Source organism: Cavia porcellus, unplaced genomic scaffold, assembly GCF_034190915.1.
Source record: "Cavia porcellus strain 051 isolate PalLab524CR breed Dunkin Hartley unplaced genomic scaffold, mCavPor4.1 scaffold_13, whole genome shotgun sequence".
Classification (NCBI taxonomy): Eukaryota; Metazoa; Chordata; class Mammalia; order Rodentia; family Caviidae; genus Cavia; species Cavia porcellus.
In genome coordinates this window covers 9,224,500-9,358,611 of record NW_026947496.1, presented here as the reverse complement: position 1 = coordinate 9,358,611, position 134,112 = coordinate 9,224,500, and the positions used below count along the sequence as shown (strand labels likewise).

At 45.6% G+C, this 134,112-nt stretch overlaps 4 protein-coding genes, 3 long non-coding RNA genes and 1 pseudogene across 12 annotated transcripts in view; 5 read left to right on the top strand and 3 right to left on the bottom strand.

Annotated features, from left to right (window-relative positions):
• Nucleotides 1-2,831, bottom strand: part of LOC134478472 (uncharacterized) — a 4,727-nt gene extending 1,896 nt beyond the window's left edge. The window contains exons 1-3 of one of the 2 annotated variants that reach the window (XR_010051092.1): nt 2,193-2,831; nt 1,044-1,178; nt 30-249 (exon numbers count right to left, since the gene is read on the bottom strand). This is a non-coding gene — a long non-coding RNA (uncharacterized LOC134478472). Of the gene's footprint in view, nt 1-29; nt 250-1,043; nt 1,179-2,192 lie in introns of those variants that run through there. The other variant, XR_010051091.1, reaches the window with a different exon arrangement.
• A 25,980-nt stretch (nt 2,832-28,811) lies between these two features.
• On the top strand, nt 28,812-30,751 carry LOC134478387 (tubulin beta chain-like; annotated as a pseudogene).
• Nucleotides 30,752-41,423: 10,672 nt separating this feature from the next.
• LOC100731652 (tubulin beta-2A chain) lies at nt 41,424-45,152 on the top strand. The gene is made up of 4 exons (XM_003468795.5): nt 41,424-41,610; nt 42,653-42,761; nt 43,036-43,146; nt 43,891-45,152. Exons 1-4 carry the CDS (start codon nt 41,449-41,451, stop codon nt 44,949-44,951), a joined length of 1,443 nt encoding a protein of 480 aa, XP_003468843.2. The 5' UTR covers nt 41,424-41,448; the 3' UTR covers nt 44,952-45,152.
• Nucleotides 45,153-45,536: 384 nt separating this feature from the next.
• Nucleotides 45,537-76,863, bottom strand: Bphl (biphenyl hydrolase like). The gene is made up of 7 exons (XM_003468786.5): nt 76,689-76,863; nt 71,487-71,590; nt 67,721-67,887; nt 66,179-66,332; nt 61,122-61,253; nt 58,052-58,175; nt 45,537-45,925 (listed from the first exon to the last, which is right to left on the bottom strand). Exons 1-7 carry the CDS (start codon nt 76,793-76,795, stop codon nt 45,838-45,840), a joined length of 876 nt encoding a protein of 291 aa, XP_003468834.1. The 5' UTR covers nt 76,796-76,863; the 3' UTR covers nt 45,537-45,837.
• LOC106027480 (small ribosomal subunit protein uS19-like) lies at nt 54,636-56,327 on the top strand. The gene has a single exon (XM_063259809.1). It carries the CDS (start codon nt 55,539-55,541, stop codon nt 55,830-55,832), a length of 294 nt encoding a protein of 97 aa, XP_063115879.1. The 5' UTR covers nt 54,636-55,538; the 3' UTR covers nt 55,833-56,327.
• LOC134478471 (uncharacterized) lies at nt 59,603-68,149 on the top strand. Of its 3 annotated transcripts, none has more exons than XR_010051089.1 (6): nt 59,603-59,706; nt 60,665-62,418; nt 64,077-64,406; nt 64,926-65,020; nt 65,721-66,781; nt 67,106-68,149. It is a non-coding gene; the product is annotated as an uncharacterized LOC134478471 (long non-coding RNA). The 3 variants fall into 3 exon arrangements; XR_010051090.1 differs by having other exon boundaries at nt 67,097-68,149; XR_010051088.1 differs by having other exon boundaries at nt 65,721-68,149.
• A 79-nt stretch (nt 76,864-76,942) lies between the features above and the next one.
• Nucleotides 76,943-91,031, top strand: LOC106027479 (uncharacterized). Its single transcript, XR_010051087.1, has 2 exons — nt 76,943-77,180; nt 88,227-91,031. It is a non-coding gene; the product is annotated as an uncharacterized LOC106027479 (long non-coding RNA).
• Ripk1 (receptor interacting serine/threonine kinase 1) lies at nt 82,712-127,977 on the bottom strand. Of its 3 annotated transcripts, none has more exons than XM_003468780.5 (11): nt 127,839-127,977; nt 109,940-110,170; nt 108,973-109,129; nt 106,651-106,785; nt 104,724-104,952; nt 103,626-103,775; nt 99,545-99,621; nt 91,041-91,131; nt 88,671-89,231; nt 86,589-86,744; nt 82,712-84,695 (listed from the first exon to the last, which is right to left on the bottom strand). In XM_003468780.5, the coding sequence occupies exons 2-11, from the start codon at nt 110,089-110,091 to the stop codon at nt 84,409-84,411; spliced, it is 1,995 nt and encodes a 664-aa protein (XP_003468828.1). In that variant the 5' UTR covers nt 110,092-110,170; nt 127,839-127,977; the 3' UTR covers nt 82,712-84,408. The 3 variants fall into 3 exon arrangements, with proteins under 3 accessions (XP_003468828.1, XP_013006918.1, XP_063115877.1); XM_013151464.2 differs by lacking the exon at nt 127,839-127,977 and adding an exon at nt 127,544-127,718; XM_063259807.1 differs by lacking the exon at nt 127,839-127,977 and adding an exon at nt 118,377-118,397.
• Nucleotides 127,978-134,112: the final 6,135 nt, after the last annotated feature.

Genomic DNA, 134,112 nt, shown 5'->3' with positions numbered 1-134,112 from the left:
TTAGGAAAAAAAATATTGTAAATCCACCCTGTCATTTATTTTATCCTACCTGGTTGTACGACTTAAAAGCCGACTGTAGGTGAAAGATTTCCATTTTAAAAGAGGCTGAAACATATTTGGACATAGTTCCAAAGAGAAGCGTGAGCTGCATCCGTCTAAGCGGGGTGGAAGTAAGTCAAGTCTGCCACCTGGCTCCCATCCGGGAGAAGAGTGCCCGTGCCCCTCACAAGCGTGTTACAAAATTGTGACCTAAAGTGAGAAGGGTGAGCTCAGCTCCGATTTTTTGCGTTTGATAACAGCCCGGCAGGTGCCATTCTCACCAAGCTGGTGCAAAGCTTCTAGCTGCCTGGCTGAAGAGTAACATGTTTCAAGTGCCCTGAGCATCGGGCAGCTGCCCAGGTCCCCTGGACTGTCCTTGGCCGGGCCTTCCCTGTGGTCCGCCAGACCTCACGGAAGCCAGGAATTGCAGCCAGGGCCTTCTAACTTATGAGAACCCTGCTTCGCTCTCCTACCTTGTGAGAAGAGGACTGACAGGTGCCAGCCAGCCGCCTGCTGGCCCCTCTGCGCTGCCAGAGCTTGTTTTGGCAGGATTGGAGCAGCGCGTGCCTGGGTGGCCCCTGTTACAGCGCAGACTTTGCATGCACATAGGAAGGTTGTTTACAGTGAGGAATGTGCTCAGGGGCCTAGAAACTAGTTCCCCTTCACACTGCCATTGCGTGGTGGCAGTGGTGATTTATGCTTTCAACATCCCCCTCCCCCACATTCTGTCCCTCTGATGCTTCCAGAGGAGGACAGTCACTTCTGGGCAAACCCAGAACCCACATTACACACCCCACTGGAGGATCCAGAGGTCTGGGTTGGGGAGGGGGATCAGGCACCTTGAGGTCATCCTAGGAGTCTGAGAAAGAACTAAAATCCCAGCGTGAGCTTCACATTGGTGGACACCTCTACATCAGCCCTGGGGGTCATCTAAGACCATGTTAAATTTTCCATTTTGCCACTAGAAATATGTTAGGTTAATAGTAATTTGAACTAAAAGTTACCTTCAGAAGCCGATCCATCCCCCTTCTTACTGTGTGAGGAAGTGGAGGGTTGGAGACCTCCAAAACCCTTTATGCAGGTCCAATTTTAGAAACAGAGCTCTTTTCTCTATGGCTACATTGCTGAGGTCCTGTTACCTACAAAGCCACACGAGAATTAGGAGGAAGGGAAGGATGGACTTCCTGGCTGTAAGGGAGAATCTAAACATGAGTCTTGGTCTATACCCAGCTTTTGTAGTGACTCAAACAGGATCAAGACTTTTGTCTTTAGTGGCGGGGGGGGGGATGATATTGAACACTCTGGTTCTAACATTACACACACACACCCACACATACACACACCTGGTGCAATCGGCTACTGTTGCAGGAGAAATGTCCTCTGGGGTACTTACTGTGACAGCGAGTAGGCAGCTAGTGAGAGCTGCCGTGCTACCCTTTCACACATCCTTATCTTGGTTAAGATGTGACTTGCACCCTAGACAAGGCTGGCAGTGACTCCTAGAATGCTGATTTCCTTCCAGTGAGTGAGAAAAGTCCTATTTTGAGGTTGTGGTTTTCTCAATGTGTCTCAAAGCTGACTCATTCGCTTGGAAACAGACTCACCCACACCTTGGTCTCTTTAACCTTCCTGCCTCCCGACCTGTCCTGTCCTCTCAGCCCTCGTGGGTCTTTCAAGGCTTGCTGGCAGACTCATCCCCGGAGAAACTTATTTCCATGCAGTCTATTTCACTCAAAATGTGTCAATTTCGTTTTTCCCTTTTCTTTGAAACTGAGGTGTAAGTCACAAGCCGTAAAAATTCTCTGCCTAAGAGAACACAGGTCCACGTGTTTTAGTGCAGGCACAGAACTGTGTGACCACTGTACTGCAATCCCAGGACACGCAGGAAACCCCAACCTATCTGCAATCCCTCCTCCTCCTCCTCCCCTCTCCTCTCTCCCACCCCCACCCCTGGCAAGCACCAATCTTTCTGCCTCTATGCATTTATCGAGTTGGGACATTTCACACAAATCATGCTCTCTGTGGTCTTTTGTGTCTGGCCTGTTTGTTCCTAGCTGAACGTTTCCAGAGTCACCCGTGCTGGAGTGTGCACCCTTCTTATGGGTGCTAATAACACGCCACGGTGTCGGGGAGCACCTCACATACCCACTCACCTGAGGACGGACGTTTGGGCTGTTGAGCACGGTGCTGCAGTGAATGTTCATGTATGAAGTTTCCATGCGCGTGAGTCCCTGGGTCCACCCAGGGGCACACCTGCTGAGTCATGTCGCAGCTATGAGCAGTCATTTCCACTCCTGCCCAAGGGTGCACCAGCTCTCAGGTTTCCCCCAAAGTGGAACACACAGCACAGCGAGCCTCAGGAGCTTTTGCTGCGTGCATGTGGAGTCTTAGAAATGCAGTGTATTCGGGAGGAAGTGACCTTGAGTGATCTTTCTTCGACTCCATCCGTTGACAGAAAAGGAAAGCAAGGCGTCTCTCACTGAGTCGTGTCCCCAGGTCACTGCGTCAGTCAGTGCGGGTGCTCAGCGGCTAGCAATGAGTGTCAGAGTAGTTCCTCCTTTTACAAAAAGTTGTTGGAGTATTTTTTCCCTTTCATTAAAAAATTCTAGATGCATACCCCAGGCAGTGTAGCTGAACCATGTCCCCAGCCTGGAAAGTTCTCCTCCAGTCTTCCTTCCGTCCACTGCCTGGCTTTCTGGCTGTGGGGTGGCTGCTGCAGCTCAGAAATCTAGGTTTGGGGAAAGAAGGAGCAGGACAAGGAGGGAGGGCAGGGCATCCCCTTCCAGCTGAGTCAGTCTCCTCCCCAGGTCGGTGCCAAGACCCCTCCCCCTTCCGCTTGCGTTGGTGCCTTTTGCTCAAGGGAGCTGAGCAAGCTGGCCTGTTATCTGGGCACAGGTAATTTCAATCATCTGTTAGGAAGCAAGCGATGGAGAAAGGACACTGGACAACAGCTTCTTCCTTCATCAGAGTGGCTAAGAAATGTTGTTGTGGAATATGGATGCAGTCTATGTACATATTTTCTGACACATAATTCCTAAAATCTTTGGACTCTTCTAAATAAGTGTCATTTTACGTGCTAATGTGTTCAGAGTTTCGGGATGGGGCTGGAGAGACCAAGGACGAGCAGAAGGATGGGACTTTCACGCCATCTCCCAGGCTCCAGGGAGGGGACAAGTGCTGAAGGTTACACTGAGCTATGGTTTAATCATAAGTGCCCATGTCATGAGCACTCCATAAAAGCACTGGAAAACACTGGCTTTGGAGAGCTTCTGGTCAGGTAGAGATGTGGAGGTTCCCAGGTGACCGAGAGAGGCCATGGAAGATGGACACAGGCATCTTCTTTCCACATCCCAATGTCATGCTTCAAACCTCCAGAACTGTGACCTACACAAATTGACATTCTTTGCAAAGTGCCCAGTCCTGGGTATTTGATTGTGGCAACAAAAGCCAGGTTCACACAGTGTGACTTTAGGATCAGGTTCATGCTTTGACAGAATCCACCACATAATGCAACTCTAGACGGGCATCGCCCTGTGATCACGCACCTGAGGGGGCTCCAGCCTGGTCAGGCTGAATCAGATGCTTATCGCTAAATCAGCCCCGCAGTCAGGAGGAATGGGGTGGGTCATGTGCTCCCATTCAGTGGATGGAGAAGGACCCAGTGGCTGGCAGTCTCATCATTTATGGAATTAACTGTGCTTAAAGACCTCAGACTCAGCTTAAGTAATGAACCCCAGAAGCATTCATCCCTGAGTAGAGGACTTGGGTAAACAAGTCCTCTACTCAGGCTTTTCTGATTCCACAGTGTGTGACATTTGCAATGTAACACCAAAAAAGTGATTATAGCTACTTACAAAGAGATACTCAGAGTAGCTGCTTGGGGTGCAGGCTGAGGTTAGGAGAGCCCGTCTTCAGCCTTCCCTCCTGCCTGTAGACTCAGGTCTGCAGAAACCATCCGGCACACCATTTAACTCTCTGTCTCCTCTCAAAACTCTCTGCACAAATCCTACTCTCCAGCTAAACGTGCTGTGCTTTCCTATTGCTGTGTTTTGCATCTAGAATGTTCCCCTAGAGCCCTATGTGTAAAGGCTTGCTCCCTGGACCTAGGGGCTATTGAGTCATGGTGGATCCACCAGGTGTGGCCTAGCGAAAGATCGTTGCGTCACTGGAAGCATGCCCCTGGCAGAGAGGGTGAGACCGGGGCTTTGCTGTCTTTCTTTCTGACCCGTGGCTGTGAGTGGATAGCTTTGTTTCACTATGCGCTCCGTCAGGGTGTGCTGTCCCCAATAAGGCCCAAAGGATTAGGTCTGCCAGATCGTGGATTAGGATCTCTGAAACAAACGGCGAACCAAATAAGCCTTGTCCACGAAGGAGTGAATTACACCAGGTATTTGCTACAGAATTGGAGCGCTAACGTACCCATGCCCCACCATCACCTGGGCAGAGGTATTCCCTGCCAAGCATACCTATTTCTCTTCTCCTTCCCAAACACTCCACAGTGCTTCCAGTCATGCTAAGCTTCTGCTTCTCCTGAGAAATCTTCCTGGATGACTGTGTGGCACATGGTCTGCATCTGTGCTATCCTAAGAGTGCAATCCTAGGGGTCAAGCCGTCCCAGCACTACCCTGTCACTTTTGTTTCTGTTTTGGCGATTGTTTATTGGTTTTCCACTATGAGTACTGCAAACCTCCTACTTTTATTTCCGCTGCTGCTTTGATTGTTCACGTTCCCAGTGATTGCTCTCGGGTTTGATAATACGTCTTTTAGTTTATCCCAGTCTGCCTTCAGCTAATAGCACACCGCACATGCACAGTGCTAGATCCTTACAGCAGGGTACTTCATTTTCCTCTATCTTACACATTCCTGTACATATTTTGAAAGCACACTATGAGTGCTTTTGCTTGAAATGGCTGTCACCTTATGAAATTAACACAGAACAATGTATCCACCCACACAGTCTCCATTTCTTTGGGTGGTTACCATTTTTTCCTTCTGCAAAACTTCCTTTAGTTTTGTTTTGGGCCAAACCCCTTGGCAACAAATCTGTCATATTTTTTGTTTGGCTTTAAATGTCTTTATTTTGCCTCATTTTAAAAAGATATTTTTCACTGGGTATTAAATTTCAGGCTGACAGCTGGATTCCTATCAGCACTTCGAAGATATCATCCCAGTTTCTCCTGACTTGGCTGAAGATGAGAAGGGACCAGTAATTCACAGCTTCATTTTCTTTTATTTATTCATTCATTTTTTTTTCACAGCTTCATTTTCTCTTCTGAAAAGTTTTCTCTTTCTATCTGGTTGTCCTGGAAGTTAATAACTCATCAATACTAAACCCCTTCAATCACTATTTTTCAGAAATGTCAGTCTGGTGTACTTTGATGTAATTTGCTTTATGTTTTCTGAGACAATCTGAGCTTCTTGAATTTGTGAATCCATTCATTAAATTCATAAAACAAGCGACTGCAGCTTCTTCATATATTTTTCTGTGGCCTCACCTTTCTCTGAGATTCCGATTACATGTATTTTGTTTTTTTCATTTTATGGTTTACCAGTGATTTGCTCATTTTCAGACTGTCTTTTTTCTCTCTGTGCTTCAGTTGCTATTACTATAGCTTCAAGTTTGTTGATGTTTTTCCCATCAGCCAACCCGTTGCTGACTTGGCATCTTGGGTATCGAGTGTTTAACCTCTAGAAGTTCTATTTGGGCCTTTTAAGTCTTTTTCGTGTCTTTCCTCTTTGGTCCCTCTACCCTCTAGAATGGATGGAGCACACTTACTCCAGATGCTTCACACTTAGCCTCCTAATTTAATTACCTCTGTTTATTCTAGTCTATATTGGTTGATTTTCTTCCTGGTTACAGGCTGTATTTTCCTGCTTCCTCCCAACCTCCCCCTGGGTGCCGGATTTTGTAAATTGTATGCCCTTTGCGTCCTGGATTTTGTCGTGGTCCTTCAGAGTGTAGGATGATGTTCTGATGCACAGTTACATGAACTGGAGGTAGTGGGTCCCTTTGAAACCTGTGTTTAAGTGTTGCTGGGAAGGGGCTGGGGATTTAGCTCAGCGGCACAAGCACCTGCCTTGCAAGCAGGCGGTGGTGAGATTGATCCCCCTTCCCCCCAAAAAAGTTTTGCTGGGATAGGCCCAAAAGTATCCCTAGAGCTCTAGAGAGAATTTAACCCCACCATTGTAGCAACACTCCCGGGGTCAGGAAGTGTGGCCATTCCAGCGAGAAGAACGCGACATTGCCCAGCCCCTGGGGGCTCTGAGGATGGTTTGATCTACTACTTTCCATTGCTCTTTCCCTATTCCCCACTATTTATTAATTTAATCCCCAGCCTATCATCATCATCACTATTATTTTTGAGATAGGGTGGCACTAGGTTGCTATGCTGGGCTTGAACTTGTGACGTCCAATCTCAGCCTCCCGTAAAGCCCGGCTGTTTATCGCGCACGCGCGCCTCAGTTCTCTGCCAAGCCTGAAGCGGACCTCTCCGGTGAAGTTCTTCCTAACCTGTGTTCTGCTGAGTGATTCCAGCTGACATTTAGGCTCTCTGCTTTCTGATTTTTGTGTTTTCCGCTCAGCGATACCACGGAGCTCTAGTCAGCGCCCCCTTCCTGGACCTCAGATAGTACCATGCACCCCAGATAGCACGTTAGGGAAATCACATAGCAACTCGCTTGCTCCCCTTTTCTCCGGAGCCCCAGTGGTCCATCGCCTGGTACCTGGTAACCATGGTAACCTGCCTTCTGCCCAGCTCCACGGATGTTTCAGCAGGGAGAGAATTTAATGCCTCTCACTCCATCCCGGCTAAAAGATAAAGTCCTCCCTTCATCTCCTTTTAAGGTATTTTTTTCTTTCTTTCCATCTCCTAATACACTTATGGTAGTATCCATCCGTCCTTTTGCTCTTACGTATGTTAGTTTTTACTTCCTTTATAATTATTTTATTTTTATCTCCTTCTCAAGTTCTTCCTCTTTTTTTCCAAACCCTTCTTTTCCCCACGCATCTTGTTTCAGTTTTTCTAATTTTAATTTTTATCTGTTATCCATTCCTTGATTTTTAAGATAGTTTTAAATATTTTCAGTATTTTAGGTTACTTATTTATTTATTTTTTTAATCAGTTTGGCTCTGCCATGTTTCTGGCATAATTTTGTCACCTGTACAGACAATTCTTCTGCGTCTATCTGTATGGGTTTGATGATGATCATCTGCCGGTCTGGGTTGGGTTTGGTCTGGTTCTTCGGGCTTCTGGCGCTGGGGATGAATCTGGCGTGTCACACAGGGCCACACTCCCAGCCCCTGTCGCTCATTTTTAAGTGAAATTGAATTTCCTGTAGTTTGGGGAGGGAAAAAGCCTCCAGGAGTTTAAAAGCTGCAGTGGCTCCGTAGCGCCCCCTTCTGTTGCTTTCAGAAAGCGATTTTGAAGCACATTAAGCACCGTTTCCCCGTGTTCTGAAGCCCCCTCCTGGTTTTTACTGGATCGTCTTTTTCCTTTGTGGCTATTAATCCCTTCAGACTTTTTATGGAATCAGCCTCCTGCATTTTTTCCCACTGTGATTCTTGTGCTAGAGGGAACTTTGCTCAGTTGGAGAGTTTGTGGCATCCACGCCTCGGTTATCTTGGAGGGTGGAGAGGTGAGGGGGATTGGTTAGAGGAGCTGCACGCTGGGATCTCACTGCCTCTCTTCTGGGTCCTCTCTGAGGTCTCCTGCTCTTCCTGTGCCAGCCCTGATGTTTCGATTCCACTGCCACCGACTTCTGCCTGCTGCCTACCATGCACCCGTCCTGGGTCCTGGGCTGAGGACGTCAGCAGCACGAGCAGACGCGGGGCTTCCAGGAGTTTCCAGGCGAGTCAGGGAAGTGAAATCCCATTGCAACAGATGCTGTGAGGACGCCGTGTGAAGATGACATCAGCTCTCTTTCCTCGACTCACGGCCAGGGTGATCTTCACAGAGGAAGGGACATTCACATCCCCTAAACTAGGAGGTCTTGTGGGACCATGCATCTATGACCAGCAGCTTCCTGTGGGAGGGCAGCCCTGAATGATGCCTCCCACCACACCAAGATGTGTTATTAGGGAAACGTGACTTGGTCATGAGGGCCGTTTCTGCAGCACTGGGGCCTCTCATCCCAGTTGTGGGAGACACCTCCAATGGCTTCCCTTGAATGCAAAACAATTACTGCACCTCTGATTATTTGGAGACTTATTTCCTTTTACTGACATGTAGAGAGCTGGCTTTGGTATTTCCTTCTCTCTTCAATTGGCTCTAAGCATTGCAAATAAGGCTAGCCAGGGTGCTGGTATGTGATCTCTAAAGCTGACAGACAGCCCTGTCTCCTCGAATAGTGCTCTCCATATAAAGGACATGAGCACAGTGTGATGTTAGAGCTGATAGCTCCGGGAATGTCACCTGGGTAGGAGTCTCAAAGTAAAGAGGCTATGACTCCCCAGGGCACAGAAGTTTACATATTAGAAACCAAATCAACAGCCTCCCAAAACAATTCAGTTGCTTCCTTAATTCGATTATATGAATCAATCCTTTTCCATATCTTTATCTCTGCAATTTACAGAGATGCCTTTCTCCCATCTGGCCAGCCAGCTCAAGTTGCTCACATAATTCCCGCCACCCTCACTCATCCCTGAGCCACCCCCCGCCTTCCTCACAAGATAACAAATGCTGTGAGAGTCCTAGGATCAGGGTCCTTGTCCACATGGCCTCACGGAGAGTGGACTTAGGACCCCTGGGCTGCCCTTAACTTGGTACATGTCTTGATGTCTTTACTCCCGCCGTGGGTTGCACTGGTGGTGGTAGATTGGAATTAACTTCCTGGGATTCCAATGACGTCTCAATGGGATTCCAAACATAACTTTTTGGATTGTGAGGAAAACTGGAAAAGGGATTACAATACTTGGATGACTGAACTCAGTATTTGGGATTACAATACCAGTGTCAGCCTGGCCTCCTCCTTTTCCCTTTCCTTGTTCTTTTCCTCTTTCTTCTTTTTTGTTTGTTCGTTCGTAGCGCGTTGGCTCTAACTCAAAGCCTTGTGCCTTATGCATGCTAAGCGTGCACGCTGGCCCTGGGCCGCGCTTCCTTTTTATTTTACTTGGTTGGCTCCCCGGCCATCTAGACAGCTCTCTGGGAGGAAGACATTCTTCAGGTCTCCCCTTCCTCCTGGACAGACACCATCAGGTAGGTGGCAGCCTTCACTCTTCCGCTGACATAGGCTCCTGCAGGAGCCTTGCTGGGTTCTTGACCTGTGAGTCTGTCCGGCCCTTGGCGTTCCACCAGGTGCTCCTGGACTAGCATCGCCCCCATCTCGTCCTTTGCATGAATGTTCCTGTGCAAGCCAAGGTGCTAACTGTGCACTGGCCTGGAGAGAGAGCAGCCAGGGTCCTGTGAGCGCGTCTTCCTGACAGCGTCTTGCCTGCACTTGTCCTTGTCCTTCCTTGTACATTTTTCTTTCCCTTTCTCTGCTTCCTCTGCCTCTTCTCTGTCTTCTCCTTCTTCTTTTAGTGGTGAATGCCTCATTCGATCCTTCAAGGGTTATTGGAAATTTCAAAAGTACTCACAATGCACCCTGCTGTGGCTTCCTCCAGAGCCAGGGACTCCAAAGTAACACTGAGACCAGAAGGTGGGAGCAAGAGCAGTGTGAGCGAAAGGGATCCCCCAAATCTGCACCACAAAAGGCCACGAAGAACTTTCAGTACACTGGGTCCTGCTGTTTGGGCCTGCAGCTGCACCAAGCACTAGGGTGGGAGAACACGGCAGAGGCCTCGTAGGTCTGTGAAACAAAAACAGACAGACAAGATGGGCCAGGGCCCTGTGTCCCCTGAAGGAATATCCCAGTGACCCAGTTTCCCTCTACTGGACCCCAACTCTTACAGGTCCCATCAATTTCCAGCAGCACCACCCTGGGGACCAGGCCTTCAGCACATCAACCTTGGGGGGCACTCTGCTCTGAGGTCTCTGTGCCCTGGCTGGCCCTGCTCACCAGCTTCAGTCTCTGCTTCTCCCTAGCCTGCATGGCTACCTTCAGGGCGGCCACCCCTTGTCCCAGTGGTGTGGGTTGGCCTCTCCAAGCTGGACGTTGCAGGGACTCATTGGAAACCTCTGGGTTCTCCGGGGCCATCATCACACCCCTTCATTTTATCAACTCACTTTTATTTTATGTATTTATTTGTATTTGAGACAGGTCTTGCTATGCCATTCAGCTGGCCTTGAGCTCACTTTGTAGCTCAGGCTGGTCTTGAACTTGCAACAATCCTCCTGCCTCAGCCTCAGGAGGGCTGAGATTACAGGCATGCGCCACCACACCCAGCTCTAAACTCATTTGTAAACCACTCACTGAGTTCCTAGCTCCTCTGAGTGAGTCTTTCGCTTTTTGCTTTGTGGCCTGCAGTGAAGAAGAGAAGAGAGCTCTTCCACCCAGTGCTCTGTGCTCTACTCTGGCGAGAAGCAGCTCGGCCTGCAGCCCAAATGGGCAGCAGGGGGCGCTTTGCTGATAAGCTACGTGACTCAGGCAAGCTCTTTCTAGCCTCCCTGGGCTCCAGTCTCCTGTCTGTGAAACAGGAAGGATCGCTGCACTTGCTCCTTAAGGCTGAGCGCCCACGAGCATCTGGCAGACACTGGCTCCAGCTGTTTTAGAGGGCTCTTGATGGCACCACGGTTGGTGATGGGAGAGGCAGAGCAGAAGCCTCCTCCTCCTGAGCAGGAACCCAGGGAATGCAAGCCCTGCCTGCCTCAGAGAAACACAAGAGTGAGTAGGGGACTTGCTGGGGAATCCCCAAAGGGTTAGGTTGACTCCCACAAAACTGCTGGCGCTTTTCAAAATAGCCATCTATGACCTATTCATGTGACTCTACCTTTAGTCTTGGGATACTCTAGGGCCTCAGGTCCCCCAGCTCTTGGTGGTTGCTCGGCTTCCGCCGATGACTGGGAAGCTTGGGCAGAGCTTCTGAGCCTTCACCTTGACCCTCGGGCGTCCAGCTGCCCCCAGGTGGGGGATCTCCCCACATTGCAGATTCTGACTCAGTCAGTGGACCACGGGTGGGGCCGGAAACCCCACACTCCTAACAACTGCCAACAGGCCCCGGGGCCAGGCCAGCTGCAGGAGCTGGGCAGCTTTAACTCCTTTGACTCACCAAGCTCCAGACACCCAAGTCCCTCTGGAACCACAAGCTTAGCATTTTGAAAGAAGCAAAATGAAGCAAAGTCACTGTGGGACTGTAACTTTGTGTCAAATTACACACACACACACACACACACACACACACACACACCCTGCACCTGTCCCAAGAGTTTTATGAGCTACATTTTTGTTGCCAGTCCTTTAAGCCTGTAAGAATTTTTTTCTTTCCTTTCTATTGACTATTCAATCAGCAGATACTGAGCTTCTACTGTGCAGCAGACACTGCATGAAGACAAACTCCAATCTGCGCCTCTTGCTGCAGACGGGGTGAGGACAGACAGACTGATCCCGTCAACTCCTTAGCCCCCCGTTTCTCACTATGCAATGCGGCAGTGCCCTACCAGGGCTTGCTATTTCTCCCGGTTCTTTTTGGTGCTGAGGTTCGAACCTGGAGCCTCGGGCATGCTGAGCATGCTCTCTGAGGCTGAGCTGCACCCCAACACACCCCAAGGATTGAATTCCCTGAAAGCAAACTTATCCCTCACTACTGCCTGCCCTGTCTCAGGCTCTGCCTGGTACTAGGAATATTTCTTCAGTCCACACTCGCAATCAGCAGTGGACCAGACTCCTGCCCTCTGCCCCTGCCCCGGCCCTTCCTCGAGGAGGAGACCCTGCTCTGCTCTTTGCTCCCTGACCCCCAGTACAAAGCTCCCACCACTCCTTTTAGGGAGTCTTCTCCAAAACTAGGGCGAATTCCTACCCCTTGGCTCTGACAGTTTTACATGGAAATTCCTCCAGCTGCCTCCTCCGCCTAACTCAGTCTCCCTGCTGTAGAGAAACGTCTCAGGGGCTTACTTCCCATCAACAAGTTTTTCCTTGAGCTGCAGGAGGTCGCAGGGCCCTGCCACCGGTTAGGAACCCTGGGCCACAGGTTCTCCCAGCAGAGATGCCAGTGCACTTGATCTGCTGCCAAAGCATCCACTCTGGCTCCTAGGCAGCTGGCGAAGGGCCGTGCTACAGGCTGGTGAAGAATGAAACATTCCCGAGTAAACTGCGTCATCTGTGGGGTGAAATGCACCACAGCGCAGCTGCCCGGCACAATCAATAAAAGCCCTGTCAGGATGGGGTGAGGAGGAGAGCCAGGTGGCCAGTGGGGGCAGCGGGCAGGCTAACCATGTCTCCCAGGAGCCAGGTTACCCTGACGCAGCATGCAGGGTGTGTCTGTTTCTGGATGTCTTTCTGTTGACAGGGATTATAGGTCTCCCCTCCCTGGAAATCTCAAAACTTAAGTTATAATGAGTTTTTTAAAAAAATAAAATAAAAAGGAAAGCCCAGTCTTTGCAGCTTCTAAAATTTAGCATTGCTTCACCGAATGCTTAGAGTGGCTAAGCTTTCCCAATGCGGTAGTGGCCATCACCGGTTCACTTTTATATTACCAAGTTGCTGAAAATCCAGCTTTGTTTTTTAGGAGAAAAATGTTTTAGAAAATGTTGGATTCTCTTAAAATCACATCCTGTATTCAGAAAGCACGCACAACAACAGCAACACAAAGCAAAGTTATTTTTCCATGTCGTGAAATAGAGCCAGCACAAAGGTAACAGCATGGGAGTTTGAAGCATGATTTGGAGTAAAAACCTGTAAATTTCCATGAAACGCTCTTTGTAGGGCTATGATTAAGAAGGGCTCTGCATGTTGCGGTGTTGGCATGGACAGGGAAAGGAAGGCTGCCCAATCTACTGGTATTTTGGATGTGAGCAGCATTTATAATTCAGGTGACTGAAGTGAAGAATTATTTCTACGTCACCCAGGCAGCAGCGAGCTGATCCAGCCCTCAGCCTCTCCCAGGGTACTTGACATTCATCCGACTCACTGGCCAGCATCGACTCCGGTCCTCAGCTCCTGGCCTTGTTCCCCAGCCCTGGGCCCTCACTGCAAGCACTGGGTCAGTGCTTCTGTCTCGGTTGAGTGAGGGTAACATAGAACACAGCAGTGATTCTCCACGGGGTGGTGACATGGTCATTAAAGCATCTCTGAACTAAAACTCTAAAATCTAAATGTCTCCCAAATCTGAACCTTTTAAAGTATTCGTATGCCACCACCAGAGGAAAATTCCAGACTCTGAAACTCTGGGTGGTGCACAGAATCACTGTAAGACATTCTCCAAAACGCCCTTCAGTCTGTAGGGAGGGTGTAAAATGTAAGCACGTTTTGTGCTTGGATTTGAATTTCATCCCCAAGATTCCACATTAACGTACATCCAAGTGTTTCCCAAAAATGGCTAAATTCCAGAAGCACTTTGGGCCCCAAACGTTTTGGATGAGGACACTCAGCCTATACCAGACATCTTAGTCCACCAGGGCTGGTACACAAAGTACCACAGGCTAGCGTCTTGTGCACAAAGGAAACCCACTTCTCGCTGCTCTGAAGGTTGGATGCCCGACAGTAGGCGGCCAGCCTGGATAGTTCCCGTGAGGACGCTCTTCCAGGTCGCAGACCACTGTCCTTGTGACCTCCCATGACAGCAGGAGGATGAGGGAGCCCCCTGCGGTCACCTGGTTAAGGGCACCATCTCGGTGACACCGCCACCACTTAATCATCTTCCAAGTCCACAATTCCTAGAGCCATCGCCTTGGAAGCTGGGTTTTCTGTGCATGAATCTTGCAGGGAAACAGCCTTCCGTCCGCGACACGAAGTCTTGCCAAGGATGGGGACTGACTGGCTCGATCGACTTTCTAGGTCATCTGTGCGTCACTGTGAGTGGCAGCGTGGGCCGAACACCCTCACTCAGGCTTTCTTCATGCTTCCGGGTGTCCACAGTAAGGAAACAGGGAAACCCAGCAGCGCAGCTCGCAGCGTCCATAGCAGACCTGATGCAGTTCTACAGAAGCTCAGTGTAACGAAGGGCTTGGCCTCGATGCTGCACTTCCCCCCTTCTCTGTTTCTGGATGTCTTCCTGTTAAGTTGGTTGTTTCCCTGCGTATGCGTCCGGTTTTCTTATTTCATTGCATGTCTAGAATCTCTGGGCTGACATTTTGCATGTTAAGCATCTGAAGTTTGTTCTTTTTTTTTTTTTTTAATGAGCTTTGTTCTTATAGGCCGTGACCTTAATTTAGACCAGCATAACCCTCCGGCAGTCTCTGTTCATACTGCCAGGCTGAGCTTTTATTCTAGTGAGACTGTGCTTACCCTGTAGTGCCCTCCCCTTTCCCTGGTTTTAATGATCTGCAGTCAACCATGGTCTAAAAACATTACGTGAAAATTCAGAAGTAAATAATTCATATAAGTTTTAAATGGCTTTTATGATGGTATATTGTCATACAGGTACTTGAATTAGCTACTGTAGTTAATCTCTTCCTGCACCCAATTTACAAATTAAACTTTGCCGTAGGTATGTGTGCACAGGAGAGAGCACAGTGCCTTTAGGGATCTTTACAGCCTCAGTTTCTGGCACCCCGGGGGGGGGGGGACTCAGAATGTAGCCTCGGGATAAGTGAGGGCTGCTCCTAAGCACGACCTTCCTGGGCTTGCTGCAGAATGGTCCAGGCTCACTGAGGGTGCCAGGGAGCAGCTCAGGGTGCAGACGCTTCCCTGGTTGTGCAAGCTTTAATTACCCAGGAGGTGCTCTTTCTCCTGGTCTTGATCCGCGTGCAGGCTTGTAGAGTCTCCCCTGCACATTACAGCCAGGCACTTGCCAAGTTCGTCAAGGGTATTAGGAATATTTTTGGAGCAATTTGATTACTAATTTTAAAAGTTGCTCAACCACCACCATCCTGTCTTCCAAACCCCTGTCTCATTTTAGCTCAGCAAGGCTAGTGTGCTCTGCTTGGGTTCCCTCTCCCCACCACGCAGACAGCAGGCTGCTTGTAGGCCTTACCTCGTCCCCTCCAGAGACTGCACAGATTCGGTATCTATTTCCAAGGACTGGAGGAGAGTTGTTCCATATATGTCATCCAGTTTTTTATTTGTGGCAGGAAGGTTGCTCTGGTAACAACTCCTTCTCAAACACTCTTCTTTTTTGTTTTTGTTTTAAGACAGGGTCTCACTGTGTAGTTCAGACTGGCCTTGAATTATGTAGTCGAGGCTGGCCTTGACCTCCTGGTGATCCTGCTGCCTCAGCCTCCCGAGTGCTGGGATTACAGGCGTGTGCCACCATGCCCAGTGTCATACACTCTTCTCAGTGAGACTTCTTATCACATGGTTAAAAACTAGAGCACTGGTTCGAAAGCCTGTCATTTGCAACAACATGGATGGACCTGGAGGAAGTCACATTACCTGAAATGGTGCAAAAGGACAAATACCACATAAACCTACATGTGGAATCCAAAGCTGGTCTCACGGAAGTCAGGAATGGGTCACTGTTTACGGGGTGCTGAAGAGGGCGGGATGGGGCTGGAGAGACTGCCCAAGGGTTCCGGTCAAGCAGGAGAACCAGTTCTGGTGTCCCACTGTGCACTGAAGCCTGCACTCAGCAATAATGCTGGCCGTAAGTACTTTCCTTCTTGCCAGGGTGCCAGAGAGCAATACCTGACACCTCGAATTAAAGGAGGAAAAGTCTATCATGGCCCAGTTTGCAGAGGTCTCTGTCTACAGTCTGGTTGGCTCCAAAGCAGCAAAAGCCCAGAGTGGAGGGGAAGCTGCTCCACTCACAGCACCCAGGAAGCAGGAGGAAGGAAAGACGGAGTTGGGGAGAGAGACAGAGAAACTCTTCAGGGCCAGGCCCAGCCACACCCTAGGTCCGCTTCCTGACCACCCCCCAGCAGCAAGGAAGCTCCAAGCCCCATCCATGAGCTCATAAGGAAGACTCTTGAGGTCCACCTGGATGTGAACCGTAGCACGGAGTGTATGCAGTACCATACGTGTTATGTCATAACTAGAAGAGAGGAGTTTCTGATTTTGTTCTTTTTGGTTTTTTTTTTTTTTTTTGGTACGGGGTGGGGTGGGGTGGGGTGGGGATCAAACTCACCACTTCACACTTGCAAGGCAGGCACTTATGCCACTGAGCTAAATCCCAGCTCCCTGACTTTATTCTTGTTTTCTGTTTTGTCTTCTTAGATTTTGTTCGAAGAAGGGATTTTGAATTTCCTCCCCACAAAGAAGTGACGCCTATTGAAGGTAGTAGCTGCCAGTTAGCCTGACTATATAATTTACACATATATCGAAACATCGCACTGTACCTTATCAATAGATGTGATGATTACATGCAAATCAAGAACTATTCTTTACATTGTTGGGCAAGCATGAATAGCGCCTCTCCTGCCTCTGCAGCCCTGTGCTGCCCAGGGACTGTCCCTGCAGAGGCCGTTCGTCCTCCTGAGGGGAGCTCCCTGAAGATGCTGAGACGGAGCAGGAAGCCCGGACCCCTGGTCTGTGACAGTGCCTGCCTGTGACAGTGTGACCCTCCAACCCCAAACAGCTGCCCAGCTCGAGGTTTTACTTTGTCTTATTTTTGTGGCCTAGAGGTCACACCCAGGGCCTGGAGCTCGCTGGCCAGGTGCCCTTCTCGGTCACGTTCCCACCCCTTGCTAAGCTCTGCACCAGGGTCTCAAACTGTGCCGTCTCAGGCTCCTCATGCTTTTAAAATTCCTGATGATTGCAACAAGTAGGTAAGAGTTAGCAGCATTTACCATGTCACTAACAAACTGAGAGAATCTGAAATGTGTATTTATTAATTTACTAAAATAAACCCACTCGATATTAGCTTTGTGAGAAATTATACCCTCTCAAACAGGAAATGTCCCTGGGGGACACAGAGACAGAGTTGTACATATTTTGCAAATCTCTTTTAAGGTCTGGCTTCACACACTAGATCCTCCAATTTGCTCTTGCATTCAGTCTGCTATAATATGTGTTCGGGTTGATGTCTATGGAGAGAAAAAATCTGATCTCAGTAGCAGAAAAAGGAATATTTTGATTGTTTTTCAGATAATTCTGTATGTTCTTCTTTGATACTACACTAAGAATGTAAAACGGAACCATTTCTTAGATTTTATTTGCAATATCAAATCTAAAACTATCCCCCAAAATATTTCGTGCTTTGTGGCAGGGATAGGAAATATTTTCAGCCAGGAACCAGATAGTGACTGACGGTTTTCCACTTTGTGGGTCATACGGTCTCCACCACAGGGACCTTGCTCTGCTGATACGGTACAAAAACTTCTGTGGACTGAGCCTTCACTTTGTAAATAAATGCTGACCTTTGCTCTATTGGTCCATCTTGCATTGCAGTGGATAGATAGATCTGTTGTACGGATCCTGTGAAAGAGTTTCTAGGTTCCCCCTGGGGTCACTAAACCATGCTGTGACAACTATCACCCTTGTGTTTGTGTTGTAGGAGAGTAAGTTCCTTTTCTATTAGAGCCACTTGTTGAAGAAGGGCGTGGAGACATAAGAGGAGGCCAGGAGAACCTAAGATACCATCTAGTTATCTGGAGGCCTAGTTACTTAGTGATATCCAGGTATGGGGACGGGCAGGTGGATCAGCGTGACCTTCATGATGGGACACCCACTAGGTGCCAGCACAGAGAGGAGCCCTCGAAGGCAAAGTGCAAACCACTGCTCTCTGCAGCTGCGTGGCCAGGGTCTACCTTGTCTAACTCGGACCCATCTGGGGGCAGAGGGGACTGAGGGTCTCCTAGACTGACACAGCCAAACCTTGACTGTGGAAGCTAATTCTACCGAAAAGAACAGGAACTTCTGAGACAGACACTTAGGTCGACAGCAGGGAAGCTTTAAAAGAATTTTACACACTGGTGTTTCTACCGAAAAGAACAGGAACTTCTGAGACAGACTCTTAGGGCGACAGCAGGGAAGCTTTAAAACAATTTTACACACTGGTGTTTGTGTACTAAAAGTTCACAATCCCCAGCAATGAACACCAGCAAACTTAAAAACTCTGCCAACTCACTGAAAAAACAATACCTCACTCCATTTAATTGGTATTCCTTAATTATCAGTGAGGAGGAGTGTTGTTCTCACGTCCCTAAGAAATCTTCACAGTGCAATGGATGGAGCTGATTCCAGGGCGGTAAGTATTCACAGCTGAGGACTCTCAGATCTGAAGGGGAGCTCACAAGTGCAAAAGTGGGTGTTTGCATTTGCACCTGTGGGGCAGGTGGGTTTGTAGTTTCTGAAGCACTGAAGAGACTACTTGAGATACACTCCTTTGATCCAGGCTGACCAGCTGTGCTTCTTATAAGTGCTTGCTCTCTGTGGAGGTGTACTCTATTTGCATTTGTGCAGCTGCCTGCCTCAGCTTCATAAGGCCAAGCACTAGGCTGCAAGAAGAGGGCTGCCAATATTCTCACTATCACCCTTTCAATACCTAATTATTTTTCTCCTTCTAAAGAAGGCTTTAATCTGATGCCCCACTCTGGGCCGGAAGTGGAAACATGTGCTCCCTAGCAATTAGGCTGCAGAAGCCTTCTGGACCCTTGCGTGGTTCTGCTCCTCAAGTCCTGAGAAAACAACCCACTCAGCCAAAGCACACGCATCTGGGCACCTGTGCACAATTAGCGCTAAAAAATAAATAGCACGTATTTGCTACCACGTTCTCTTTCCCCTCTCATCCATCCAGGAGAATAAGTGTGCACTTCCATAGATCTGGACTCCACATAAGTAGAATCGAGTAATCCTCCATATTGTGCTATTTCTTTTATATGTGAAAACAGCCTCAATTTACTTGCCCACAGGGATAATATTCATTTTTAAATTTTTGTTTTTAAAATGCTACCCCACCCAGGCATGGTGGCATGTCTATAATCCCAGCACTCCAGAGGCTGAGGCAGGAGGATCACTGTAAGTAAACTGTGAGCTGATCTGAGGTATCTAGTGAAATCTGGCCAGCCTGAGCTACACAGTGAGACCTGGTCTAAAAAACAATTGCTACCCCATATTTCATCACTGTAACACAACTGTTTAGTTTCCTCCTTCTATATCACCACTTAAACCTTGCTTGTACTGTTGTATATTGTATATTTTATACACTTACAATTTCCCTAGCATTTGGTGTCAAACTGATACATTTAGTCTGCAAATACCGTGTCATAAAAAGAATTACGTGATTATACAGAATTCAAGCATCATCTCATTTCTATTTTCTACTCTTATCAGCTACTCATTCCACAAACATTGGGCACTAGGGATGCAAAGATAAACAAGACTGCTCTGCCCTTAAGGATCCTCGAGGGTAGCAGGGGACTCAGCTCCATCAGGTAGCTTTCATCTGTTCACCAGTGTGAGCCGCACATCCAGCTATAATTGCAGAGGTAGCAAATACGTGCTATTTATTTTTTAGCGCTAATTGTGCACAGGTGCCTAGATGCGTGTGCTTTGGCTGAGTGGGTCGTTTTCTCAGGTCTTGAGGAGCAGAACCACGCAAGGGTCCAGGAGGCTTCTGCAGCCTAATTGCTAGGGAGCACATGTTTCCACTTCCGGCCCAGAGAGGGGCATCAGATTAAAGCCTTCTTTAGAAGGAGAAAAATAATCAGGTATTGAAAGTGCCAGAGGCAGAAAACACAGGCTATACATAGAACTCACCAGGCCATTTCATGGGATCCACGTTTAGCTGGCGGGTTGCAAGGCAGTGTTTTCACCCTATTCTACCCTCTCTTCCTGATGTTTATGAGGAAGGTGGCAAAACTGTCTGTCCCTGCCTCTACCCCTGACTTTGGTTTTAAACTGTAGGCCAGTCAGGAGGAACTCTGGTTCATGTTTCAGGCCCTGAGCCCATTACTAACCATTTTGGAAACACTTTTGTTTTTGGTACCAGAGATTGAACTCATGACCTTGCACTTGCGAGGTAGGTGCTTATGCCCTTGAGCTAAATCCTCAGCACCCTGGAAACATTCTTCTTAAAATTTCAAGCTGAAAGACTAGCACAGTCAGTCAACCCTGCATGTCCTTTCTCTAACTTCAAGCTACAAACATACTTCCAGGTGTACTGGTGCATGTGCGTGTGTGTGTGCAATGGTGTGTGTGTGCACACTGGTGTGTGTGCGTGTATGTGTGCTGGGGTAGGGCTGTGCTGGTGTTTGTGTGTGTGTGTGCGTGTGCGTGCTGGTGTGTGTGTTGGGGTGTGTGTGCTGGTGTGCACATGTGTGCGCTGGTGTGTGTGCGCTAGTGTGCATGTGTGTGTGCTGGTGTGTGTAGTCCCACTGTATTTTTTTCTGAATTATCTGAAAATACATCATAAAATCCCAGCACTTGACCCCTGTATGTTCCTACACGCACCTCCTGTGGGCAGAGACACTATCTTCAGTAAGCTCAGTGTCATTGTCACACCCAAGCAATGCATCATCGGAGTTCAGTAGGATCACCTGCTGTCCAGCTGCCAGCCCTGGTGTCTTGAGAGGATGTGTCAGTGCCACCCTGCTGCCTGGGCACTGAGCCCTGACCCTGCCCCATCCCTGCCGTTTCCCGAACACACTGCTGACTCGGGCATCATCAAGTCTGGAGGCTGCGCCAGGCGCTTCCGCCCAGCAGCCAGACACCTGGCAGCCAATGCCCCCTCAGCCTTCATAATGGCATCCACTGTCTGCCCCCCTGGGCGCTGGCACCGTAGTGAGGCAAAGTTCTGTCTGACCTTGATCGGCCATGCTGCTGCTGACCTTTGGTGTTTGAAACCAGCAGTGAAGATGTGACGGGGCAGACACAGACATTTTCGACTGGTGCTTTTGCATCGTGTTATCAGGGAAGATGGCTTGTAGCATGCCCGTGAGCTTGAATTTCTTTAATATTTATGTCAGAAGAGAGCTGTGTGGAAGAGCGCGGTGTGTTTCAGCTCCTGAGTCAAGGTAAAGGAATTGCTCTGGATGGGTGAAGATCAAACATGTAAAGCGACAGGGGGAGAATGGCTGTGACTCATTCTGTCTCCAGAGCTGAGCCAGCGTCTTGCAGCAGGGCCAGGACAGCAAGTCCTTTGCGTCCCAGGGCCATCAGCAGTGACCACCACAGAGTGGAACACAGTAAGCAAAACCCCTGCACTGGAATGAACGAAGCGCGTGACAGACCCACAGGCCAGCCCTGGTCTGTCCTGGTCACACGCAGGTCCTGGGGCTGGCGAGAACCCTGCAGAGCCCTTTCCCACGGTGGGCCAGGGAGACGCTGACATTTCTCAAAGGACCCTGGCTCCTGTGAATAAGGACTCCGTCCCTGCTGCCAGAACAAAAAGCCTGAGAAAAAAAAGAAAAGGCAGGGCAGTGAATAAAAATAGAAACAGGCTCTGAGCTGTGACAGGCGAGGTTCTTAATGAATCTGGTCCCTCAGAGAGTGGAAACATCTCATTTGAGACAGAATCCCACGGACCAGCTTTCAGCTTTGGGCTCTCTGTTTTCGCCACATTAACACCCCGACAAAGGGCTACAGCACTGTGAAAGCAGGAAATGGGGGCGAGGAGACGCTGGCTGCAGTCCCCCCTCCCTCCCTCTTCACGCAGACAGTGCTAGAGGCTGAGAGCTGGTTGCCTAGGAAACAGCTTGGATGTGAAACTCCGGAAAATATGCTGGAGATGTGATGGCTGGTTTTATGCTGGCATTGTGTGATGTCGGGGTGGAGCTGGAAGCGTTTTCTGAACCCCGCCTGAGCCAGTTTCCTCACATATAAGGTGTGCGTGTGTGCGTGTGTGTGTGTGCGCGTGTGTGCGTGTGTGTGTGTGTGTGTGTGTGTGTGTGTGTGATCACACCTGGTTGCAGAAACCAGGAGAACACACAGGTAGATCTCCTCCCTTTTCTACTCACCTCACCAACATGCCACTTCCTGGGTGCCACTGGATAAGCAGGACATGAAAAAGAAATGGACCGGGCAGTGAATGTGGAGTTCATTCATTAACTGGAATGAATTTGAACACTTAAGGAAAGTTCATGACATGGTGCAAGATGACTGGTCTTTTATAAACTGAAAAATCATTGAAATACTTCTAATTCACAACTTCTGTGTTAAAAATACTATTTAAAAAGTACTATTTTAGATTCTCTTCAAATACGCATGGGTGCACAGTGGGGGTTCAGGTTTTCATGAAAAGCACTCTCTTTTCCTCTCCTCAAGATCAGAGCCAAATGACAGGGAGTGGGGGCGACAGAGAGCAAAGTCCAGGACCCCACTCCTGGTAGTCTCTGTGGAAGTGGCCTATGGCACAGTGGACCTTGCAATGTCCCAGCTCCAAACTGGAGATTCCACACGGTCCTGTTCCAGGCAGTCTGGGGCACCTGGGGCCCCACTCAGCCTCTGGCCCCTGCTCAGGGCTGAAGGCCACGAGCTTGTGGCACATCCTGGATGGCACTGAGAAAACCCCAGGTGTGAGCAGACTGCCCTGGAACTCATGCTGTGTAACCAGATGTACACTACAGTTAAAGCTAAAAAGCTCACTCCTGTGAGTTGGCACCATGTATGGGCTGACGAGGACAGCCAGATGCCAGCCCTTTCTGGTGTGGGAGCAGGAAGACAAGAAGAGCCAGCGTTCCCCTGCCTCCCTCACCATAAGAGACCAGGTGATCCAGAGAAACAGAGACTGTGGTGAGAACTGATGAGGTGAAATACAACTTAATGCTTATAGTGTTGTATTTCACTGATGCTGCAGGCCTAAAGACCACAGTCTGATCATCTATTCAGAGGGTTACAGTACACAATGTAGCATCAGTGGGGATCTCCTTCTGAAGGTGGTGGCCAGTGGTCATTCCCTATCATCTTGTTTTGAAGTCCTGTATCATTCTCATTGTTTTGTTGGGTTGGGTTTATTCTGCTTTGTTTTGTTTGATTTTGTTGTATCCAATGGCGTGGGCAGCTATTTCAAAGACAGCAAGATATATTATGGCAGCTATTTGGACTTACTATTGTCCTGTTTTGAAGTCCTGTTGTTATGGATGAAGAACTGGTGGTCAACTTAACGCCAGCTGGATTACATCAGCATGCACTGAGCGAAGATGCTCCACCTGAGGAAAGTTGCCAGCATAAATACAGACTGGAGAAGAAGCTATGCATTGAGGCGTTGTGGGTTCTCCTATGAGTGGCTGTTTGAGCCGTTGGTTCTCCTGGAGGAGCTCTGGTCCTCACATCGAGCATTGCTTCCTGCTCCGGAGGGAAAGATGTGTGCCACTTGTTCTCCAGGATGAACTTGTCATGCTGGCTTCCTGGCATGTACTTAACTGTGCTTATCATCAAAGGAGCTCGGGGCCTCTGTGTCACTGAGAATGGCTGTGGTGCTTTCAGGACAGCCCTGGTCTTTGTTGTGAGTGTGATTTCAAGGCTCCAGCATACAACCCACATCCCACCAGCACAACTCCTTCACCATGCTGGCACAGACTTTCTAGCTTCCACTGCTGACCTTTGGGCCTTCCCAACACGGATCCGTAAAAGAGACTGTTGTGAGTCCTTGTTGTGGGCTCTGGACCTCCAGTTGGACTCGTGGGGGGCATTGTCCTGAGCTCTGGGTTTTATCTGGACTCATGTGGAATATTGCTGTGGGATTTAGGACCTTGGCTAAATATTCTGTACTTTGGTGTTGTGGATAGATTTCCTGCAGTTTCTTGTGTTAACTCTGGGTGACCATCATAAAACAATATTACAAACCCCCGTCCTGATTCTAATTGTTCTCTGCACAACCCCTGACTACAACACCATGAAGTAATCTATTGTGCAAAAACTTAAACTATATAATGATGTACTTTTGGGAGAAAAATGACAAACAATTCAAGGTTGTGAAATAAATTCTTAAGTAAAATTGATATTAGAATTTTCACTCAGGCTGATTACAGTAAAAGGAATATAAACTAAGATTTCTGAAAAAAATAACAATTTTATACCTGTGAGAAAACTTGGACCTAAAAAACAACTTGGTACATCTTTCATGATTTTTATCACCAAATTAATAGCTATTGTGAAGAAAGTTATTATGCTAACTGCTTAAGCCTTCGCTGGAAGGGAAGAAACAATGGAATGCATATTAAGCAAACAGAAATATAAAACTATGCTAGGAGCTGCATTATTTAGGTTAGAGTATGGCAGCGGGGGAGGTCACAAGGATGTCTGAGGGCTAGAAAGCCAGAGTGTCCAGGACCTGATCTTTCATGACAGATGTGTTTCATCTGATTGTTTTTTGGAGGACCATAAGTACCCCATTCCTTCTCCTCCTTGTGTCCACCATGCATCTGCATAAACCTCTGTGAGTCTGCTTCCCAAGGAACGGCCTCAAAGAAACTAATTTCAAAGTAACCACGTCACGCATTCCGGTAAGAAGGTAGTATGTTCCATCATAGAGAATGACGTTTGAAAAGGCATGTTCTTCAGTCATTCGTTTTGATGTGAATATTTAGATGATCATGTTTCTTCCCTGATTTTGGCTTTTTCCCTTTTGCTGAACTGCGGAGTCCCCGCCTGTCTGATCTGTCTTGCAGCGGTCCCTGAGCAGGTCCTGTGCTGTTTGTCCTCCCCTTCTCTTCTCACGGCGCTGCCTAAGAGATATGCCTGCCTTATTTGCCAGTGAGTCTGCCTTTTAACTTGGGCTCTTCTATTTCATAGTTCCCGGGAACTTTTTATCTTTGACAGATGTTTTCTATCTGATTGTTTTCTGGGGCGCCATAAGTACCAGTGTACAGACTGAATGATACCTTCCAATTCCGCCCATCCTTGAATACCCACTCTGTCCCAGTTAGCCTTTGCATCAATTTGAGGAGGCTGTGGTGCCCAGGTTTTGGTCGAACAGCCGTCTACCTGCTCCTGTGAATGAACTTTGTAGACACAGTTGACATTTATACTGTATGTTTTAAAACAGGCAACTCTCCAAAATGTTGAACCTCATCCAAACAGCTGAAAACCTTCAGAACAAAAACTGACATTTCCTGGAAAAGAACCCCTTCCAGATTGTAGCAGAGAACGCTTACCCAAGGCTCCAGCATGCCATTCTGCTCTACAGATTTCCAGGCTCCATTGGTTTCATTTCTGGAGGGACTAGGTTACACGCACTCCTTGGAGGTGGTGCCTACTTATCTCTTAGCAGGTGGGACACTAGCAAATGTCCAAGCAAAGGCAGAAAAAGCATTCATAAAGTGGAGCTGACGTCCTGTGGCAGGAGAGCCGTAAAAGCCTGGAACAAGCAGGTGGATGACAAGGATAGGGCTGTAGTCTCTGCACATGTCCAGCTGACTGCCGGATGTGACAGTGAGGTTGTGCCAGGATGTTGAACCCCAGAGGAATGGGTGCAGAACAGAGAAACCACTCAGCCAAATGGCAAAGCTGTGCTCGCCAAATTTGGAGCTAGTTCTTTTTTAAAAAATACATATATTTACACAAGAAAACAACTGCCACAGTCACTGTCATTAGGTCTTCCTGGTTGAGCTGATTATATTCCCCAAAGGATAAACCGATGTCCTGCCTCTGATGCTAGGACACCAGGGTTCTAAGAGATGGCTAGGAGGCTGGCGGGGGCGGGGCTTCAGAGCTCCCGAGGTAAATCCTCCTTTCATCTTCCGGGTGCGTTAGGGTTATCAGATATTCTAGGGGTGCACAGTGTCCCACAGAAGATGGACACTGTGTGGACATCATCATTTCTGTTGCTAGGGGCCGATCTGAGAGATTCTCAAAGCCACTATCGTATTCAAGAATTTCCTAGAAAGAGTTATAAAACTTGCTCGAAATCATGGTTATGGTTTATCACAGGGAGTGGATCCAGCCACATGAGGAGGAGTCCAAGAGGGGCTCAAACGCGGTTCCCGGGTGTCCCCCTGGGCAAGGTTAACGCCTGCTCTCCACCAGGACACACGCATAGGGACCACAGGGACCACAGGGACCACCAGGACCACAGGGATCTCCCTTGATGTCCAGTACTGTCCTGGGGTTTTACCCCACCACCTGTGGGGCCTTTTCACCCCAGCCCTTCCTTGAGGTTGGCTCCTACCTTTAGTCCTGAGATTAGAAATGATACCATATGGCCAAAGCTCCCAGGTCTCCCATTGTGCAGGAATCTGTCCTTTCTTAAAACCCAAGTCCTTCGAACTGAGCTATATCCCCACCCCCTCCCTTTTTCATTTTTGCTTTTTTGGCTGGCCTTGAACTTGAGGTGGTCCTCCTGCCTCAGCCTCCTGAGTGCTGGGATTACAGGCATGCGTCACTATGCCTGGCTCCTCTCTCTTTTTTTGAGACAGAGTTTTGCTAAATTCTGAAGTTTCCTAGGTTGGGTTCAAACTTGCAGTTCTCTTGCCTTCCTGACCCAGAGAGCAGAGATTACAGCAAGTACCACCACACCTGGCCACATGATGACTTTTACCATGAAAGCCTGAATTCAGGCTCATACCGAAGCACTCAGGTGCTCCGAGTGCCGCCTCCCGGCTCAATCTCAGGCTCGGCTGAGTGAGGTGCACAGTACGTGCAGAGCAGTGATGAGCTTTGCTATGTGCTTAGGCTCACCTGTCTGCCTGCCCTTCCGGTCCTGTGGTCCTGCTCATCTATCCCTGTGTGTTTGAGACCGGTCACTTGCTGAGACCACTGCGCCCTTCTCCTCAGCTAAGTCTGATTTGTTATTTGACCATGGCATTTTATAGTTTTCTCACACAGGCTCAAGAAAAAAGGGCTGACGTGTAACGTGCTAACTTCATTTTCATCCACGAGGGTGAATGACTGTGGGAGGCAGAGGGACAAAGCCTTCTCCCTGCCCATTTCCTGCTGTGGATTCCTACGGCACTGCACACTTACCATGGTCACCTCCTTCACTGCTGCACAGGCTCCTTCCAGGCGCTATCCCTCTTCAATCTGCCCTTCTCCCACGGTCAGTGCCAGAGGCCTAATGTGCATCAGAAACAAAACCGGTGCAAAAGAGGGCAGCTCGGGGTCTGTGCCGAGAGCCATGGGCCCCTGGATACAGCAATGCTCTGCCCTGCAGAGTGACTGGGTTCCCTGCTCCCTGGAGGGGCTCTGCCTGCCTGCCCCACCTCCTGGGCTCCCCCTACCCCCAGCTCTTCAGTCTGCATACGCCCAGCCCCTCCACAGCAGCTGCTGCAGATCCAGGGGCCAGCAGCTCTCGGCTCCTGGCCAGGACTCTTTGCTGCCTGACCACGGCCATCCTCCTGAGGGGAGGACACCAGGTTAGGATGTGACTGCTTTTCCCTGCAGTTCTGGGAGGTGATCAGTGATGAGCATGGCATCAACCCCACTGGCAGTTACCATGGAGACAGCGACCTGCAGCTGGAGAGAATCAACGTGTACTACAACGAGGCTGCTGGTGAGTATCTGGTGTCACCTTGCTCTCCTTGCTGGGGCACAGGAAGTGACAGAGAAGCTTCTTGCCTATTCACTGCACAGGCAGACTGCAAGCAAATACACTTAATGGTCTCTGCAGACTCCTGCTGCTGGACATGACTGCTCCTGCCAGCCTCTCCATTCTCCTCCCCGGGTCTCAGTGGCTGGAGCTTTCGGTCATGAGTTCTGTGCTGTCAGCCAAACAGAACAGGGCTCTTGCCCAAGCATAGGTCTGAGGCAGCTATTGTTCCCACAGGTAACAAATATGTACCTCGGGCCATCCTGGTGGATCTGGAGCCGGGCACGATGGACTCAGTGAGGTCGGGACCATTTGGCCAGATCTTCAGGCCAGACAACTTTGTATTTGGTATGTCGTCCTGGGCCAAGGCTGGCCAGCTTACTTGCCTTGCTACTAGCCCTGCACATCATAGTTCTCAGTGTCCAGTCTAGGGGTGGCACTGTCCAGTGAGCCCTGTGCTGGCCAGAACCACCCGCTCTTGGGGCCATGTCCCTGGTCTGGGCAAGCTGGAGCTGGTGTCAGCCTGCAGAGGCTGCTGCAGCCCTGGCTGCAGGGCAAGAGGAGGAGCAGGGCGCCTCCCAGGGCTTGCTAAGTCTAGGGAATTGCAGAGGAGCTAAGCACAGGAGACCACTTCAAGGTGCCTGAGGCCAAGGGCACAGCTTATGACACATGCTTGGGCAGGGCTGAGAGCCTGTCCTCTCTGCTGGGGCTGTGCCTCCCCATCGGATGCATTGCACTAATTAGAGTGTCCACAGAATGCTCTGATCCTCGTTTTAGAAGCATCGAGGCTTGTTAAACATAACCTCTCCTCCAGCTGGCTTTTTAACTTTAGTATGATCCCAGAGTTTGGTTTATTTGCTGTTTGAACCTTTAAGGTTTTAAAAAATTTGTTTAAAACTGTGTTTAATATTTATTTTTTATGCATGTTTGCAGTACATGATCACATTCCCCATCCCTGTACATAACACATTTAATTTTTTATATCCCCTTCCTCCTCCCTCCACCTGGTTTCCTTTGCTTGTGAAGATTTAATTTGTAACTGATACATAAAATGACCAGACGGATATCACTGCAATGCTCGCTACACATTACACTGCAGGATGTTTAGCTCAGGTTGTATTTATTTTCCTTCTTAAACATTTATCATTTATTTATGGTGAAAACTTTCGAAGTCTTCTCTTCTGCTCCTTAAAATGTACCACTCATCTGTTCTGTGCACCTGTAGACCAGAGCCTTTCCTCTCCTCCAAATGAAATTTAGTGACCATTGATTCATATTTCCCCATCCCAGGGTTTCTGGCAGTCAGTGGTACAGTGAAATTTGTTTTCCTTAGATAAGAAAAGTGTATCTGAAAACATTTACCATTCTGAGTAACCTACCCTCTCCACTGAATGACGCAATGAGAAATTCCCTTTCCCTCGCAGGCTACAGTGGTGCTGGGAACAATTGGGCCAAGGGTCACCACACAGAGGGTGCCGAGCTGGTGGACTCGGTCCTGGACGTGGTGAGGAGAGTCAGAGAGCTGTGACTGTCTCCAGCTCACCCACTCGCTGGGGGGCGGCACCGGCTCGGGCATGGGCACCCTGCTCATCAGCAAGATCCGAGAGGAGTACCCCGACCGCATCATGAACACCTTCAGCGTCATGCCCTCGCCCAAGGTGTCAGACACTGTGGTGGAGCCCTACAATGCCACCCTGTCTGTGCACCAGCTGGTGGAGAACACGGATGAGACCTACTGCATCGACAATGAAGCCCTGTATGACATCTGCTTCCGCACCCTCAAGCTGACCACGCCCACCTATGGCGACCTCAACCACCTGGTGTCAGCCACCATGAGTGGGGTGACCACCTGCCTGCGCTTCCCGGGCCAGCTGAATGCAGACCTGCGCAAGCTGGCTGTGAACATGGTGCCCTTCCCGCGCCTGCACTTCTTCATGCCAGGCTTCGCACCCCTCACCAGCCGGGGCAGCCAGCAGTACCGTGCCCTGACCGTGCCCGAGCTCACCCAGCAGGTCATGTCCTGGCCGGAGACCCCCATCCTAACAACAGGGGAGCAGAGGACAAGATGTTTTTTAGCAGCTGCACAAAGAACCAGGGCAGCTTCCTCTGAGTCAGCAGAATGACAAGCTGTCCCGTGGCGGGCATGGTCAGACCAGTGTCACAAAAGCCTCCACACTAGGAGGATCAAACTAGAGCACCCTCGCCCTCTGCCCTCACTCTAAATCCAGTGCCTCCAGAGTGGAAGGATGCAAAGCCTGTTTCCCTAGGGTCCTGGGGGGGATTGGGAATGTTTAGGCAGTGAAGCAGGCAGGAGACCTGCAACAGTGCAGCAAAGGCAAGCATGGCCAGCCAGGGCCACGTAGGGACCAAGGGCTAAAAGCCACGCATCTGTGGGTGGAAAGGAACTTTCTAACTCTGATGTGGCAGACACCGTCAGCCCTGTCCATGGGCCTTGAGCTCCTGCTCTTTGAGGACACGCTGGTGACCACACACTGCATGCCACAGTGACTTAGCCCAGGGCTCCTGTGCCTAGCCAGGTGAGACTCCCAGGAAGAAGAGCTTTGCCAGGACAGACTAGTGACTAAGAAGCCAGCTTCCCTGACTTTCAGTGTGATGGCTCTTGGTGTCCTTCGTTGCCTTATACAGGTCCCCGGGCTATAGCAGCAACCTGCTCTTTTATGCCAACTGTGAGCTCCCAACTCTCTCCAGGCTCTGCTTCCCACAAGCCTTTGCAACTTCCCAGAGTTCATAGCATCCTCTCCACCTTCTGCTCAGCCCCTAGTTAGGGGACCTGACATAAGACATTCACCAAGGAAGACACTGAGCATACTTGCTGTGCTTGGGTAACATGGATTCAACCAACTTTGCATCAAAAATGTTTAGGGGAAAGAAAACTCATCTGTGTTGAACACACGCAGATGGATTTCTTTGTCATTCCCTAAACAATTCAGTAACATGACTATTTACCAGCATCTACATTGTACCTGGTATTGTAAGCAATCAAGAGGTCAAGTTTAAAGCACATGAAAGAGTATGTATAGATTCTACACAAATGCACTGTCATTTGGGACCTGAACATCTGAAGATTTGGAATCTGAAGTGTGGATTCTGGATCGATTCCCATGGGTGCTGTGGGAACTGTGCTGGGCTCCTGTTGCTATGTAACAAGTTATCACCAACCCAGAGCTCAAACCAGTACAAGCATCTTGCCATGTCCAGGAGCCTAGGCCATACACAATCCTCAGAGATCAGGGGCCTCTTTTGTGCTTCCTACTGCACTGTACAATGTGCACTTAGCACGAATAAAGAGATGTCAATAAATAAAATAAAAATATCAAATGTGTAATGAGTGCTCAGCATCCCCCCAGCAGGATGGTATCTCTTGCAGTCATAGTTCCAAGGCCCTTGATGGACACAGTCTTCAAACACCAGCCAGAGAAAATCCTTTGCTGTAGCCCACGGAACATAAGGCCAATTTTGTCATAAAGGTACATTATTGTGTGTGTATAATACCCATGTTTATTCTTTTTTTTTTTTTTTTTTTGTCTTTTTCATTTTTATCGGTACCGGGGATCGAACTCACGACCGCCTGCTTGCAAGGCAGGTGCTTATGCCGCTGAGCTAAACCCCCAGCCCTCCATGTTTATTCTTTAGAAATTTCTGTTGATGAATTACTAATTTTAATTTTATGAGCTTTATCTTATTAAACAATGAGTATTTAATGGAAAAAGGTTAAATAATGTATTAATTTTTAATATTTGTTGTTTATAAAACGCATCAAAATTTTTAACACCTTTTTTTGTGTACAAAGTCTAAAAACTAACAACACAATGAAAATACCCATGGAACTCTACAAGAAATAACCTTTCCTCCAGTTTTCGCACCTAAGGCAGCCAGCACACTGGACAGCTGTGCCCTGTGTCCACGGACAGCACCCGTGTTTTGCTTTCCTGGCTGTTTTGTAGGAGGTACTTGCCATCTTGCTGGCAGGTCCTGCCTACTGTTTTGTCAGGAGGGTCTTATCATCTTATACAATGTGTAGTTAACAGGAACATGAACTATCCATCAAATACAGTGTTAAATTCATCATATGTACTGTGCATTTAGAATAAATAATAACATTTTCATATCAGCTGTGTACTTGCTTACAAAACCTAAAAGATAACAGGGGAAAGAAATTTCTACGTGAACCACAATGAAAATACCAATAGAACACTATAACAAAAATAATCTTCGCTTCAACTCTCACACCCTAGGCAGCCTTCAGGTGACAGCTGTGTGTCCCATGTGTGAGTCTCGCTGACACCGACAGCCCTGCTCGTGCTTAGCTTTCCTTTCCTGTGCAGCAGGCCATCCTTGTGGCCTCTCCTCTCTCCCCTTTGTCAGAAGCTTCCTACTGTATTGTACAATGTGTACTTAGCAGAAAAATAATATAACCAAGGAAACAAAATATCAAACATGTAACGAATACTTGGAATAGACATCAATATTTTCAAGGCAGGTGTTTACCTGCTTTCAAAACCTAAAATATAACATCAGAAATAAAAACCTATGTGAACTACAATGTAAATACAAACAAAGTCTACCACAGAAATAATCTCTGCTTCAACGGCCATACCCACGGCTGGCTTCACACATGACAACTGCGTGTTCCACACACAAGCATCACTCTTACACGAATAACGCATACATTTTGTTTTCCTGTCCTCTTATGTAGGGCACAGTTGATGTCTTTTTAGTTTTTGTTTTCAGTAGGTCTTTGTGATGCTGAACCCACCTATTCCCTGTCAGTGCAACAATCTGCTCCACAATTCTTTTGTGTAATTTCCTGTGTAGAAATATTTTCTTTTTCCTCTGCTGTAATTGATCTCTTGTGAGCTCCAGTCCCAATCTTCTAAGAAAATTTCTCTGTGATATTTTGTGCTTGTTATTTTCTTTGGAAACTATCAAACTAATTATGCCACACATGTTTAGGATCCAGTAAGACACAGCCATTGACAATGCTTTGTGTTTTGGGTGACTTCGCAGTTGCTGCATAATTTGTCAACAACATTTCCTCTGCCTTTGGTTTTTTTGTAGAAAGTTTCCATCTCATGCTTCCATTTTGTAGAGGTTTCTCTATCAATATTTTCATTATTGTACAATGTTGACATCAGCAGTACCAGTTTGTTTTTCTTTGCAATATAGGATGCCAATGTTATATCTTTCTGAAATCCAAAGATTGTGCAATAGAATTCTCTGTTCTGCAATCACAGCATTTCATTGGAATGTCTGCTTTGTTCCTGTTTACAGTTCCGGTCCTGGTCAACTTGTGTTCTGTTAGCAGATGTAACATCAGCTGAAAACTGGTAAACAACTGTCAAATGTCAAATTCGATTGGTCTAGGGTTGGGACAAATTCTGATTGGTTTAGGGATGGGAACCAGCCTGTTCACACCATCATTTGATTTATCACTATACAAATATAAATCTGTTGGTGAGTTCCCAGATGCATTTCTAAGTTGAAAGCCTAGTAAGTCTTTGCTTCTACAAAGGTATAAAATTTTATGCCATATTTTGATGGCTTTGGGAAATGCATTGCCTTAAGTTACAGGACCATGAACTCTGCAAGACTTCCATCACTAGTCATGTATTCAGGTGGGTGTAACTTGCTTGACAACTACCCACAAATCTCTCAAACAATGAGTGGATAGCAGCCAGATTATCAGTGCTTTTTCTTTCTTGGTGGGTAATTTCATCATCAAACCTCAGACAATGTTGAAAGAAACTAAATCTCCTCAGTGTCAAGAGTTATTCTACAAACCTCAAGCCCCCGCCCACCACTTTTCCATAAATGTTTCACATTCCTGCAGTTACCAATGGAAAGCCTTGGTAAGTACAGCAGGCCAATGAATGCTCTGAGTTCAGCTACGGCGATGTCATAGTCAATATATTTTTTATATGACAATTGGTACATGAGGAATATTTTATATTTCAGCATTTACATATTTCACATCCTGTAGCATTTCATTTGTCACAATTTCTAACACTGAATGGCAGAACTGGCATTCCATCCAGTAGGCTTGAGCCCTGCCAAGAACCTCACTGTATTTTTGGACCTAGCTCTATCGTTGGATTGCTCAGTTGGTTGGGTGACCATTTTGCGCCATTTCTATGAAGCACATATGGACTGATATTACATTTTTTTCATCATCTGAATCGAAGAAGTCTGTGTTCCATGTGTCAGTCAATTCTTGCTCCACTTCACTGTCACAGGAACTTTGGCTCACATGGCTAATATCAAAGTCGTTGTCATCTTCATCCTCTATGCATAAGTGATCTGCTGATTCAGTTTCAGTTTCCTTCAAAACTAACAAATCTGCTGTTTCATATGCCACTGTACTGACCTGGTCTACTTATACCAGAAAATTCAAACAAAACCTTCTTAGAAACAAATCCTAAATGCACAGATATTTTGCAATGAGCATTTCACAGGTTAAACTCATCGATTGCTGCTTCAAATCTCTCGTATATGTCATGCATTCATCTGCCAGGTGGGTAAATGCACAGATGGATTCTTGTTTGCCCCAGGCACGGCTGCTATGAGTTACAACCACATTCTATTCATGGTAAAATATCTTACAGAAGAGTAGTGTGGGTGTATTTTACCCACTGTGATGCTCAGGTAAACATATCAAAACCATTAGCACGCATTATGTAGGTGAAAATCCCAGTCTGCGACTTTTATACAGATGCATAAAACTTGCCATTCATCGTACCAAATGGGTAAACACAAAGATTGGCTCCTGTATTCCTTAGGTGCAGCTACTGAGATGCATAGCCAACTACTATGCTAAAGTACACATTTACAGTAGAAAAATATGGGAGGTTGCTGTAACCCAGTGTTATGTCTCATAGTTAAGGGATCTTGAAGCCAAGCATGGTGGTGCACATGGTACTCCCAACACTCAGAAGGTAAGGCAGGATTGTTGCAAGTTTGAGGCCAGTCTGGGCTACATAGTGAGTTTAGTTTAGTTGTTTAGTTTAATTTAGTTTCGGTACTAGGAATTGAACTCAGGACCTTGTGCTTGTCAGGCAGGTGCCTGTGCTGCTGAACCATAACCCTGGCCCCAGAATGATTTTAAAGGCTGACCTGAATTACACAGCAAGATCCTCTCACAAACAAACAGAGTAAAAGACTTTCGTGATTAGGGAATGCACAGCAGGCAATCCCCTTATCTTAAATTCAGCTAATTAGGAACTGTAAAAAGATCTGTAAAATTCTATCACAGCAGTGCCTAGATTAGACTTGACAGAACAATCCAGAAAAGGTGTGTGGGCAGTGGAGGGTAGATGAATCCTGGAGCTGTCTTGGAGTCCTGCCTGACACACTTGGACTGTCTGGGGAGTAGAAATATCATGCTCTTCGGGGCCAGAGGAACCTGTGTCTATCACAGAGTAAGTGATTTTCTAGCTCATTGCTAGTAAGTACTGTGCTTATGGCACCTAACTGTAAAATCGGACTTGTTGATAAAGAGTAGAAGTATCAAAAGATCCCTAAATTAAGAAAAAATACATTGCCAGCATGTTAAGTGAGCAGCAAACTTTTGGATGCATAACTTTAGTAACAACAGAATCTGGTGGAATCTGTGGTGGATTAACTAATGGTCACCTGGGAACACCCAGCGGAACTGAATCAGTGTGGTGCTGGGTGTGGAGGGCCCACCTGAGGATGGTTGCCAGCAGCATGAAAGGCGAACTGGAGGGGAAGGTGGGGTGCTGTTGATTCTCGTGGAGAAGCTTGTTGTGCTGGTTTTCCTGGTCTGAACTCAGCTGTTCTCATCATTATCTGAGGAGCTCCTGCCTCTCCTCAATGTTGCTGAGGAAGGCTGCTGCTGTTTTGCAGGGAGCTCTGGTCTTTACCTAAAGTGCCTCTTCCTGGCTCCAGTGCAGATCCCTCAGCCTGCTGGCACAGATCCTTCATCCCACTGGTGCAGACCTTCTAGCTTCCACCACTGGCCTTTGGGCCTTCTCAGTGCAGACTCTTTTTTTTTATTGATACCAGGGATCGAACTCACAACCGCCTGCTTGCAAGGCAGGTGCTTATGCCGCTGAGCTAAATCCCCAGCCCCCTCAGTGCAGAATCTTGATACAGACTTACATGTGACATTGCTATGGACACTAGGTCTTCAGCTGGACTCCTGTGGGATATTGCCGTGGGATCCAGGCCCTCAGCTGGATTCCTTGGCTCTCTAGTGTGTCGACAGATCACTTGACTTTTCTGCATTTGACTTTTGGGTGAATATTATAAAACCATCCTATAAATCACATCCTGTATTGAATCTATTCTCTTGCAAGTCCTGACTACAACACTGTCCTTTGGTATTGACCAGGATTTATCTCCAGAACCCCCAACACCAAACCTGCAGCTGCTTATATCCTCCCGTGCGCTTTAAATCTTCTCTGAGTGACTTATAATACCTAACACAATGGTGACGTTATGTAAACGGTTGTTCCACTGTATTGCCTAAGGGATAAAGACAAGGAAACAGCCTGGGCATGTTCAGTGCATTTTTGTTGTTCCTGAATACATTTGATGCGTGGTTGGTTGAATTCACTGATGCAGAATCCTCAGACCTGGTAGGTCAACTATTAAAAAATTGAACAAAATCAATCTAGCATCACGTATTAAAATGACAGCTGCTACTTCTGTTTCGCATGGCATGAAAAAGAGTAGTTATAGAAAAAGTGTATCATTTCCACATAGTTACATGAAGTGTTTCTGGGATTTGGTTGGGAAACAAAGGCAAGAACCATAAACATGAAAGACAACTTGGGGTTCCTAGGCACACAAACAAGTGAGTCTCCAGAGACTGGACTTTTCTCATTATTTAAATCCTCTAGATCTAATCAGCTGATCTTTAGAAAATGGACCTTGATATTCCTTGATAGCTAGAGAGGTGCTAGCTCCATCCTGAGTGAATTTCCCCCATGCATATGGAGAGTCAGGTGGTGCTTGCTACCTGACTGCGATGCCTGTTCTGGAGAAAGCAGCTTAGGGGATGCAGGAAGTGGGCAGGGTGGGGCTTTTCCACCTCAGAGGCTAAAATCCAGGCAGTGTGGGGCTCTGTGAGGCCCAGAATCACAGGGCAAGGAGCCTCATCCTGGAGCAGAGGAGGCCACAAGTCCTGCCCTGGAGCCCCAGGGTGCAGCTTCCCCCTCACCCCCCCCCCCAAGGCTCTCCCTCCCGGCCAGCAGAAGGTATTAGCACTGGGCTCTGTATAACCCAACTGGCCTCCTCACTACTGACAGGAAAGTGTTGACATCATCCTTTCAGTAACTGCTGTTTGCCTTAAAAGTGAAACGGAACAGCTCCAGGGCTCTGGAGCTTCTGGGAGAGATGACCGCTGCTTTTTCCGCTCTGGCTGGGCCCACTCAGTGCAGCGAGGCCAGCTCCGCTCAAATTTCTTGGCAGCCCCGATGCTGGCGGAGTGTGTGAAAGGTCTGTGTTTGGCAAATAGGTGACAAGGGAGCTGGAAAGATGGAAGGTGATACAAACGGGCTCTGTGAGTTCCTGCAACCTCCCAAAGCTGGCCAGGCTGCTTCCTGGGGCAGCTGGGGCCACAGAGAGCGTCACCACCTGTCCTTGCCATGAGCAGCCTCATGGACCAGGGTGAGGACTGGAACACACAGAAGTGCACTCAGCAGGATACACACAAGGGAGGGGACATTTTACACCCTGAGAATGTGACCGAGAAGGTGACCATGGTAACTTCTGGTGCTGTAACAAAATGCCTAGAATAAATGAATTATGAAAAGGAAAGGTTTGTTTGGCTCACAGTTTCACAAGCTTCAGTCCACAGTTGGTTGGTTCACTGCTTTGGAGCTGTGACGGCGCAGTTCTCTGAGGAGGGAGCACATGGCTAAGGAAGCTGTTTGCCTCTTGAAAGCCAGGAAGTGAAAAAGGGAGGAAGAGAGGGGCTGGGGTCTCACAACCCTCTTCAAGGCCACATCCCGGTGACCTCACTTGTTCCAAGCAGGCTCCACCTTCTAAAGGTTAGATATCTCCCAGTGGCAACAGGAGGTGGGGAACAGGCCTTTAACTCATGGAAACTTGGGGAACATTTCTGATCCAAACACAGGAGCTGAGTACTGTTTATGGACAAGAACCCTGAGAGGGAAGAAAAGAAGGGAGGGAGGGAAGGAAATGATACCAGCACACACCCAGGACGCTATGTGGCAGGTGGTACTGTATTGCTTTATGCATCTGTGCACTCAGTTCTTGCGATGTGAACTCCAGGGATAAGTACAGTTGTGCCCTGGTGTCAAGAGGAAACTGCTTCCAAGATCCCTGCCAATGCACGAATCCCTGGTGCTCCAGCAACTTATAAAAATGCCACGGTCTTGCACAGAACCTACACACATCCTCCTGTGCACCTTCAGTCTTCAGATGTCTGACAATGCCAAATGCAACATAAATATTACGTAAGTCAAGCTTTCTCTTCCAGCACTGGGAACCGAAGCCGGTCCTTACCTGCCACCTTTCTTTAATTTGAAATTGGGCCTCACTAAGTCATCAAGTGGCCCTGGCTGGGCTTGAAATTACGGTTCTCCTACCTCAGCCTCCCACAGTGCTGGGATTAAGGCAAAGGCCAACAAACCCAACTTGTATTAGACACATGATCAGAAATAGCATCTTCAGTTTTATAAGGTCCAGACTGGTGCTTTTAATAAAAATAAATGTGACACATTTGGGAAGGTGGTTGGAAAACATAACTATCTATTGTCATACCTTACAATAAATTGTCAATTTTGGTGGGGTTGACATTCTACAAGTGAACTGAGACTCAGTTTATACTCAGGAAACCTTTTTTTGAAAAAAAGTGACTGCAAGGCTTTGAACACAACCCCTCATCTTCACAGATGCTTTTATTAAGGAGAAGCAGGGCTGGGGATTTAACTCAGCTGTGTAAGCACTTGCCTGGCAAGTGCAAGGCTGTTTGATTCCCCAGTACCCATCCCCCCTCCCAAAAGCCCAATAGGGTACTTTTAAAAAAAGCAGCGGGAAGGCTGCCTCAGATGGGTTTTGAGGGAAAGAGAAACTGGGGTGAGATCAACCCCTAAAAATGGAGACTTCCATTACAGTATGGCTCTCAGATTTTCCTTATTCTGCAGAAGAAACTGTTTACAAATCTCAGGCCCCTGGTAATTGCACTGAACCCAGGTGTCAGCGTAGAGAGGGCATCAGTAACTGCAATCATCAGGCTGTGCATTCACACAGCACTCCTCACAGAACACTACCCCCGGAACCCTGCCTGTTGGGCTTCTAAGAGAGCAGGATGGGACCCTGGGGGCCCCCCCCCCGAGTAGAATGCTCTTGGTGGATCCTTCTGTCAGGTTTAGCCTCAATTCTATCATCGCCACCCCACAAAAGTTTCAGGGCGGGAGTGACAGAGCTCCAACACCGTCTGTGACAGTGGGTCCAGAGCCAGGAATGAGCTGTGGCTGGAGGACATTGACATCTCTGGCTGTCACCTGCCCACACAGCCAGCAGAGCTGCTTCCTTTCAGATGAAAAGAAAAACTAGAAAGTGTGGAGGAGGAAGCAATTTTCCCCTTAAAGCTCTTTGGAGGCCATTTCTAGAGAAAAGGCGAATCTGCTGGCTCCATTTCCTCTGGTTATTATCTGCTCGGAGCTGTGCAAATAGCACTGCTTTATGACTGCGGTGGGTTTGGGTATTTACACGAAGAGGAGGGCAGAGGTTCAGCCCTCAGATGAGTCACCCTGGGCAGGGCAGGCTTTATTTTAACATCTGCCTGCGGACTCTCTGATGATACATGAATAGACAGACACCAGGGGCGGGCACTGGGAGGTGGGGGGCTGACACAGAGCCAGCAGGCAGGGTGCACCGGGTGCCAGGAGCTGGTAGACTTAAGAAGCTGCTTGCTGCCAAAGTTCGGTGCTTGGGTGCCTGCCCTGCCCCAATAAATGTCGTTAATGAGCTCACTGCATGTTGACTCAGAGTACAGTGCATGTACTGCCCCCGTGCTCACGGTGCAACAACAGATTTTCAGATACTGGAACCAAGGCTCCCAAGAGTGGGGTGGTTTGCTGAAGGACCAAGCCTGGAAGTGGCAGAGCCAGCTCACCCCTTGGGGGGACCAAAGGGCAGGTGATTTCATGCCACCTATAGGGAACCTCACATCATCCTATCCAAGTCTCAGTCTCTGCTCCTATTGGCTTTAAACTCCTGCCTACAAACAGCAAAAGCCGACAGGCAACCATTTCCCGGGAATCTTTATGAAACTCTAGTCCGTGAGGTTGCCCAGAGCAGGGCCACCTCTGGGGTCTGGAAGGCTCAGGCTGCTCATGAAAAGCCAAGAAGTGGGGCTGGGGACAGAGCTGGGTGAAGGTGCGGCCAAGCCTTAGACCCAGGAACAGCATTGGTAGGACAGCTCTCTGGCAGGACCCAGCAGTTTGGGGAGCAGAAGGAGACAGGGGACAGAGTGTAGGACATCCATCTCCATCCTCAGGGTGACACTAAGCACATGCCCGCGCCCTTGGAGGACCTTGGAGGTCCAGCTTCCTATGCACAGCACAGTAAAGATTACCCAAGACTGGGCATGGAGGACTGGCTTTGAGCACTTCTGTCTCCAATAGAGACTGAGCATTAGCAGGGCAAGTGGTACCCACGGTTATAATGACAGCATCCCCGGGGTTTATGGAGGCATTTCTGCTCCATAAACCAAGCCCGCTTTCATCCTCGGCTTCTCATTTCCTGCTCTCAAAGCTGGCTCCCGAGGCACTGGTAATTACCATCACTTCATATCTGGAGAAGCCAGCTCCAGAGAGGAGCGGGGAGGGGAGGGCTTGCCGCTTGAAGTTGGTACTGACTCTTCCGGTCCAGGCCTTTGGGCTCAGCAGGGCTTTCTCTTGCTTCCTCATTGCCTTTGCACCTGCTTTCTGTCCTGTGAAACTGGGGTAGGAATGCCCGCCTCCACCACAGTGCTGGTCAACTGTCCATGTAAGCCTCGTCTGTAGTTTTAAATTTTTCTAGTTTTCGCGCTTTTAAAACTTACATGAAATTATTTGCAAAACTTTTTTATTTCACACACCTTATCCTTATGCATTTTGATTGGTCATCAATGTTTTAAAATTAGCAACGGAGGGCTGGGGATTTAGCTCAGCTGCATAAGCACCTGCCTTGCAAGCAGGTGATCATGTTTGATTCCTGGCACCGGTAAAAATGAAAAAGACAAAAAAAAAAAAAAATTAGCAACGGAGGATTCTACACTATTTTAACTTGTGGGGCCGTGAAGGCTGGTGTCTTGCATTATTACAACACATCTCAATTCACCCGTCCTGCACACAGGGCTCAGCAGCCTTCTGCAGCTGTGACTGTGTAGTCCTCCTTTCTCATCTTCTCACATTGGGACACACAGATGCACACACAGGCACCGACACGTGCGCACACACGCATGCGCAGGCAAAATGTTCCCCTTATAAGAGGTTTACAAGGACCTGAGCCCCAAGCAGACATGTGACAGATCTGCACACAGCACTTTCCCTGGTTCCTTCCCTTTCGCTCTCCCTGCAGACAGCCGCCCCGCACCTCCACAAGCCCCCCGCCCCCACCCTCTTCCCACCAGCACCTTCCCCACCCCGAGGGAGGGCAGCTGTAGTCGCTGCGAATTCCCACCCAGAACCCAAAGGCAACAAGATTCGGGGTCCAGGACCCTGGGTGGGGCGCTGCCCAGGGCATAGGGCAGGACCCCACTGACGACGCGGCTTGGGTCCCATGGTCCCCACTAGGAAAGAGAGGCGAGGACGGGATCTGCAGGCGACTCTGCCCCGGGACTTGACTATGGGCGAGTCTGGGGGGTTCAGAGGGGCGGGACGCAGGAGGCTGCGCGGCGCCCACCGACACCCACCAAGCGCGCCCCGCACCTCGCGCCGCGCCCTGGCTCCCCCTCGCGGTGCCGCAGTCCTCGCGTGCCGCCCGCGGCCCCGCCTCCGTGACGTGACGTAAGCCGGGCGGGGCCCAGCTATAGCTATATAATGGCGAAGCTGGGGGGCCGGAGGCTGTGTCTGCGCCGCAAGTCCTCTGGTCCACGACGCGCGCAACACTCCAGGCCCAGCGCCTTCCCCGCTCCCACCGGCACCATGCGCGAGATAGTGCACATCCAGGCAGGCCAGTGCGGCAACCAGATTGGCGCCAAGGTGGGCGAGCCTTCTAGAGGACCTGGGGAGAGTTGGGGAGCCCTAGGGTGCGGGCCGGGGTCGGGGTGGGGTCGGCGCCCGGGGAGGGAGCAGTGGCCACGGGCGCGGTCCAGGACCTGCCGCGGGGCGGGCAAAGCGGCTGCGTCCTGGTCAAGGCCCCGGTTGCGCTTGGAAAGCAGCACTCCTGGTATGCACCTGCCTCCCTGGCGCGGCGGTCTCCAGAATTCGAATGGTGTGTATCCGTGGCCTCTCCGAAGTGCAGTTTGGGTATTTTTGCCTGCCCTTTGAATGGAAAACTGCAGTGTCATTACGCTGGCAGATGCTATAGCGGCTCCTCCGAGGCTGGGAGCTTAGGGAAATGCTTTTTTGCTTGGGCACCGTCTAGACAGGATGACACAGAACGCGACCGTTCCCTTCCTGGCTGCTAGGCGCAGGTGGCGGCGGTGGTGGCAGTGACTCCCGGCCGCAGTGGGAGGTGGCGGCGGGCACAGCGCGGGCGTGGGCGGGTGCCTGGCAAGGACGCGGTCTCTTTCCAAGCGCCATGTTGCCCACCAACCTCCGCCCCCCTCTCTGCCGCATCCGCACAATGGAGCACACGACCCCGCCAGCGCCAGCCCCTGCCCCTGCCGCCCTTCTGGCCTTCCTTGCCCATGTCTGGCCAAGGTCAGTGTCCCGAGACTGGGATGTGGGTCACTAGCAGAAATCTGCATGAGGTCTGTGCCAGTAGCTGTCAGTGCGGGGCCAACAGATCTGCCCTATGGGACCACCCAGCGGTCTGGATGTTACCATGCTCCGCCCTGCAGAGTGACAGAGCCCCCTGCGCCCACGGCTTCCTGGAGGGGCTCTGCCTGCCCACCTCACTTCCTGGGCTCCCCCTACCCCCAGCTCTTCAGTCTGCAGACGCCCAGCCCCTCCACAGCAGCTGCTGCAGATCCAGGGGCCAGCAGCTCTCGGCTCCTGGCCAGGACTCTTTGCTGCCTGACCACGGCCATCCTTCTGAGGGGAGGACACCAGGCTAGGATTCGACTCTTTTTCCCTGCAGTTCTGGGAGGTGATCAGTGATGAGCATGGCATTGACCCCACTGGCAGTTATCATGGAGACAGCGACCTGCAGCTGGAGAGAATCAACGTGTACTACAACGAGGCTGCTGGTGAGTATCTGGTGTCACCTTGCTCTCCTTGCTGGGGCACAGGAAGTGACAGAGAAGCTTCTTGCCTATTCACTGCACAGGCAGACTGCAAGCAAATACACTTAATGGTCTCTGCAGACTCCTGCTGCTGGACGTGACTGCTCCTGCCCAGCCTCTCCATTCTCCTCCCCGGGTCTCAGTGGCTGGAGCTTTCGGTCATGAGTTCTGTGCTGTCAGCCAAACAGAACAGGGCTCTTGCCCAAGCATAGGTCTGAGGCAGCTGTTGTTCCCACAGGTAACAAATATGTACCTCGGGCCATCCTGGTGGATCTGGAGCCGGGCACGATGGACTCAGTGAGGTCGGGACCATTTGGCCAGATCTTCAGGCCAGACAACTTTGTATTTGGTATGTCGTCCTGGGCCAAGGCTGGCCAGCTCACTCGCCTTGCTACCAGCCTTGCACATCACAGTTCTCAGCATCCAGTCTAGGGGTGGCGCTATCTAGTGAGTCCTGGCTGGCCAGAATCACATGCTCTTGGGGCCATGTCCCTGGTCTGGGCAGGCTGGAGCTGGTGTCAGCCTGCAGAGGCTGCTGCAGGGCAAGATGAGGAGCAGGGCGCCTCTCACAGGCTCGCTAGGTCCAGGGGATTTCAGAGGAGCAGATAAGACAGGAGACCACTTCAAGGTGCCTGAGGCCAAGGGCACAGCTTATGACACATGCTTGGGCAGGGCTGAGAGCCTGTCCTCTTTGGTGGGGCTGAGCCTCCCCCAATCTGCTTGATTGCACTAATTAGAGCGTCCACAGAATGCTCTGATCCTCATTTTAGAAGCAGCGGGCTTGTTAAGCATAATGTGTTACAGCTGGCTTTTTTTTTTTTTTTTGTCTTTTTCCTTTTTATCAGTACCGGGGATCGAGCCCACTACTGCCTGCTTGCAAGGCAGGCGCTTATGCAGCTGAGCTAAATCCCCAGCCCCGACAGCTGGCTTTTATACATGGTAGTATCTCTAACGGTCTTGTGGCTCATTGATAAAGCAAACTTTTTCTTAGGTAGCCAAAGCATATCTAAAAGACTATCTAAAAGGTTATCTAAGGCTGGGCCAATCTTCCACAGTCTAAATGACAGAATAAAAAATTCCCTTTACCTCACAGGCCAGAGCGGTGCCGGAAACAACTGGGCCAAGGGCCACTACACAGAGGGCGCCGAACTGGTAGACTCAGTCCTCGACGTGGTGAGGAAGGAGTCAGAGAGCTGTGACTGTCTCCAGGGCTTCCAGCTCACCCACTCGCTGGGGGGCGGCACCGGCTCGGGCATGGGCACCCTGCTCATCAGCAAGATCCGAGAGGAGTACCCCGACCGCATCATGAACACCTTCAGCGTCATGCCCTCGCCCAAGGTGTCAGACACTGTGGTGGAGCCCTACAATGCCACCCTGTCTGTGCACCAGCTGGTGGAGAACACGGATGAGACCTACTCCATTGACAACGAGGCCCTGTATGACATCTGCTTCCGCACCCTCAAGCTGACCACACCCACCTATGGCGACCTCAACCACCTGGTGTCAGCCACCATGAGTGGGGTGACCACCTGCCTGCGCTTCCCGGGCCAGCTGAATGCAGACCTGCGCAAGCTGGCTGTGAACATGGTGCCCTTCCCGCGCCTGCACTTCTTCATGCCAGGCTTCGCACCCCTCACCAGCCGGGGCAGCCAGCAGTACCGTGCCCTGACCGTGCCCGAGCTCACCCAGCAGATGTTCGACTCCAAGAACATGATGGCCGCGTGTGACCCACGCCACGGCCGCTACCTGACGGTGGCCGCTATCTTCCGTGGCCGCATGTCCATGAAGGAGGTGGACGAGCAGATGCTGAACGTGCAGAACAAGAACAGCAGCTACTTCGTGGAGTGGATCCCCAACAACGTCAAGACGGCCGTGTGCGACATCCCGCCTCGAGGCCTCAAGATGTCAGCCACCTTCATCGGCAACAGCACAGCCATCCAGGAGCTGTTCAAGCGCATCTCGGAGCAGTTCACGGCCATGTTCCGCCGCAAGGCCTTCCTGCACTGGTACACGGGCGAGGGCATGGACGAGATGGAGTTCACCGAGGCCGAGAGCAACATGAACGACCTGGTGTCCGAGTACCAGCAGTACCAGGATGCCACAGCCGATGAACAGGGGGAGTTTGAGGAGGAGGAGGGTGAGGACGAGGCTTGAGGACTTCTCTCATTGTCATGCATCCTTAGTGAACTTCCGTGTCCTCCAGCATGGTCTCTTTGTATACTATGGTGCTCAGTTTTGCCTCTGTCAGAAATTTACTGTTGATGTAATAATGTGGATCTTCTCATTACTGCAGACAGAACTGCTGCAGTATTGTCTCAGATATCTATACTAATAAAAGCATGTGTAAAAAACCTACGGTCCTCCCCTCCAAATAATCTTTATTCACTAAATGTATGAATTTCACACTTTAATCTTAATAGCGGTATATTTGTTTCAGTGATTTGATTAATAGCATTCTTTCTCCTTCAGTAAAGAGAAAGTATTTTTTTCTACTTTACCGGCCCGTGATATGAAAGGAGTCTCTCAGAAGTGACACAGGAGTAAAGGGGGATTAAGCAAACCACATTCCCTTCGTTCCCTATTCCGGAACCCCGATGAGTCTAGGTAAGGGCTTTCTTCTACTTGTTTTTCCTTGAGCAATGTGATAAACACGAATCAAATGACAGGTGCAGCTGTACCTCTTAGTAAAGGGTATGCTATAATTTCTAACTGTCCATAGGCAAATACGAACACTGCAAATGTGCCATCTAAAATTTATTTCGGCAGAAATTATGGTGGGAATTTTTTAAGACAATGATAGAAACTCTCAATGTTAAAAAAAAAAAAAATCAATCTTGGTAAACTATGAAAGCCACAGACGGTCTTCATGATTCTGTTTGATTAAGGTCACACTGCGGAGGGGGTTTTAGGAAGCCTGGAAATGCAAGTGGACTGAGGTGTGACATAGGGACAGGGGCCCAGAGGCACTGTGGTCATCAGCAGGCCCATAATCCAGCCCCACACTAGGATGCAACAAGACACAAGGATTCTTAGGGGCCTTTCATCGCAGGAAGTCTTCTGCTAACTTATTGAACTCATCTGCAAAACGTAAGTGCAGATTGTGTTTGCCTTCTGACATCAGATGCAACCTAAAGGATAAAAAGTAACAGCTTTAGATCCATGGCACAGGCTTTGAGGCCCTTTCCCCTCTCCAACAATTCATGGAAATCTTAACAGCCGCATAAGCGCCTGCCTTGCAAGCGCAGTCCTGTGTTCGATACCCGGAACCAAAAAATTCTGCCCCAATTTCCTGTGTGACTACTACCAGGGCGTCTCTACTTTCATGGCTGTGGATGTAGAGAGGGACACTTGGTGGCCTGGCCTCTCTAGAGATGGACTATAGGATAATCACTTAACAGCCACACACATTGTATTTGGAAAACCAACAGCAGGAGAGGGACTTTGCTGGTTACTTTAAAAAAAAAAATACATTTTAATGAAGTTGATTTTGAGGGAGAAGAGTGGATGAGTGATGTCCAGAATCTCCTAGCTTGGGGCATGCTGGTTCCTTGGGGTGTCTGTGTATAGAGAAAGTCCAAGTCAATTCAAGGTTCCAGACTGGCCCATTAGTTTTGCAGTGTGAGCAGACAAGCCTGAACACAGCCATGAACTAGGGGCACAATTCTAAAGACCCTGGGGATGGCAGGGCCACAGCGGCATCCCTGTGCCAACAGCCCCTGCCACAGCTGTCTCAGCTCATCTCGGGCCACCTTCTGTCCTGCCGGGCTTTTTCTATTCAGTGGGATTTTGGTCAGGGGAGACTGATTTGCAATTTCTTTAATAGACAACCCTTGGGTTCAATATTCATTAGCTGACAAAGTGTAAAAATTTTAAACCTGTGGAATAAGCACAGATGCAAGCCACGTGGTCTAAAGGTGTGTACTGGGCCCAGATTCCGGTGACCACACTGTGTACTTCTGGAGCTGGCGGGGGGGGGGGGGCTAAGAGTGCTCAGAACCTTGTGGTGATGGGCATCCTCGAGAGGAGGGAGCTGTCTTTGCAACATGCCAGCCTCTGGCAACTCAGCCACATGTGGGGTGGGGAGGGGAAGGCAGACTGCCAGCACCATTTGCCAGTCCCGGAAGGTTCACATCACTGTTAATAAGGAGAGCATCCTAATTCACTCGTGCTTCTGTGCAGAAAAGCAGCATGTGTTGTGCTGATCTCGAGACCAGATCCCAGTCGCCCCTCACACAAGGCTTGCAGGGATGCACAAGGCCTCAGTTTTAAGGAGACAGAAAAGATGCTGAGGGTCACAGAAGGGCATCCCCTAACTGAGCTCTGCTGGTCCCAAGGCAGCTAACTCCGACCCGCCACATTGAAATCCTCCTCTGGGCACAGCTCACCTTGCCACCATGAGCTCTGTCCCTTTTCCCTGACTTGCTGGCTCCCTGCTCACCAGCTGTGAATTCCTGCTTTTCAGCTGTTCAGTGAAGTCTGGGCCCCTCCAACAGTAATCACTACACCTTGGGGGAAACAAAACTAGGTCTGTCTCATTAAAAATATTGGAGGCCTGCCTCGATGATGGATGGACGGATAAAAAGATGGACGGACAGATAGACAGAGGACATTTACACGAACAATGAAAATATGAAGGAAGTCATTAGTGTTTTTGATCCCTTTTGGGGGTGATTCTGAGGTCCTCATATACATTCTTTGATGTCGGATGCCTAACTGGGTGAAACCTGTCTTGCGTGTCTCTGGAAACAGGCCCCGCATTGATGGGTGTAAATATTGGCTGTCATGGCCATGCAGTGGCTCTGCAGCTGACCTCATTTTCACCCAGACAACAAAGGGATCCAACCACGTGCCCCATGCAGCATGGTTTTCAAGCAATCATTTTACGGGAAAATTAGTCGGGTAAGAAGGGGCTCACAGCTGGCTCTGAAATCCAGGTGTCAGCCTCTGCAGGGCCCCTAACTCCTGAGATCTGAGTCCTCAGAGTCTGATTTTGCTCCCACCGAATTCGGTTCCCCCGAATGAATATGGTGACATCCTGGAGTCTTGGAAGAGGCATTAGATGGACTCTAGGATTAATGAGTGAGTCCTAAACTACTAGGTCTGGTGTCCTTATAAGAAGAGGACACAGGTTTGGAGAGACGCTGTGAGGTCAGGGAGATGATGGCCAGCTGAAACCACAAGGAGGGGACTCAGAAGGGACCAAGTCTGCCAGCACTGTGATTCTGGACCCGAGAAGTGACAGAACACACCCATGCTTCCGACCCCTGTCTTGGTGAACCCATCGAAGCTGAGAATCCTGGGGCGATAGGGCACTGCTCAGTGGGACAGTACATGGTCAGCATCTGAAAGGCCCTGGCTTCAATGCCCAGCAAAACACAAAGCCCCATACCCACTCCCACACACAAACATATTGTAATTCAGGCGGGGAAGTGCTTGGAGGACTCTCCTTGAAAGAAGAGCCATTATCTCCATTTTGGATAAACGTGGCCCTATCTTTGTGCACAGGTATGTACAGAGCTGGCCTGGCTATTTCTTTGTCCCTTCAATTGGCTTTAACCAGTGTAAACTGGGCTGGCTGAGGAGCTGACACATAATCTTTGAAGTCACTATTTCCCCTCCCTGTGATTCCTGAAAATCATGGCTGAGCCAGGCAGGGGTGGAGAGCACTGCTCCATGCAGTCGGCTGGGACTGAGCCTCTACCCAGGAGGCCGTGACTCCCCAGGGCAGAAAAGACTACATGGGAGCTGAAGCACCCACCCCCTAACATTAGAGACCCCCTCAGCTGTGCTGTGCAGATTACTCTCTCTGCATTTCTTTCCCTCTGCGTGTCACAGAGGTGATCTCAAGCCTCCCACCTAGCCCAGCTCACAAGTACTTGTCGGGGGTTCTGGGTCTTGGCTTTTGTTCCCAGTGAACACTCTCTTGGCTGGACTTAGGACCCCCTTGGCTCCCCCATAACTGTCTTAAGCCGCTTTATTCTCCCCAGGTTGCACTGGAAGTGGTAGATTGGAATTAACTTGCTAGAATTTGATAACGTTTCCATGGAATTACAAACTTCTCGAAACAGATCTCTATATTAAAAAATGCATTTAAGGGCCTAGGGTTTAGCTCAGTGGCTTTAAGTGCCTGCTTAGCAAACTCAAGGACATGAGGTCAATGCCTGGTAACAATAACAACAACAAAAACCCCCCACATTTAACACTGAAAGGTTTTTGCCTCATAGAAGTTAGGTGCTCTAAGGAGGCGAAAGGCCAAAGCAGAACGCCTACCACTTCCTGCTTCTTCCCCAGCTCCTGTTTGCATGCAAAGAAAACTGCGATTGGCTGCGCTCGGTCAGCAATGCCCGCCCTAAGCCCCACCCCAGTCAGCGGTTTTTATATATATATCCCATGCCCCACGTTCCAGCAGAGAAAGCCAGGCCCGGTGGTCATGGAGTTCTCTCCGCGCTCTTAAAATAAAGGCTGTTTTTATTTTATAGTCTCTCTTTTATCACGCTGAAAACCCTATCATTTGGTTCCCTGATCGGGAAGGCACAGTGAGTGGCTCCTGGGGCCCCTCCCAGTTTGAGCCCCTCTGCCACCTTTTTCTTCCTCTGGGACTGTTTACTTGCTGCCCTAATCCGCATGCAACAGCGACCTTCCTCCCTGAACACAGGTGAGCTGCTGTCTGTCCAGGGTTTTCTGTTTCCGTTCCTTAGCAGTCCTGCAACAGAAAACCCGACCTGCCTTCCAGTTTTCACGCTCGCACGCTCTCTAGGCCATCTGGCTTGAGGCAAAACTGGTATTTTTATTCCCCTTCTTGGGGACCAGGAGGAGAATGGGTGTCGGAAAATAGGTGAGGATCTCTTTAGTTAAGTGTGACCCAGCACAGCTTTCTCGGTCCTTGGGAGAGAGCTAAAGCTCTTACGTCCTGAGGCGAAGTTGTTCTCTCAGCTCACTTATAAGTCAGCCCTGGGGACCACTTCCTGTCCCCCAAAAAACACACCTCTGGGTTGCCTGGCTCTTAACCTGGGTGCTCTTAGCCTGTAGAAGGCTATAAAAACCAAAGCTGACCTTTCATTTAAGCTTTTGTCACAGTGGCGGCAAGTTGGCAGACACCCTTCATCCCTAGGCCTCTCACTTTGAGGACGTGTCCTCCTCTCACTCTGCCTTCTGTGATGGCCCGAATGCTTCTGGCTCTGCTCCTGCAGGATCGCTCCCTGCCACCGGACCCCTTAGGTGATGCGGCTCCTGTCTGTGCCCGGCTCCTCTCCTGCATCTCTCAGCCCAAACCCCGCAGCCATCTCAGCTAGAGGTTTCTGTGCCCCCCGCGCCGTCCTGGCCCCATCCCTCACCCACAGCGGCCTCTACTCCTGCCCCTGGCATCTCTCCTAGTCTCCAGCTTCTCAGTCCCCCCACCCCCACGCAGCCACCTGTCCCGTCTGAGGGTTCTTGGTCCCCTTTCCCTGCGTCGCCATTTTTCTCTGTCGGCTCACCATATGCAGTCTTGGTGTTCCAGCTTTCTGGCAGGCCACACAGTTGCCAGCAGCCATGTTGCTGCAGCTCTCGTGGAGGACAGCCACCATCTTGGGGCCTCCACCATGTGGCAGGGCGCTGCCATCTTGCAACGGATCTCAGGGTCAATGGGCCGCCTCCTTGTGGCCCTTCCTTTGATCAGCAGCAGTTAGGCTGCTACGGGTCACATGGTGACCCACCAACAGCCTGTATTTCCTTGTCACATAGCGACAAGTGGCTGTTTTTATAGCCAATCATCCAGTAATTGCCCACATATGCCTGCCGGACAGTTGGCCACTCGGTGGCCATCTACTCCACAGCCTTCTCAGCCTCAATCTCTAATTATAGTTCAAATTGACCAAATATATTTGAATATACTTTAATTTTATAAGATGAATGTCAGTTTATATATCTGTTGTCTGTCCATTTGTCTCCTCTGTAAACAGCTGTTTCTTTTTATTTGAGCTCAACAATTTTTCCTCCTCTTTCACATTTTCAGATCATTTAATCAAGGTTTATTTTGGTTATAGATTTAAAAAACATGCTTCTACCTAGGTTGCCAGCTGGTCAAAATGATGCTAAAATTGGTTAAATGAAATCCCTAATGGTGAGGGGACACAGGACTGGACTCCAATTGTGATAAACAAGAGAGTGGCCACCTGGTAACTTTAACTAGCTCTTGTTCATTAATTGGAAGCCCCAATAATCTCCATAGCCTTACGGGAGACACCCCCACTAAATAAAGTTCATATGACTAAGACAATTCATTGTTGCTGATCTGATGGTATATTGATGCCCTCAAATATAAAATTGGGATTGTTTATGATGACAAGTGTTTTTTTTCAGATCCAGACGTCTGTCTTTTTCTTTTGTTCCAGCCAGGAGATTTAGGTCAGACCAGCACGAGGTCACCAGTCAAATGATAATTTTTAAACAAAAATTTATATAATGTATATGTTATACTTAGAGATGCTTGAATAGTGAGCAGTCCAAACAATGTCACAAATTTCTTCAGTGCTCAAATGTTAAAACACACATGGTTAATAGAAAATAATAGTTTCATTTAATGTTTAATGTTAAGCTTACTGCCTCTACTGCACTGTGCTGTTATCAATCTTCTGGTTGTTTAACAACTAAAATTAAGAAATAATTATAAATTCCTTTTGGATTCCTTTTGCTCGGATCCACCAGATCTTTTCCAAAAAAGATTATATGATGCATATTGGGGCCATAATTAACTATACTCAACTGGCTTAAAATGACACCACAGCTGACCTCTCTCCTAAATAAAAAGGTAAAATTAATAAAACAGATCATCCTCCAAAAATCCAATGGCATTAGACATTCTAACAGCATGAGATACAATTGTAAAACCTAAATGTGTACATGACAAATGAATGACATGTCAGTTTCTAAAATTCCCTGGACCTTATCCTCCTTATGGGAAGCCATCACTAAAGTTATAATCATAAATACCCTGTTGAGTATATACCCTGCATACTTGATTCTTTGCCTTTGTCTCCTTTAGACTTAACCTACCCAAGATAAAAACCAGATGTCTTGTGACTGTAAAAGAGACAGATACCTTCCACTGTGGGCCAGATCCCAAGACAAAAGGCTAAACTTGGCCCTCAAACCTCACCGGAAGACCTTAATATGGCTTTTCATGTTTTCAACAACAGAGATAAAAATCAAAAGGAAAAATAACAATCCGATCTTTTAGCAGTGACACTTGCAGCTCTGAGACAGGTAAACTGAGACAAGACAAGTCTGTGCCCCTCCAGGACCATGCTTCAAGTGCAACAAAGAAGGACATTGGGCAAGAGAGTGCCCCAACCCTGGCGTTTTTCTGGGGCCTTGCCCTTATTGCAATCGCAAGGGCCATTGGAAGAGCGACTGGCCTAGGTGCCAGAGAGTGGATAAGCCATCCTCTAACTCCTTGCCCTTACAGGAGATCTCATCACCACCAGATTCATCACTGACTGATCTACTTGGACTTGTAGCTGAAGACTGATGGGCTTCAGGGTCCACAGCCCTCCATTAAGGTGTCCTTCTCAGAGCCCCAAGTCCCACTGGAGGTCTCAGGTAAGATGTTCTCTGTACTTGTGGACATACAGGCCATGTATAGTGTTCTTCCTGAGTTTTCAGGCTGCTATATTAAGTCCTCAGTCTCTATAGTGGTATTGACGGCCAACCCACACAGCCTTTGCAGACAGTGCTTATTCCATCCAGGTTTCAGACTCGCTTCTTCTCTGGTCAATCCCATAGTTTGAGTTAACTCCAATCCCACCTGCACTACCCATGCCATGCCTATTTTATCTCAGGGATCCTTTAATTTTTCTTTGCGTTCCCCAATATCCCATAGCTCCCAAACATTTACAGGGATTTACAACTATTATTAAATGTCTTTTAGACAATGATTTTCTTAAACCTACCCATTCACCCTATAATACTCCCATTCTTCTGATATTCAAGCCTGATGGGTCTTATCGTCTAGTGCAGGACCTTGGGGTAATCAATAATGCCATTACCCCAAACCACCCAGTAGTGCCAAAACCTTGTACCGTGCTCTCTCATATCCCTCCCTCCACCACTCACTTTATAGTCACAGATCTTAAAAATGCCTTTTTTATTCCTTTGTATTTATGCAGACTGACCCAGACACTCTGAGGTCTCAACAACTTTTATACCTGTTATCTCTATCCACGTGCCCTGCCACAAATCTCTCAAATATCTTCTCATCTTTGTTTGTTCTTTTTCAGGATAGACAAAAGCCTTTCCCACAACTAGGAAGACTGATGATATACTTACTAAGGTCCTGTTACAGGAAATCATCCCAAGGACACAACCAAGGTGGAGCGGCCCCTACCTGGTCTTCTTGGCAACCCCAACAGCGGTCAAAGTTGCTGGACTGCCATCCTGGTTCCACATCACTCAAGCAGTGCCCTCCCAGCCCTGAATCTAACCATCCTATCACCCACCCGTCTCCATCTCACCAAGGCCTCACAGCCACAACTCTCAGGCTAAGTCATGTTTTGTTATCCAATTTATTAGTTCCTAATTCCTTATATTCTATTAATTAATTATCTTTTTTATAACAGGACTTTTAACACTCTTTCCTAAAGATTCCCACATTATGTGTAAGATCATCTTCGTGTTGCTCTAAGTGATAACTGTCTTTGTTCTCTATACCCTCAGCTGTTTAGTCAAACGTGAGCCTGTGGGCCTAGGCTCTTACCTCCTTTATAGTGACATAGCTACGGCCATCCCCACCCCTCTTATTCTTTCCAGCTCAACTCCTGGACCAGAAACAAGGCCTATGTACCTACACTCTTAACTTTTACATTTTCAGATGGGGGAATAATCACCTCTCATAACTTCATTCCTCCTAATCCGACACTTATTTTTCAGAATTCTACCTCACCGTGGTCCTGATGGAATGGCATATTTAAATCAAAAACACGTTTCATTCTACCTCCCCTGGGTCCTTAAATATGACAGTGGCCTGCCTCCTCATAGCACCTTGTCTCTTTGTTTTCCAATCTAACATGTGGGCATTCACCAATGATAAAGTTGTCCTGGCTGAAACACCTGGCACCAGCTTCTGCATGGGCATAAACCGTCATCCCATCAACCTTCCTAAGCCCCAATATGGTGCCCTCTTTCAGCAAAAAATAGTAAGAGAGACTTCGCCCTTTTCCTAACAATACAAAGACGAGTGGAGGGAGGGATATGAGAGAGCATGGTATAAGGGTTTGGCACTACTGGGTGGATTGGGGTAATGGGGTAATGAAAGGTTCTTGCCTCAGTAGAAATTATGGCGGTGGTCTAAGGAGGCAGAAGGCCAAGGTGGAAATGCCTACACTTCCTGCTTCTTCCCCAGCTCCTGTTTGGGTGCAAAGAAAACTCCAATCGGCTGTTCGCATCAGCAATGCCCAGCCTAAGCGCCACTCTGGTCAGAGGTTATATACATATCTCCTGACCCAAGTTCCGGCAGAGAAGGCCAGGCCCTGGTGGTCACGGAGTTCTCTCTGCGTCCATAAAATAAAGGCCATTTTTATTTTATATTCATTTATCACGCTGAAAACCCCATCAAATATACCTGTCTTATGGAGCATCACAAACTTAGACAGGCTCCAAACTCTTATAGTAACCTACCATTACTACTGGGCAAAACCATCTAACATGAGGTCTGTTTCACAGTAAGACAGTGAGTATCTCACAGAATCTACTGGATATGACACTGAAAAGGAGAAATGGACCGGTTGTCCAGGTACCCTGAGACATCACTATGAAGTAGACAGATGAGCCAGTGCATCTGCAAACCTCCGTCCCTGTCTCAGCAGCCCCAGGCACGTCTCGAGTGCACACAGGGCCGTGCAGCTGTGTGTAGTCCCATCCTGCTGTGGGCTGGCCCAGCCCTACTGTCCCCTGCCCATGCTGCCTGACCCCTGTTTCCAGTCTGCTGAGAGTGAGCGAGGCTGGTAAGCCAGGGAGGTGGCACTGAAGTCAGCACCTGTCAGTGCAGCAGGAAGTCTGGACACCTGGGGAGAGGGATGGCACTGGGGGCCCAGAAGGCACGGTCTGCTGTGCACTCAGGGCAGCTGTCCTGTGTCTCATGTTTCCACTTCTGTCTAAGATTCAGTTTCAGGAAGGAAGTCCACTGCCTGAACACATTTTTAAAACCACAGAATCTGAGTGATCTGTAAGGCTTCCTTGTATCCAAGAGACTCCACGATTCCCCAGCCACAAAGACAGAAGAAAGGGAAGGAGGTGAACATTAATGCAGGTCTTGCTCCGAGGAAGGAAAAGCAGCCTGGTGCCTTCTTCACACTAGATACCTATTTCTTGGTCAAAATAAAATAAAACACACACACACACACACACACACAAACCCATCTGTGACCGCACAGACAACGCTTGTAAGTTAAACCACGATGCACCTGGCAAAGCAACGGGAGGCAGGCGGAGGGCATCCGAAGCTCATGTGCCCAGCTGCTTCCTGTGTCAGGCAGCCAGGTGCGCAGAATCCCAGGATTCTGGTCCTTCAGGAATTCACCTTTTGTGGGTTCCCAAATACAATGAGTGTTCTGGGAAAACTCATGCCCAACATAAAGGCACTTGTAGCAGAAGCAGTGGAAAATACAGACCAGTTTCAGACAAGCAGGAACACCTCATCTACAGCCCATCTGTTCCAAGAATACTCTAGGAGGATGATCTTGGGGAGGTCTTTGAAGATCTGGCGAGATGGCACAAGTGGGGCAGAAGCAGCAGCGAACCCTCCGTAAGTTTGGCTACCGCGGCGCAGACCTCAACCAGCTGCTGGACACGTCCTGTGGTCAGCTGGTACAGCTCTATAGGGTAGCGTGGCGGTGGCAGCGGCAGCGGCAGCGGCTGACCCTCGGCCTGCGGTGGGGGCAGCACTTGCTGCTGAAGTGCATGCGAGATAAAAGAGGAGGCCCTGCCCACGGAGAAGCAGAGGTGGGGAAGACGCACCTTTGGGACACCATCGTCCTGCTCGAGACGGTGGGCGTCTACTAGGGCAAGCCCTTCAGCCAGGTGGAGATCAAGCCTGAGATGATCGGCCACTACCTGGGGAAGCCCAGGCAGCCTGGCATCAAGGCCACCTTTGACGCTTTACCCCCCTCAAGTAGCCACTTGGCCAAAAAAGCCAACACTGCCCTCCCCCCTCCAAAACACTGTTCACTGGAACAAGTAATATATTCAGCAAAGAGTGTGCTTTTCTCCCACAGTGATATATTCTGTTGCTAGGAGACGGGTCTGGGATAGGGTTCCTAAACTAAACTACTGCAGGCTGACTTTCAATGAACCTGGCTCTGTAAGAGAACACATCCCACTTACTATGCATGTTCGTGTGCAAATGCCTGTCATTTTTGAAGCCGGATGTCAATCAAGCCACTTAATGTATCACTAGGAATCTTAGCACTGCACTAATTGCACTTACAAGGGGAAGCCGTGCTGTCATGGAAAAGCACTGTACTAGGAGGAAACAGATGTGGCATTTGTCGTTTACTAACTATGCAACCTTGAAAGACTGCTTAACATGGGTCAGCCTTGATTTCTCAGCTGTAAAATGAGTAGTTTCCCCTTAAGTTTGTTGTGAAGTATAATGAGATACTATATACAAAACAAAATTCTATATGGAAACATCATATTGTACATTGTAAATATGCAAAATTAAAATATAAAGACTAACATTATATGGAAAACCTTAGGAGACTTACTAAGAAAATGAGGTGGTACCACACCCATGATTAGTAATATAGTATTATAAAAGCCTACGTTAGAAATTGCACTATTGCCTACTAAGTCAATTTGTGAACTTTTCTACTAAATCTGTATTTCCATCTACAATCTTAATTTTTTTTTTTTGTATTGGGAATCAAATTCAGGACCTTGCACTTGCCAGGCGGGCACAGTGCCATTGAGCTATACCCCTGGCCCTCCACCATAATAAAATCTTAATCTGAGTTCTACCTTTATTCTTTGTGCTCAAATGGAACATGGAATATTTACTGTAGATGCTCATTTGTTTTGATGCATGCTTCAACATGTATAGCAGGAAATATGTGGAATGAAGAGATACCTTTTACTTTACTTTTTTTCTTTTTTGGTACCGGGATCAACTCACGGCCTTATGCTTGGCAAGCAGGCACTTACACCACTAAGCTAAATCCCTGTACCTGCCCTTTTACTTTAAAGAACGCCATGTAGGAAGTTCAGCAGTTTACAGGGACTGCAGTTTAATGTATGGTAAGAGATTCCCCCACATTTAGTTTCCTAGAGAAATCTACAGTTAGGGAGGGAGAGCCCAGGAGGCAGCACTAGAAAGGTTCGGCCCCACTTCCCCTGCTGGGCTGCGACCCCACTGGCCCTGGCAGGCCTCAGGAGCAGACATATGGAGGTGAAGGATGGAGGGAGGATTTTCCTATGCTAATTGTAAAAGAACCATAGAATCCAAAGACATCCTGATTCATTCTCAGCGACTCTGAGGGGCCAAGTCTCAGGGGGATGTTAATTTTCTAATATATTTGCTTAAAAACAGAAACCAGCCATTCACCTCCCCATAATACCTCGCTGGGTATACATCTATGGTGCGGGAAGGAAACATGGTCTTTATCAAGTGTCATGTTTCTGTCTGGATAAAAGAGGCAGCAAAAGCTGGCTCCTGTGTCAGCCAAAGTAATGAAAACACACACTTCTATTTCATATAATAATAGAAGTTCTGCTGAAATAAGGCTCTCTGGTGTCCAGAGTTGCTTGCAGGAACAAGGACAAGACGACCACAGAGAGACAGGCCACTGCCACGGTATCAGCTGAGCCACCTCCATGGCTGCTGCGTGTTGTGCTCGCAGTGCTCAAGAACAAGCTTCTCATTTTGGTGCACACATGTTCAAGGCCGAAAAAGCGTGAAGAGTTTACAATATAAAGTGAGAAAATAAGCAGAATTCGGAGCTGAGAAAAACTAAAACTAGAAGTTCCTGGATGAATGAAACCATTTCAGTCCACCAGGACCGACACAAATCTACACTGTCGCCATGTTGTAGAACTCGGTGCCTACTCACACATTCACCCTTCGCACTAAAACGCACCGATCAGAGGAGTCCCTTCCTTCCGGCATCGCTTTCCCACCCCTCGAGGCTCCTGTCCTGGCCCCTCACAGGCCCTGAACATGAGATGCTGTTTGCTGACATCAGCCTCTGGGGGCCGGAGGGTGGAGACAAGGTGACCAGACTCACCTCGAGCCTCTCACGTGCTTGTGGATGAAGTCCGCGTGGAAACGTGGGACCAGGGGGTCCTTCTCCCCATGCACAATGAGCGTGGGACACTGGACCAGGGGAAGCAGGTGCCGGCAGATGTTACCTGGAAAACAGAGAGCGCAAGGCACCTGCTGAATGTGGCCTGCCTGAGAGGCAAGGAAGGAATCTCGATGAGCAGGGCTGGATTCTCGATGCCCCGAGGGCCTCTGGATTACGGCTCGGGGCCCCACAGGGTGCACTGGAATGCAGCAGCATCTTGGGCAAGGACTCGGGGATGTCCTTAGGTCACTGGAGGCACGTAGCCCCAACCTGTCCTCTTCCCTGTGCCTCCTGGCTCACGATGAGCCCCAACCTGTCCTCTTCCCTGTGCCTCCTGGCTCACGATGAACGCAGTCTTGTTCTGCCACGAGCTCCCACCACGATGGGTGGCCTCATCAGAGGGCCAAAGTTCTGTTGTCATGGAGCGGAACCTTCACAACTGTGAGCCAAATCACAGCTTCCTCTTAGGAGGTAACTGCCCCGCATGCACGGATAGTCACGGAGCCAGGGCACCTCTTGGGATCTCAAGTTCTGGGAAAACGGGGGCTGGATCTGGGGTCCCCTCCAGCTCCCACATGCTTAGGGCTTCCTTTTTTTATCTTTGCTTTAAAGTTCTACTAGTAAATGAACACCTTTGCCAGATTTAAACTCATAATTCATGTAAAATCATGGGAAAATGAGACAAAGGAAAATCGCACAGCCCTTTACACCACACAGGGAAAGCCCATCCAGCAGTGGGGAGACTCCTGACACCCTGAAAGCTTTTTGCTTGTGGCCATGCCCCAGAGCATGTGGAGCCGGCAATGATGTGACATGAACTTCACTGTTAGTGTCTCAGTGACCATCCCAACTGCCACCCCTGGGAGACTGCGAGGATCTGGCCCTTCTGAGGCACTGAGAGCCCTTCTGAGGCACTCAGGGACCTGGGTTCTAGTTCCTGTCCTGCTGTTTCCTGCTGCTGGGCCTCAGCCTCAGCCAGGAATCATCATCATGCCCTGGGGTTATTGTGCGGCTAACAGAGCCATACAGAAGGTCCCTGACACCCCTGAAACTAGCCTTTCCTCCTTCTCCTCCCTTCCCCAAGGTGTCAGGAGGACCAGGCAGGCTCGGAGCCAGCCCTGTGCACTGCTGACTAGGCACTGTGCTCTGGCTGCCTCTTCTGCGGGTGGTGGCTTTCATCAAGGAGACACCCGGCACTCTGAGGCCTCCCTCTTCATTCCCTGCATGGCACACACCCACCCACTGTGTTGTCAGACAGTGACGCTGAAAGCCTATGTAACTGCTTCAGTCCCTGTGTGCTTGTTACACAGTGCAGGCCCAGGCTTTAACCCACACTGGTATGCACAATCACTCATCAATCGAGTGCTTTTCTAAGAACCTTGTATGACACATTGTGTGCAGCAGCACCACAGCTGGACCTGTAGCATCTCACTTAATCTCCACCAAATTATGAGGTCACAGGCAGGAGTCTGAAGCTTAGAGGAATGAAGTCATGTGGTCACATCCACCTGAACAGCAGGCCAGGCGGTGAAGCCAGAATTCAAACCCAGACCTGCTGGGCTCCAAGGCTGTATCGCTAATCCTACGCTAGATAGGTATGTGTAGCCTCAACTGTGCAATTATCGGAAAGGGCACACAAGGGAGATTAATGACCTCACTATGACGGACCTCCAGCCTGCTAGAACTTCTTTATCATGACCTGTTCTTCAGTGCTGGTTTAACTTTTGGTTGGTTTTTGGATCTCCTGGTCTCCCTGGTCTCCTCGATAAAGCATTAAAAATTTACGATTCCTAATATAAAGTCATTAACAGAAACTGATTCAGACACTGTTTCATGGTATTTTCATTTTGAGGCACTTTGTAACTGAATGTGCTCCAAGATTAGATGTTAGCTATTCTGTCCTGTAAGCAAGTAAATGAAATAAAAAGAGGAAATGGAGACCCTAAACTTGCAACGATTTGGGTCTTGGGTGTCTCTAGAGACGCATGTGTAGGGGTTTTGTCCTTTGGTGTGGTACTGCAGGGATGCCATGGGGCCTTTTAAGAGGCAGGACCCTGGGGGAGGTCCTCAGTTCAGGCAGCACAGCACCGGGCTACCCGCCTTCCTCTCCGCTTCCTGACTTTGCTGCACCCGGCATGGCTCGCTGCCTTGCCACAGGCCCTAAAGTAACAGAGCCAACTGACTACGGACTGAAGGCTTCAAAACTGTGAGCCAAGTAAAGCACTGTATGAAGCTGATCATCCCAGGTATCTGTCATAGTAACAGAAAGCTGACCAGGGGCTGGGGATTTAGCTCAGAGGCTCAAGCACTCGCCTGGTAAGTGTGAGGTTGTGAGTTTGATCCCCAGTACCAAATAAAAAGGTAAAATAGGAAGCTGATCAACACAGAGCTATATAAAACCACACTTTAGCTCAGAACTCCTCTTGAAGACACCAATTCTTCTGTTTACAGAAATCTTGCTAATTTTCAAATAAAGAGATACTCGTCCCTGGCTAAAGTCATATAACTTGATTCTGAAGATGGGGAAAATAACTAAAACTCTGTTTCCTACAGAACTTATTCTGGGCTTGAAGACCATGAAACTTCATCTTTGTGTCCTGGGAACAGATGTGCAGTAGGATGACATCTAAACAGGCAAAACGGAAAGCCACTGTCTACACTGCAGCTGGTCTGTTTTCTAATTCCCCATTCTGGAATCAGAAAACAGAAACTGAGGCTTCTGAAGAATTATTTTGTCATCACACACACAAAGGACTGAAGGAAAAAAGAATAGTCTGCTTGTAAAGGCTCAACAATATGAAGCTTTATACAGGAGTCCTGTCTCGAATTTAAGGCACAGTATTATACAAGAACCCATATTGTGCACAATAACTAAGTTCTCTGTCCACACGTCACTGTGCAAGGATAATGGGTGGATTCATCAGCCACTGAGGAATGCTGGAATGTCAAGGAGGCCTCCAGCATCCTCTCTAATTAGCAAAGGAATCATTAAATTGTCCAGGCAACCTACCATCGGGGAGATGTTTAAACTGTCTTATGCCATCCACCCACTTTTCACAGGTTTTGGCAAAGTAGTCATAGCCATAAAGGGCTTCGAGAGGCTTCCGTGCTTTCTCACTCCATTTAGAAACATCTCGGATACCTGGAAAACAAAAGCGCGGCCTGGACTGGTTATGTTTCACACCAAGGCAGCATCTTCCCATCCCAAGCCCCAGCCATCTCAGGCCTCACACCCCGTTCCGCCTGCTGGAAAGGCTTCCCCTGCTGTCTGAATGCTCTCTTGGATGCCACTGGGTCTCCCTGCCCACCACCTGGGCCCTCCTCTCCATCTCCTCTGCTGCACACTTCCTCTGTCCGGCCGGGTTCCCTGCCTGTGTGACTGTGCCTGCTGTCCATTTAGGGCATCTGCCCCAAGGCTCACACCTGCGGCCCAAGCCTCTGCCTCCCCTAGAATGGGCCCACGGCAAACGCTTATCAAATAGAGGCAATCAGACCCGCACTGAGCTCTTCATGTTACAGGTGTGAGATAAAAGAAAACATTCCCCTAAGTGAGGTCACCTGAGTGAGAGCAGCATTGTGTAATCCATCGGTATCTGGAGGGATTGGTCCAGGAGCCCCGCAGATTCCAAAATCTATGGGTGTTCAGATCCCTTCTATGATGTGACAGACGACTTGTGCAGAACCCGCGCACCCACCCCCCCACAGACGCTGAGTCACTGCTGAATGACTTGCCATACTCAAGGCAATGCAAGTGCTGTGGAAGTGGCTGTGGTATTGTATTGACTGGTGCACAGTGGTAAGAAAGAGTCTGTCCACACTCAGTCAGACTCTTAAGTGTAGACTTAATTTTAAAAAGTATTTTCAACCACGACTGCTTGAATGCATAAATGCAGAACTCATGGGTTTCAGTAGAGGGGCAGCACATTCATAAAGCAGTCTTTTTTCTGGCACATTGAGAAACATAAAATTACAAGTTCTGCTACAGAAGAAACAACAGTTCAGAACGAATCCACAAAGGCAGTGACTCAGCTCCTAGCGCTCTCGAGCTCATAAAACGTTGCTTACCAAGTGCTCTTAGAGCTTCTGCTAGAGGACAGGCCCGAGAGGAAGAGGACACTGCCCATGTGAACTCACATCAAAGAACGCCCCACGCAGGGTCTGGATGGGGTGGCTGGACTCCACGCGCTCTTACTGCATGGAAATAACTGAATGGAGGGAAAACTGCTGTGTGTACAACTGCTTCTGAACAGGGTGGGCCCTGCAACGGAAGGGAGCCTGCTTCACTTCCATGGGTTCGGCATTCAGAGGTGAGCGGGGGTGAGCTGACCACAGGGCCAGCAAGGGCTGAACTGCCCAGCACGGTGTCCTGAAGACTTCAGGGGTACGTGGGAGAAGCAGCCAAGTAAGTCAAGGTGTAGGGTGGCTTGAGAAGAAAAAGGAGAGTTTGAGAGTGGGAAAAGCAGAGAGAAGTTGGCAAGAGGGTGTGAAGGAAGGCAGTAAAAATTTCCCTACGGTGAGACCGACAGGGGTGCTCAGTGGTCTGACCCTGGCCTGGGCTTCCACGACCTCCCTCCTTCCCTCCCTCACCATGAGGCTGCTTCCAGCAGCCATGCTCCGAGGAAGGGCCTCTTGCATGGGAAATGCTAGGTCTGCCATGAGACCTAATCCCGATGCCTGCAGGGAAATGAGGTAAGCCCTGGACACACCTGGGAGAGGACTCTCAGGGCCGCTCTGGGGAGCAAATGTGTTTGTTTTCAGTTTGCCACCTGCTGTGCTATGTCTGAGCACATGACACTCAGCAATGCCACTTGCAGGCTCAGCCTGAAGACACTGCTGCTCCTACACCCTGGATATGGCAGGGGGAGCTTCACAGCAACACTGAAGATAAACCAGCTGCCCACTGGCAGGAGACTGGGCCCAGGAGCACCCCCAGCACGGCACGGCAGTGAAAGCAAGCACCAGGCAGCTATAAGCAGTACCTCGAGTGAATCTGAGATGTGAGAGGCGGAGGACCCGAGTCAGAGCTGGTTAGGCAAACTGAACTATGTGCTGCTCAGGCGTACAGAGTACGCAACAGGACTGATTCCTCACGGGCACAGAGTGCACTCAAGAGGCTCAGGTGGAGGCTGGGGATAAACTGGGGGGAAGCACATAGCCGAAGCAAGACTCCTAGTGGCGACCATCACACACTCCAGGCCGGGGTCAAGGCTGTCCTGACCCCCACATGCTGCATGGTCTGACCTATACCTATCAAACGTTATGTAGCAAAAAAACCAAGTAGGAAAAAAAGTTCCTGGTGAGGCAAAGGTCCAGACTCTGTAAGAACCAGCTGACAATGTTCCACATGAACCCATTTTTCTTGCTGAAATATAAAGCTATCATAGAGGAATAGCAAAGATCCTTGTAATGCATTCACTTAGCAAAGGCAGGCATGGGAGAGGTAACCTGCGGGAAGGTCTGGTCCAAGGCAGGCACAGACGGCACAGGAAGTCGTATCTGCGCTTGCAGGGGGAGAAATCTGGGCATAGCTGCGGTGAGCCAGACATGCACCTCGGGCACCTCAGTCAAGCGTCCCAACTGGGCGTGAGCCCCGCTCCTGGGTGCACTCAATCTGACACCCAGCCAGTGTCCCAACCCCCCCACAGAGCAGACAGGCCCGCCCGTGCCTCCTCCTCTGAGAAACAAGAGTTTAAAAATGTCCTGGAGTAAGAAGTGGGTTAATCCCTAAAATGTGGTCTCGACAGTGTGACAGGGACTCAAAAATAGTCTTTGTATTTGTATATTTACTTTGGCTAATTTATTTCAAGAAGCCAGTTTTGCCCCTGAAGTATAATTACTCTCAAAAATTAAGTAGTAATTTTGTTTCACAGTGAAGTTCTCAAAATAATCATTTGAATCAAAGTGTTTGCTGATCCACAACAGAACTAATTTGGATCCCAAAAGAATTGGATATATTTCTCTTTAGAGTACTGGGACTGAAATGAAGAAACTCGCCGCTCATCACTAGTTAGTGAACACACCGGTAAACCCCGATCAAAGCCGGCCGTGACTGGTTACCACTGACCCAACTTGACTGCGACCAGGTCCTCACGGTCCAGGGTGGAACTCACACAGCACCTGCGCACAGAGGCCCCTTGTCCACAACAGACACACGCCAGACGCCCTGGATCCCGAAGCCTCGACAGTCCTGAGCCCTGCTAACACAGGCAGGCTGCTGTCACCTGTATGCACCAGCTCTGATAAAGCCTAATGTACTGCTGCCTCATAAGGGACTCTCCTACGAGGACAAACAACTGTAAGAGGAAAGGACCTGTGAACAGGGGGAAGGGAAAGCAGGCAAAGAGCAGAGGGGTCATGATCAGAGTCCAGTGGGGAGGACAGGGGCACTGCGGCCCCAGACATGACTTGGGCTCCGGCATGACACAGGTCACGAACTGAAGAATCCAGTTTTAGATCAAGGCAGGCCATGTCCTGGGGCTCAAAACAAACCTTTAATAAACCCCCAGAACTGAATGCGTAAAGTATGCTTTCCGAATCTAATAGAATTAAACTAGATACCAATAGCACCAGATACCACTAGTATTTGAGAAACCCCAAGTACTTGGAAGTTAGATAATACACTTCTCTCAAACTACGGGAGAAAGAGGAAGTCTGAAGGGATGTTAGAAAATATTCTGGTCTAAATTAAAATACAATGTATTAAAACTTACAGAGAGCATAGATGTAGCATTGCTTAGAATAAAATTTACATCATTAAATACAGTAGAAAAAGAGAGGTCTCAAATCAGTAACTTAAACTTCTATTTGATACTAGGAAAAGAAAAATCAAACCAAACCCCAAAAGAAACAGAAGGAAAAAATCCTGACAATCGGAACAGAGACTGAAGAGTGCAGACAGGCTGAAGAGCGGTAAGACAGGAGGAGGAAGAGGGCGACGCTTGGAGCAGGACCGAGCCGGCTGGGCTGAGAGCAGGGATGGGGTGGAGGTGGATGACACAGGAGGCTACTGGGCCACAGCTCCCTCGGCCTCCGGCACTGAGCCACAGAGAGCACGGGACAGAGGACAGGAGGAGGGCAGTAAGCCACCCTCACCTGCAGGAGTTCCCTGTTCTTTACAGGACGCTCGCCTGAGTAGCTTTCAGAGGTCTCTTAACTGCAGAGCAGTGAAAAAGACCAGGCCTATGAGAGCCTCATCTGGGGTCTTTAGACTTTTTCGTACAGGGAAAGAGGGACTTGTGCAGATGCTTACATGTGAGGGGAGGAAACACCTGCACTGTCTCCGGCAGTTGTGGGGTACACTGTCTGGGGTCTACTGGCAGCCTGAGGGGGCAGGGCTGGCAGGTGGAGGTGGTGGGATGCCTCAGGGAACCCTGGAGCAAACCCCGATGTGACCCACTTCCTCCCAAGCCTGGCCATCCCACTTTGGGTGCCTCGCTGCAGGTAGAGTGTTTCTGTGCCTGGTGCCTAGTAATTCCCGAAAGCTCCCACGTGTGTGGTGTCACGCAGGCCCTGGGCATCGAACCCGAGTGGAAGTGGAATGGGGAGGGCGGGGTGGCCACCCCAGCTGGTCTTGGTGGCTCCCAGAGCAAGCTGCTCAATTTCTACCCAGGCCTTACAAAAGCAGGTGACCCACAGGCTGCAGGCTGCTGGCCCCTGCTCTACTGTGGGTAACCTCCGCCAAAGCCTGAGGCACCACCCCAAAATGTACAAACAGCATGAAAATTCTTGCAATCAAGATGGAAGGTTTCCTGTTTGAACTGCTTTACACTCGCTTGCTTTAAACGAGGTCATGAGTAACACCCCGTCCCCCGCCCCTCGGCTTCGCTAGCAACGGCCGTGATGCAGACACTGCTTCTCCTGAGCGTTTCCTGAGTCATAGGAGTGTCGCATCTAGAAATAGAAAGGCTGGATAACTGAGCTCCTGTTGTGAGGGAGGACTCCTTATTCTTCCGACCTCACTGTCAAGAGCTGGAAGAGGCTGATCCATGACTCAACACAGATCACAACCAGGGGCTGGGGGGAGCACGGAGCACCTGGCCTCACGCACCTTCGGGCAGCAGAACCTACCCAGATAGATCCTCTCGTCCTCGTCGGTCACGTAGGTGTTTGCTCCCCAGATCACCATCTTGCTGATGTACGACGGGTACCTGGCCGCGGCGACGAGCGCGGTGATGCCACCGTCGCTCCACCCCAGCAGGGAGACCCTCTTGAACTTCAGCGCCTGTGACGGTACAGCGAGACATGGCAGGGTTATAGCACTCCTTCCTGGGGCCTGGGAGGCGGTGATGAGCAGAGTCGTGCGGGCTGGGTCCGGGGTAGCCTCAGGAATAACCGCACTGCTTGCCAACACAGCACAGCGCTCGCTCTCGCTTAGCTTTGGTACAAGGGGAACCATGGGGGGAACTTGAGTGCTGGGCACTGATGATGGTGAGGGAACCGCAGCTTCCACTTGGTGAAATGTCAAGGAGTAGCTCCGTGGCCATTACTAGCACCTGGACAGGAACATCGTGCACCTACACCTGTGTGCGTGCGCACGCCTGAACAGGGCTCCAGGAGCAAAGCATGCAGCTCAAGGGACTGCACATCTGACGGTGAAATGACACCAGGCATCCAGTGAAGCCACCGAGTGCAACTGCGGGAAGGAAGAGAACACCAACCTCGGGAAGCTGTGTAAGTCCCTGGGTGAATCCAGGGGGACCCGAGTGTGTCTGGCCAGGAAAACAGACAAAGGGGACATCAGTGAGATGCTGCCATGGAGAGAACTAAAATAAAAGTTAAAGAATTAGCTAACATATTGGGGACCGCAAATTTGCAAGAGCTAATTCTGCAGATTTCCCAGGGATAAATGGAGGCTTGGGATTACAGTATCGCCCTCCTGAGACTTCCCATTAACTCTTCTCTCCCACCCACTAAAATAACTAAAATGAGAAAGCACACCCCACAGTAAGCCCTTTTTTGTGTAAGATCATCTCTGTCCTCTTTGAGTTATTCCAGGATTATCTGCTGCCTGTGGTGTCATCGACCTCTGAATCTTCAGGACCTGGAACCTCCCACTAGCCCCTGCCAGCACTGTATACACCCACTGCACTGTCCACACCCAACAGACAGCGCTGGTTTAGAGTCACTGGGTCTTCGCCCGGCCTGAGGCACTGACCTCCCCGCCCCCATCATGCATTGCTGTATTTGTCTGTTTATTATTTATCCTTTGCTGTACCCTACATATAGGAAGTTGGGGACCTTGGCCAGGTCCCCAGGAAGATAGTACAATGTATTTGTTGTAGGCATTACACACTGGTGGAAGCACTATGGGTAATAGTTGTCTCTCGGTGAATATTTTCACCTTCTACAATACAACACGCCGTCTCCTAAGTTCATATGGAACTGTCACACACATGCACCGGGAGACAGGGTCAGCATGTCCACAGCAACACTGAAACAGCAAAAACACCAGAACTGAAGAGTCTGCAAGTAACAGAATGTCCACTGCCCTCCTGTGTGACAGGAGTCCCCTGGTGTCACCTTTCCAGAGAGAAAGAATCACAGAAATGAAGCCAAATAAATGAAGAGACACCCAGCCACCCTTCCCCTGAGCACTTCTGTAAGACCCACCTTCATCAAATCCACCGCATCTTTTGCATCTCTTTCAAAAAAGTCCAGTGGAAAATCTCGATCTGGGGGCCTGGAATGGCCGTATCCTCGGGGGTCCCAGGCAACCACTGTGAAGAGCTTCTTACTTAGGCTCTTAAGTTGAGGTGCAAAATCTGTCTCGCCACTTCCTGAAAACAGACATTTGGTTATTTTTTTTTTCTCTTGTCTTTTCTTTTTCTCTCTTTTCAGTCTTTTTTTGAGACAGGGTCTCACTATGCAGTCCAGGCTGGCCTTGAATTCACTTTGTAGCCAGGCTGGTCTCAAACTTGCCACCAGCCTCCTGCCTCAGCCTCCCAAGAGTGGGGATTACAGTTGTGCGCCACCATGCCTGGCTTGGTTAACTCTTGTGAATGCTTTCATTGTATCGAACACAGCAGAGTAAAACAAAAGCAGCAGTAATCTTAAAGTAATGTCTACCCAGAGGTGGCCATCAGAACTCAATCAGCAAAGCGTCCAGGTGGAAGACATTAACCTAAGACTCAGGCCTGTCTCCGATCGCCCCCTAGTGGTTACTTAAAAGAGGACGCGGTATTTGGGTCCCTTAGGTCTGTGTGTTTTCTCCATCATTCTATACCTCTGCAATTTAAATCTTCTACTTTTCATTTTTAAAGAATTAATGAAAATGTATAAATATAATTACCTATATGCTATGATTCTGGTTTTTTTTTTAAATAAATAACTTTCAAATGACAGAGATCCTAACTATCTATAAACAAATTTTTAGATTTGGTCCAAGTTACTCAAAAGGAGAATTTTAAAATTCCAGATTTTTTTTTTTAACTGAGCTAAGATTTTATTTTGTAGTTATGGGTACGTGAAATACACCAGTTCGTTTCATTACAATAATACAAAAGAGCCCACACTAACAAGCACAGCAGTGTTGAACCTCGGGCGGCCTTGGGCAGCAGTGTGCCCTGGCCACATGGTCACCCTAAGTGTGGTGTGGTCACCCCCACTGCGCAGTGTGGAAGGCTGCTTCCCAGAGCTAAGGCCAGGGGCAGGGGGGCACCATCCGGTAAAGTCCATTGCATTTCTGAGGCTGCAAATGAATACTGAATACCTTGCCTGATGAACTGAACTATACGAGATCAACCTATACAGTGATGTTTAAATTTTTAAATTATCATACTACAGGCATTGCCGCGGATCCCCCTCACGCTTTCCCTCGCTATTTTCAACACATCAATGCCAGTGTTCTGTGTTCAGTGTTCTGTGAAGCGATTGTGAAAGTCCTCCCTGAGTGTCCTTATGAGGGGTGGTGGAAAATACCATAAATGCTGCTACAAGTGCCAGCTGACAGACAGGCCGCCTAGTGAGATCATGAATGTGTCTTCAGCGACTTTACTCACAGGATCTGGCGCTGTGCAACCGCTGGTCCCTTCTCAGAGTCCAAATGATCACAGCTGGTAAATGCGTTAAATCCATTCAGCATACCAAGGCAGCTATCACAGCACAATTAAAGCCCTTCGCAAAGGAGGGCTCCCAGAACTGCTCCAGAAGGGGGCGAGGATGGCAAGTGCTCAGAGCAAAGGGCAATATTTTAAGGAGGATTCATGGCAATGTACCTTTTACTGTAACATATTTCTAGAGTCTAAATGTTTATGATGTTTTTCATCATAATATGTAGCTATAATAAAAAGTATCTTTCCAGATGATGGAGGGTCACTTGACATTATCAAGGTCCATCATTCTCCCTGCCAAGACATTTTTTTCTCAAGATCAGGTAAGTCATGCAAGAAATCCAACCCCAGAAGAAAACAATGGACTTCCAGCCTGTGTCTACTGGGGTTTCCTTGTGGCCTCCTGGAGGTTCTCCTGTGAGGAACAACCCTAAATGGGGGCAGGAGGCAGGGAGAAGGGGAAAGAGAGCAGGCTACAAGGCCAATTGCAGAAAGGATGGGATCTCTGCTTCCTGGCCCGAATGGAGACAGGTGCCAAGAACAGTAAAATCTTACCCAGTGCTTAAGGAGTACACAGAGTTACCAGGACATGATATCCAAGCTGCCCACGGAGGTGGGCCTATGTATCAGAGGACAGCACAGGAAGAAAGACAGTCACTGTTCTGTTTTGAAATCAAACAGTTCGTTCTACATGAACAAAAATTACAGTTTTTAAGATCCGATCAATGATTGCAATACCACAAGAATGGAAATCTAGTCTGGTAACTGTTTTTCCAGGTAACCTTGGCTTGACATCAGCTACTGGACTAAATGTTCTCTTCATTACCATAGCTTAAGAGAAAAAAAAGTATTAAGTACTCAATGGCACCACCTTAGCTGAGGCTGGGCCAAGTAAAACTATCAATGCACTGTGAGAACTGAAAACTTAGCTCTTTACTATTAGGAGAAAGCAGCAAATCACAAGGAAATGAATATATATTGTGATTATTTAAATAAAAAATAAAACAACCCTATACCCCTGGAAACCAAGTTTTGGATGCCCTGGCATCACTGTAGAGCTTCCTCTGAACTTCCTACACCTGCACTGATCTGTAAGCTGTTGAGAGCTGGTGGGCTCCACTAAAACCCCACACACCAAGAGCAATATGCTAGCTTCATTTTATCTCTCAAAGACTAAGTTTGTCTTCTTGCCTCTTATTTGAATGGAAAGTATCAACCATAACTGTGAACAACCCATCCTGATTTCAGCACTGCAAGTTTTACATCTGAGAAAATCCCTGCATGCCAGGCATGCTGGAGAGCTGTTCACCCCCTCACCTTCCTCCTGCAGATACTGGTATAGGCAGCTGAGTTAGTTAGAAATATCATAGGCAGTGAGACAGGGCAAGGTCCTCCGGGAGCCAGTGTAGAAGCCCAGATACCTTGCAACTATGGGGGAGACAGACACCTCCTGATGTGGGCCAGGCCTCCAGACAAACAATCAACAAATGCATCCATACCCTAAGGACTGATGTTCTAAATAGTTCCCTATCACCCTGAAGGGGTCAGGAGTCACCATTCCAACCTTCTAAGAAGACTTGCTGCTGAAAATGCCACCTTTCTAGGTGACTGGCTTCCTCATTTGTCCCTAATGTAATCAACTTTATTTGAACTATTAATCGTATTGGCTATCCATAGTTATGTATATATATATTTTTAATTGGTACTGGGGATTGAATTCGTGACCACAGCTTGCAAGGCAGGCATTTATGCTGCTGGGCTGAACCCCCAGCCCTTGACTAACTATAGTTATGTCCCACCTAATGCTCATCTGCCTTGTGAGTTCCCAGTTTTCCCCACCTTGAACTTGTCTCTCCCCATGATTTTACTCTATAAAAATCCCTCGAAAAGACAGAGTCCCTGGCAACCTGCTTGGGACCCCTTCTGTCACCTGCAGACAGAAGCTTTCTTTCTCTCAAAAAATATAGTCTACTCTTAACCTCCATTGTTTCTAAAATTTATTCAATTTTAGAGAACATGAATTCATACTGGAAATAGTAGGTCAGGAATTTCATTCCCCTGTATCAGTGCTCTTTCTTCCCCCTTGACCCCTGTCACCTTCCCAAAGTGCAGGCAGCCCTGGTTTTACGATGCACTCCCAGGAGAAAACCTGGATACTTATGGAAAAAGGGGCACACAACAAAAAGCTATTACTTTTCTAAAGCATTCAAATTTGACTGCAGCAAATATTCCTGAAAACATCCCACCAAATTAATAATCAATACTTGGCATCTACTGTGGCCGCATTATAGAGCATTCGAAAGAATATTCCATTAACAGGTGCAGACCCAGCATCCCTGGAAGCAGCAGGACGGCGTGCTCGCCCTCTCCGGTGCGCTGGTAATGCAGGTCAACACCATTCACAGCTACTTTGCCAGAGCTTACTGAGGTGCTGGAAAGAAAAAGAAAATTCCTAAAGTGAAATTGTTTGGCAAGCCAAGTTCACCAATTTAACATGACAAAACTACCTGGTACATGCTCCGGCACCCCTCGGGCTTCCTGAGCTATTCTGATGTGTACCTGTCTCCAACCCTAAACTACCATACTGAGTTTGCGTCCTTATCTGACTGCAAATCTGCTCCAGGTTTGAATCTGCTGCAGCGCCCAGCCTGAGGGTCATCTTACCAAAGCACCAAGGTCTTCTGGTCAGTGGCCAGAAACACATACCCAGAACACCAGCCTGGGGGCTGGAGCACCGAGCCTGGCGCTCTCTGTACCTCGGCAGGTCCACAGCATCCACCTGGGCCATCTGCAGCCCTGGGGGCACTGCTGAGGGTGAGATGGACCCAGGGGGCCCCAGGTGATCTCAGGCTCTTAGATGCAGTGCTTCCTGTGTTGGCTGCAGGAGGGGCTGTGGTCAGGGGCCATCTAATGGCCTTGCTGGTTAAGATGCAACACATATTCCTGTGGTGACTGTACAGTAGCCAGGTCCCTAACTCCTTCCACCAAGGGCCCTTCCAGGATCCAACACCTAGCAGGGCTCTGGGCAGCACAGGACAGGGCGTCGGTCCTACTGAGGGACATGTGTGCCAGCAGGGTTCCTGTTAACCTCTCCTCAGCTCTTCTTCCCGAAGCTCTAGAACAGAGTCCAGGGACTCAAACCACTAACAGCACCTCCCCATCAAATGCAGGCAGCTGACCAAGTGACTTGCACAAGGTACAAGGGGGCAGGGCAGGCCAGGCCAGATGTTGGAGGGAACCACTCCTCTACTAGAGTAGGTGGTCAGGAAGTTTATATCCATCACTAACTTCCTGTTTTATATTCTTCCCACCCTTACCACGGCCTTCAGTCAAAAGAATTACTCAAATGCAGTACATCTGAAAAAGCAAGGTCTTGTTTCCTCTTTGGTTTTGATTGGCCAACTTTAAATAAGGAAGGCAGGGGGGAAATGGGCTGAACAATGGTTCACTGAAGCTTAACATAAAATCTGGAAGTTTTAAGCTTTGGAACTTTGTAAGACACAGCATGAGCCCATCATCCACAAATACTATTCGAGGAGCAATAACAGACAATCAACTTATTATTGAATAACATCCTCTTCCTTGGAGAATTAATTTTTATTGTTAGGATGGCTGTAAATATCTTGGGATCAAGACAGAAGCAAATAAGTGGACTCTAAAGATTCATTCAACAAATACTTTATTGGTATGTTTATTATTGTTATTTTTTTGAGACAAGTGTCTTGCTTTGTAGTACAAGTTGGCCTAAAACTCATGGCAATCCTCCTGCCTCAGCCTCCCGACTGCTGGGATTACAAGGATGCAGATCACAGCCTGCCAGTGCATCTGCTTTGTTCATGAGCTGTGGGAGACACTATGAAAGCACACTGAATTGTTCTGAAAACTCAGGGAGGCGAAGGACCAGCTGAGGAAAAGACCTAAGGCAGTTGGATTAGGTGAAAGCCCTAACCTGCAGGATTGAGGATTGCGTTTACCAAGTTAAATGAGGTCACGTCTGCCTGGGCAGAGGTGACTGACATTAAGAGCTCATGTCGATACTGTGCCCTGGAGCCGCAGCAGTGTTGTAAACAGGCTTGTAGAAGTCACACTGCTCTCTGCTGGGTGAGGCGCTAGATAATGGGGGCCCTCCCCGATCTCTCTCAGAATGGGCACTGCCGCTTGGCATTGTCAGCCATCCCCCCGACCTGGTGCCCACCCCTCCAGTGCACCGGCTCCTACTGACACCTCCACTGGCTCCTGGGCTCACTGTCAGGTCCCTCCTGCAAAAGGCCTGACTTCTCCCAGTGCTCTGCTGTATCTGTGCTGATTTCCCATCCCGTATTTTTCTCGCTAGCCAATGCCTTCCCGGACTCTCTCGGTTGCCCACAAGGAATGCAGAGACAAAACTAGCAGTCCAAGGGCAGCGTAAGGGGAACTCAATGCCAGGGGCTTCAAAGGACAGACCACACCAGGGCTGGGTAGAGCATCTGGGAAGACAGCAAAAGCAGCTTTTGACATGAACTTCCAATGCTGGCTAACATTCTGAAAAAAGGGTGTGGTGGAGTTGGTATTTCTGGAAGATGAAATCGCACTACCCAAGGTCCAGGTGCAGGGGCAGCCTGGGGACAAGCCTGTGTTCAGCCCCGGGAGTGTGAAGGCAGGAGCGTGGCTGGGGCCCAACAGTGAAGGCTTTGGCAGTGAGGCCAGGAGGAAGAAAGTGCTTAGTCATCAGCCTCCTTCCAGTAGGTTGTCACCAGAGGTCCCTGCATATGGCTGGGGAACAGAGGCCGCCAAAACCCCTCTGTGAATCTCCAAGTGGGAGCCAAAGACAGAAGACTACTCATGAATAAAGGCTTATTTTCAAAGATAAAAAGTTTTTGAAGGCTGATTTATTTTCAAAGAAATGTAAAATAAATGAAAAAAGGCAGCACTTCAGCTAGACTTCCAGAGTTTTCTGAATGCAATCAAGTCAGGCCTCGACCAGGCTTCCAGGAACTTGGAAGTGCCCTTGGTACCTCAATCACATCTGAATCTGATGCCCAAGCTGTACTTACTCAAAAGTTCTGGGGCAGAAACCAGGCTTGTGTATTTGCTAATATCCTTACACAATCCAATAGGCAACTATGGTTGAGAATGACTACTAATATACTGGAAAAAACCAAAATTCTGTCTCACCATTCAAGCACACTATGCAACCCTGTTCCTGTTCTTGACTCCCTCTCTGGGAGGCTAGAATGGCCATTTGGTGTGAAGGTAGGCGGTAAGGAACAGTGCAACCATCCTGAGGGGGCCAAACTGTTTCCTTCAGAGAGGGACAGACTGCAGGCCGAGGGGACAAAGACAGAACAGCTCGGAGCCAATAATCAAACCAAGGGCAGCCTTTGTTCCTTTTGTGCCAGCACTCTGGTTGCTAAGTTTTACTGACCCATTTCACTCTGGTACACATTATGCTTAACCACACTTGACCACTGAGGAATCTGAGGATGGGTGGTTTCTACCAGTCACAATGCTAAGATGATCATCTGAGGGTCTGATCCCAGAGCCTCAGCCTCTGCACCCAAGACAAAAATGGGGCACCTTCTTAAGACCTCTCTCTTTCAAAATCCTGTCACTTACATCAGCTATCTCTTGTAAACTATTAGCTACAATAAAGTACTAGAACCATGAGGGCTTGAATTCAAGTGAACTGTGATGACTTTTTACCCCTTTAATGTATTGTATTCTTACTGCTTATTATTATTAAGACCTACTAAGTACATATGTAGCAGGTCTTTTGCACTGTTTCAAATCCTCAGGCTCAGAGAAAGTAAGCAACCTGTCCTCATTCACAGCTAAAAAGGAAGTAAGTTATTTGAACTCGGCCATGCTTTCTAATTTCACTGTGACAGCGTGCCTATCAGGGCTGTAGATGGGGTGGTGGCGAGGAGGGCAGAATGGGATCTGATACTTCCACAGAGCACCCAAGGCTGAACGTGAAAAATATTTTTCTTTGGTAGATCATTAGGCTCTGTAAATTACTAATACTATAATTGTACAGAACACACTACTTCAGGTAATAGACTTTTTGACCTAACCTAGGTATAAATCCCCTAGCAATTATGAAATAGGAAAAAGGTCAAAGTTTCAAACAGGCTTACAGACAAGTTTCTAGCATACAACTCAGCTATAGCTTAGATGCTGGCTGTTCTGAAACTTTTGTTTTGAGACAAGGGCTTGCTATATAGTTCCAGCTGACCTCAAACTCACTAGCCCAGTTAGCCCTCAAAGTGGTGGCCCTTTTCCTATCTCAGCCTCCCCACTGCTGGAGTGACAGGTATATGCTATTAGGTCTGGCTGAAACACTTAATAGGAATCTGTTTACCCACTTACATGGGGCTGCACTCTTGTTTCCAAAGGAGCTAATACCACTGCTTATTTTGTCAGATTACATGTCATACCAATTTGCAACCAAATTGGGAAAACAGCACCACAAAATCCAGAGGAAACTGTTTTTCAGAGATAGCTTAAGAAGTCTGTCTACAGTACCTGGAGAACATGGCCTTCAAACAGCAATCACCCTATCACAACTATGGTATTACACAATCACAGTTAACTGTATCTTAATCCCCTTCTGCAAACAGGAAACTGAATATCATGCTCAGGTTTCACTGCTGATTTATGAGGCTGCAGCCTCATAATTTTTTCTATCTGTATTGAAAATCTATTAACTCTAAAATAATATAGTTAAACCAAATATGAAACTGAATAACCAGTCAATTACATTATGAAAATTTAAATCTAGTCAGATTTGCCCTTTCTTCTCCCGAATTAAGTTCTCAAATCAGTTTCTACATTAGATCAAGTAAAGTTGTAAGCACCAGATACCTCTCTAGCACCGCCCCCGTCAAGCTGATCCAACTACAATTAATTGCATACATGCATTGTGTATGTGTCTATGTGTGCTTGTGCAAGCAAGCTTCAGGCTGCTCTGTTCACAATTTCTGCTCAGAATCTCTTGGGATCCATTCTCAAGACACCAGCTCAGAGATTAATTCGGCTTTGTTTTTTTTTAAATTTGGAAGGGGTAGGGAGAGGAAGAGAAAAATACAGATCCTGTGCATCTACATGCACCTTCGTCATAAACTGGTAGTGAAGTCTGGAGTCTTTAAGTTTCAGTTTCCCAAGGTGATTCTCCTGCACATTAAAGTTTGAGAACAACAAACAAAAATGAGCCTCAGGAGACATAGGAGTCGCGATTTAAGCGCGGCCTGCGCGACGAGAACCAACGGATGGCCTTCCGATGGAAGCGGCAGGAGTGATAGCTATCCTCTTCAAGAGTGGACAGACCGATAGGCTAAGCATTTGGGCTTGGGGCTCACAGGCGAGTCTGTGACCAACACCGAATATACCTCCCGGGCCTCTCCGTCTGCACGCGTCTCGGGCTGCTTGGGGTCCCGGCCGCCAGGCCGCGTCCACCGCCGCTCTTTTGCCGCCTGCCCTCAAGGGCCAGCGTCCCCCTCCAACGCCCACCGAAACGACGCTGGGGCTGCGAGGGGGAAGGGTGCTATTACCCAAACGCGGCCGCTGGCCCGGCTCGGGGAACAGGGATACTGGGCTTCAGGTGCGAGGAAAGTAGCCGCAGCCGCGAACCTACTCGGCAACCTACGGCGGCCGCCATGGTGCCTGGTCCCTCCGTAGCCAGGAATGCGCACGCGCGGGACCCTGCCCCTAGTCTCCTGAACCCTTCCCGAAGCCCCGCCCCAAAAGTCCCGCCCCCTCCACAAGTCCCGCCTCCACATCGGGCCTCGCCCTGGTTTGGCCCGCCCCTCCGGAAGTCCCGCCTCCATACTTCGCCCGGTCCTGTCCTCCGGGCAGTCCCTCTCAGGTGCGTGAGTGCTGAACTCCGTGTTATCTGTTAGTGTTAGCACTCGTTTCGAGGGTGGGTGTTCCAACTGGGGCTGTCCTTGCCCGTTGCCATGGTGGCCAAAGCCCTCGAGAGGCGAGGCCACCGAGCTTCGCCCTCACCTGGTTGATGTCCAGGCGCTTCCTCAAGCCACGGGGCGGTAAGTGAACCGCCCGCCCCGCCCGTGGCGGCAGGTGGGGATGATGTAGTCAGTAGTTTTCGCTTTGCAGCCTTTCTACCCACTAGACTGGTACCTGTCAAAACCCCCAGCGATTATTGTCTGTCAGGATGTGGAGAAACTGGAATTTTGTGCACCGTTGGGCATGTAAAAATAGCGCCCCTGCTGTTAAGTGATCTTGTTTCCCTAAAACACTGAATACAGAGTAATTGTAGGGCCTAGCAGTTCTGCTTTTGAGTATTATCTCCAAAAGAACCGAAATTTCTTCCTGATATTTGCCCGCCCGCGTGCATAGCAGTATGGTTCACAAGAGCCATGGGGTGGAGGAACCCTGCGGCTATCAGATGAAGAATGGATAAACAATTTGTGGTGCATCCATGTAGTGGAATATTATTCAGCCTAAAAAAGTAAGAAAATCCTGACACACGCTACATGGGTGAACCCTGGAAAGTTAGGCCAACTGAAATAAGCCAGGTGTATGTGGGGTCCCCACTGCAGTCATCAAGTTCAGAGACAGAAAGTGGAATTTTGGTTTCCAGGAACTGCCTGTGAGCAGATTGGAAAATTAGTTTTCAATAGATACCATTTCAGTTTTGTAAGCTGAAAAGAATTCTGCAAATGGGTGGTGGTGATGACTGCCTGGCAGTGTGAATGTACTTAATGTCACAGTTAAGGGTTAAGATGGTAATTTATATATGTTTTACGACTTTTTTCCTTTTCTTTTTATACTGGGGATCAAACTCACAACCTTGTGCTTGTCAGGCAGGAGCTGTGCTATTGAGCTATATCCTCAGCCAATTTTGTGACCTTTTAAAAGGCTGTATGGTTTAAGCTTTCTGAAGGTTATAAATGTAGAGGGGAAAAGAAAAAACAGTATCCTATTAAGTCAGACTCATCCTGCCCTATCTTAGCTGAAAATAACAGGCAGATTTGTGGTTCAAATGATTCAAGAGAACAGCTTCTTGCATCTTGTGTTATTTTCCCCTCTAAGCGGCCTTCTGGTCTGCACTTGTGCACAGTGTTTTTAAATGTTACGCACGTGGGAAGTTTCATTGACCTGGAGAGTCCTTACTGGTTCACTGGAGTTTTTGTAGTAGTAAAGGCAGAGAAGGACTAAAGAAAATATTCAAAATGTTAAGTTCTACTTTCAAGATCTAGCCCATCAACTCCTGCATAGAAAGAGAAGCATGTTTTGAGGTGGCTTTTTAAAAATTTAGTATGAGTTTGCCAACTTGATGTTCACATTCACTGTGTGGTCTTGGTGGAGGCACACAACACATCCCAATTCCCTTTATCTATCCTCTTTCCCCTCACCCCGTCATCTCCTTCTCTCCTGAGAAAGAGCCATCTTCCCATCTCCCATTCCCCATTCCCCGTTTTGCTCTCTGTTTATCATTTGGGTTTGTTTTTAAAAACTATTGTTGAATGGTATTTTTTTCTAATTTCTTTCTCACTGGGTTTCTCACGGGTATAGCAGAGAAAGCACATGATAGTAAAGGTTGTATGATTTATTTTACTTAACATTATGGTCTGAAGTGTACCCATTTCTACACGTGACTCAAATTTATCTTTTGTTATGGCAGAGTAGTACTCCCTTGTGTGTAAATACCACATTTTCTTTATCCATTCATCTATTGATGGACTTGTCGGCTACTTCTAAGATTTAGCTGTTATGAATTGTGCTGCTGTACATATGGATATGCATGTATCACTGTCTTTAACTCTTTCAGAAAGATACCCAGAAGGGGAGTAGCTGGGTCAAATGGTTTTAGTTTTTTGAGGAATCTCCACACTGATTTCCATACTGGTTGTACTAGCTTACATTTGTAACAACAACACAGAAGGGTTTCCCTTTTCCCCGCAGCCTCTCCAGCATGTGTATTATTTGATTTCTTGATGATGGCTTTTCTTTCTGGAGTTGGAGGGAATCTCAGTGTTGTATGATTTGTATTTCTTGAATGGCCATCAACATTTAGCATTTCTTCATGTATTTGTTGTATTATTGGCCATTTGTACTTCCGTGAAGTGTTCAAATCATTTCAGCTGCCCGTTTTTTGATTTGGTCTTTTTAGTGAGGTCTGTTTTTTTGAGTCCTTTATTCCAGATATAAGCTGGCATTTTTTATTTCCTAACCTGTAGGTTTTCTTTTCTGTTGATCATTTCTTTTGCTGTGTAGATGCTCTTTAACTTGATGCAATCCAGTTTGCTAATTCTCGGCACTACTCAGAAAGCCTACTGCTGTGGCTTCAAGAGTCTTAACTATTTTATCTTCCAGCAGGATAGTGTTTCTGTTTTAAAATTTAGTTCTTTAATCCATTTTGATTTTAAATAGTACATGGTGAGAGATAAGGGGTATACATTCAGGGTTCTGCATATGGACAGACAGTTTTCCCACTATTTATTAAACAAGTTGTCTTTACTCATTGTAAACTTTTGGCCCTTTTATCAAAAATTAGACAGTCAAAGCCTGCTGTGGTGATGTATGCCTATAATCCCAGCACCTAGGAGGCAGAGGCAGGAGGATCCCTAAATTCCTGGCCAGCCTACGCTATGTAAGTTAGAAGCCAGCCTGAAGTACATAGTGAGATCCTATATCAAAACAACAACAAAATATCAAGTAGTCAAACATGCCTGTGGTTCTTTCTAGATCCTTTATTTTTTCCCACTGACTTTCATGTCTGTTTTTGTGGTAGTACCATGCTGTCTTTACCACTGTAGCTTGTACTATAGCCTCAAGTCTGAGATTGTGATGCCTACTGCCTTGGTCTTGTTATGTGTGATTGCTGTTGCTATTCTGAGTCTCTTCTGGTTCCATATGAATTTTAACAATGTTGTCATCAGTTTTGTGAGGAATACTGTTGGTATTTTGATTGGGATTGCATTAAATCTGTATCAGTTTTGGAAGTATGGCCATTTTGACTATACTAATTCTGCCTATCCAAGAATAGGGGATATATTTCCATTTTCTGACCTCCTCTTTGATTTTTTTTTTTAGCATACTAATCTTTTCATTGTAAAAGTCTTTCACATCTTTAGTTACATTAATTCTGAGTATTTAATTTTTCTTGGTGCCATTGTGAATGGTATTTTTTCCTAATTTTTCTCACTGGGTTATTAGTATAAAAGAACACTTGAGTTTTGTGTGTTGATTTTGTATGTTGCTATGTTACTGAACTTGGTTATTGATTGTGAAGAGTATTTTGACATTTTAGGGAGTCTTCTATGTAGAGGATCACGTCATCTGCAAATAATGTTAATTTCATTTCATCTTTTCCTATGTATAGCCCTGCTGTTTTTTTTTTTTTTTTTCTCCTTGCTTAACTGCTTTCTGAGTACTACATTCAACAGGAGTGCTGATAGTGGATAGCCTTGTCTTGTTCCTGGTTTTAGAGGGAAAGCTTTCAGTTATCCCCCATTAAATATGATGGCAGTAGGTTTGTCATGAGTGGCATTTATCAGATTGAGACAAGGTCCTTTTATACCTACATTCTTTCTTCTACAGCATGAAAGGATGTCAGATTTTTTCAAGGACTTTTTTCTGTCTGTTGAAACGATCATGTGATTTTTGTCCTTGCTTCTGCTTGAGTGATGTATTACATGTATTAATTTGAGCATGCAGAGCTATCCTTGCATCCCAGAATTTAAACCTACTTGGTCATGATCTTTTAAACCTACTTGGTATGATCTTTTTGATGATTTGTTGCATTCCAGTTGCTAGTACCTTGTTGAGGATTTTTTCATCTGCACTTATAGAGAGCCTTTCCCTGTCCTCATCACAGTCCAGGAAGTTTGTATTTGTAACCCCATTGGAAAAGTTACTAGAATTCCAGGAGGTTGATCCCAATACCACTTCCAGTGTATCCCATGGTAAGAATAAAGACACGCATATTTATAATTATAGGGAGCCAAGGGATCCTAAGTCCAGCCAGGATGAAGGTTCATCAGAACAAAGGCCTCAGCCTACAGCCCAACCCAGATTTTATTAATTCGTGAAGAAGGGAGTGACCTGTGGATAAGCGACTGTGAGAGTGGTGGGGATTATGTGAGTGATGTGAGCTGCGCCAGCTGGGAGGCCTGGGAGCTCCTCTGCAATATGCAGAGAGAAGGGTGTGCAGAAAGGCCAATCTGCATAATACATTGAGGTAGCATTCAATGTTCAGGGGGCAGTGCCTCAGTTCTGATGTGTAAACCTTTTCTGCCCTGGGAAGTCATAGCCGCTTATCTTGAGGCTTAGACCCAGTTGACAGTCCTGGAGCTGTGTGGCTCGGTCATTCTGCTGGGTTCAACCATTTAGAGGGAGACACTGAGACAGGGAACCAGGACTGTTGCCTGGCTTCAAGGATTACACATTAGTACCCCAGCTAACCCAGGTTACATTGCTTAGAGCCAATTGAAGGGAAAAGCAAATAGCTTAGCCAACTCTGTACATATCAGAACATGGAGACATGACCAGGTTTGGCCAAAGTGGAGGTAAATGCTCTTTGTTCAAGGAGAGTTGTCCTGGTGTTCTTCCAAATGCACTCATTAAAGAGATTGGTCAGTAGTGCACTTTACTGTTTGGCCCTTGTCTGATTTGGCCCTTGTCTGCTTTTGAACAGGGCTGTGCAAGTTTAGTAGAATTCAGCAGTGAATCCATCTGGACATGGGCTTGTCTTATTGGCAGGCTTTTCTTTTTATTGCTTCAATTTTCATTGCCTGTTACTGGATTATTCAGGGCTTTCAAAGCTTCTTGGTTCAGTTTTGGTAATTCGTATGTATCTAAGAATCTGTCCATTTTTTCTGTATTCTATTTATTTAGTTAGTTATTTTTGTCTTTTTGAAACAAACCCGGTCTTACTATGCAGTTCAGGCTGGCCTTGAGCCCACTTTGTAGCCCAGGCTGGTCTTGAACTTGCAATGATTCCCTTGCCTCAGCCTCCCGAGAGCTGCGATTACAGGCGTGCACCACCACACCTGGCTTATTCCCTAATAGACTGGCATACAAATTCAAGAAGTACAATAAATCTCCAACTTTATTTGAGTTCTGTTTTGGGAGAACATTTCTAAGTTGGATTCATGGTAAGTCTAACAAAGTGAGTCTTACGTTGTATTTCCACTTTCATTTCGTGGTTATTGCTCTGCATTTCCTGGCAGTACCCTCCCTCCTCTCCACATCCCACTGTTTTTCCTCTTGCTTACAGTTATAATGGGTCCCAACTGAGCAATGCACTACTGTACACTATTACACTGTAAACACTCAGCAGCACAGCAGTGCCAGTGTCCCGCAGATACACGAGCTACTTCGCAGTTTGTTTACAAGTGTTCAGAATGTGAGGTCCCTTCCTATCTCAAAGTTTGCAATTTAAATATTTGTAAACTGAGAACTTACTTTAGTTGACTGTGGTGGTAGTGCCTCAACACCAGCTGCAGGATGAATGGGGAGCATGAGCAGGAAATACCAACCTGCACAGTAAGAGTCACCGTGGAAGCCCATACTATTTCATTTATACAAACATCATTTCAACAGCCATAGGTAAAGCATAAAGTTTTATTTTTAAAAAATCCATGTGAAGCATAAAATATATATATTTTTTTAAAAACACAGAGAATTTAGAACAGTATCATGATAGAAGGTATTTAGAAATCACCAGACTTTTCTGGCACAGGCTGGGCCCTTCCCTGCTTTAAGGTTCCTTTCTGGCTGTGTGCTTTAATGCTGTGTGGCAACTGAGCTGTGAGCTGAGACACGTGGAGGAGAACAACTGAGGCTCACTCTCTGACAGCAGTGTTTGTATCAGCCAGACAAGTGTATATATCCAAGCAGTACTGCATACAGCACTGTCTGGAGACATCTTTGGCACACTTGGGGGCAGGAGGGGAAGACAGAGTTGTCTTCTGGCAGACAAGAGTAGGTGGGACCAATAATGCTCACAAAACTAAAAGGTTCAGGACAGCACCCACAACAGAGTTATGTGGCTTACATTGCCGGTAGTGCCCAAGTAGAGAAACTCTGTTTTGAGGCCCCACTTCAGGTGTGTGTGCCTTTGCATGTGCGTGCAGGCTGAGGCTGCAAGAGATTCAGAAGCAGAGCTAACAATACTGTTACCACCCCAGACCCCAGCATCTCCTCTGAGAGCCAGGCCGACCCTCCCTGTGCCTTGTCTCCCTTCCTTGTGGGAGAGCTAAGTGCTGTGGGTATGATCTGTGTGGTCTTCAGCCTTCTATTCTTTTAGTTCCTCCCTGAGATTCAGATGGGCCTTAGAGACAGTAACCAGACTAAAGCTGTCATTTTTTACTTCGTGGCACGAAGGGGAAAACTGGACATATTCCTACCGTACAGTAGGGTAAACTGATGGATGGAGCAGCTCTCCGCGGCTCTGCATTGCCCAGGGTGCAGCCGTGACTGCTTCCGGCACATGTGCTCCCCCTTTCAGGACACATGGGCTTAAAGTACTAACCAGCATAAAGTATTAGAATTGTTAGTATTAGAAGTACTCGTTATTTGAAGTATAAGTACTATAAAAGAACAAAACAAATTCATCAGGAAATTTAGCTAATAGTCACTATTACTTGCAGGTCCTTGTAACAACTGCCAGGAAAACCTGACTTTTCCCTGTGTATGTTTTTTTCCTTAAACTGCTTATTAAAGTGGCTTCAGTTAATGTATAATTTAACATAATAGAATGTGATAGCACATAAGTATTAAAGCCTGTAGTGACTGCTAGAATATTCGATGCGAAGTTAACAGGTCCTATAATTTGGGATAAGCTGTGCTTGTCATTACAAGAAAACATTTGACCAGAATTTAGAATTTTACTACACTTTGCTTATAAGAGAATCTACATGAGAACACAAAGAAAGTTGATGTATTTTACATTCACTTTCTTTGTCTCACTCAGCCCGAACCCCAGGAAACTGAATGGACAGCATATCTGAAGGTTATGGCAGGAGCTGAAGGAAAATGATGTTGTTGTTTTTTTTTAAATACCTCTTTTCTTCCTTTAAAAGCCCATGTTTTATACTGATCCTGGACCATCATGAGATCTTCCAGCTTGCATCTTCCTGAAAGTAGGTTGTTGGCTACTGATTTCCTGTTCTCTAGCTCTGAAATGCAGGAAATTGTCTATAAGCCGTGATAAAACCCATATCAATGAGGACAGAATTCTGAGTGCTTCCAGGGGTTCTTGACCAAAGTGAGGCGCTTGCTTCATGCTGCCAGGCTCCTGCAGGGTTAGTTCTTGCTGATGTCTATCAAGTGGTTCAGAAGGTCCTTCCTGGAACACTGGTAGAGGGCTCGGGCAAGCTTGCCCACTGTGGCCCCCTTATTGCCTTCCCTCATCTCCCACTTTTGGAGCATCTTGTAAACCTTTTCGTGTAGTCCATCTCGCTCATAGTCATGGTCAATTTCATCAATCTGAGACTCTGTGATGCCCAGCTTACGGGCACAGGTTTTCCACTGCTTCCCCAGGTTTTCCCTGACTGGGTTCAGGTGAATATCAGTCACACTAGTGGTATTATCTGACAAAGGGAAAAGAGAAGACGGTGTCAGGCCTTACTCTTTAAATGTTCCAGTTTCCTGGATTACTAAAAATCCTGAGTAAAGTGGACAGCATGAGGAGGCAGCAAAAAAGATAACTTTACACTTATATAGAGTTGTTGATTAATTGGGTAATAAGTTGACCGTCTCAAGGCCCATATGGAATCATGATGTGTCCTACAACAGGATGCCCCTTCCTCCTGCAAACATGCCGAGACACCACTGATGGCTTTGTTAACAAAACCCAGATATGGTTACTAAGTTGGTTTCAAGTCAAGGGGACTAGTTTATGGTATTCAGTGGACTAGTTTATGGTAAAGCTTCCCCAGGGAGAAAAACAAGTACCAGTGACGTCCTTGGCACATTTTCCACCTCTATCTTGCTAGGCTAAATGTCACCCAGCTCCACAATTCACATTACTCTTAAGGACGCTGACACCATCAAGCGTGAAATTCATTCAGCTCTGACTCCTTTCTTTCATCTCTCACGGGATGAGGTGTCCATACACTTTGAGGTCCATTTATAGATTTATCTCTGCCCTTACTTCCCCCTCCTGCACTTAAACTACTGTTACTTCTTCTCCTATAGCCATAATCTCTATTTCTGTTGGTTCTGTCCCTTAGCCTTTCATAAAATAATAAAGGAAACAAAAATGTAAAACAGCCACCACATATAAATCCTTGACCCATCCTATCTCAGTAAGCTAAATATGAAGACATCTCATTTTTTCCTTCAACTTCCATTCTTTCCTCGGAGTATCACAGTGTGGTTTCTACTACCACTGCTGAATGTCACAGTCCAAGAACCCCTCAGACATCTGCAAATTTTGTGAGGTTCTTTAGATTTAGATAAGTCTTGGATTTCGTAAAGTTCTCAAAGGTACTGTTGGTTCCTCAAAAGTTAAGAATCTCTGTTCTAGGTATGTTAAGGCTATTCTTAAGATGCATTAGATTAGCGGTTGGCAAACTGTAACTTAGGTGCTAGACTGACCCACGGCTGATTTTTATAAATTCAGTTTTACCAGAACACTGTTACGTTTTTCCATGGACATACCATTACTTTTATATTACAGGGTCAGGGCTGAGGAGTTTGAAAAGAGACCTCGGGGCAGGTGCTAACACATTTATCATCTGCTACTTGCCAACCTCAAAACTGCCTAAGAAAGCAGGTTCTTAATCACATCTTAATCACTGCTTTTCCCAGTCTGTGTCTCAGAATTAATGTTATGGGGATACACAGAGGAACTGTGGAACTCAACAGGAGAGAGCCCACTGTTGAGAGCACAGTCTTCTTGACAGCCTTCCCTTTAATGGGAAGCAGTGGGAGCTACTTCTTCCAGGTCTTAGTAGTAACACTGAGATGGAAGCGTAATACTTTCCTAAGTCTTACATGGCAAGCCATGTACTACACTCTTTACACCTGGCTGATTTAATTGTCACAACAAAGCCATGAATGAAACACTGTAATTATCCCCATATTAAAAATAATTTACTAAAAATTTATATTGAAATTAGAGAGGAAAAATGGTATGTCACCAGAAAAGTTTTAAGATTTCTACTATATCTCACTCAACAAATAAGAACATTTAAGGGTGCTATACACATTAGATCTTATTTTATTTTTGTGGTGCTAGGGATTGAACTCATGCACACTCAGCATGTGTTCTGCCATTGAGCCCTACCCCCAGCCCCAAACCTGGGTCCTTAACATATTCTTGCTCACTTGAACCACTGGTGGTATTTGTGTGTCCTTCCATCAAGCAGCTTGTACGTGACTTTTGCACAAGGCAGCTTGGACCACCAGTGGTTCATAGCCACCCAACAGTAAGAACATGAATTACGGCCCCATCATGAATATGTCAGAATACATCTTACCAAAGATAGCTTGGTACTTAGAAGCTGACTCCTCTTCCACATTTGTACATGTGTTTTCTAGTGGTGCATTCATTCCACTAATTTCCATATAATTAGAGGTTCCAAACTGGATACCAGTACTGTTGCTTATGTTTATGTGGGATCTTAAAAGCTCATCTGAATAGACAGAAACACACAAGTAATTATACCAAGATCAAAAGCAGGAGAAAGAAATCCAGTGTGAAAAAGGATTTACTCTACATATTTAAGCTAATTATCCTGTGCTACCCTTAACATTTTCTTTTTTAAAATGTACGTACCTCCCATCCATTGGGATGACTACCATTAATAATGTTGGCAAGAATGTGGAGAAAATGCAACCCTTGTACAATGCTGGTGGAAAAATGAAGTGGTGCAGCCGTAGTGGAAAACAGTATGGAGTTTCCTCAAAAAATTAAAAGTAGCTGGGTGTGGTGGCATACATCTGTATTTCCAGCACTCTGGAGGCTGAGGCAGGAGGGACTGTTGTGAGTTTGAGGCCAGCATAGGCTACATAGCAATTCCCTGTCTTAAAAAAAAAATTAAAAGTAGAAATACTGTACTATCCAGTAATTTCATTGCTGGGTATATGCTCCAAAAGATTTGAATGGAGAGCCAGGTGTGGTGATTCTATAATCCCAGCACTTGGGAGGCTGAGGCAAGAGAATCATTTGTAAGTTCGAGACCATCCTGAGCTACAAAATGAGCCCAAGGCCAGCCGGAACTGCATAGTGAGACCCTGACTCAAAAAGACAAAGTAAGTAAGTAAATGAATAATAAGAATTGAATGGAGGAATATGTTTACATCCAGCAGCATTATTCACAGTAGCTGGAAGGTGTCCATCAGCACATGCATGGTGGCATAAACATAAAAGAGATTCTTAACCCTAAGAAGGAAATTCTAGTATATGCCATAATGTCCATGAACCCTAAGGGCAGTTGCTAAGTAGGTCAGTCAGAAAAGGACAAATACGATGCCTCCACCTACAGGAGGTAAGTAGAACAGTCCAAGTCACAGGGCCAGAAAGTGAAATGGTGCTGCCAGGGGTGGGGGGTGGGGGACAGTGGAGGGTTAGTTTTTTAGGGACAGAGTTACTTTCAGTTTGGGAAGACAAAGGTAACAAAAGGACAATGCACTCATGGTCACATACAGTGTAGATCCTGCTTGACCCTTTTCTAGTATTTGGTATCCCATAGGGTTTGCAGCAATCCTTATGGGAAAAATCCAGAGTGCTCTTAGGAAGTTTCGGGAGAATTTTGTCTTTTCAAAAGAAAATGTGACAAAGTTCTGTGGTTTTGGTTTTATGCTATGTTGGGGTTGCAGTTCAGGGACTCATGTTAGTTAGGTGCTCTGCCACTGAACTATATCCCCAGCCCAGAAAACTCCATGGTTTTCATCTGCCCATACTAATTTCAGGAGTCCCAGGCACAGCATGAGAAGTGTTAATAGATGACAGTTAACATGGTGTTGGTAAGGGTTGTGTGGTAACCATCTGGATGTTTAGTTAACTCATTTGTATAGAATATCAGTAACTGTGAGAAGCTAGCTTTCATTCTATCTGATAGGAATGTGGAAATTTTTTTTAATTTTTAAATTTTTATTTTTCTTTTTTATTTTAGGAACATGGAAATTGAAAGAAAAATTTTCAACACAAAAGGTAGTCTTTGGTTTACATAAGAAAGATTTCCAAGACTTATGTCTTACCGTTAGAAAACAGTGAGCAAAATAAAAGTATGAGCAAGTATCTGCCCATTTACTGGAACCAAGATATAGTGGCTGGGACTACTCTGCCATTTGGGTTATTGTAGAAGACACTTGCCAGTTACGAGGACTCGGCTAACACCCGTGGGCAGCTGGGATGAGCCCTAAGCAAAACAAACATTCCCAGCCCAAGTGGTCTGATGAGACAGACCATCCTGCCGTGACAAGTTGCATCCAGTAACTGAAGAGGAAACAGCCCACTTTTCGTTGTCAGCAGTGATTTGCAGTAAACAACAGATATAATAGCTGATTTGTTTTCAGAAAAAAATAAAAAACCAGGAGATTGTAACTTAAACATTTACCTGGGGGCATCCAGGAGTACAGTGGAAGGGTGGGCGTGCTTCCTGCCAGACTGGTCTCAGGCATTGGAGGTGTAAACGGATTGGGCATTTGGTTCAGATGTGAACCAAACCAAACTGTACTTGGTATTCCTGGGTCCAATGGTCTTGCTCCAAACCTGTGCACATGATAGGATTCACTGCTCCAGCAGGGTACGTGGGGTTGGCTGCTCAGGCCTGTTGGCTGGTGACTTGCATTACTATAGTTAGCTGCACTGGGATAAGCAGGACCTTTTACCCGAGTGTTCTGAGCACTCTCATTAGGTCTTGGCTGTGCAAAGGGGTCATGAGAGACCCTTCGTCTCCTCTCCTCCTCTATATTATAAGCCATGTGCTGAGTGGACTGCTGTTTGGTCTGCTTGTCTATACGGCTGCCAAATAAATGATAGTTGGCTTCCTCTTGGAGTTTATGCTGCAGAATGGGCTCATACTCTTCTTGTTGGCGTTCCATGGAGGCAGAAAAATAGGACTCCTCCACAGGTCCCGTCCCGAGTGGCTGGGAACTATGCAGCGAGCCGGGCTGTTCTGCAGCAGAGAAGAAATGATCAGTGTGAGTTTGGTGAAACATTAAAAAGTGAAATAGAATCCATGCATCATCATGAATTTATCCTTCAAATTAACGTTCTGAAAACAGGAGAGAAAAGTAAAAGGCACTTAGTGTGTGTTCCTCTTCTTGGGAGTTTTGCAGATAATCGGTAAGAGCTCTTGGCTAGCAGGGAAGAGCCTGAGGGAGATCAGAACAGGCAAGGGGGTGCCAGGGAGGACTATGGAAGAGGGACCTGGCCTTCAGCAGAGAAAGTGACTGTCATCTTGGAATGGTCGAGGGAGGGAGAATAGCAGTAGCCTATATGGGAGTAGGAGCAGTTATTTTCACAATTTGATGGATGAGGTTTTGGTGAAGTTAAATAGTTTGTGCCACAGCAGACCGAAGTGGCCTCAGTATCCTATACTTTGCTTTCCCTCTGTCATAATGAAAAAAGTATCTCTGCTTGAACTGGAGACCAAACTCTCTGCTTGTGCCCTGAATCGTGTCAACTCCGACCTCCTCAGGGACTCCATCCCAACAAATAAACCTCATCTTTCTCCTCAACCATGGCTTTCTTCCCATCCAACATGAGGCCTCTTGTGTTCAAGACACTAGGATTTTGGTGAGCATACTGCGGTAGATTGACAACTGATGGTCACCTTGTAACACCAGCTGAACTGAATCAGCTTGGCGCTGAGCATGGCAGGATTATTGCCAAGATAAAAAAAGAGACCTGGAGAGGAACAATTTGGAGCTGTTGGTTCTTTTGGGGCTGTTGAGTCTCCTGGAGGAGCTTGTCATCTGGCTTCCCTGATATGTACTCGACTATTATCATCGGAGGAGCTCAGGACCTTGTCCCTGAAAGGCACTGTGTTCACTTTGGAGGAGCTTTGGTCCTTACTTTGAGCATCACTTCCTGGCTCTGGGAGGAAGATGTGTGATGTTCAATCTCCAGAAGCTCGTCACACTGGCTTCCTGATACTCCGTTGTTCTCATCACTGAAGGATCTTAGGACCTTGTTGTCACTGAGGCTGGCTGTGGTACTTTTCGGATAAGCCCTGGTCCTTATTTTGAGCGTCACTTCTTGGCTCTAGGACAGAACCTTTAGCCTGCTAGCACAGATCCTTCACTCCGCTGGCAGACTTTCTGGCTTCTACTGCTGACCTTTGGGCCTTCCCAGCACAGATCAGTGAAATAGATTTGCATGAGTTCATTGTCTTTGGCTCCAGGCCTCCAGTTGGACTCGTGGGAGGCACTGTCATGACCTCTAGGTCTTCAACCCTGGACTCATGCAGGACACTGCTGTGGGATCCAGGCCCTCAGCTGGATTTCTTGGGTCTTAATGTGTGGACATATTTTCTGCATTTCTTGTGTTTAACTCTTTGGGTAACTATTACAAAATAATTGTGCAAATTATGTGTCCTGTATTGTCTTGTTCTTGTAGTCCCTAACTACAACACACACTAATATTGTAAAACTATGTAACTGGACATCTAAATATACTTGAAGTTCCTTTAAGACAGGTGTTCAATTTTATAGTTTGTTCTGTTTCCCATATGATTTTGAGTAGTTTTCTGTTTTTTTTTTTAAGTTTTTTTGAGGCAAGGTCTCTCTTGCTATGTAATTCAGGTTGGCCTTGAATTCACCATGTAGCCCAGACTACCCTTGAACTTGTGATCTTCCTGCCTCAGCCTCCCAAGTCCTGAGACTACAGGTATGCATCACCCTGCCTGACTCTTGAGTAGTGTTTTAGAGAACAGAATGAATGAATGAGCAAATAAAGAAATTTGAACTGTGGAGTCAGTTACCTGAATTTGACCTGCTTAGAGGTTCTGGTACACAATCCAGTTGGAGAGACTGCGCTCTCATTAAAGCTTCATTCTTCGTGGGATACTTTTTCTGTAATTAAGAGCACAAATATACACTTTAGTAAACAGCAGGAAATAATCAGTCCCTGCATGTTATGTGTCATTTGGTGAAGAATGACAGGATACTATGTTCATACATGTAGCATCTTGAATATTGCTTTTTTACTTTAAGTATGAGAAACTTTTTTGTGTTCAAATTTTGTAAAAGTTAATTTTCTGTTTATAATTGCATGTTTAAATAAAGAAAATCCTTGTGAAAACTTCAGGCAGAGTGGAATCACACTGAGAAATACCTGAGTGTCAGGCCCTCCACCCCCACCTCCCTGCTCCCTACCAGTGCCCTCAGCTGATACAATTTAGGTATATACAATGATCACATTCATCACAGGGATTTGTACCTGCCCATGATACACCTTGATTGTCCCCCCCCCATCTACTGTCATGCTTTCTTCCCCTCATTTACAAAGCCTTTGTTTCTGTTTTATCCTTTTCTCATTTTATCCTTCCTCCTTTCCCCCCCTCCCTCTTCCTAGTTCCTCTTTTCTTTTGAACAGTTTCTTCCCATTTCAGTGTATCTCTTGGTTCTTATTTACACTTTCAGTTTCTCACATCAGGATGTGTATCCAATTTATTTCACTTAAAGAGTATCATCTCGGGCTGGGGACTTAGCTCAGCGGCATAAGCACCTGCTTTGCAAGCGCATGGTCGTGAGTTCAATCCCTGGTACCAATTAAAAAAAGAAAAAAAAAGTATCATCTTAAGGTCCATCCATTTAGCCATAAATGTCTGAAGTTTATCCTACTTTATGGCAGAGTAGCACTCCATTGTATTAAAAAACCAAATCTTTTTTTATCCATTCATCGGTTGATGGGCATTTGGGTTGTTTCCCAGATTTAGCTATTATTATAAACTGCTATAAAAAACAAGCACCCATATTTGCTGTGGTATGATGCTTTTTAATTATTTTGGAAAAATATCAAGAAGAACAATAGCTGGGTTGAATAGCACCTTTAATCCTAGTTTTTCAGGAATCTCCACAGTGATTTCCACAGTGGTTGCCACCAGCCTACACTCCCACCAATGGTGGAAAAGGGTTCCTTTTTCCTCCACAGCCCCTCCAGCGTTTGTTATTGGTTGATTTCTTGATGGTAGCCATTTCTTCTGCAGAGGAAATCTCATGGTTGTTTTATTTTGCATCTCTTTAATGACTGGTGATGTTGAACATTTTTCATATATCTATTTGCTATTTGTACTCTTCATCTGAGAAGTGTGTATTCATCTCAGATGCCAGTTTTTGAATTTAGGTTTTTTGAATCTAATTTTTTCCGTTCTTTATTTGTTCTAGATATTAGTCGTTTGTCTGAGGAGTAATGGACTAAAATTTTTTCCTCTCTGTGGATTGACTTTTTTAATGTTGGTGACTTCTTTTGCTTTGCAAAAGCTTTTAATGAGATGAGATCCCAGTTGTTGATTCTTTGTAGTATTTCCTGTGTCATCTGGTTTTGTTCATGAAGTCTCTGCCTATACCTATGTCTATAAGAGTTTTATTTTTCCTTCCAGTAGATTTAGCATTTCTATTTTAATATTTAGATCTCTGATACACTTTGGTTTTAGTTTAGTGCACAGTGGTAGACATGGGTCTAGTTTTAGTCTTCAGCATATGGAAAGCCAGTTTTTCTGGCACCACTTATTAAAGAGATTGTTTTTCTTCCAGTAAACGTATTTGGCCCCTTTGTCAAAGATAAGGTGGCTGAGTGGGATAGGAGTTGTACCTGCATCTTCTAATATGCTCCATTGAGCCTTGGTCTGTATTTTTGCCATAGGTTAAATTATCATTATTTACAGATGACATAACATACTACATAGAAGACCCCAAAAATTCCACCAGAGACTTGTAGATTTAATAACCAAATTCAGTCACATAGCTGCATACAAAGTCAACATTCAAAAATCAATAGCATTTCTGTACACAATAACAAACTGAGGGAGAAATTAGAGAAACAATACCTTTCATAATAGCATTAAAAAATGAAACGCTTATGAATCAATCTAAAAAAGAAAAAGATCTCTACACTGGAAACTGCTTGTACGCTGAAAAAGGGGACTGAAGAGGCTATCAGAAAACGGAGAGAATCCCTTGTCATGGATAGGAAGAAGCAATGTAGTAAAAATGGCTGTCCTAAAATTGTTACACAGATTTAGTGCAGTCTGACCAGAATACCACTAATGTACCTCACAGAATTACAGAAAACAATCCTAAAATTCATTTGGGACCAGAAGGACCTAAAATAGCAAAAGCAATTCTGGCCAACAAATGCAAGCCCGGGGCTTTCCATCCCTGACTTGACTGTGACTTACTATTTTCTAACAGGTCTTGAAGATTCTTCTGTGTTACTAAGTTAGTTTGCACCTCTCCTTTGCAATCACCATGTAGTACTTTGCAGATTAGAGGCGCTGTGATCTACAGCATGTATCTGGATATATGGGTGGTTTCTTATTTTTCACTCTTACACTGTAAGATATAAACAGCTCCCGAAGGCACATGTATGAGCATGCATGTCAGCAAGACAGAGTTCTAAGACTGGTACTATGGCACAAGTTAATGTACTTGTAAGGCGACTGGAATTTACCGTCTAACAAAGTTCATGAGATGTTCATTACTGTGCATTTTCATCAATACCACCTATTACCAGTCTTTCAAAAATGTCAATCTAATGGATGAAAACCTACAATTGATTCATTTTGCTTTTCTCTGTTATTGAAGTCAAATATATTTCCTCAAGTTTGCTGCTCAGTTCTACTGTATTTGTTCTGCGAATTCCTTGCCTGTATTCTTTGTCTATTTTTCCCTCAGGTTATTTTTGTTTTCACAGGTACTCATTACTCAAGTTGGATATTTACTCTTTGTTAAGTAGACTTTCTCTTTTTCAACTACTTTCCATTTTCATGAAGTAAAATACAGCCTTTTCTTTATAGCTTGTGCACTTTGAGTCTGGCTGCAGACTCAAAGAGTTGGATCCGGTTTTGTACTTTGCAGTAGGATGTGAGGTGCCGCTTAGATCCTCCCCTCCAGGGAAGGATTTGCTGGTAGAAGGCAATTGAGTCCGCATGCAGCCACCAGCCTGCTGCCAGTTCTTCCAGATCCTGCTCAGACTCTGTCTCCCTGGAGGCGGGGATAAAACCCTGGCCATTCTCAGCCTGATAGTGGACAACATATGCCCAGTGCTCCCTGCTGGCCAGGCTGCCAGAGCTCTTTAAGCTGGACTGTTCTCTGCTCTTAGATACCCCAGCCCATTCTGCCCTCCCACTCCTTCCCTGCACCTCAGGCTCCAACACAGCAGCTGCTTCTGGAGAAATGAAGCAGTCTTCTGGCAAGACTCTTCATGGTTCCTGGTTATGGTGGCATGGAGAGTGGGGCCCAAATTTTGTCCTACTACTCCACTAGTCTTGCTCTAATACCACACTGTTGTAAGCTCCTTCAGAATTTCTTTGGCTATCATCATAAATTTTTTCCCACACAAAGATTAGTATCAGCTTATTGAGTTCTATAAAGAATATGGTTGAGATTTAAATTAGGAATGCACATAATGTCCATTAGGGCTGCCCATGAATGGTGCTGGGAGACTGCTGCTTTCCATCCATAAATACTTTTCCCATTTAAAATTTCTAGTATGTCCCTTAGGAAGGTTTCAGCATATTTGCCAATCTACAGAGATATCATCATCTCTGGTTTCCATGTGCACCTCTTATTACTAGTGAGGTTGTATACTTTTTTTTTTTTTTCTTTTTTTTTATCGGTACCAGGGATCGAACTCATGACCCCCTGCTTGCAAGGCAGGTCCTTAGCCGCTGAGCTAAATCCCCAGCCCCATATACTTTTTGATATATTTACTGTTTAAATGTTCTTTTTGGTAAAGTGTCCATTCAGATAATTCAGTCATGTTTTGATGAGGTTGCTTGGCTTTTTTTTATTTTTGGACTATGTAAGGTTTTTTAAATTGTATGCAATCAAGTACCTAATCAGTTACATGTGTGTTATCACCCTCTTCTCCCACTCTGTGACTAGGTTAATGGTTTCTTTTGACAAACAGAAGTCCTTTAATCAGATTTATCAGTGTTTTTCATTGCATTTCATATTACTGCATCTTGTTGAAGATTCCCTCCACCAAGAATATGAAGAAATGCTCCTAAGACTTTTCCTAAGGTAGTTTCAATGGCTTTATGATCTTGTCTTTCACATATCAACTGGGAGTTGATTTTTTTGATATGGTATAAGGTAGGTATCCGATTTCATTTTGGTCTCATGTGGATACCCAATGTCATCAGCACCGTTTATTCAATAAAGATCATCATCTCTTCACTGCTCAGTATCTCTGTCAAAATCAGATTTCTACATATATTGAGTCTTTTTGAGTTTCTGAACTCCATTTTGATGGCCTCTGCCTACTCTAAACCAGTACTGCCTGTTTTCATCATACAGCTTCATAATAATTCCTCCTGAGAATCTGGGAAGGAAAGGCCTTCTCTGTTGGGAACTGGGCTGTGTAAGAGTTAAGCTGCTGACTATGGTGCTTTCTGGCTGCATTGGGAAAGCTCAGAGTCACAGTCTTTGAAGGCAGGATAACTGCCACAGCTGCAGAGCACTGAATCTCAATCAGAACTGAAAGGCAACAAACTGCCAGCCTTAGAGCTACAACAGTTTCCTCAATTAGCAAGATTCACTGCTTGGAATGACTTTGTTCTAAGTACTCAAGGCCCTGCTCAGTTCTGAGACTTTTACCTCAGCTATTCCATGCATTTCTCTACATTCCCCTAGTTTGATACCCAATATACTGGCAACACAGAGAAATCCCTGTGTTAGCTCCAAGGGAGTTCTGACCTTCTTGGACCTCCACCAACCATATTACATTGTCTCTTTTATTTTATTCTTCACCGTTCACTTGTCCGAGGGTTTGAGAGACTGAAGCTCACAGTACTTCTCTTCCACTACTAGTTTTGTTCTTCTGAAAGAACATCTTGGTTATTCTTGCTTTCTTCTTTATATTTATATCATGAACCTATCAAGTTCTATACCTGAACTACTCCCTGCACCCAAATTTGGGGTTTTGGTTGAGACTGTATTAATTCTTTTTTTTTTTCCCCAGTACGGGGATCGAACTCACAACCATGCACTTGCAGGAGCTTATGCTGCTGAGCTAAATCCCCAGCCCCAAGAGACTATATTAATTTTTTTTTTTTTTGGTCTTTTTATCGGTACTGGTGATTGAACTCACGACTGCTTGCTAACAAGGCAGGCTGAGCTAAATCCCCAGCCCCCAAGACTATATAATTCTTAATCAAACCCAATTTGTATCAGTTTGGAAAGAAATGACCTTTTTACAATACTTAGACTTCCAAATCCCAAAGTAAATGTGGTATTTCTGCAGTTACTTTTCTCATTTTATGTCTCTGAATACAAGTTTATACTTTTAGAATTATTACATATCTTTTGTAAGACTTGCTATTACTTGACTTTTATGATATTGTAAATGGAATTTTAAAGAAGGTTTATTTTCTAATTTTGATCTTTTGTGTATTGGTCATATAACTAAAGACACCCAATTGATTTAAAACAACTTTTGAATTTCTGTGTACATATCCTATCACATGTAAATAATGAATTTGTTTATTGCTTCCTAATTTTATCTCTTCTTTCTCTTACTTTACTGAAATAATTAGGAACTCCAGGACCATAGTGACCAGAAATGGCACTGGTAAGCATACATATCTTGCATGTTATCTCAAAGAAAAGCTGTTAACATTTTGTTAATAAGTAAACTATTTGTTGTAGATGTTTCCAGACACCTCTTTTTTTTATGTTTGGACTTTTAAAAATTTATTTTGAAAAGCAAAACAGAAGAAAGAATAAATATAAAATTTAAAAAAACAGTAAGAAACCAATACTAGTTAATATATTGCATATTGTTATCTTAGAAGTAGTTGTTCAGGTTACAAGATCTAGGTATAAAAAGTGATCAAACAATCAGTGACAGCACAAACTGTTCTTTTTGAGACACCTTATTATTAGACAAGAAGTTTTTCCTTTTTTAGGTTGCTAGTATTTTTAACTACAAATACATCTTTCAATTGATTTTCTGTATCTATTGAAAAGATATATGTTTCTTTAATAAGATATTTAAAGGAGTTATGACAACATATTTATCAAAAGTTGAGATAAATTTGTATTCTCAGAATTTTTTTTCTGGTACATTGATAAGATACAGTTTATTTATAGTTCATGTAGGATTTTTACATCCATTCTGTTGAATGAGGTTGGCCTTTAATTTCCCTTTTTTGTACTTTGTTTTTCACTGAGAATTAAGGTTATACTGGCATTAGAAAATAAGCCTGGAAAAAAATGAGTTTGGGAGGATTCTGTCTGTATCCAATTAAGATAACTTCCTCCTTGTGTATTTACAGTTTCCTGTTGAGACTCTGGTTATGAGCTTTTTTTCTGTGAAAAGAGTTTTGAACACTGATTTGATCTCTTTTCATGGTTTTAAGAATATTTAGGTTTTTTTTAAACCTCTGAGTCAGCTGTGCTGTTAAACTTTTTTCCTTAGAAATGTGTTTATCTAAATTTTAATTGGGAAAATATTCATAGCATCTTCCTAATACATATGTCTGTACGACTGGGAGTGATCCCTTTTAATTATTCATTGTTTCACATGTCTGTTCTTCTTGATAAGGTTAGTCAATTTTACTAGCCTTTTAGTACCAATATTTGGCTGTTTTGATGCTCTGTTAGCTATTTGCTATGCCATTCTTTTATACTTTTTGTTATTTACTTATTTTATTTGTTTCCTAGACTTTATTTTGCTATCTTCATATAAATGCTTGGGTAATTTTAGTAATTTTAATAGTTTTAGTAATTTTCTTCTTTTTAATACATACATTTAACAGTATTTTACAATAGTACTCTTTACAAAGTACATTTTATAATTTTTAATATGTAATGTTTGTTAGCCTTTAATTAAAAAATATTTTTTAAGTTCCACTATTTTTTGACCAAAGGGTATTTCAATATGTATTTCTTGTAACCTAATGGAAGTTTCTAACTATCACCTTAAAAACTAATTTCTAGTATAATTAAAAGTCAACATTCTTTATATTAGAGTTTTTAAAAATTGGTTAAGACATTTCCCAATATCAGTTTTTGAAAGTGTTCTATTACATTTTTAATAATCATTCAAAGATAGATACTGCACAGTTATTTGGTACAGTGTTTTATAGGTTTCCATTAGCTCAAGTATGTTACACATGTTCTTCAAATCTGTGTGCTTACTAATTTTGGCGGGTCTGTCTGCTCTATCAGTTAGAGAGATACTTGTATCTACGGCTCCAACTATGACTGGGGGTTTGTCCATTTCTCTCTTGAGTTCTGTCAGCTTTTGTTCTGTGTATTTAAGGCCATGTTATCAAAGGTATATCATACATATCATTCTGGTGAATTAACCCTTTTATCATTAGGAGATATTGCTGATTGTTTCAGGTAATACTTTTTTGCCTTTGGGACTACCTTGTCTCATTAATTGCTTCTTGGTTTACACTGAATGTCTTTTTTTTAATCCCTAGCCCTTTTTTATTTCTTGAGCTAGGGTCTCATTAAGTTACAAAGTTGGCCTGGCTGAGTTTGAACGCGTGAGATTGCTGCCTCACCCTCCCAGAGTACTGCACACAGGAATGCACCACCATGCCCAGCTAGACCTGTCTCTTCTATTAATGTGGGTAGCCCTCAAACACAAGTTTGGTAACCCTTTGACTCTTTCTTTTGAAATCTTGGTTGGCTTGCCTGGTTTATTTAAGTCCATTCTTCATGATTTGGCATCTAAGTTGCTAAAAGGTTGCGGCAGTAGCTTGATTCCTGCTGTGCATGTGTGCCTGTGTGCCTGCGGAGGCTCGGTTCCTCTCCCTGCTTCGCTGGCCCCCAGGCTTTGGTCTGCCACCCACTACTTCTGCCTGAGGCTCCTGCCTTCCCTCCCTCAGCGCAGGGAAGGGTCAGGAGGAACTGGCTTTTCTAGGCAGCACAAAGGTACTTCCCCCGTGACTCACTGTTTTCTGCCTGAACTTCCAGAACGTCTTCCTCAGAACTAGGTTTTGAGTTGGCGTTTTCCCTCCCTGGGTGTCTGCTTTAAATAATTCAAAATAATTGATATATTTATATACTTTCATTCTTTCCCAGTGCTATTTTTATTTCCATGTAGCTCTGTATATTTTCTCTTATTCATGAGTTTTAATGGAGAAGTAGGTCCAGTTTGCCAACATATTTAAACATAATTGCAAATTTTGTGTTTACCAATCTCATTTACCTCAAATCTCAGTCAACAAACTACATTACTTTGGTTTTCATGATTGATAATATATGTATTGATGTTAATATTTTGAATGTCTGCTATATTACCTACCTTTAAACTCTTCACATCTTTTTCTACAAATTCTTCAAACTGACTTTCATAAAAAGGCTTAAATTGCTCTTCAATACCTATATGAGAAAAATAGTCCTTTAAATTTTTAAAATATTTTCTAAAATTAACATATTAGCAATCTATTGTCTTCTAATTACTACTTACCTTAAACCTGTGGCTACAGAAATGAATTAAAAAATGAAATTCCAAATCACTGACTCTGATAAAAACTAAATACCAGTCGACAGGGAAGGGTTAGAAGGAAGCCCATCTGCCTAGCAGTGTGAGCTTTTTCCAGGAGTTACTCTCCAGGTGAACACGATGAATCAATCACATGTTTCCATCCCCATGATACACGTTCATGATGGCCTAGGACACTCAAGGTAAGGACTGGTTGCGAAATTACAAGTGTTAGCCTTAAAAGACAAAGGAAATCTCCAGTCCCACAAAGATGGAGTGAATATATATTTTCTTATTCCTCCTGCAAAGCAAAACAAGAAACCCTGAATCTATATAAAATGAAGATCTAGACACTCTAGGAGCAGAGAAGACAGGCCCACTGGAACTTCAGTCTGAGAAAACACACAAGAGTGAGGTCCCTAGACTTCCTCTTTGTTTCCTGTGTTCCAGAGTAGGAGCTGAACAGCTGGCAACCCAGAATCAGCCATAGACACAGAGAGAAATGTCTCTGTCAACAGCAGAAGATGGCTTGCTGGCCATGGAACTAGCAAGGGGCGGCCTATCAGCAGAGAAACCCCTTTGACAGCCTGGATTCCAGCCAGACACCACAGGAAACAACTGACTCCACCCTTCCCCACACAGGTGGACCGCCTTGCTTCCAGTCTCAGGAGACAGTGCATCCTGACATTGCCACCAGAGGAAGCCAGGACTTTCCCATCCTACCAGCTGATCATGAGCTTCTCCACTCCGGTGCTGTCAGGAGGGCCACAGGGGTAGCCCTGACATGTGTCCCAGGTGTAGTAAAAAAGATTCCCCTTCCCCCTATTGAGGAAGAATCAGAAGAAGAAAGGCTGATGGAAAGTTTGGACTTTCACCATTACTTAGTAGTAATAAGGCACCTCCATCTCAGTGGAGTGGAGATCATGTGAACTGTGCTAACTTCCATCCCTGTGATAAATTGTGTACAAGTAATATAGTATCTTGAATATCCATTTTAAAAACCATACAGAGAGATACTCTCAAAAACAATGGAGATGAATCAAAGTGGAATTCTAAAATATGTAAACCCACAGGAAAGCAGGAAGAATGCTATTGTTTGGGTCTGGAATCTACCCCAAAGACCTATGTGTTGGAGGCTTAGTTCCCTACTTGTGGGGTTAGGTATGAAACTCTGAGGTAAGGCCGGTGACAGGAAGGAAGGTCACTATGGGCATGCCTTCTCTTTTGTTTCTCCTGCGCATGCCAGCCATGAAATGGTTTTGCTAGGCCTGTGCTTCCCGCTGCAATGTACTGCCTTGCCACAGGCTCAAAAGCAGTGAGGCAAACCAACCGTGGACAGCGTAATGGTTGACAGATTGTGTCAACTTGAGAAGTTTAGAAGTTTAACTAAGTTGGCTCAGCAGTTCTACCCTAGGGCCTGGCTGTGTGGCTCATCACCTCTCTCAGCTACTGAAAGGAAACTAAACAGAAAATCAGGAGACACAGAGGAACACAGAAACAGTACCAACCAACAGGGTTTAGTCAAGATTTATAGAATGCTCTATTAAACATGAGCAGAAAACCCAAGTGTTCTCCTTAAGTGTCAATACAACAGGTACCCAGACAGACCACAAGCTGGGCTACACACACAAAGCCTGTGCAAACCTGAAAGAACTGAAACAGAGTGTGTTCTCTGTCCAGACTAAATCAAACCAAAAAACCCAGTGTAACAGGGAGATGAAAGGAAAAACCTTGAAAGTCTTGATGACTAAGCAGCACTTTCTAATACAGGGATCAACAAAAAGACTAAAGGGAAATTTTTAAAATGCATTAGTTAATGAAAATAAAAATACATATCAAAACTTGTGGGACCCAACTAAAGCAGGGCTGAGAGGGAAATTTATGTCAATAAATGTGCATATTTAAGAAAGGAAAAAGTCTCGAGTCAGTAATTTTGATTTTCCACTTCAAAAACCTAGGAAAATAAAGAGCAAAACACAGCAAACAGAAGGAAGGAAACAACAGAGATAAGGGCAGAAATCAACAATGGGAAAAACATCAGTGAAAAAGTGAAACAAAAACTAGTTAGTTGGAAAGATCAACAAAATTGCCAAATCCCTAGCAAAACTGAAAAAGAAAAGACATAAATTACCAATACCCAAAATGAAATAGTAGATGCCACTGTACAATACATTCTACCAACAAAAAATAAAAGTCATACTAAAAGCAACTTGGCACACATTAATGTAACTTAGATGGACTAGACCACTTGCTGAAAAAATACAAACTGCCACAACCACCCCAACAGGAGACAGATCATCTCGACTAGTCTTACAACTATTAGGAAAGTTACTTCATAACTTAAGCCACCCCTTCCCATCTCCAGGTCCAGTCAGTTTCATTGACCACAGTTTCCAGTAGTCTACACACTGATAGATGAGATCACATCATCCATAAGATAGTTACATCAAGTAGGATGTTACCTATAACTAAAAGCATAATTAATAATGAAAGGCTGGATGGTTTTGTCCTAAGATTAGGCACGAAAGAAGGATGTCTGCTCTCTGATCTATACAAGTTAGTGACAGAAGTTCTAGGCAGTACAATGCAAGAAAATGAAATAAAAGGTGCACAGTTAACTCAGTGACCTTTAGTACTACCCACAATGCTGCACGTGACAGGCTTTCACTCTTCTGATGCTGTGTAATACTCCATGTGCATACATATGGTACCACAGTCTCTTCATCCACCATCCACTGATGGGCGCCAAGGCTGACTCTGTATTTTAGCTCTTATGAACAGTGCTCATAAACACAGAAGATACTACCACTGGAGGAGGAGTAAACGATACTTGGGACTGCTTTATCTTGTTCCTGTGACTGCATGTGAATTTACAAGGATCCCAAAATAAGAACTTTAATTTTGAAAGTGAAATGGCACAGAACATGAGAGGAGAAGCCAGGAACAGATGAAGGTTGATGGAGCATGTGTGAAAAACAGACAGCTAAACGAAGGGCCCCTGTAATCTCTCGCTGTAACTGTTTGGTAGCAGGCAGAGTTTTACTTCCATTTTCTCATAGAAATGTGAGAGCACAACACCTTACGGATCTTTAGTGCCTTCCTGTTATATCTCATTCCCCACCTGATTTACTTCTTTCCTTCCTCTACTTCACAAGCTCCCATGTCATCATATAGGGGAACTGGAAGGGGTTCAAGCATGTCAAACATCCATGTCCCTGTATTTCTCTTCATAGTGGGACCAATCTAAGTCACAAAATACATTCCCAATGATGCCAGCTAAACAAGGGGAGAGAAAGAAACAAAAGAATTGAGGAAGCCTAAGTGCCTATCACCAGAGGAACAGATAAGCACAATGTGGTATATACATACATGGAATATTATCTAGCCGTAAAAAGGAAGGAAATTCTGACCTATGTAATAACACAGATTAACCTAGAAGACATTCGTTACATTAGTGAAATAAATCAGGCACAAAAGACAAAGACTGTGATTCCACTCGTATGAGGTATCAGCGTAGTCAAATTCATAGAGACGCAAAGTAGAACAGAGGTTGCCAGGGCTGAAGAGGAGCATGCAGGGTGTGTGCTTCATGGGTAGTGTTTCGGTCTGGAGAAAGTCCTGGTGATGGCTACACAGCAGAGGGGATGGACCTAATGCTATTGATGTTTATGCTTAAAAATAACTGTGATGTATGCACATTTCTAACAATACAACAGTTAAACCTAAAAAACTAAGGCCTTATATAGCTTTAAGAAGGATTTTTTAAATTAAAATGTTTGAAGTCTAGAAAGTCAGTTTGGAACCACAAGTTTTTTCTGAAGACCCAAACCACATTCCTGACATTATCTCATTTAGGACAACCACACAGTGAATGCTGCAAAATCAGAAAGAATGCCCTCACCAGGAAATGTTGGCCGCAGTTCTGGGTCTTCCTGCCAGCAGCATGTCATGAGGCTGATGATCTCCGTGGGGCAGTGCTCAATGATCTTGTCCACGTCTGGCCTATTGCCACGTTTTATGCATACCAAGAGGTGCTCTGCAGAGAGGGCATCTGTGAAGCAAAGAGAACCTGAGACCTCTGGCTTCTGCTCTTCTCAAGCAGAAGACAACAGAATGTGAATATATTGCTGACTGTCTCCGCTTAAGGTGAGCTTTCAGCAGAGCTGCCTCACCCCGTGGCAGAGTGGCCCTATGACAAGGAGCTGACACATTCCACTGCTGAGATGACCCAGCATTTCAATTTCTGCAGATGAAAGACAAAATCTGAAAGTTGCTTTCTTACAGAACAAATAGCTTCTCTGGGTAAAGTCAACTGCATTCCTCAAATCTTCCTACCCACACAGGCAGAGGATAGTCTTTACCTTTAAGTTTAATGTATTTTCAAATAAGGGGTCTGAGTAACATGATTGTGAGTAGTTTTGTTGAAAACAGAAAAATAAGTAGAAGGTAAAGAATGGGGAAGCAAGGCCCAAGGAGGACTCCAGTCCAAGGAAGCAGGAAACTAGTACATGGGCTAAGACAGGAATCATAGTGCATCCTAGAATTTGCTAGACCGGGATAACTGCGCATGCTGATAAAGTAGAGAGCGCAATGGATAAAGCTAGAGAGAAGCGAAGGTTTTATGTGCTGGTGGGGAAAGAAGTAGATAGATTTAAAGCTTTGAGGTCCCCTGGAGTGAGAGATGGAGGGCCAGGTTAAGTCTGAGAAGGCTCTAAGGTTGCTGGCTAAAAAGATGGAAAAGTCATTTTCTGAACATCCATAGAAGAGCAAAGGGCAAGAATTTACTGAGCACCAACTATGTTCAGGCGCCATGTGTAGATGCTGAGGAAGTGGTAGCGAATGGACTGGATGTAGCAGCAGCCCTCGGGGAACGTGCACTCTGGTGGGCAACACTGCCTCTGATGGAACAATACAGACCTTAACTGACTTCACAGAAGGTCGCTATCTCGGGTAAGAGTTCTGATTAATATGACTGTGCCACTCCTTTCCCGTGTCTTACACTCGTACGGCTCTTTATCTGCAATTATTGCCCAAAGCATGATGCCAAAGCTGTACACGTCCGACTTCTCCGTGGGCTTGACGTTGATGTCGCAGAGGTGCTCTGGGGCCATGTAGTGCAGGGTGCCACCGTTATTCCTGGTGGTGCCGCTGGCCTTCCTCTGCTCATTGTGTTCCTCCTGAGTCAATCTGCTCCATGTCTTAAAGGAAGCAACGCCCAGGTCGGCTATCTGCAGAAGGCAAACCATGGGATTACTGTGGGAGAGCTACGAACTAGGCAGAGTCGGCCTAATCTGGGGCTTTTCTGAGATGTGACCCAGGTATGGAATGTCTATACAGCTCTGAACAGACTCATAAAAACTTAAGTCTTTCTTCACTCCTCTGGAAAACTTCACCTAAGAAACGTTCGCATGAGGCTTTGGTCTCTATTCTTCTGCGACAAAAGGGAGAGAGGAAAGCAGAGGACATTTGTGCCATGGCACCAACAGCAAAATGTGTTTATGTTCTGATTCCTCATTTGTTCTGCATAAACTTGTTCTGTGTTTCAGCTGTTTCTGGGGCTGGAGGGCAAACGCTTTCTTCCCAGCACGTTTGTGTAGCAGGTAGAGGCTGGGTACCACACCTTCTGTTCCCCAGATGGCGTCCAGGATGTGCAAAGTCTCCAAGGATCCCAAAGGCACACTGATGAGAAAAGCTGTGGTGCTGTTTTTTTGAGTTGGTAACCTGAACCTGAGACAAGATGGGTATGAAGGAAGGGGGAAGAAACGGAAAAGCACAGACAAATACCAAGGTCAGATACAGAGCAAAGTGGGACATGGCCGAGCAAAATGACAGAAGAACACAGGTAAGAAAGAACCAAAGGACAGTTCCACTTCTCTTTCTAGAAACCAAGCAAGCATTTGGAAGTGCATGACAGCATGTGATTATCTGAGAACTCCAGGTTTTAACCTTCAATGATCTGAGAAAGGCTGTTAAGTTAAAGAAAGAAACTTCAGGCCGGGGATTTAGCTCAGCGGCGAAAGTGCCTGCCTTGCAAGCACACGGTCGTGAGTTCGATCCCCAGTACCAAAAAAAAAAGCAAGAAACTTCTTTAAAGATACTGGATAAAAACTTGTCCCTGGCTCAGGAGTGTTGGAAGCAGTCTCATAAGCGGGTTCTGAGTTCCGCTTTCCCTTTCCAGACCTTCTGGGTTTTGCTGTGGTGCTGGAGATAGAACCTAGTGCTCCCTGCATGCGAGACAAGTGCTCACCGTCTTACTTTCCCCTCTGCACTCAGGTTCCTGGGCTTAGATTCCAGTTACCAAAACCAATTAATGTGCTGCTTCCCCCCTCAGCTAAATCTTGCCTGGGAATGAACAAAAGAAAGATCCCTCTCCCTGTTCCCTTTAATACAATGGGATTTTTAAAAGAAACATGCATGCCTTTAAAAAAAAATGAAGCAGATGAAAATAAAAAAAACTTTAAATCAGCTGAATTTCAAAGCAGAGCTTTTGATGCCCAGGTGGCCAGTTCACTGCTGATGTGACTTGGGCCATGCGTGAGTTCTGAGACCGTCCACACACTCTCCACGTTCCCTGCATTTCCAGAGTCTCGGTCGTGGAGATTCCCTAGGGAAACAATGAGGCACCTATTCCAGGGCAAACAAAGCAACCTCTGAATGTTCCATCTCAGAGTCTAACAGGAGGAAAACAAGACTGGGGAGAGGACTGCTTGCCCAGCCCATTCAAATCTGCTCTTTGGCAGAAGGTATCATCTACATCCTCACAGCTGTCTCCCAACCCTGTCAAGCCTGACCTGTTCTCTGGTAGCCTCGTCTCGAGTTACACACGGAGCTAGGTCTCCCTTTAAAAAGCCACACCATCTACGTGAATGGATTTTCAGTGGAAAGCGTACAGTTAACCTTCCAGAAGCCTAGAGACTAATGTTTACCTTAATGTGAAAGTCACTATCAACCAGGATATTTTCAGGCTTCAGGTCCTTATGTATCACACCCTCTCCATGTAAGTAGCACATTCCTTCGATGGTCTCTACAATTATTCTTCCTTTCACAGAAAGTGGGATGGTCTGAAATGAAAATGTGTGTGCAAAGGAAAATAACCAGACAGTCAGCAATTCCATTAAAGAGTGGTGGGATCCAAATCTGACAGCAGATACCGCATTCCCCCAAGACACCCTGAAGCGTTGCTGTCACAGTGCAACAAGCCCCCACTTCAAGAAAGGTTCCATTCTGGATGTGGTGATTTGTCAGCATCAAAACAAAAATTCCATGCAGGTTTCGTGCACACAAAAATACTATAAAATTAAGCTTCTTACCAAGATGTATTATCTAAGATTGGATCCTTAGAATGAATGAGCAAGTATACAGATAACCATTTTCTAGGCATACTCATACAATGTGATGCTGTATTTACATTAACTACATGAATCGTGTCAGGAAAATGTGCATGTGAAATAATGTTTAAAAAGAACACAGGAAGTATGTTCACACTGATTACAACCATGTAAAAAGCCATGCCATATGCATGACTCTAAAACTATGCTAAAGTGAATTAGTATGTATTTGACCGGCTCAGGTCACTGTTACAGTACTATTCTAACGGTATCATCCATGTTAGTATAAATAATTTCAGTTTCTGTTTTAGTGATTATGTTTAGTTCTGCTTCACAATGAAAGACCAGTTATAAACAGGTTGTTTCCTAACGTGTCTATACATTGGTTGATGGTTAACAGAAAAAAAATCTCAATTATGGAATTAGATTCCCCAGTGTACCCCCAAGCCATTTTAACACATAATATAGCTGAATTATATCATCACTACCTGGGCCAGCACGTACAAACAGCAGAAGAGATCTGTTCCCGCCTTCCTTGGTATATTTCTACCCTGGGAAACAGTTCCGAGCAAGCAGAGTTGATTTCTCCCACTCCTCCTGCCCTTCCCGGGTCCTCCTGATTCCCTGAGCCCCAGCTATTGTACCTATCATTGCGAGGTCCCAAAAGCCTGACTTCCCCACTAAGACATCTTCCTCATGCTGCTGACCGTTTCTGGTTTGAGGGAGGAAAACAGCCCGGCTAATGACAGTACAACAGATCTAAGTGATCAGCTGCCCTCCTCCCTGGGCAGCCGTATTTGTGAGAGACATCTACCAACTTGGCAGCTAAGAAGTGGGAGGGGAGATGGAGAAGGGGAAGTGCTGTAAAAACAGCCACACCCCGCCCCTCCGCACAGTGCACCCTCTTGCCAAACCCAGTGATGCACACGTGTGAAATGGGCTGTTGTCTTCTGTACCCAGCATAATCTTGGTGGGGGGGGCACCTCTGATTTCCTCTTGTCCATCAGACTGTCCCAAGCTGTGGTGGGTGGCGGTCCTCTGTCCCTGCTGTGAAAGACTCTGGAATGTCTACTCAACACCATTACCCTACATTGTCCCTTCTCACCTGCCTCCTTTCCTTGCCAGCGTCATGCTGGCTGTGATTCCTGTGCAACTAGCACTAGGTCTTGGCAGGTGCATAAACTTTAAAGAATAGTTTAGCATTATTGGTCTTGGTAAGCTAATTTTATCTTTTTGTTTTAAATCTTATCCATAAGCTGTTACTGCAGCTTATGTTCTATATTTCACCTGTACTAAATGTTTCCTAAATGGTATCAAAGTGCAGTCATGAATATTCCATCTTTTTTTACACTGTGTAATAGTGCATATGCTTCTGTGAATCACTGTTACGCTCCTGACAGTGGACACGGTGTCATCAGTTCACCCGGCTTTGTCACTGGTCACATGGATACCCCACGTCAGACCACAAGCTTCTGAAGACTGGACCACTCTCTAGTGTAGAGGCAGAGAGAGGCTGGCAGGTATGGCAACAAGGCAACCATGACAACTAGATATAGGGGACCTTTTGAGCAAGGACAGACTGTTGAGGATGGAAGAAAGAAAGCCCCATGGCAGGGAGCAAGGAAGATCCAAGAGCCAGGAAGGGTGAGACAGGCCTGGAAGCCCAGCTGCCTGGGAGGCTGAGGCTGAAGGATCCCAAGTTTAAAGGCAGCCTGCGCAACTCAGCAAAATTCAGTCTCAGAATTTTTAAAACTAAGGGCTAGCAGGGTGGGGGTGCAGCGCAGGGGCAGAGGACCCCTAGGTCTGATTCTCACAGTGTGTGCTGGCACAGTCTGTGGGCTAACTTCAGGAATTCAACAAACCACAGAGCAGCTCACAAGAGATCATTTCTATCCGCGAAGAGCCCAACGGCATCTCTACCTGGGCCTGCAGCACGTGCAGGAGGTTGCCCTTCTCCATGTACTCCATCACCAGGCAGTAGTTCCCGTCCTCGATGACGGCGCCCAGCAGCTTCACCACGCGGCTATGGCTCAGCCTGCGCATCATCTTCCCCTCCTCCAGCAGGGACTCGTTGTACCTGTAGGCAGAAAGGTGCCATGCTGAGGAGACACAGCCAGCCTCCTCCCTGGAGCCAGAGCCTACACAGCACAGCCGCACGCTTTGTCACACTGGGCCTCATCTGCTGTCCCTGGGCACAGACCACAGTGTCACCGAGCAGAGGGCTGCTTCACCTTTATGCCCCGCCCCCCATCCTGGCAGCAGGCACTGGAGACTGCAAATCAGCAAATGCACAGCGCACGGGCAGCGGCGGCGTGGCCTGAGTAGAACACTGTGCCAGGTGGTATCCAACAAGAGGGACAAGGGAACGTGGGCCGGCTCAGGTCAGCTCCACGGAGACAGACATTCCACTGCCTATGTTACAGACTGGGTTCCTTAAAGACTGACCCAATTGGCCTTGCTTTTTTTCATTTTTAGCCCCAGTCTATTTTTTTTTTTTTTTTTTTTTTGTACCGGGGATTGAACTCAGAACCTTGCGCTTGCCAGGCAGGCACTTACGGCGCTGAGCTAACTTGGCCCAAAATGCAAAGCGTATAAGCCCATTTTCACTGATTCCTCCCATTTCTTGTACCCTGCCTCCTGCATCAACTCTCTTTCCCTGTTCACATTTCTGTCCTGTGATTTACTAGCTATTCCCTAGTTGGCCTCAGTACCCTCATCTCAGATGATGGCGATAATCAGAGTGACGGCTACTCAGCATAGGGTCATATACTGGCTTCCCCAGGGGCCCCTTGTCCGGAAGCCCTGGCAGCTCCAAGCCCTGAACCCTCCAAGGAACCCTTTCTGAAGCCAGCGGACAGTGTGGCCCCCGCCTGCGCTCACGACTCACTCCATGCGCTTGGGCCCTGTGTACACCTTTTTCAGGATCACAAGTCCGTGCATCCTGTGGAAACACAAGGACACTGCCCCGAAGCCTCCGCTGTCCAGATTCCTTTTGTACAGGAGGTCGGCAGAATTCATCTTAATGTCATCCAGAGACATGTTTGCTTGCTCGCTGAGTGCTCAGGATGCCCTGGAACACTCCACTTTCTTTTTGTTTGTAGTTTTTCAGTGTTGTACCCTGTAAGAAAATGGAGGACATCTTACAGTAAAGGAATCCAAAAATGACATAATTACTAAGATGAGCTATTTTCTAAGAATCACAGAAGACCATAATTTTTTATCCCCACAGACTTCATTTCTGACAATATAGTGCATGTGAAAAATTTAAAAACCATCCTGCTACAGAATACTTGTATATGTTGGAGGACATAATTCAAACATCTCAAATGCATAGCTAACCCAGTAGAAAGAAAAAGAGAAAGAGAGAAACAAAGAAAGAAAAAGAGAACTGTGGAGTTCTAAGCAAGCAGGCGGGTGCCCACTTTCCCTGGATCCCAGCCTGGTTGGGACCGTCACACTTTCTGGGTATAGTGGAACAGCTAGGTGGGGCTAGGGCACCTGCATCTGCCTCCCCGTGTGCTTCGGGGACTGTGGAGTTCTAAGCAAGCAGGAGAGTACCACCAGTTCCAGAGGCCAAGCGGCCTGGGGGAACTGGGTGCCAGAGTCCCAGGAGCTGTGGGCATAGAAGTGGATTTCCAACAGATCCTGAGGAAGTTTTTGACTAACACTTGAAACATAAATATAGGAAAATGACAAAACAAAAAGACCAAATTACAATCTCAAACCTCCAGCCCACCCCAAGAAACCTCAGAAGCCATGTACATAGAAGAAAATATATGCCATACACCTCAAATATCGGACTTAAAAGAAACTGAAATAAAGAAGCAACTCTGGGAAACTTTTTTTTTTTCTTTTTCCTTTTTACTGGTACCAGGGATCGAACTCACGACTGCCTGCTTGCAAAGCAGGCGCTTATGCTGCTGAGCTAAATCCCCAGCCCCCTATTCTGGGAAGCTTTAAAGGAATTCAAACTAGAAATAATCTCTCAGGTAAAAGAAGAAATGATAAAAGAAATGAAAGAGATGCTGAACGTATCTAAAGAAAACAGTTAAAAAATTGGAGGAACTAAACAGAAAGATAGAATCCCTAGATAAGCAATATAAGAAACAAACAGAATACATAAAGCAGATGCACAGAGATATATAGGAAATCAAAAATTTCACTGAAAGCTGCAAAAGCTGCCTCAATGCAAGTGAAGATAGAATTTCAGACCTCGAAGACAAGATTACAGTTAGTGAATGGGAAAGGAAAGTTCTTTTAAAAATAACAAAGAATCAGGAAATAATTCAACAACTGCAAGATGACGCAAAGAAAAACAACATAAGATTGATAGAAATTAATAAAAAAGAAGGGGATGACATAAAGGACGTCAAGAGGATATTTAGAGAAGTATTAGCTGAAAATTTTCCAAGCATGAGATTGGAAACCGGTATCAGGTTCAGTGAAGCATATAGGACTCCAAATAGTCATAACCAAAATAAAACTACACCCAGACATATAATAATCATCATCCCAAAAATCTAACACAAGAATAGATTATTAAAAGCTGTCAGAGAGAAAAGACATCATTTATAAAGGAAAACCTATCAGAATCACAGCAGACTTTTCAGCACAAACAATAAAGTCAAGAAGAGCATGGAGTGAAGTATTCCAAATCCTAAAGGAAAATGATTTCCAACCTAGGCTGATGTACCCTGCAAAACTATCATTCAAAATCGATGGTGAAATAAGATACTTCCATGACAAAGAACAGCTGAAGAACTTCATGATTACCAAGCCAACCTTGCAAAAAAATATTCAAAGACAGTTTAGATACACAAAGAAAAAAACACTAAGCAGAGGAGATAATTAAACAGAACAGAAAGATAAAAATGCAATAGCAGAAAGATAACATGTCAACAATAAACCAACATATAACAGTTATAACCATTAATGTAAATGGCCGATATGCACCAATTAAAAGAAACAGACTTGCAGAATGGATCAAGAAACGAAATCCAACCATGTTTGCAGGAAACCCATCTAACCCAGAAGGATACTCACAGACTGAAAGTCAAAGGATGGAAAACAATACTTCATGCAATAGGAATCAAAAAAAAAAAGCAGGAGTAGCCATTCTGTTTGCAGACAATGTGAACTTTAAACCAATAATGATCAGAAGAGACAAAGAAGGTCACTACATACTCGTTAGGGGAAAACTCCAACAGGAAGAGGTAACTATCTTAAATATATATGCACCAAACTCCGGAGCACTCAGTTATATAAAACACGTATTACAGAAATGAAAAATCAAATTATCAGTAACACAATTGTAACAGGAGACCTTAACACACCATTGACACCAAGGGACAGATCAACCAGACAGAAAATCAGTAAAGAAATAACAGAACTGAATCATACCTGTGAACAAATGGACTTGATAGACATATACAGAGTGTTCCATTCAACAACATCAGAATAAACATTGTTCTCAGCAGTACATGGGTCATTCTCTAAAATAGACCATATATTAGCTCACAGAACATACTTAAATAAATGCAAGAGTTGAAATTATCCCTTGCGTGTTATCGGATCATAGTGCTTTGAAATTAGAAATTTAATGACAAAAGATATTGCAAAAATCCCACAAACACATGGAAACTGAATAACACTCTGTTGAGTGATCAGTGGGTCACAGAGGAAATTAAAGAAGATATTAAACAATACCTGCAAAGAAATGAATACACAAATACAAATTACCAGAATCCGTGGGATGCAATGAAAGCTGTCCTCAGAGGAAAATTTATTGCACTGAGTTCCCACATCAGGAAAACAGAACAAATACAAATCAGTAACCTGATGTTACACCTCAAACATCTAGAAAAAGAAGAGCAAGTCAAGCCCAAAGCCAAAAGAAGGGAGGAAAATATGAATCTAAGAGTTGGTTCTTCGAAAGAATAAATAAAATTGATAAGCCCCTAGCCAACCTTATTTTAAAAAGGGAAGAAAAAGCTCAAATTCATGCAATAAGAAATGAACAAGGTGAAATCACTACAGACTCTATAGAAATACAGAAGATCATCAACACCTATTTCAAAAACCTCTACTCTCAAAGGTTTGATAACACAGAAGAAATAGACAGATTCCTAGAAACATATGAAGTACCAAAGCTAGGTCAAGAGGATGTAAAACTGCTGAATAACACAATCTCTATCAATGAAATTGAAAATGTAATTAAGTCTCTATGTACAAAGAAGAGCCCAGGCCCAGACGGATTCACTACAGAATTCTATAAGAAATACAAAGAAGACCTAATGCTGACACTCCTCAAACTCTTCAATGTAATTGAAAGGGAAGCAATCCTTCCTAAGTCATTCCTGGAAGCAAATATTACTCTAGTACCAAAACCTGAGAAAGGCCTAACTAAAAAAGAGAACTATAGACTGATCTCCCTAATGAACACAGATGCAAAAATCCTTAAATATTGGCAAATAGGATGCAGCAAATCATCAAGAAGATTATACACCATGACCAAGTGGGATTCATCCCAGGCATGCAGGGATGGTTCAACATACGTAAATCAATAAATGTAATCCACCATATCAGTAAAGCCAAAAGTAAGAATCACATGATCATTTCTATAAGCTTTCGATAAGGTCCAACATTCATTCATGATAAGAACTTTACAGAAAATTAGAATAGATGGTCTTTACCTCAATATAATAAAGACCATCTACGACAAACCAACAGCCAGTATCATACTAAATGGCCAAAAATTGAAGGCCTTTACTTTAAAATCAGGCACAAGACAAGGATGTCCTTTATCACCACTCCTATTTAATATAGTACTGGAAGTACTAGCCAGAGCAATTAGACAAGAGAGAGAAATAAAAGGGGTAAAGATAGGAAAAGAAGAAGTTAAATTATCATTGTTTGCAGATGACATGATATTCTACATAGAAGACCCCCTAAACTCCATTGAAAGACTCTTAGATATAATAAATAAATTCAATAATGTAGCTGGATACAAAATCAATACTCAAAAATCAATAGCATTCCTATACACTAACAACAAAATCACAGCAAGAGAAATGAGAAGCCACACCCTTTACACTAGCAACCATAAAAATGAAATATTTAGGAATTACTCTTATGAAAGAAGTGAAAGACCTATACAGGGAAAATTATAATACACTGAAAGAAGAAATTGAAGATGATCTCAGAAAATGGAAAGACATCCCATGCTCATGGATAGGAAGAATAATATTGTGAAAATGGCCATTCTCCCAAAACTCTTATACAGATTCAATGCAATCCCAATAAAAATACCATCAACATATCTCACATATCTAGAGAAATCACTCCTAAAATTCATCTGGAGTGAGAAGAGACCTAGAATAGCAAAGGCAATTCTAAGCAACAAAGGCAAGGCAGGAGGCATCACAAGCCCTGACTTGAAGTTATACTACAAAGCAACTGTAGTAAAATCAACATGGTACTGGAATCAAAACAGAGCCAAAGATCAATGGAATAGATTAGAAGACACAACCACAACTACAAACACACTCAACCACCTTAACTTTGATAAAGGAGCCAAGCAGGTTCACTGGAAGAATGACAGTCTCTTTAATAAATGGTGTTGGAAAAACTGGCTCTCCATTTGCCGAAAACTAAAACTAGACCCAAGCCTATCACCATGTACTAAATTAAAATCTAAATGGATCAAAGATCTGAATATTAAAACAGAAACAGTAAATCTATTGGAAGACAAATTGGGTAGAGAATTCATGAACAGGACTCAAACTGCACGGGAAATACTTCCCAGAATCAATAACTGGGACCACCTCTTATTAAAAAGTTTCTGCAAGTCAAAAGAAATACCCAGCATAATGAAAAGAAAACCCACAAACTGGGAAAAAATCTTACTGAACTCTCCCTGAGACAAGGGACTTCTGTCTAAAACATATATAGAATTAAAAAAAAAAATCAGACCCCCAAAATTAAAAGATCCAATCCAAAAATGGGCATCTGAGATGAATACACACTTCTCAGATGAAGAAATACAAATGGCAAATAAATACATGATAAAATGTTCATCATCATTCATCATTAGAAAAATGCAAATTAAAACCACACTGAAATTCCATCTCACTCTTGAAAGAATGGCCAGGATCAAGAAAACCACCAACAACAAATGCTGGAGAGGCTGTGGGGAAAAAGGAACTCTCCTGCACTGTTGGTGGGAGTGTAGACTGGTACAACCATTGTGGAGGTCAGACTGGAGATTTCTCAAAAAGCTGGGACTGGAAGCCCCATTTGACCCAGCTATTCCACTTCTAGGCATATTTCCAGAAGAACTGAAAGCATCATACCACAGTGATATATGTGCACCTATGTTTATAGCAGCACAATTTGTAATCGCCAGCTCTTGGAAACAACCCAAGTGTCCATCAACTGAGGAATGGATAAAAAAGTTGTGGTATTTTTATACAACGGAGTACTACTCAGCTATAAAGAAGGGTCACATTGAGATATTTATAAATAAATAGGCACAGCTTGAGATCATACTCATAAGTGAAATAAATCAAACGCACATGTATGAATACCGAATAGTTTCTCTAGTGTAAGAAAGGATTCAAATATATGAAAGTATATGGTAATCATGATTCCCCATTATGTGGCTTTGAAGCCTTATAAAGTTTTCACTCATTAATTAGAATGGCTTTATTCTGGAATGCTTGATATTATTGCCTGTGATGAAATGAACAGCTATTCTGAAGAAAACAAGACATCATAATAGCTAGTGCAGATTTAATATCATCATGTTTTAAGTCCCACCAAACTGTTGCTCTTCTGTCTCCATTGGTTTTATCATGTTGTATCTTACTGAATTTTATGAATGTGATAGTATAAACAAAAATTTTTATAGGCAAAGAGATAATATATAAACCATTGTTCGTTTTCCGTTATCTGGTTCTAAATACCCTGTAATACTTTCATCCACTTGAATGGTTTTGTCTTGATATGTTGTATATGAAGTTATATTCAAATATTTCAAGGAAAGAGACACTATGGTAACTACTATTAAGTCGGGTTATTTGGTGGTGAAACACTAGGTTGCTGAAATTGTCATGCTTTGACCTGTATTGTTATGTTGTTATGTCCTCTTTCATCTCAATCTCCCCCTTATTCATTAAACAAATTATTTATTTATTTGTATTATTTTTTAATTAAGGGAAAAAATAAAAATATTAGCAGGATATATTATAGTAACTTTTTTGATTTCCTATTAACTTGATTTGAAGCCCTGTATTACTCCCACTATCTTGTTTTGACTGATCAGACTCTGTTTCATTCTGTGCGATAGTATCAAGTTTGAGGGTATAGGCAACTACTTTGAAGACAATAAGATTCACTATGATGCCCATTCTGGTTTGAATATTATCTTCTTTTGAAGTCCTGTAATGTTTCCAATGTTTAGGTTTTATTGATCTTGTTCTGTAGTGTTTTGTTCAATTTTATTATACCTAATGATATAGGCAATTCTTTTTAAGGAAGCAAGAGGCATTATGGTAACCATTGTTGATCACCTTGTATTCTGTCTCTACATCATGTGCTATGTCTATCCTTGGTTTTGACTGACTGCTTTGTCTTGTCATATTTGGTTTTATTCTCTTCCAAAAAAAAAGTAGTAAGAACTACGGAAGTAATAAAACCCAAAATGTGTAAACTTTTTTGTAAAAAGGAGAGGAAAAAAAAGCTCTAAAGGATACAACTGCAAGTGTGTTTAGGTGTGTAAGACAGATAACCATACTACTGAGTTTTTGTTGGATCCCTGAACACAACTGTTTTCAGTCTCACTGTTTGAATGTTCACTTTGTATGCTTTAATCCTGTAACTTGAACAACTGTTTCTAAGATGACAATATATAATCTATTAACTAGTAATTTCTTCCTTTTTTTTGTAATTCTGTATTACTTGTACCCTTATACTGTCTTGTTTTTCTTTTAAATAAAAAATAAAATAAAAATAAAAATTAAAAATTAAAGAAAAATAAAGAAAAAGAATCCCAGGAACAAAAAACAAATAGCACTGGACAAGGAGCAGTGGCCCACGTGGAAACCCCGCAGGCCGTCCTCACCAGCCGGACATCCGAGGTTAAAGGCCTACTAAGGATGCAAGCTGAGGTGAAGGCAGGCAAAAGAACAGTTCCAGGATGGAGACTCCCTTTAGCAGGGCCCTCCTTGCCACGGAACTCCTCAGTGGAAGAGAGCAGGAAAAAAGCAGCCCACTGGCGAAGGAATTCCTGTACCTCACACAAGGTGTGGGGGGCAGGGGTAGAAACAGGTCTCTGTGAATTGCTAACTGCGGGCCTTCCTTCAGCTTGATCTGGGCTCTGAATGTAGGGCCTTGTGGCCATCCACTTCAGGCCACAGATCCCCCAAACTAAGAACTTCGGGTAGAAAGAAATCATAGGACAATGACATCCGCAGGTTACACAGCTAGAGCCAAAACACACATTCATGTCAGGGTAGACAGGATCCCTGCATGAAAAAACTTAATGTAATGTGGGCCTGGCCGTCCAGAATTATAAACTACAAAAGAAAATTTCACTATGAGCCAGATCCAGCCTATACAACAAACAGCAATACCAGGTCCCGGGACAGGTAAGAACTTCAGGTAATCAAACGGTTCAGTTGCTTTAGAAAATAAATAGGCTTGGGGCTGGGGATTTAGCTCAGCGGCATAAGCACCTGCCTTGCAAGCAGGTGGTCGTGAGTTTGATCCCTGGTACTGGTTTTTTAAAAAAAAGGCTTAAAATAATTACGAGAAAAGTAGGAAGTAGGAAACTATAAAGAACAGTGCTCTCTGAATAGGAAGTTGTTTGGAAGAATGAGTCGGACAATCTCTCTGTGCTGTGCAGTGTATTATGATGGATCTCAGAATAGCACTGTTTGGGAAACAGGTCTGATGGTTCCTTACAAAACTAAATATGCTCTTACATACCGCGACCCAGCATTCTGCTCTCAAGGGAAATGAAAACACACATCCCAAAAGACTTGTGCCACGTTCAGAGCAGCTCTATTCATAACAGCTGCAAAGGGGAGATGGCGCCATGCACCAGCAGGGGCCTGGTAAAGTACCACAGGATGCACTACCGCAGTAAGAAGTTGCTGAATTGCTCATGCACAGAAGAGCACAGGTGAAATGCAAAGCCGTGATGCTGGGTGGATGAGCAATACAAAGCTGTAGGCATGCTAGTGCATGTAAGGGGTTATGTGATGCAGTGAGCAGTGAGAGCCACAGCAGCACACACAGGGAAGTACACCAGAAAATCCTCCTACCTTTGCACTGGGTTGTTTTTCATAATACAGTGTTGGAGCAGGGTGTTTAAAAGCACCGTGTAAGGGAGCGGCTGGGGCCATAGCTCCGCGGCAAAGTGCCTGCCTGTCAAGCACAAGGTTGTGAATTCAATTCCCAGTTCCAAAAACAAACAAAACAAAGGCACCATAGTGGGGGCTTTCTAAAAACACATGAATGTCTACAGTCTTGTCTGGTGCGTGCTGCAGAAAACTCAGGTAAGTGACCTACACTGTGCAGAGGCTACCCTGATGCTATATACCAGCACACGACGCTGACATTACTGGGCACTTCCCTGTGACATAAGGCACTGCCAAGCAAGACAAGTGTCTTCCAGGAAAGAGGCACAGCTGGGAGGCAGGCCCAGGGAGGGCAGGCTGCCAGGTCAAGGGGTGGAGGCTGCAGGGAAAGGGAGAGGCCCACACAGGTGAAAGAGCGGGAGCTGCAGTTCTGTGATTCATTAGCCCCGTGCCCTGGGGACACTTACTGAACCCTCAGTTTCCTCAACATGAGAAGGGATAATGACAAGGATAATGACGACACTCTCCCAGATCAGCTAATGGTTGTATGAGGGGAAAACATGCAAAAACACCTGTTGCATGTGTTAGGGCTCTGGCTCTGGTCAGCCGGGCTGCTCAGTTACTCTTTTTGATCCCCTTGCAATGCTGGTGTGCCCTGGGGACTGTGCCCAGGAGGTCCACCCTGGCCAGGCATTGGGACGGTGCCGCTGGGGTGGGGAGGCACAGACACAAGGCATGGGAAAGAGACCAAAGTAGTTCTTTGAGGAATAAAATCTGAGATGCTGATACAGGTATGTAAATGATGGTAACATTACATAGGACAGCAAAAGCATGGAGAACAACTTATACCTGCAGAGGAAAACCATCCATACTCTGAAATCTACTCGACAGTTTCAAAAACAATGCTGTGGAAGAACATTTACCAACAATACACAGTGCGCACACACAGGGGACGGTTGTGTTCTAAACGTGCCCACTCAGGGTGAGAGTCCAACGTTATGAGTTCTGTGTGGTGTCTGCCACTTGGCTCAGCCCATCTCAAACGTACCAGTTCCGACTTGGTCTTCCACACTTGTGCAGCCAGGAGAGAAACTGTCTGACACGCTTGTGTCAGGAAGGCTCTAGGCACAAGCCAGTCCTCAGAGCCCTGTGGCTCAATGGTCTAGCCTGGTATTCATTTTATATTTCCTTGGCTGGAGTTTTCAGGGGTTTCCTTTTGTGTTTCTATCTCTCCTCTTTCCCCAGGAATGATTCAACTTTGGGTAATGAACTCGGGTCTGCACATGCTAACTGTACCACACCCTCAGCCCTGCCTCACACTAAAAGATACAGCATGTGTTAGTGAGCTGATAAGGAATTTTGGGAGAAAGGACAGGGTTTGATTCCACAGCCACTTCAGGTGACTCATTTAACCTATTAATTTCTTCATTTGCCAATTAATTTGCAAATTAACTTTAAGGGGATCGCTAATATATATGATCATGGTTGGTTAAACTATTTTCATTACAGACAGCTAAGTTACATAGGAATACCATAGGCAGGCAGACAGACAAGCCCTGGAGAGTCAGTTCGAAAGATGAGAATACACTGCACCTGTGAGGGAGGCGTGTTCACGGAGGCCAGACCTCAGGACAAAAGCTGCAATGGCTACACCCCCATTCTTCCCCTAGGGGTGGACAGCAGTGATTCATACTCTTAAATGGGTATCCTTCACTTCGGGTGTGGGGGCCACTGATTGACTCCACAAAAAGCCCCTGTTCAGTCCACATATGCTTGCTACATAATGTGCTTCCCCATCTGATCCCCATTTAATCAGTATTACCCAAACAATTACACTTGTAATCTGATTGGCTGACCAAAGTTTTGTCCCTCCTCATGCCCACTTTGTGATTTCCCATTTAATCAGTATTACCAAAATGATTATACTCATAATCTTACTGGTTCACCACAGCTTTGTCCCACCTTATGATTTCCCACTGGATCAATGTCACCTAAGTGAGTTTTGCCATAGAAAACATTATAAGACATAATGGTGGTGGTCTAACGTGGTGGAAGGCCAAATGGAGATGTTTATCCTGATGGCCACTTCCTCCTCCTTCCCCATTACAACTTCCTCCTCCTTTTCCTTGCATGCACGAAGAAAATTTCAATCAGCTCCTCATGCGTCATAAATACCACCACATCCGGTCAAAGGTCACACATACCCCCCACCCCTGTATCTAGTTGGAGGAGAAAGCCAAACCCTTGCTAGTTTGGGCTCTTCACCACGTCCTTTAAATAACAAGGCCACTTTTTACTTTTTCTTATATTCTGCTTCTCTATTGCACCAGAAACCTCTAACACTAAGTGGTGACTATGCTTGTACTCTTATTAGTTGATTATAATTTTTCCCACCTTAGACCTACCTTCACCTCCTGGTTTTGCTCCGTAAAATTCCTTTGAAAAGCAAGGTCCTTCACAACCCAATGGGGACCCGTCCATCTCTCAGACAGAAATTTCTTTTCCCATTAGATTCTGTTAACCTCTGTTGTTCCCAGAATTCATTCTTTGGTCTTAAAGGACATGAACTTGTGTACTGGACATCTAGCAGGGTGGAAGTTTCTTTCCCCTATAGCAGTTAGAGGTCTTCCACCGAGGTAACTGGACAGATGTAAGACAGTACTTTTGTTTCACAGATTCTAGTTTGTGACTTAGGTAGTCAAACTTCTTTTATGCTTTAAATTTTTATGTTATATGTTTGTCAGTTGCTTGTAATTGCATGGGCTTTGTCTTATATACACTGTTTTGTGAAAATGATAAATTTAAAAATATGGGAAGGTTAGCATGCTTCTTTAATGAGACATTTTATTCCAGTGCTGTGTATGCTGCATTTGAACTAGCACTGAATTTACTGGTGTCCCTTGCTTGACAACAGCACTAGGAAGAATAATGTTAGAGCACCCGCTGGTGGACTTTGACATACAATTCTGTAAAATGGGTCTTCTTATGAAATGTAATCTATATTTAGCTCAGACTTTTATCCATCCCTTATAGAATTTTAAAAAACAGTGGTTAATCTGCCTGCTAGTTAAATGCTCTTAGAGCAGCTTCCACTCTTAAAGCAGAGCATAGATTTTGCCCAGCACCTTCTAGTGAATCCCCATTAAAGCCAATGGCCAATGGAATGTTGACCAGATAGGCAGGCGGATTCCTTGCATAGACAGATCTCTGGACCAGTAGAAACCAAGAGCATGACCAAGGGGTGGGTCATGGCCAGCCCAGATACTCAAAGGTTCCTAAGTGAAAGCTGAGTCCTGAAAGCCTGCGTGGGTAACCAGCAGAAAACTCTCCATTTATCTACCACTCTTTCTGTGCTAGTAAGTTACAGATTCTCCCTAAGTTTTCTCCAACTTGCCAGGAGTTAACTTTAGAAGGACTTTGCCAGCTTGCAACAACTATGGACTTTCACAGCAGAAAGCAGCTATCAGTAGAATAATTTACATTTGTGCCTTGCATACACTGAGTACAAAAGAGATTTTAGTCAGCCTTTCTCTTTCATATGCGTATAAAAGACTAATAAATATGCCTTTACTAATGAACTGTGATTGCTCGGTGATGAATATAAGTTTAACCTGTGAGCTTCAGCAATATAAAAATTTTTAAATGGACTTCAAAAAGTGTAGCCTTGGCTTGCTGCTACGAACAGTTGCCTAGGTGATTAGACAGACAACAGAAGTGTCTTGGAGACTTCTTTGCCCTAGGACCTAAGGAGGAATCCCTCAAGTCAACTGTTGCTCCTATCTCTAGAGGTGATCTTCGGAGGCTGAGAAATGATCTCACTACTTCTGACTCATTATTTAGTATTTTCTGTCTCTGAGAATTGGAAAGCAATGGTTTAGTGCTAAGCAATGCTTCCATCTTTAAACATTACTGTCACAATTGAGACTGATTGTAAGATGTGCTTATAAAAGTGCTACAAGAGTAATACATGAGCTCCCTGGGAAGATGAAATTGTGCACCAGTGTTAGGGTGGATAGGCTGGTTGAATTTTGTCTTCTTGTCTATCCAGATGGCATCCACCTGCCCTAGAGTGGAATCAATTTGATGCTATGAGAGTTCAGAAATCAAACTGAAATTAAAGAGGATGCCCACTTCTTTATTTTTGCATTTCAGATATGGGGAACTCAACGTCAAATCTCTTACTTTTAAGAGATTCTGTATTCTTAAGCACTGGAAGATGTTTGACCCCTACATGTTGAAAAAGGGCCATTTGATATTGTTCTACACATGCATAGGGTCTACTCACCTCCTAGACCCGAGGTGGAATACAGAGGAAGTATTAATTATGATGCTATTTTATAAGTAGAATCTTACTGTTAAAAAAAAAGGGAACATGATCAGAATTGCCTTACATTCAGCTTTGCTTTGTATTAAGAAATAAGCCTTATTTGTGTTCAAAATGTACATGTGAGGGGCTGGGGATTTAGCTCAGCGGCATAAGCACCTGCCTTGCAAGCAGGCAGTCATGAGTTTGATCCCCGGTACTGATAAAAAGGAAAAAGACAAAAAAAAAAAAAAAAAGTACATGTGAGACACAGGAAAAGCAGATACCTAAGGCTTTTAAGCCGTCCACTTTCCTGCTCCTGTGGCTGCTCTTCCTAGCCTTTGGAACCTGAGGATAAGGTTTCCAAAACAATCCACTATTACTGAGTCCCTCACTTGCCTTTTGGTCCTGAGGGTGGGGCTTCTACCAGTCAGAATCCAGGCTTCTACAGTGCTATACCCATCTTTAGCTACATTTATTCATGTTGCTCAAGGACAGTGCCCTTTACAAGAAGCAAGGGGGGAATTTGGAACTACCAAGTTCATGTGTCTTTTTCTCTCAGTGACCTACATCAGATGAAGCTGGATCTAGGAAAGTTTTCCTACAACCCTGTAAGTACAATGGGGCGTCTAGAGGACTTACCTAGACCTATGAGCTCGACTGGCAAGATGTATACTCTAAAATCAAACACTGACTTTTAATGAGAGAAAAGTAGCATTACAAGCTGCTATTGCATTAGGGATGAATATCATACTCTTACTTTTAGAAGACCAGAAGATAGGCAGCCAGGGGAATAACCAGTTCCCATCGGAGCCCAAGACTCCTACTGGCCTAACAAGCAGCTAGGAGACTAGAACAGGAGACATCTCCAAACATGTTTTCTTGAAGATTTGTAAAGGACAAGAACTAAACTCTTCAATTATTTTACATTGTCAACTATTCAGCAAGAAAAAAATGAGAACCCCTCTACCTTCTTAGATCACTGACAAGAGGCACTGGTAAAATATACATACCTAGCTCCTGATTCGACAGAAGGACAGATTATTCTTAAAGATAAGTTTATTACCTAGTCAGCTTCAGATATTAGAAAAAAGCCACAAAAGATGGCTTTTGTCCCAGATAGCTCACTTGATACATTAGTGAAAATTGCCTTCTCAATATTTTATAATTGAGAAGAGGAGGAGCCAAGGAGAAAACAGAGCCCAGGAGCACATGGCTGCCTTGGTTGCAGGCTTAAAAGGAATAGACTCTCAGTCTAATTCTCAGGGTGCCAAAAAGAGCTAGACAATCACTAAGCTCCTGTGCTACCACTGCTGAAAGCCAGGCCATGAAACCAGACCAAAAACCTGCAGTGAGAAGTCTCCTGGGACACACCCTAATTGCAAAGGTGATCGAAGGAAGTCAGACTAGCTTCTGACATGGAAGGTCCAGGGTTCTGATTCATCTTACCAGCTGGTCTACCAGCTGGTCTACAAGACAAGGGTCCTTGGACCCTGCCTGCTTTCTCCTACTGGCCAAACTGCCATCTCCACAGAGGAGCCCCTGGTAATCCAGACTATGAAGAGAAAAGAAAGCAACCTACTGCTGGACACTAGTGCATGACCCTTAGTCCTTCTTTTCAATCCTGGCCTTCCTTCCAGCCATACCTCAGTGAAAGGAGTCACCAGAGAGCAGGTATCTCCCTCTTTCTCACAATCCTTAAGCCACAACTGAGATGGCTTGCTTTTTACATTCCTTTTTTGAGCATGCCTGAAAGTCCAGTTCCCCTCTTTGGCAGACATCTTGTATCCTGTTTAAATATTGTAGTATATATGCATGCAGGTCAGGTACACTGCCTTCGCTTCATGGAGGCAGGAATAACTCCTGAGGTATGGGCACCTAAAAGTAAAACAGGGCAGTAAGAGCTGCTCTGCTGCACATACATCTAATATCCTACTATTTTTCCTCCCTGAGACAACATCCTTTAAGACCTGAAGAGAAATTACTGCCTATAATTGGTAACTTAAGGACATGAGGTTTAGTTGAACCAGGTAACAGTCCATGTAATATTCTGATCTTGGGAGTTCAAAGATTCAGTGAGAGTAGAGGTTGGTACAGGACCTTAGACTGATAAATTAAACAGTAGTCCCAATCTACCCAGTGGTATCTAATCCACACACTCTCCTTTCTCAGACCCCAGAAGATGCCAGCTGGTTCTCAGTGTTAGATTTAAGATTCCTTTTTTTGCATCCCTTTACGTATGTAAGTATGTAAGATTCCCAGTTTATTTTTGCCTTTGAAAATCCTCACTACCAGATTTCTCAAATGATTGGGACCGTGCTTCCTCAAGGATTCGGAGACAGTCCTCTTCTTTTGGACAAGTGCTTTCCCACAATGAGGTGGGTTTTAAATTTTCTCAGGTGGTGGTCTTCCAATATATAGATGATGTACTATTTTGTGCCCCCTCAGAAGAGCTCTTTAGCCAACGCACTTGTGCTCTGCTGAATTTTCTAGTAGACAGGGGTTATAAAGTCTCTATGTCTAAGACACACTTTACAGCCTTCAGGTAAAATTTTTTGGCCCTATCATATTCAAGGGAACCCAAACGCTGGGGGAAGAAAGAATTAAACGAATTCTTTCCTTCCTACAGCCCAAGATTCTAAGACAGCTAAGGGTACTCCTAAGAATTGCAACCTCTTGTTGCCTTTGGATACCAGGATATGGTGAGCTTGTGCAAACCCTTTACCAACTTACAAAAGAAGCCTGAAAGGCAGATACATATAGTTTAACTGGGAACCCGATTCCCAAACTGAATTCCAGAAGTTTAAACAAGTCCTTCTAAATGCCGTAGCCCCGAGCCTACCAACACTACACCATTTCAGTTTGTACACTGATGAAAGTTGGGGCCTGGCTTTGGGAGTGCTTTCACAGGATTGGGGACCTGTTCCACAGCCCGAGGGCATCTGAGTCATAAATCAGACACTGTAGCACAGGGATGGCTTGTGTGCCTTAAGAGCTGTGGCAGCAGTAGCAGTCTTAGTGCTGGAGGCATCCAAGCTGACTTCAGGTAAAGATCTCATTGTACATACACCTCATGATGTGGCAGACTTCTTTCTTCCAAAGGGAGCCTATGGCTATCAGATAACTGACTTCTTAAATACCTGGCTCTTCTTCTAGAGGGCCCAGCCATTTAAATAAACACATGTTCCTCCTTAACCCAGAAACCCACCAGGTAAGGTGGAAACAGGCTGACAGACATGTCTGTGAATAGGTAATTCCCCACACACACCCAGCCTGAGCCAACTGGTTAGACACACCCTTGCTGGCCCTGCTCTGACCCTCTTCTGTGGTGGCAGCTCCATCATGGAAGATGGGATGTGAAAGGCAGGGTACGCAGCGGTGACTACATCACACACTTGAAAGTCCCTCACTTGTACCTGGGATCAGTACTCAGTTAACAGAGCTCACAGCTGTGCCCAGGGCCTTACAACTCAGTAAAGAACAAAAAGTCAATATTTCTACTGACTCAAGATATGCTTCCATAGTACTGCATGCCCATGCAGCCCTATGGAAAGAAAGAAATAATCTGACAGCAAATGGATCTCCCACAAAGTATCATAAGCAAGTAGATTTTTAAAAAATCTGGCTATATGCTCTTCACTGTAGAGGATACCTAAAGGAAGTTGACAAGTATCTCAAGGTAATCAATTGGCTGCCATAACAGCAAAAAAAAAAAAAAAAAAAAAAAGCTGCTCCAGGGCCTCCCACTTCCAGCCCCCCAGATCTGGGAAGGGTGCCTTAACCAGACTTGGCCCAAATATTCTGGTCAGAAACTAAATGGGCTCTCTCCTATGGGTTCCTTTGGTCAGGATGGTTATAGTCAGATGATAGTAAACTGTGCCTTCCTGGTGCTAGTCAATGGAAAATTAAGTCTTTACATCAGACTTTTCACTTGGGAAGAGACACCACCCAGCAGATGGCCTCAAAGTTATTCACAAGAAAGGAACTTTCTCAGACAATGCAAGAGATATACAATAACTGTAAACAATAACAACTTGGGAAAATGGAGATGCAAAGATCTATCTTACAGCCTTACCTGCCTACACTAACTGAGTATCCTAGTAGTAGAAATATGGAGAAATGATGGACAGATGAGTACAAAAAGCAGATGAGTAATAAGTCACTCTACATTTCAAAGTTCAATCTGTGTTTTGGTTTCTTTAAATGTAAATGCGGAAAGTATCAACAGTGATAGACTAAAGGACTCCTTCAAACTTTTCTTTTGAAAACTGGGTCTCTCAATTCAGTCCAGGCTGGCCTTAAATGCACTATGTAGCCCAGGCTGGCTTCTCCCTGGAGGAGATCCTCCTGGCTCAACCTCCCAAATGCTGAGATTACAGACATGTGCCACCATGCCTAGCTCCTTCAAACTTCTTGATTAACCCTACTGCATACTTTGCCCAAGATAAACAAGATGTCTTTCCAAGGAAGAGTCCAGTGATCAGCAAGAGACAAGGAAGCTATTAACTGCTGAGGTGAGGAGGATGCCCTCCTCCTTTCCTGATGAACTCTGAAGCACGACACCAAAGCAAAACTGCACTGATGACTAAGAGATATCTTAGAGTCATGATATCCGTCCCTATGTTCACCTGGCTGTCGGCTGCTCCTGGTCCATTTGCCAGCTCACATCTAAGACTTCGCAGAAACGCTCAACTGTCTACTGCGATCCCTGGTGCAACAGTTAAAGAACTTTCAAAGGGTTGGGAAGAGGTCTCAACCTTTACATAACTCTGTTAGGTCAAGAGCAGAAACAGCCTAAGGATACTACAGTAAAAACCCATCATCCTACCAGAACAACGAAGGAGCGATGCTCCGCGGGCAGGCCTCTACCGTGGCCGGAGGGCAGATCGCAGCGGCTGTCGGGACTTGAGCTGAAACTTTGGCAGACAAGAGGCGCGTCCAGCCTTCCCAGCTACAGGTGGACCGCCAGCTATCCGCCGACTTCCGCTAGCGCTCGCGGCCCCGCCCACCGCCCAGCTTTCCGCGCAGCATAGCTCCGCCCACCCAGGGGTCGCAGGTCCCGCCCCTTCCCGGAAGCCCGCTCCCCGCGAAACCCGGGCGGCCGCGCCCCAGGCCTCACGCACCTCAGTCGCTTTCGTTTCTGTGGCCGACGCCCCGGCGCCGGGCGAGGAGGCGAATGACGGCGCGGCGGCCTCGCCGGGGAGCACACGCGGGCTGGGACGCGGGACTGCCTCAGAGCGCTCGGGCCCCGCGGTGGCCGCGTCCGTCGCCCCGCCGCCCGGTCGCTTCGGGCCCGCTCGCGCCCTCGCTGTCCTGCGCCGCGCCCGGGAGGCCCCTCGGTGGCCCGCGCCCACACCGAACGCTCCCGCCCCCGCACTGAGAGCGCTCGGCGGGCGGGGACCGCGGCTCAGCGCCACCCTCGCTCGTGCCCGCGAGGCGGTCACGCGCCCATTCCGGGTTCCGGAGTGGGAGGCCGAAACTGCGCCGGGTCTGGGCGGGCCGCCGGGGAGCCCCGGGCTCTGGAGCACGCAGGTGGAAAGCCAGCTGCGCTGAATGACAGGTCTGCAGTCTGCTCTAAAAGAGTAGCTGTGAGGTCTCAGGGAAAGGAAAGAGGCCAGAGATGACCTCAAAAGCAAGTTATTCGGTGATGTGCACAAGAGTTCCATACTATAAAAAGACACAGGAGTCAGAGATCACCTGCAGGCCAGGGAAAAGGTTTACCAGAGACTTCTGATGAAATGTTCTCACCCAAAATATGTGTATCTTAACTGCAACAATGAGGAAAGGCACGACCTGGTCAGAAAGACAAGAGGTCTTCACAAAAGCCTCACTGAAAATAAGCGTGTGCAAGCAACCTCAGGCAGCGAGGGAAACGCAACGGAATCCGAGGCGGTGGAGTCTCTTTCTAGAGGTGATCTCTCGTTTTTTGCCTTCTTGGTGCTGGAACAACTTGTTTCCATAGCTTGTTTTGGTCTCTGTTTTTTCTGGGCCTTTCTGTACAGGTCCTTTGTGGTAAGGAACAGAAATTTGGAGCTGTTCAAGGTAACATCAGCGCTAATAATCCAGTCTCCTTCCAAAAGTCCCACCTTTGAGCCAATGAGGCTTGGGGCGGGGGGATGAATCTAGACATTAACTGTAACCAGCACTACAAAATAGAGCTTTTAAAAGTTAGATATTTTTTCTTTTTGAGATAAGCAACTTCTCCAAACTTCTTGCTGCTGAGCACAAAACCTCCTCATCTCCTGAGCCCCAAAGAAGTGACAAATACACAGACACTGACACCAGGAGGCCAGGAGCCCAGTTTCCTTTCCACAGGAAAGGGAGCAGTGAGCTGAAGGGGACTGGCACTGATAAGGCAGGTGTGGAGATCCGCAATGCCTGTCTGCATTCTTTGCTCTTGAGTCTCAAGGTGAGTGTGGTGAAAAGCCCCCAACAATAGCCATGTTACTGCCTCGACATTCAACTGCCTTGAAATGTCTTCTATCAGATTAATTAGTCTGCTGTCTTTAATCTCAGTCTCTGGCAGTCTCTGGACATGAGCAAAATGCAGACTAACTTTCTGCTAAGCCGTAACACATCCTCTGGAGTCCAGCAGCCAATGCAGTCCTCCTTCCCAGCAGAAACCTCCTGAGACTGATCTTTACCAGCAGCATTTCTGACAGTGTTCAGCCTTCTGAACTCGGACCAGAATTTCCCAATTTATTCTCCTGCTCCTTTTCCTCCTTCTCTTCCTCCTTCTTCTCTGGAAATTGAACTCAGGACCTCAAGTTTGCCAGGGCTCTTCTTTAAACTGGCACCTCCAAACCTTTCCTGACGAGCTAGTTCCACAGGCTCCTGAGCCACCTAGCTAGGTACAGTCACACCAACAACCCCATGACTCTGGTACCAAGTTCTGTCTTTTTGTGTCATTGCTGAGACAAAATACCCGACACCCGAAGTTAAAGGAGGAAAGGTTTACTTGGCTTACAGTTTGTAAACATATCTGTCCGTAGTTGGCTCGGTCCAAGGCAGGTTAGCATGGTAGAGGAGAAATGGTTTATGGCAGGCAAAAGACAGCAAAGCAAGCAAGCAGCCAACCTACGAGTAACTAAAGCAAGCCTGTTTCTGGCCCTTATATTGTATCCAGGCTGACACCCTTAATCCTGGTACCCTTAACCCTGCATTGTACCATGAATCAATCACACCTGCTAGATCCAGCACCTCTGAGAAAGCCCCACCTATGGCTGCATGAGGCTTTGTTGGGATGTCCAATCACAAGCCATAACCCAACTATCCTTTTGGGGACCACAAATTCACAATGGCTAATTTTACATACTTCCTTAAGGGATAAATGGAACCTTGGGATTATCAGTATCATGTTTTTGAGATTTCCCATTAATTTTTGGGATGGGTGATTCTGTCCCACCCACTAAAACTAAACTAAAACCACTAAGATTTAAAAACACTCCAGGACAGGATCCCCTAGGCTAAGATCGTCTCTGCCCTCTTGAGTCATCTCAAGATTGTCCATTGCCCACAGGATCACTGTGCAGACTTCATTCCTTCTTCCTGTCTTGTGGTAGCTAGTTTGTGTTCTTTGACTCAGCTGTATCCTGCCATTCTTTGCCTCTCTCCTTACATAGCCTTTTCTTTTCCATTGTGTCCTAAGTCACCCTCTGTATGTGCTTATAATGACACAAAGCAGTGGATTTGGGGCCCACCTGAAATGCGCGTTAGTTTTTTTTTTTTTATTTAAAAGGAAAAAAGAAAAAAACAGTGTAAGAGTACAAGTAATACAGAACTACAAAAAGAAAAAAAAAGTAAGATATCACCAGTTAATAGATTACACACTATCATCTTTGTAACGGTGATTCAGGTCACAGGATCAAAGCATACAAAGTGAACATTCAAATAGTGAGTTTGCAAACAGTTGTGTTCAATGATCCAATCAAAAATATTAATATGGTCATCTATTTAACACACCTAAACACACTTGCTGTTGTATCCTTTTGGGCACTTTTTTTTCCCTCTCTTTATTACAACAAAATTTACACATTTTGGGTTTTATTGCTCCCATAGATCTTATTACTTTTTTTGTAAGAGAATAAAATCAAACATGATAAAACAAAGCTGTCAGTCAAAACCAAAGATACACATAGCACATGATGTAAAAACAGAGTACAAGGTTATCAACAATGGTTACCACGATGCCTCTTGCTTCCTTAAGAAGAATTGTCCATCTCATTAGGTATTATAAAGTTGAACAAAACAGTAGAGAACAAGTCCAATAAAACCTAAACATTGTAAACTTTACAGAACTTCAAAAGAGGATAATAGTCAAACTAGAATGGGCATCAAGTGAACCTTATTGCCTTCAAAGTAGTTGCCTATACTCTGATACTTAATACTATCATACAGAGAGAAACAGAGTCTAATCAGTCAAAACAAGATAGTGGGAGTATTACAGAACTTCAAATCAAGTTAATAGGAAATCAAAAAGGTTACTATAATATATCCTGCTAGATTTTTTGATTTTTCCCCTTAGTTTAAAAAAGAAAAAAAATTAAATAATTTTTTAATGAATAAGGGAGAGGTTGAGATAAAAGAGGGCTTAATAACATAACAATACAGGTCAAAGCATGACAGTTTCAGCAACCTAGTGCTTCACCACCAAATAACCCGACTTAATAGTAGTTACCATAGTGTCTTTTTCCTTAAAATATTTGAATATAACTTCATATGCTATAGCACCAAACATATCAAGACAGTGTAACACCATTCAAGCGGATGAAAGCATTGTAGAGTATTTAGAACCAGCTAACAGAAATATGAACAATGGTTTCTATATTGTCTCTTTGCCTATAACAATTTTTGTTTATACTACCACACATGATAAAATCCAGCAAGATACAACATGATAAAACCAATGGGGACAGAAGAGCCATAGTTTGGTGGGGCTTTAAAACAAGATGGCATTAAATCAGCACTAGCTATTATGATGTCTTGTTTTCTTCAAAATAGCTGTTCATTGCATCACAGGCCATAATATCAAACAGCCCAGAATAAAGCCATTGCAATGTGAAAACTTTATAAGGCTTCAAGGCCACGTAATGGGGAATCATGGTTACCACATACTTTTATATATTTGAATCATTTCCTACACTAGGGAAACTATTCAGTGTTCACAGATGCGAGTTTGATTTATTTTAGTATGGTTTCAAGCTGCACCCATTTATTGATAAATATCTCAATGTGATCCTTCTTTATAGCTGAGTAGTACTCCATTGTATAGAAATACCACAACATTTTTATCCATTCCTCAGTTGATGGACATTTGGGTTGTTTCCAAGATTTGGCTTTTACAAATTGTGCTGCTATAACCATAGGTGTGCATATATCACTGTGGTATGATGCTTTCAGTTCTTCTGGAAATATGCCTAGAAGTAGAATAGCTGGAACAAATGGGGCTTCCAATCCCAGTTTTTTGAGAAATCTCCAGACTGACCTCCACAAAGGTTGTACCAGTCTACACTCCCAACAACAGTGTAGGAGAGTTCCTTTTTCCCCACAGCCTCTCCAGCAGTTGTTGTTGTTGGTTTTCTTGATCCTGGCCATTCTTTCAGGAGTGAGATGGAATCTCAGTGTGGTTTTAATTTGCATTTCTCTAATGACTAATGATGATGAACATTTTTTCATGTATTTATTTGCCATTTGTATTTCTTCATCTGAGAAGTGTGTATTCATCTCAGATGCCCATTTTTGGATTGGATCTTTTAATTTTGGGGGTCTGAGATTTTTTAATTCTTTATATGTTTTAGACAAAAGTCCCTTGTCTGAGGGAGAGTTCACTAAGATTTTTTCCCAGTTTGTGGGTTTTCTTTTCATTATGCTGGGTATTTCTTTTGACTTGCAGAAACTTTTTAATAAGAGGTGGTCCCAGTTATTAATTCTGGGAAGTATTTCCCGTGCAGTTTGAGTCCTGTTCATGAATTCTCTACCTACCCCTATGTCTTCAAGGTTTCTACCTAATTTGTCTTCCAATAGATTTAGTCTTTCTGTTTTAATATTCATATCTTTGATCCATCTAGATTTTAATTTAGTACATGGTGATAGGCTTGGGTCTAGTTTTAGTTTTCGGCAAATGGAGAGCCAGTTTTTCCAACACCATTTATTAAAGAGACTGTCATTCTTCCAGTGAACCTGCTTGGCTCCTTTATCAAAGTTAAGGTGGTTGAGTGTGTTTGTAGTTGTGGTTGTGTCTTCTAATCTATTCCATTGATCTTTGGCTCTGTTTTGATTCCAGTACCATGTTGATTTTACTACAGTTGCTTTATAGTATAACTTCAAGTAAGGGATTGTGAGCCTCCTGCCTTGCCTTTGCTGCTTAGAATTGCCTTTGCTATTCTAGGTTTCTTCTGGTTCCAGATGAATTTTAGGAGTGATTTCTCTAGATCTAAAAGGTATGGTGGTATTTTTATTGGGATTGCATTGAATCTGTATAAGAGTTTTGGGAGAATGGCCATTTTCACAATGTTTGTTCTTCCTATCCATGAGCATGGGATGTCTTTCCATTTTCTGAGATCATCTTCCATTTCTTCTTTCAGTGTATTATAATTTTCCCTATATAGGACTTTCACTTCTTTCGTAAGAGTAATTCCTAGATATTTCATTTTTTTGCTTGCTAGTATGAAGAGTGTGGCTTCTGTTATTTCTCTCTCTGTAATTTTGTTGTTAGTGTATAGGAATGCTATTGATTTCTGAGTATTGATTTTGTATCCAGCTACATTACTGAATTTATTTATTATATCTAAGAGTCTTTCAATGGAGTTTAGGGGGTCTTCTATGTAGAGTATCATGTCATCTGCAAACAATGACAATTTAACTTCTTCTTTTCCTATCTTTACCCCTTTTATTTTTCTCTCTTGTCTAATTGCTCTGGCTAGTACTTCCAGTACTATATTAAATAGGAGTGGTGATAAAGGACATTCTTGTCTTGTGCCTGATTTTAAAGTAAAGGCTTTCAATTTTTGGCCATTTAGTATGATACTGGCTGTTGGTTTGTTGTAGATGGCCTTTATTATATTGAGGTAAAGACTATCTATTCCAATTTTCTGTAAAGTTCTTATCATGAATGAATGTTGGACCTTATCGAAGGCTTTTCTGCATCTATAGAAATGATCATGTGATTCTTACTTTTGGCTTTACTGATATGGTGGATTACATTTATTGATTTAAGTATGTTGAACCATCCCTGCATGCCTGGGATGAATCCCACTTGGTCATGGTGTATAATCTTCTTGATGATTTGCTGCATCCTATTTGCCAATATTTTATTGAGGATTTTTGCATCTGTGTTCATTAGGGAGATTGGTCTGTAGTTCTCTTTTTTAGTTGGGTCTTTCTCAGTTTTTGGTACTA

Excerpts from the sequence above, each read along its gene's own strand:
- LOC106027480 (XM_063259809.1), top strand. The coding sequence starts at position 55,539 with ATGGCACAAGTGGGGCAGAAGCAGCAGCGAACCCTCCGTAAGTTTGGC.
- Ripk1 (XM_003468780.5), bottom strand. The coding sequence starts at position 110,091 with ATGTCTCTGGATGACATTAAGATGAATTCTGCCGACCTCCTGTACAAA. Across the intron at positions 106,786-108,972 it reads TGCACGTGCTGCAGGCCCAG|ACCATCCCACTTTCTGTGAA; the intron begins GTAGAGATGCCG and ends TTTTCATTTCAG. Across the intron at positions 99,622-103,625 it reads ACTGCGGCCAACATTTCCTG|GTATTGAAGAGCAATTTAAG; the intron begins GTGAGGGCATTC and ends TTTCTCATATAG.
- LOC100731652 (XM_003468795.5), top strand. The coding sequence starts at position 41,449 with ATGGCGAAGCTGGGGGGCCGGAGGCTGTGTCTGCGCCGCAAGTCCTCT. Across the intron at positions 42,762-43,035 it reads GTACTACAACGAGGCTGCTG|GTAACAAATATGTACCTCGG; the intron begins GTGAGTATCTGG and ends TTGTTCCCACAG. Across the intron at positions 43,147-43,890 it reads GCCAGACAACTTTGTATTTG|GCCAGAGCGGTGCCGGAAAC; the intron begins GTATGTCGTCCT and ends TTTACCTCACAG.
- Bphl (XM_003468786.5), bottom strand. The coding sequence starts at position 76,795 with ATGGCGGCCGCCGTAGGTTGCCGAGTAGGTTCGCGGCTGCGGCTACTT. Across the intron at positions 66,333-67,720 it reads ATGCGGTGGATTTGATGAAG|GCGCTGAAGTTCAAGAGGGT; the intron begins GTGGGTCTTACA and ends GTACCGTCACAG. Across the intron at positions 58,176-61,121 it reads GTTTAAACATCTCCCCGATG|GTAACATCTGCCGGCACCTG; the intron begins GTAGGTTGCCTG and ends TCTGTTTTCCAG.